We start from the raw sequence: 144179 nt of genomic DNA on the forward strand, positions 1-144179 counted from the left end.
AGAGGTGCTGGTGTGCCTTCCTCATGATTGCGTCTATGTGCTGGGCCCAGGACAGATCATTCAAGATGTTAATGCCCAGTGGAACATCTGGATTATTCAAACCACAGTTGACTGAAGACAAAATGTAGATGTAGAGAGAAAATAGACAGTAATTACGAAATCCAGATGTTCCACTTTGGAACTCATACGACACCTCGGTGTCTACTCAGCAGTGACCACTCCACCGCTTCTTCCTCACCCCGAAAGGCTCTCAACTTGTGGCCGTCCACACAAGTACCTGTTTCCATCTACAGGTTAATGACAAAGTGGACTCCACCAGATTCCTCCAAAAATCCATACATGGATTGTAGTGACAGGCACAGTTACTGTTTCGCATCCATCGATAGAGAAACTAGCAGGCTTTTGTCTCTCTCTCTCTCCCCCCCCCCTCCCTGACTGACTGCTCCAAAAACGTCATTACGTCCTTTATCTTCTGTCAACATAATCACGCCACACACACACACACACACCACTCTGCTCTATCTTAAAGGGACATTCACCAATAGTAACCGAGTCCGTAACAGTAGGCAAATTGAACTGTATTCCATTGAATTTAGAAGAAAGAAGGTGATCACATTCAAGCACAAAATTTTGTTAGAGCCTGAATGGCCCAATGCAGGAAGGACAATTCCCCCGGCTGAGGAGTCTCGAGCTTGGGGTTGTGGTCTCACAATAAGGGGTTGTCTGTTTTGCATTGAAATGGGGAGAAACTTCTTCACTCAGTGGTTGGTGAACCTTTGGAATTCTGTACCCAGTGGGCTATAGAGAGTCTTTCGATTCAAAGATGGGTATATTTCTTGATATGAAGGGAATCGGGACACATGGTGAGGTCGGGCAGCCAAGAATGGTGGAGGAGGCTCTGAGGGCCGAATGGCTACTCCGGCTCCTAATTCCTATGTTCACAGCTCCTCCCTGATTGCCTACTACCCTCTATTGCCTCCCCCTCCCACCCGGTCCCAGTAACTGATCGGGAAGCTTGTGGCCTGGCCCGGAAACACCCGCCTCTCCCTGAACACCTTGATGCTATCTTCACGCCCACTTGATGCTGCCCACTGCCTGCAGATCCCGGTGGACTTGGCACGCAACTTCCCAGCGCATGGGAGAAGGAACATCTCCATCAGCTGCCATTGTCACTCAGGGAATACAATGACCCCTGACACTGGTGGCCTCTGTCCCTTGTGCTCCCCTTCAACTTGGAACCTATATGTACGAATGTGAGATCTCCCGAAGCTGGAGGTCAGACAGGCCTTTGTTTAAACATTTTTCTTGCTTCCACTCCAGCTTTGTGGTCCTGAGGCAGCTAATGAGGCCCCTGGGAGAACGACAGCCTCTTCCACGGAGGAAGCAGGTGGTGTCTGATGAGATGGGTTGGTGAGTAGTTTGTGAGGTGGTGTGCTCCTTCTGCCATTTCTGCTGACCTTCTGCGTGCTCCTGACGCATGGCCTCAAGGTTCTCAATACAATACTGAATGTTCCCTTTCACTTTGAGCAGTCATGAGCTGGAGATTTTCAGGGGGTTTTTCAAGGAGGCTTTGAGCACATCCTTGAAGCTTTTGCTCTGTCTACTTGGTAAATTCTTCCATTACAGAAGAGAGTTACTGTTTTAGAAATCTATTGTTGGGCAGGTGAGTGACATGGCCTGCCCAGCACAGCCAAATGAGAACCTATCCTGACCCGGGAGAGGACACTGACATTGGTTTGCTCGACCTCCCAGTGAATTTGGAGGTTTTTGTGGAGACCCCGTTTCCAGTGCCTTGAGATATCTGCTGCAGGTAGTCCAGGTCTCAGAAACGTGCAGGAGGACAAGGATCACTGCTGACTGGTAGACCAGGAGTTTTGTTTCAGGTCTGCGGTCTTGATCGTCAAACACCCTTTGCCTCAATCGACCAAAGACTGCAGGTGCATTGATGAATTACATTATTGATGTCTGTCTTTGCTGAGAGATGGCTCCTGAGAAATGGGAAGTGGTCCACATTTTCCAGGGTATCACTGTCAATCTTTTAGTTGGAGGGCAGTGGGGGCAGGATAATGGAGAACCTTTGCTTTGTGGATGTTGAGTGCAAGGTCCATCCTCTTGTATGGTTCAGTGAAAGCAATGACAATGGCTTGGAGCCAGCCTGTGCCAGTGCAAGTGTCACCTGCATACTCTGCTTCGACAACCAATGTTTGGGTAGCCTTGATTCTGGTGTGAGGTCTCCAAGTTTGAACTGCTTCCCATTAGTTCCGAAGATTAGCTCCACTCCCACAGGAAGGTTTTTGGAGATGAGGTGCAGCACAGCAACAAGAAAGATTGAGAAAGGTGTTGGGGCAGTGATGCAATCTTGTTTGACACCGGTCTTCACTGAGACTGGTTTTGTTGTGGACCCATTGGTTAGTATTGTGGTTTTCATTTCATTGTGGAGCAAGTATAAGATGGAAACAAATTTCTGTTGAACAGTACAGCATAGGAACAGGCCCTTCAGCCCACGATGTCTGTGCCGAACACAATGCCAAATTAAACTAAATCTCTTCTGCCTGTACATGATCCGTATCCCTCCATTCCTTGCATATTCATGTGTCTGTCTAAAACACCACTATTGTATCTGTAACAAAAAAACTTGCCCTGCACATCTCCTTTAAATTTTTCCCCTCCCACCTTAAATCCTCTCGTATTTGACATTTCTACCCTGGGAAAAAAGATTCTGACTGTCTACCCTATCTATGCCTCTCATAATTTTATAAACTTCTATCAGGTCTCCCCTCAGCCTCCAACGCTCCAGAGAAAACAACCCAAGTTTGTCCAATCTCTCCTTATAGCTCATACCCTCTAATCCAGACAGCATTCTGGTAAACCTCTTCTGCACCCTTTCCAAAGCCTCCACATTCTTCCTCTAATGGGGCGACCAGAATTGCACATAATATTCCAAGTGCAGCCTTACCAAAGTTTTATATAGCTTATAGTCTAATGCTAGTTGAATATTACACTATTACTATATTAGTCTAATACCTTAATCACTAGGTACAGACTAACTAAGATAATGCTGTTCCATGTCTGAAAACATTGGATTAACAGTTGAGAAAGAAAGTTGCTTCTTACATTATAAGCCTGTACTACAATAACCTCACTGTGTAATAAAATGCAAATTCTGTCTCTGTGCAGTAATACAGAAACTGTTATAGTCATGTGATATACTAATGGATCTCCTGTGACTTTGCTCCCAATTTCTGGGAAGATACACATGTTTATCAGAACTCTGGTAACATATCATACCATGCTCAATCCACCCTGTTGCTTTGGGGAACTGTGTACAAGTATTCCATGATTTGCAAATATTCGATTTATGAATTTTGCTTTAACAAAACATTTTCCAGCAATACCACCCTTTTGTAAACTGAGAGATCCCGACAGGGCCTCATTGCTATAAATGAACATTGGTATATTGGAGCTTTTCTTAACTTATTCATTCAGTTCATTCAGTTCCCATATTTTCAATGAGTATGAATCCACCTTTGGAATGCCTGCCATTGCACTGAGCTCAAAGTCAGCTTTCAAAAATGTTTGTAGAAAATCAATAACAAAGTTTGTCCAACAAATGTTTTTTTGCTGCTGAAACCTTATGCTTCACATGTTCTCGCTTCAGTCCTACTACAACATCACATTAGATCTTTTCTTCAAGCTTAAATTATTAGGTAAATTTATTTGAAAAAAGACAATCAAACAAGTCAGTTTACAGGCATATAATATAACACTATGTACTTACAGAGTATGTTCCTTCACCCAGCTCCTTGAATGGACAAAATACAGTAGTTACCAATCTGAGAGCTAAGTTTCATTAAAAATAATATTTGTCTTCCTTGAATTTATTTCTACAACAGGAGCCGAATTCACCAAATGGTTTTACGGCAATTCAGAGCAATTTTTTTTTCCTGTCTTTTGAGGTTTGGTCTCCCTCCTTGAGACTTCCAAGTGCACCTTTCTTTACTGATTCAAACAATATTTTATACTGCAGGAGCTGTTATCTGAATATCCGCTCTTTCAAACCAAAAAACAAATGACAATTTAGAAACAAACTAAGCTAGTAACGCAGTTATCTAGAACTTATTTTTCCATCCTGTATATCATGAAATGGATAATATATAAACTGAAACTATACTGCAGCTCAACAGTGATAGACAAAGATGCGACTTAAGGGGGACCACTATTAAAGGAAAACCAAACAAAGTAACCTCACTTGTCATTGACACATATACTCATGCCTGTGTGGCTAGGCACAGCTCAAACACCATCTATTAATTCGCCAGTGACACCACTGTTGTTGACAGAACCTCAGATGGTGATGAGGAGGCCTACAGGAGTGAAGTAGATCGGCTGGTTGAATGGTGTTGCAACACCAACCTCGCACTTAACGTCAGCAAGACCAAGGAATTGATTGTGGACTTCAGGGAGGGAGGGTCGGGAGAACACACACCAGTCTTCATTGAGGGGTCAGTGGTGGAAAGGGTGAGCAGCTTCAAGTTCCTGGGTACCAAAATCCCAGAGGATCTGTCTTGGGCCCAATACATTGATGCAATCACAAAGAAGGCACACCAGCAACTTTGCTTTGTTTGAGGAGATTTGGTATGTCACCGAACTCTCTTGCAAGTTTCTACAGATGTACGGTGGAGAGCATTCTGACTGGTTGCATCACAGCCTGGTATGGAGGCTCCAATGCGCAGGATCAAAAGACTCAGCCAGCTCCATCATGGGCACAACTCTTCCCACCATCAAGGACATCTTCAAGAGGCGGTGCCTCAAGAAGGTGGCATCCATCATTAAGGACCCTCTCCACCCAGGACATGCTCTCTTCAAGTCACTACCATCGGGGAGGAGGTACAGGAGCCTGAAGATCCACACTCAACGTTTCAGGAACAGCTTCTTCCCCTCTGCCATCAGATTTCTGAATGGCCCATGAACCCTGATCACTACCTCATTATTCCTCTTTTGCACTATTTATTTATTTTTGTAATTTACAGTAATTTTTATATCTTTATGTCTTGCACTGTACTGCTGCCACAAAACAACAAATTTCACAACATATGTCAGTGATATACCTGATTCAGTTCTCAGGAAAACTGAGGTCAGATAGCATATTTTCTGTTGGTAGGTAAGATGTTCTGAAGTCTGCAGGAATTACATTTTCATCTTCCCAGCCCCAGTTTTTGCACAGGAACCACAGCAGGTGAAAATCATTTAAAAATCAGCATGATTTGATGGAATCCCTATTTATATTCAAAACCTGTTGTAGGTGTCTAACCTGCTGTACACACTTTATCCAGGAGATGGCTCTTTGAGGTCCACTTGACATTTGAAGTGCAAATTCCTCAGTAATTTCCTTGCATGATGCAACATAATTCAATTTCAGGCTGCTGATATTTAGATTATAAATTTTGTGGATAAAATAAATAGAGAAAGAAAACACAGTTCCAGAAAAAATGCATTACTCAATTTATTCTGGTCTACATGAAAATTTCTCCAGTTGTAGCAGCCAGAGCAGCAGAGGGGAGGAGCCAGCAGCTTTTTTTTAAAGTTGTGTCTGATTGGCTAAGTGTGTGGCAACTCAGCCAATAAAAGGAACGTAGGTGAAAGCAGAGCAGTCATGGTGAGAGTGAGTTAGTGGGGGGGGGGGGGAGTTGAGGCTTTGTTGAGAAGGCACAGGTGAGTAGCAGGTAAGATTATTATATTTGCTAAATAAAAAGATACCAAATTACAGCTAATTAAATAAAGTAGGGATGTAGGATCAGGTGATGTGTTGTAGCTGCATGACTTGGGAGCTGGTGGACCCCACTGTGGTTCCTGGTGACCACATCTGCAGCAAGTGTTGTTTGCTTGAGGAACTCAGGCTCAAAGTTGATGACCTGGAATCTGAGCTTCAAACACTGCAATGCATCAGGGAGGGGGAGAGTTACTTGGATGCTGTGTTTCAGGAGGCAGTCACACCCATTTGATAGCTACAAATTTGGTCTGTGGTCAGGGATAAGAGGGTGAGACTGTGAGTGAGGCAGGTAGAGGGATCCAAGAGGTAGTGCTGGATGAACCTCAGCCCTTGAGCTTGTCCAACAGGTCTAAGATTCTTGCTCCTTGTGCTGATGAGAGTGGGGGCTGTAGGAAGGATAAACAACCTAACTATGGTTCAGGGAGTCATTCAAGAGGGGGGGAGAGATGAGAAATGTAGTTGTAATTGGGGATAGTATAGTCAGGGGAATAGATGCTACTCTTTGTCACAAGGATCAAGTGTCCCAAAGGCTGTGTTGCCTGCCTGGTGCCTGGGTTTGGGACATCTCATCTGACCTGCAGAGGATGGGGAAAGATCCAGTTCTCATGGTCCACATGGATACCAATGACGTAGGTAGAACAAAAAAGAGGTTCTGCTGAGGTAATTTGAGCAGCTATGGACTAAATTAAAAAACAGAACCAAATAGGTAGTAATCTCTGGGTTGCTACCTGAGCCATGTGCAAATTTGCACAAGGTAAATAAGATCAGAGAGTTAAATGTGTTGCTCAAAGATTGATGTGGGAGAAGTGAGTTTGAATTTGTGGGACATTGGCACCAGTATTGGGGAAGGAGGGAGCTGTTCTGAGGGAATGGACACCACCTGAACCATGTTGGGACCAGGGTCCTAGTGAATTGCATAACTAGGGCTTTGGATAAGGCTTTAAACTAAATAGTGGGGGGTCAGTTCAACAGATTGGAAAAATATGGATAAAGTAAAAGGGAAGGAGAACGCAGGAGAGGTTACTGAAGTCTCTGGAATAAAAAAAAGACAAAGTTTAGAAAGGGATAAGAATTTAACTTCAGGCAACATGGAGACAAATTTGAGAAGTGGGGTGGTGAATACAGGACTGAAGGTGTTACATTTGAATGCACACAGTATACAAAACAAGGTAGATGAGCTCATAGCACAGTTTAAAAATTGGCTTGTACGATGTTGTGGGCATCGCAGAGAAGCGGCTGAAAGAAGATCACAGCTGGGAGCTAAACATCTAAGGATACACATCCTATTGAAAAGACAGGCAGGTGGGCTGAGGTGGTGGGGTGGCTCTATTGGTTTAAAAAAAAATGAAATCAAATCCTTAGCAAGAAGTGACATTGGATCAGAAGATGTAGAATCCTTGTGGGTAGCGTTAAGAAACTGCAAGGGTAAAAAGACTCGGAGTTATTTTCAGGCCTCTGAATAGTAGCCAGAATGTGGGGTATGAATCCCAACAGGAGATAGAAAATACAATGCAGGGAAGGCAATGTTACGGTGGCCATGGGGGACTTCAATATGCAGATAGACTGGGAAAATCAGGTTGACACTGGATCTCAAGAGAAGGAATTTGTAGAGTGCCTACGAGATGGCTTTTTAGAGTAGTTTGTGGTTGAGTCATGTGACAGGACAAGGGAGCAGAAGTAGGCCATTTGGCCCATCAAGTCTGCTCCAGGGAAAAAAGAAATGAGAAATGGGGGGGGTCCCAAAAAAACACACTATTCTAACCCCAATTTCTGGCCTTATCCCCATATCCCTTGTTACCCTGACTAATTAGATATCTATCTATCTCTTCCTTAAACGCCTTCAATGATCTGGGCTGCACTGCTGTACCTGGCAAGGAATTCCACAAATTCGCCATCCTCTGGCTAAAGAAATTTCTCCATCTATTTTAAACCTGTACCCTCTAATTCTAAGATTGTGCCCTCCGGTCCTGGACTCACCCACCAAGGGAAACAGCTTGGCCACATCTACTGTCCAGTCCTTTCGACATTTTAAATCTTTCTGAGGTCCCCTCTCATTCTTCTGTACTCCAGTGAGTACAGTCCAAGAGCCAACAAATGCTCATCATATGTAAGCCCTTTCATTCCGGGAATCATCCTCGTAAATCTCCTCTGAACCCTCTCCAACATCAGCACATCCTTCCTAAGATATGGGACCCAAAACTGTGCACAGTATTCCAAATGAGGCCTCACTAGTGCCCCGTAGATCCTCATCAACACTTCCTTACTTTTATACACTATACCTCTCGAAATGAATGCCAACATAGCATTCGCTTTCTTTACCACCGATCTGACCTGGTGGTTAACCTTTAAGGTATCCTGCACGAGTACCCCCAAGTCCCTTCATACTTCTGTATTTTGAATTTTCTCTCCTTCTAGATAATAATCTGCCCGTTTATTTCTGTTTCCAAAGTGTACAACTAGGGAAAAGGCCATTCTGGATTTGGTGTTGTGCAATGAACCAGATTTGATTAGGGAGCTTAAAGGAGCCCTTGGGCAGCAGTGATCATAATAGAAACAAAATCAGAATCAGGCTTATTATCGCTGACATAGGTTGTGAAATTTATTGCTTTGTGGCAGCAGTACAGTGCAAGACATAATTACTATAAGTTACAGAAATAAATAGTGTGAAAGAAGAATAACAAGGTAGTGTTCATGGACTCTTCAAAGATCTGATGGCGGAGGGGAAGAAGCTGTTCCTAAAATGTTGTGTAGGTCTTCAGGCTCCTGTACCTGCTCCCCAATGGTAGTAACATGAAGAGGGCATGTTCTGGATGGTGAGGGTCCTTAATGATGGATGCTACCTTCTTGAGTCACCGCCTCTTGAAGATGTCCTTGATGGCGGTGAGGGCTGTGCCGTGATGGAGCTGGCTGAGTCTATAAACACTCTGCAGCCTCTTTCGATCTTGCGCATTGGAGCCTCAAGATCAGGTGGTGATGCAACCAGTCAGAATGCTTTCCACCGTACATCTGTAGAGATTAGCAAGAGTCTTTGCTGACGTACCTAATATCCTGAAATTCATAATGAAGTAGAGCCTCTGGCATGCCTTCTTCATGATCGCATCAATGTGTTGGGTCCAGGATGTTGAGATGTTGACACCCAGGAACTTGAAGCTATTCACCCTTTCCACTGCTGACCCCTCAATGAGGACTCGTGTGTTCTCCTGACTTCCCCTTCCTGAAGTCCACAGTCAATTCCTCAGTCTTGCTGATGAGTGCGAGGTTGTTGCTGCGACACCTCTCACCAGCCAATCTACCTCACTCCTGTATGGGTCCTCATCACCATCTGAGATTCTGCCAACAACAGTGGTGTCATTGGCGCTACTACACTGGCAGTGGTCGGAGTTCAATTCCCACTGCTGTCTGTAAGGAGTTTGTATGTTCTCCCTGTGACTGTGTGGGTTTCATCTGGGTGCTCTAGTTTCCTCCCACATTCCAAAGACCTACGGGTTAGTAGGTTAATATGGGTGTAATTGGGCAGCACAGGCTCGTTGGGCTGGAAGGGCCTGTTATCATGCTGTATAAATAACTTTTTTTTAAAGCTTGAGCCTAGCCACACAGTCATGAATGTAGAGAAAGTACAGCAGTGGGTTAAGCACGGTTCCTTGCGGTTTGCCTGTGTTGATTGTCAGCGAGGAGTTGTTACTACAGATTCAAACTGAATGTGGTCTCCTGATATGGAAGTCGAGGATCCAGTTGCAGAGGGAGGTACAGAGGCCCAGGTTTTGAAGCTTGTTGATTAGTACTGAGGGGATGTTGGTGTTGAATGCCAAGCTGAAATTGATAAACAACAGCCAAAGTATATTTTGGTGTTATCTAGGTACTCCAAAGCCGAGTGGAGAGCCATTGAGATAGCGTCTGCTGTAGATCTGTTGTGGTGGTAGCCAAATTGCAGTGGGTCCAGGTCTTTGTTTAGGAGTTAATTCTAGTCATGACCAACTACTGAAAGCACTTAATCACAGCAGATGTGAGTGCTACTGGGTGATAGTTGTATGATATGATATAAATTCATCCTGCAGTTTGAGAGGGAGAAGCTAAGATCAGATGTATTGGTATTACAGTTGAGTAAAGGTAACTACAGAGGCATGAGAGAGGAGCTGGCCAAAGTTGAGGTTGATTGGAAGGGGACCTCAGAAGGGATGACGGTGCAGCAGCAACGACAGGAGTTTCTGGGAATAATTCAGAAGACGCAGGATCAGTTCATCCCAGTGAAGAAGCAGCATCCTAAAGAGAGGATGAGGCAACCGTGGCTGACGGGGGAAGTCAAAGGCAGCATAAAAGCAAAAGAGAGCATACAATATTGCAAAAATTAGCAGGAAGCTAGAGGAGTGGGAAGCTTTTAAAACCAACAGAAGGCAACTGAAAAAGCAATAAGGGGAGAAAAGATGAAATATGAAGGTAAGCTAGCCAATAATATAACAGGATACAAAATTTTGTTTTCAGATATATAAAGAGTAAAAGAGACACGAGTGGACATTGGGCCACTGGAAAATGACACTGGAGAAGGAATAATGGGGATCAAAGAAATGACAGATGAACTGAATAATTATTTTGCATCAGTCTTCACTGTGGAAGATACCAGCAACGTGCCAGAAATTCGAGAGTCGGGGCAGGAGTGAATGTAGTTGCTATTACAAAGGAGAAGGTGCTTGGGAAGCTGAGATATCTGAAGGTTAAGTCACCTGGACCAGATGACTACACCCCAGGGTTCTGAAAGAGGGAGCTGAAAAGATTGTGGAGGCATTAGTAGTGATCTTCAAAGAATCGCTAGTGTCAGGAATGGTTCCAGAGGACTGGAAAATCACTAACGTCATCCACTCTTTAAGAAGGGAGGGATGCAAAAGATAGGAAATTATAGGCTGGTTAGCCTGACTCCAGAGGTTGGTAAGATTTTAGTCCATTATTAAGAATGAGGCTTCAGGATACTTGGAAGCACATGATAAAATAGGCTGCACTCAGCAGAGTTTCCTTAAGGGGATATCTTGCCTGACAAATCTGTTGGAATTCTTTTGAGGAAGTAACAAGCAGGATAGACAAAGGAGAGTCAGTAGATGTTGTTTACTTGGTTTTCAGAAGGTCTTTTGACAAAGTGCCACACGAGGCTGCCAAACAAGATCAGAATTTGTGGTATGACAGGAAAGGGTTTGTCCCCTTTGACTCTCACCAACTTTTACCAATGCACCATAGAAAGCATCCTATCTGGATGTATCAAGGCTTGGTACAGCAACTGCTCTGCCCAGGACAGCAAGAAGCTGCAGAGAATTGTGGACACAGCCCAGCGCATCACAGACACCAGCCTCCCCTCCTTGGACTCTGTCTTTACCTCTCATTGTCTTGGTGTAGTAGCCAGCATAATCAAAGACCCCACCCACCCGGGACATTCTCTCTTCTCTCCTCTTCCATCGGGTAGAAGATACAGGAGCCTGAGGGCACGTACCACCAGACTTAAGGACAGCTTCTACCTCACTGTGATAAGACTATTGAACGGTTCCCTTATACAATGAGATGGTCACAACAAAGTAGATCGTGTCCATGCACCTTATTGCACTGCACTTTCTCTGTAGCTGTGACTCTTTATTCTGTACTGATATTGTTTTTACCTGTACTACATCAATGCACTCTGTACTAACTCAATGTAACTGCACTGTGTAATGAATTGACTGTATGATTGGTTTGTAAGACAAGCTTTTCGCTGTACCTCGGTACAAGTGACAATAATAAACCAATACCAATACTGATACTAGCACGGATAGAAGATTGGCTGACTAGCAGAAGGCAAAGCTTGGGAATAAAGGGGGCCTTTTCTGGTTGGCTGCCAGTGAGTAGTGGTGTTTCTCAGGGGTCAGTGTTGATTCTGCTACTTTTCACATTATATGTTAGTACTCTGGATAATGGAATTGATGGCTTTGTGGCCAAGTTTATGGATGATACAAAGATAGGTGGGAAGGCAGGTAGTGCTAAGGAAGCAGGTAGTCTGCAGAAGGACTTAGACAGGTTGGGAGAATGCGAAAAGAAGTGGCAGGTGGAATTCAGCGTAGGGAAGTGTATGGTCATGCAGTTTGGTAGAAGGAGTAAAGGCATAGACTATTCTCTAAACGGAGTGAATTCAGAAATCTGAGGTGCAAAGGGACTTGGGAGTCCTGTGTAGGATTCCCTAAAGGTTAACTTGCAGGTTGAGTCAGTAGTAAAGAAGGCAAATGCAATGTTAGCATTCATTTTGAGAGGACTGAAATATAAAAGCAAGGATGTAATACTGAGGCTTTATCAGAGGTTTGGAGTGTTGTGAGCAGTTTTGGGCCCAGGTCAGAGGAAGGATGTGCTGGTGTCGGAGAGGGTTATGAGAATGATCCCAGAGATGAAAGAGTTAATGTACGAGGAGCGTTCGATGGCTCTGGGCCTGTACTCACTAGAGAGGGGATCTCATTGAAACTTACCAAATACTGAAAGGTCTGGATAGAGTGGATGTAGAGAGGGTGTTTCCAGTAGTGGGAGAGTCTAGGACCAGAGGGCACAACATCAATAAAAGGATGTCCCTTTAGAACTGAGATGAGGAGGAATTTCTTTACCCAAAGGGTGGTGAATCTGTGGAATTCATTGCTACAGATGGCTGTGGAGGCCAAGTCATTGGGCATATTTAAAGCGGAGGTTGATAGGTTCTTGATTAGGAAGGGTATTGAAGATTATGGGGAGAAGGCAAGAGAATGGGGTTGAGAGGGAAAATAAATCAGCCATGATCAAATGGCAGAGCAGACTTGATGGGCTAAATGGCCTAATTCTGCTCCAATGCTTTGTCTTGTCTAAAATCAAAAACTGAGTGACACGTTCCTAAGGTTCAGAATGATTATTCACCATGATTCAGTGAATTTGATAAGCCTGGCATGCTTAACAATTAGTCTCCATCCTGGAGAGTAAGGATGGGGAAATCAGAAAATATGGACTGTAACCTTCTGAGAGGTTAATATGAATGGAACTGTTTTGCCTCCTATAGTGAGGAGTCTGCAGACTATTGGGGCATGTGTTAACAATGGCCATGGGCAAAGTACACTGTCTCTGAATGGCCATTCTACCAGTCATTGCCGACCATGGGATCAAAGGAAAAGATCTATGAGGAAGGAAGATAGGAAACCTTTTTTTAAAACAAAAAAGCAACAGGAAATTTGGGTATACTGTACAAATTTATTGCTTTCAGAGAAGGTAATAAAATACTAAACTATTGAATTTGTTTACCACATGCCCTCTATTTGGGCAGCTGTTTTAACTTTTCACATTTGAATCCTAAAGCAAAACTTGTAGTAGTACCCCATACAAGATTTTGGAATAGAATCGAATACATTTCCTTCCTCATAATGCCCTGCTGTATGGAAAATATTATACATTTCCTGTGTGTGCCACTTAACTTCCTACTTTCACACCTTTTGTATTATCATTTCTTCAAATGTAAATTCCCCTTTCATTATTGTGTATGAACTTGCTGTTGCAAAATCTGGCCACTAGGTTGCACAATCCTCTCAACATGCTTTCTCTGTATCACCCAACCTTGTTTTTCTTGGTAAATGAAGGGTTGAGGTAATTGGCTGTTGCACAGAAGCAAGGGAGGGTCACACATTAGCTTGTGCTGAGCTGGCTGATTTCACCCTGGGCAGAATTGGTGATGTTGCAACTTGCTGGAGTATTCATGGGTCATGGAAGGAAGAACTTTCCAGGATTTCTGTTCCCACGACTTCGTTGTCACTTTGCTGCTTTACATTTGAGTTAAGCAAAGTAGAGGAGGATTGTTCTCAGGTGATGTGTCTTCCATAGTTGGATGGGTTGCTGTAGTCACCATCAGGAGCCAAGACTGAATAACGGTCAATTTAACAAAAGCATTGAGAGTGGCTCTTGCTTATGGATGCACAACTTGGTGAGGTAGTCAATATTTTCTAGAGAAAAAGGGAAGAGATGAAAAAGACAAATGAAAGCAGGGTTGGACTTCACTTTCCTCATAAAACTGTTCACAGATTCCAATTCAGAGGCACGGTTATTATTTGTAAATATTTTAAGTAAACCTTTCATTGGTGCAGAAGCAGTAAGTCTACCAGTGACAAAATTTGGCATCTATTCAACATCTAATTGTTGGAGTGAATTGGAAGTTAATGAGTTAGAAGTGACTGCCGTGATCTTGTAACGTAAAAGTGCACACCAGGGAGTGGAATGTGTCTTGTGACCATAACTTTGAACAAGATTTGTGCTGCCAATCCATGGCTGCAGAAATGTGGAACAGCGGATCTTCTTGCATCATTGGGCATTATGCCAGACACAAATCAACTAATCTGGAATTCTGATAACAGCAGACACTTTGGGCAACAGTGATGCAACAGGTAGTGTCCAACTCTAGGGACTCTGGTTCGATCTTGACTTCCGCTGCTGTGTGGAGTTTACGTGTTCTCCCTATGGACTGTTTTCCCCCAAGTGCTCCCACATCCAAAAAATGTAGGTTGGTAGGTTAATTGTCCACTCTAAATTGCCTCTTGTGGAAGTGGGAGAATCAGGACTGAGTTGATGGGCTTATGGGTGAGAATATGTTACAGGGGAATAAATAGGGGCTGACATGTATTCAGTGGGCCAAATGGCCTTGTCTCATAAGGAAATATGAGACAATAAAGACAAAGAGAAATATATTTATGTAGCACTTCTAACCCTGAAGGTATCCCTGGATCCTGACAAAAATATGTTAAAAATGATCATGAATGAGCCTCAAGCCAGTAAGTAGAGATAATTTGAAGGACAGTTATAGGGACAGATATCTGAGTTAGTTCTAATAAAGAGCTTTGTTCATGATACTGTTACCTGAAAGGCAATGCACATCACTGGGCTTTCAGGGTGCATCAGAAATAAGTTTCAAAACCAAATGTCAAAATGCCTTCTGAACATGTAGGCATCTTTCCTGAACATACTGAGCTGCTGCCAGCCATGAGCTACCCTTGAATCTGAAATAACTCATTGGATTATTTCCCAGACAGCTTTGGTATTCATGCAGCATGACAGGAATGCATTTCCTTGCTTCCTTCCTAAGCAATGTGGACAATCCTTAAGATATTGGCCACTGACCAGCCGCAGGGCATGGATAGCACTGCACAGTTCTCAGTCATGAAAAGGAGAATAATGTTCCTTTTATGTCTCCATTTATTCCTTTTACCAGCTCTACCAACTAATACTGGAGCTTATTAAGATGAGGCTTATAAGTATTGGGTAGTGGAATACTAAATTTGGGTAACCAATGTGAGGATCGAGCATTCCCAAGCCAACTATTGCAAAGACCAGATGCAGATTGAAGTTCCTTCTGTATTCAATTGGATGAATATCAAACAGTTTCAACAACAGGCAATCAAATCTAGCAGGGCCCAGGTGGTGAAGATGAATATTGAGTCCAATGTCATTTAGCTTGAGCTGGTTTGGGAACACTAAATTCTACCCAAAGACTGCTTCCTCCTCCTGGGGTTATTTTTCTTCTGCAGCTGCTCATCATTAAAATAGTCATAAATGTTTCTTTCTGAGTGCAAGCTTCTGAAATGAGTTGTGCTTTTGTAAACACTTCTATAGTTTTCAGGTGATGTTGTACATTAGCTTGGTTTGAAAACTGCTGCAAATGAATAGTATAATTTGTCAGGAAAAGAGGCAGAATTTGTGTACTTCATATTTGAACAACCTTTTATAGAGACTTAAAATATCAGTCACATTAATAATCAGAATTAGTGCATATATCTATTATACAGTGTAATGAAATATATAAATAACTTTTTTTTTAAAGTTGGCATTTAGTGATTTGCATTTCATGTCCCTAACAGAATGTCCTCTAGTGCTTTCTGGCCAATGAAGTACCTTTGGAGTTTGATCACTGTTATAAGGTAGGAAAGGTGACAGCTAATGTGCAACAGCAAATAAAGAGGAAAATGATACGATCTAGTTGTGGGATAAATATTGGCCATTTTCCCCGTTCTTCTTACAGATGGTAGCTTGGAATGTTTTACATCCACCTGCCAGAAGTGACCGGTTCTCAGTTTAATTTTGCAGTAATCTTTCAGGACTGGACGAGTGTCAGCCGAGACTTTGTGTTTCCACTCCTGCTGTGGAAACCTTGTACTACAGGCAGGAGGGCCATCAGATAGGATAAATACCTGTTCTGAAAGAGATGGCTGCAAGTGGCGCTTAGATGTAACTGCCCTGAAGGTTTTGTTTCGCAGTCATTATATATGCACCAAACAGTCTTACATTGGGTCACAGAAAGTAAAATAAAGTAGATTGCAGCTGGAACAGAAAAATTCTTTCATTGTTGTTTATAATTTGAGGAAAAAAGATACTTGGATTGGTTTTCAGTTTAACGGTGCACAAGATCTGTCTGTTTCAATTGATTAAATTAGCAATTCTTATTTATCAATTAGTAGTGTTTATCAGATGGAGAAAATTATACTTGTAGTCAGACAATATGACTATTCACTTATTACACAGTCAGCTGTGTTCAGAAATGATGTTCAGATGGCAATACAGTTCATTTGGCAGTGTTAATGAACCAGGGCTTGTTTAGGATCATCACGTTTTGTTTTCAGATTTGTGAATTTGATTTTCTGTTCAATTCTTCTCACAGACTCTGATTAAAGAGTCCCTGCTGCCCGATGCCAAGTTAGATTTGGCAGACTCATAATATGCTTCATCTTAAAAGCAAAGAGCTTGAATGCTAGAAAGTAGAAATATAAACAGAAGCTTCACCATCTTAAGAGTCTCTAAAATTAACAAAAAGCAAGAATAGTGGGTCTGGAACAGCATTTAAAATTAAACATCCAAATCAGTTACACAAGTCCATGAGCTTCTCAAGTTGTTTGAGATGTGGGGCTGATTGATGTTAAATGAGATGTCTAGTATTGAATAAAAGAAGCCAAGTTATCTCCCAGGACGATCCTGGGCAGTAGGCATGTTTTTTTTTCCAAGAATGTATTTTGCAAATGTGCAACACCATACATTAACGCTAGATAATTCCACTTGTGTACAAGATTAATATTATACCAAAGTCGAGTTTATTGTCATGTGCACAAGTGCATGTGTGCACAGGTGCAATGAGAAATTTACTTGCTGCAGCATCACAGGTACATAACATCACATAAGCAGCATTCTCAAGAAAAACATAAATTATACACAATTTTTACAAGAAAGAATGCAATTAGAACAGGAAAAAAAAAGTCCATTTTAGTGCAAACTGGTCATAGTGTTGCTAAACTGCAGTGATTAGGGTTTTGCCAGTTCCTTCAAGAACCGAATGGTTGAAGGGAAGTAGCTGTTCTTGAACCCGGTAGTGTGGGACTTCAGGTTTCTGCATGTCCTTTAGTTACATTTCATGACCAAACAGTTTTCCCATAAGTTCCAGTCCTTTTGTGTGTAAGGGTTGGAGGGCCTTGCACTGTGACCTTTCCCCATTACAGCCTTCACAGTGGTTGCACCAAACCTCAGCTTTGCCTTGTTTAAGGAGGAAACAAGAGTGGCAATGATGCATTGTAAGAGGATGTGTGGCACATGATGACATTTCTCAATTGTATTTGCAGTATGTAGTATGAATAAAGTATGGTTTTAAAAAAAAAACTTAATCTAGATCCTGGGACATTTGGTTGAGGACAACTACCTGCGTGGGAAGACCAGCAGGTTTTGAGAACCAGAGGCCATGTCTCACCAAACTGATAATATGCCAGCAGCAGTTGGAGTTTGTCTCCATGGGAACAACCTGTAGAGCACAGAGTTCTGAGTTACAGAGCTGCTTGGGATGAACCTGGACAAAGATGACTGCAGTGAAATATTTGAGAGGCTGTTACACAGGGCCTAGCCCCACGGTGTTCAGTGGCAGCAGCACGGTAGACTCTGGTTTCATCCCCTCTCACAACCCCTAGCCTTTGCACTGAGCACATTCTCCTGCACCTTGGAATCTACCAGTTACTGGAAAAAAACCACAGATGTTCCTGTGCAAAATATCATTGCATTGTGGAATTAAGAATCAGTCAGCAAGCCTTTAAGAAGCATTTCCTTCCAGTTAATATGCAATCTACATCTCAGCACTTTACACATGGGAAAGAGATCTCATTTAAGTGAAGAAAGTGCATGGACATTCCTTCAACAGGTTTCTATAAATTGGGGCATGTGGAGATTATGGGCATGGAGTGTTGTGCTGCTGCAAATTTCATTGCAGATTAGAAGAAGGAATAGAAAATCATCATGCAGATTTAATATAATTTTTTTTAATCTTCAGTTTCACTTCTTGCTACTTCTCTCTGTTCATGTCTCCTTCATGGTACGCAATGATTACTCCTCAAAGCCCACAATGCTTTTCCATCCCTTGTGGAAAATATTTACCAACTTTGCCTTCAATGAATGTACATTAGCACCTTCCTAGATGTGCGGCACACTTCTTTCAACCTAAGTGTCTTCTCAAAAAGTTTGTGTTCTTCATAAAACTTCATTGGGTGATGTAAGGTGAGATCAAGGGAATCAGCATATGGGAATGGCAATATTCCTCCAGGGATTACAACCTGGTGTCAGCTTTACACCACTGGTTCCAATATCCAGAGCTTTACAAGTAACAGGTGAATTCTAATGTAACAAAAATAAATTATTCTGTGTTAGGAACAGCAACCGATTCAATACTTTGGCTTTCCCAGATAACTGGATGTAATTGTGGATAACTGGATTGAAAGCATGGTGTAAAATGCTGTCATTTGCTTGATGCTGACTGTGGAGAAATTCCAGCTGGAGCCCAGGATGTAGAGGAGGTATAGATGTCAAAACTCAACATCAGTTGGTGTCTGAGTTTTCCAGGTGGTCAATGCTATTAGAGATTTTTGTCCATTTTAGTTGGTACCTGTGGAGAAAAAAAGCAAATTTACACCATGAATGAAGAGCTTTGTTCAGAAACACAACTTAAACATCAGGTTGTCTATTCTACAAGGCTATGGGCCACGAGTTGGAGTTCAGAATGGCCTGAAATTTCTAGGGCTGTGTGAACATTATGACTCCTCCTGTGGAGTAAGTTCCTCGGATTCTATGATAGCATCTTTAGAGATGCTATCTGGCCTGATTGTTTCCTGTTTGTTTTTCTGTTTGAATATGATGGAAAAATGAAAGTATTTTGTTTTCTTTTAACCATTAACTTGTTGCTTGATTGATTTGTTTTCTGGATATGTTGGATTTGAAAAGCTGATTTTTTTTTATAGCACCTGTTCCCTCCAAGTTCATTGGTTCAACCCCCACCTCACTGGTTGAAGGACTTGATCAGTGCATCATGTAAGACCCAATGAAAAATCTGGGATTTGAGCCTATGCTGCAATATTGAAAGACAAACGCAGGGCTCAAGTCGTTGATACTCCAACTGGAGACTATAGTTGGACAGACAATATTCATGTCAGACAGACATTTTGATAATCAATTCCTCAAGTGCTTCTGAGTGAAATGCTGTGCTGTCAACCCTCCAGTATCGTCTTGGTATCTTTAAAAAAAAAATTAAATTATAATCTCTGAAACACAACTGTAAGAAACTTGAGTTAAGTAACAAAGGAACTAAAATGTATTTACCTACCCTAAGCACTTTATTAATCACAAAAATAAACAGCAGGTTGGACAAAACCTGTTTAACAAAGTTGGGGATGATGAGGGAAGGTCAGGTAATGAAAGCTCTGAATAATCCAGTCACTTACCAAGCTACCAAAACTCTACACCACTACTGCCTGGATCATGTGATACAACAGCCCATCAGTCCAACTTTTGTGATTTACTGTTCTTCAAGATGTATTCCATTCAAAATAAGCATCCTTGAGACGTGGAGTAAACAAAAGAAAACAGGCTGGATTTGTTTCTGACTGTAATAGAACCACACAGCACAAAACAGGCCCTTCGGCCCACCATGTAATGATAAACATTTATCAGAAGAATATACTGGTGTTAATCTTTTGCAGCAACTGTACCTACTGACATGTACCCAACCCTTTTCAAATGCTGTAAAACCACTAGAAACCACCTTCCTGTCTGAGAAACAAAATAACGATTCACTGTGACCCTCTCTAGTCACTCAAACAATTTTGTCTCAATGCTGGCAATACCGCTTTAATCCCAAGGGTTTCTAATCCAACCTTAATGCAAAATGTGGTCAGGTCATTAGTAAAGGTAATATTTTAAAATTCAACATTTGGTTTTGTCCTGAAGTTGCTAGCCTCAGTTATAAATGCAATTTGCCTTGGTGTTTCCAGTCTAGGAACAGGAATGTATTGGTCAGGTTTCCCTCTTCTGTTTGCTGTTCACCCAACTCCAAGACCCAATAACATGCAAACTGTAGGAAATAACATTTAAATGGGAAGCAAGAAGCCTGCTCAGCCTCAGGAGAAGATGGGAATTCTCAATTTTTACCTATTATTGTCACTGTAATCTTATTTATGCCAGGAGAAGCATTTGCATTCTTTACTTCCTACAAACTATACTTCAAATGTAAACTAAGTTATTGACTGTAGTGTCTTGGTACAACCTGAATTATGAGTCTGTGCTCACTTAAATTTATTCTCCTGTTTTCCTATCCAATCTTCAGTTCTCCCACCCACCTTGATGAAGCAGCCAGCATAATAAAAGACCCCACCCACCCATCTCTTCTCCCCTCTCCCATCAGGCAGAAGGTACAGGAGCCTGAGGGCACATACCACCAGGCTCAAGGACTGCTTCTATCCTACAGTGATAAGATTATTGAACAGTTCCCCTATACGATGTGATGGACTCTTGACCATACGATCTACCTTGTTTGACCTTGCATCTTATTGTCTACCTGCAATGCACTTCCCTGTAGCTGTGACACTTTAGTCTGTATTCTGTTATTGTTTTACCCTGTACTACCTCAGTGCACTGTGTAATGAATTGATCTGTACAAATGGTATGCAAGACAAGTTTTTCATTGTACCTCAGTAGAAGTGACAATAGTAAACCAATACTACCCCCCCCCCCCCCCAACAACACCGGGAAATTAGACAGTTTCCAGTGACGAAGGAGAACTAGATGTAAAATTAAACTGATGAGGTTTTGGACATAGAGCAGGAAAAATGGAATCTGTATGTGTGAGGCCATGAATTAATGACTGGATGATGTGATTGAAGCAGATAGTGTCAAATTCTAAAAAAGCAGGATTCATTGGTGGCTGAACAAAGTTAGGTACATGATAGTAGGTACTGTTGGTGTGAAGGATTAACACCAACATGGGCAATTGGTGAGGAGGGATTTAGGCAGAAAGAGAGACCTCCTTCTGGCTTGCTTCCGAGCCTGACGTGGGCAGCCATTGCTAAGTCTAGACAGCAAGCTATTAGACATATTGGGATTGCTGATCCTGCTCCTTGGCAATACTGGTACCCATGTGTCCCTGGAGAGCACATAGTGTCCCCAGGCACAGTTAAGAACTTCTGCCAATTGTGGGCACAGGAGGGACTGGGGAACAGCAGCAACATTTTGGTATTTTATATATGGAGAAAATGCTCAAAATACTCAGCAAGTCTGACAGCTTCTATGAAGAGAGGGAAATGATCAATGACTGTCAGAAGAACTCATAGAAACATAGAAAATGGGAGTAGAAAGACCTTTGATCCTACTCTGCCGTTCAATGGCTGATTACACAAATTCATAACAAGGAGCATACATAAGCCTCATATAAATGAAGGAGTACCTCCTTACCACTTCACAAACTACCCAGGAGACACAGGAGGCTGCAGATGCTGCAATCTAGAGCAACAAACAATCTGCTGGAGGAACTCAGCGGGTCAGGCAGCATCTGTGGGAGAAAAAAAATTGTTGATGTTTTGTGCTGAAACCCTGCATCTGGACCGGAAACCCTGATGGAGGGTTTAGACCCAAAATGTCGACAATTCCTTTCTTCCCACAGATGTTGTTCGACCCACTGAGTTTCCCCAGCAGACTGTTTGTTACTCACAAACTACCCGCCCATCCATCCATCAGGCATCTCCTGCCCCACCTTTGGCAGAGTCCTTGATTCCCCACATTGGCTTCATTGCTTATCTCAGAACACACATGAGTAGTCAAAGTTGAGTTTATTTTCATATGCACAAGTACATGTATGCACAGGTGCAATGAAATTATAAGCAGTGTTCACAAGAGAAAGATAAACATAAATTATACACAATTATACAAGAAAGAACACAATTAGAACAAAAAAACAGTCCATTTTAGTGCAAAGTGGTTGTAGTGTTCCTATACTGAGGTAGTGATTAAGATCTTTATTAGTCACATGTACATCGAAACACACAGTGAAATGCATCTTTTGCATAGAGTATTCTGGGGGGCAGCCGACAAGTATCGCCACACTTCCGGTGCCAACATAGCATGCCCACAACTTCCTAACCTGTACATCTTTGGAATGTGGGAGGAAACCGGAGCACCCGGAGGAAACCCATGCAGACACATAGGGAGAACGTACAAACTCCTTACAGACAGCGGCGGGAATTGAACCCGGGTCACTGGCACTGTAAAGCATTACGCTAACCGCTACACTACCATGCCTGTTAGGGTTGTGCCAGTTGGTTCAAGAACCAAATGGCTGAAGGGAAGTAGCTGTCGTTGAACCCGGTGGTGTGGGACTTCAGGCTTCTGTACCTTCTGCCTGATGGTAGCTGCGTGAAGATGGCATGGCCCAGATGGTGGGGATCTTTGATGATGGATGTTGCCTTCTTGAGGCAGTGCCTCCTGCAGATACTACCAATGGTGGGGAGGGATGTGCCCGTGATGTATAGAAGCAAGTGATCCTCAATCACAGAAGTGATTGCATTTATTGGTTTATTATTGTCACTTGTACCGAAGTACAGTGAAAAACTCGTCTTGCATACTGTGCATACAGATCAATTCATTACACAGTTCATTAAGGTAGTCGTCGTTGTGGCTATCCCTCGAGGTCGAGGATGATGGTCTTCGTTCCGTTGATTTATTTATAGACTCTCAAGTAACCCACAGAGCGAAGACACCTGTGTGTGTATTTGTTTAACATGTACTTGATGTTGCACTACAAGCACACAATACTTCACAAATCAACCAACTGATTCCAATGGCACGGAAACCACGACGATTGGAGCTAATGGATTTGTTGCAGCCTTCATCTGCCTTCACAGCCGTTGAGTTCGAAGTAACTTCGTCCACCTGTTCCACCGTTGAGGTCTTGTTTGGATTGTTCTTTGTCAGGGACCTCACCATTGACCTTACTGCCATGGGTGACCCTACCAGGAACACCACTCCAGACGGCATCGCTCTCGGGATCTCAGGACCACACAAGCTTCTCCACCACCACCACCACCACCAGGTGACAATCCACAGGGTAAACACAGCTGTAAATTTACAATGGCATCAGCCATGAACTTGTTGAGGCTCCGGGTAGCAATAGGCCCTTGGCGTTTCGAATTGGCGTGCCCCCCGGGAGGCAGTGCCGGGGCCAGAAGCACGGAGGCGGAGGCGGTTCACCAGGAGCCCAGCGGTCAGTGAAGGAACCCAAGTCCCAGCCTGCAGCGGGCGGGAGGGTAGGCGGTGCATGCGCACTGGGCGCCCGGCCGTGACAGCCGCAGACGGGAGGTGGAGGCGGAGGGAGAAAGGACGCCGGCGGGGAGCTGGTGCCAGAGGAAGCGGGGGGAGCCCCAGGTCGTGCTCGGTGAGTCTCTCCGGCCGAGGGGCGAAGCGGGCAGAGGTTTACACTCCGAGTCGGGCGGGTCTCCAGCCCCTCCGGCGGTGGACTTTACCCGGGGCTGTGGCCTAGCCCGACAGCGGGGCGGCGGCGGTTGCCAGGCGCAGGCCCCGGCTCTGGCCGCCCTCTCTGCGGCCCCGGGAGCGCGGGGGCCGCCTGCGCCCTCGCCGGCCCCCGCCACACCGCAGGGGCAGGGCCCCGAGTGGTCCGGCATCTCCGCTGCCGACCTGCTTCGTGGGCGCCCCGGAATCCGCAGGCAGTTCGCTGCTTCTCCTTTAACCTCGGCTCACGGTGCCTGAGCACCCTCCGTGTTCACACTTAGCGTGGCTCGGTTGTAGGGGCAACCGTTCTTGGTTTGCAGAAGGCAGTGTGTAATTTTTATTCTTTTTATCCGATGTTATACTTTCTGTTGCATCTGATAATATACTTTCCACTGCATCTATTTTTTAATCCATCTGATTTTCGTATATTCCACTATCGACTAAAGAATATATATAATCCTAGATATAAAGTCTCTTTTCATTTGTCAGCCGTATGTTGTAATGTTTTAAACTCTGTGTAACATCATAAGTGGTTTTAAATTGTAGAGACGATATGTTAGTGTGTTGGAACTTTGTTTATTCACTCACCGTCTGGGTTAGTAGTGAATCCATCCCCTAACTGTTTCTAAAATGAGTGGCTTATTAGGTTATTTTCGATGGTGGTTAAAAGTCAAGCATGTTGGAGGTTCTAGAGTTGTGTTCATTTTGAAAACAAAAATGGCAATGGAATTTTGTCAACTGCTCAACACCTTAAAAGTAACTTGTTATATAAAAAGAGGTATGTGTTTTTTTTAAAGTATTAGTCACTGGTTTGTGTAACATAAATTAGATATTTGATATTATTTCACTGCAAGAAATTTTTGTTGTAATTTTATAATATGGAGAGTTTAAGATGGGTTGTTTTGCCTTGTGTCCTGTATGTGGTGTTTGCTCTTTTTGTCCTATTTTCTTCCCTCTCTGTGCCCCCCCCTCCCCCACCTCACTGACAAGTGCAAAAACCATCACTAATATATAGATGACTTGCAACATTCCGGCTCATCCAGAAGTCATCTCAGCCAAAGTACCTGGTTTATTGATCTCAGATTTTTTTTCAGTGCATTATCTTGGAAAAAAAACTTGTAGTTGCCTACATATGTATAATTTCAATTGTTCTATCTTTACAACAATATCAAACTAAATGAGTGTATCAAGAAACGTCACGACAAGGAACAGAATTCAGTCCATGCAATCTAGTCAGTTTGCAGCCTTGTACAGTGTTCCACTGCTCTCTAGAACATCATGTCCAGAGATAGACTAAATATGTATATAAAAAAAACTTCAGCTAATACAGGCGAAATTCTGATATGAAATTGTATGGAAAGGCATGAGTCATCATGGCAGTAACTAACAGCTAAAATTATGATTCTAGGAATAACTTTTGATCTCCAAATTATTGCTGCGGAACTTTTTTATGTCCATCAAAAGACATGGGCTTTTTTATTGGTCCAGCGTGAAATCAAACATACATCTGACAGTGTGGTACTTAGGGCATGGGGGGCTGCACAGTCATCATAGATGGTCTCTTTGGAATGTAACTTGTCCCAATAAGTTGACTCGGAGGTGAAAGATCCATCCCCTCACGGCAGACACAATGTCCAATTATTGTTTAATGAGTATTCTGATGCACATGACTGACTTGGCAAATTATCAAAAATAGCTGTCTTGTAATATAAAACATCAATAGCTTTATTCAATAATGCGGAAAATGAAAAACAAAACCAATCAAAGTGCTCTGTTTCCTTTCAAAGCTACCTACATCCGCAACAAGAACTAACCAATTCAAATGGTTTGGGAATTTTTTTTGAGTGGGTATGTATTCAAAGCCAAACAACTATATACATTTGAAGTGTATATAAAGTTTTATCTGTAAAAGTTACCAGATCCTGTTTAGAAATCCATTCTTACCAGTTTTGCCTCCCAAAATCTATACCATGTGAGCCCGATCTGGTTGAACCAGTCCGATTATTGGCCCAATTGCTTCTGTCCTTTTTTCCTGACCACTGAGCCTTTCCACTGTTGTAAGCTTCCCTCAGATTATGGGGTCCTTCAGGCCAACATCTTTCAGCTAAGTAATTGGAAGATCCCTCAGTAACTGAAAGAAAAACTTTGGATAAATGTGCAGCTCGGTATAAGAACTGGAAGCAAAATTTAAGGGCAACAATTAACAGCTTTAAATTGCACCCAGCCAGTTGATAAAAGTTGATTCCGAATGTCATCGATATCAAATGGAGCTGAATTTAGGCCTTCATTGTTCATCCTTCACAAATCTAAATATAGTTCATTAACTGTAGGATGTAAATACATCATTCATTTCCAAAATATGGAAAACAGGCACGATTAAAAAAAAAATGACATGCAAGGCTGTTTCGTGAGTGACCTAATCAGAATGCTTCATGTCTTTTAATGAGTTCATATTTGAGTTGATTCATGTAGTTGGATTTTAGGTGAAACTGGATAAGTACACGGAGAAAGGAATTGAAACAGATTTTGATTGGCTGAGATGAAGAGAGGTGAGAGGAGGTGGTGAAGTATTAGCACGAATTTGGTTGTCCTGGAACAAATTTCCTATTTCTGTTCTGTAAGTTCTGTGTTTCTATTTGCATATAAGTTTCTTGCTGATATCCTTGCACTTCAAAATACCCCATAGACTGTAAAGCACTTCGAGATGACCTAGGCCATGAAAGGTGCAGTGAAGATCATACTAATGGATTTTGCTGATTCCTGAATTGCTATAATGGAACTAAGCCGAGGAAAATAAAGTTTAATAATTGGAAAGGAGAAATAACTTTCTTTTTGTGTACTTAGTTTGTCCCTGAGTGCTTAACACTTTATTGATTGCGAGGGATTTAAAAAGTGACAGCCAATGTCTGTGCAGTAAATAGCCACAGAGAATATAGAATAAATTAATTTTGGTTTGTTGTTAAAGAATGACTCGTCCAGTACATTGAGGATTTCTGATTTCTGAATGGGATGCAATATTTTGTGTTCACCCAAGCTGCTTGAGGGGTCTTCAGAGAAATTGGTTATAAGAGGTGATAAATCTTCCATGGTTTTGCTTGATTTTAGCTTTTGTCGAATATTTGCTTGAAATGTATCTTTTCCAAAGGTACTACATGGTAATGTCTTTGCTTGGGTGATTAAGTAAGCTAAAAATCCATGATTTCATTACCTCTTTTTGGCCTGTTGGTGGAATGAGCTTGAATGAATGGTCTTTCGTTTTGTTCTTTGGGATAGTTTTGCTCCAGTTCTATTCTCTTTTTAATTTTTCTTTCGCATAGTTGGCCTGTAATATGAACAATCCTTGGTTGGTCCTGAGGATGTTCTGAAACACAGCCAGGGAACTGAGAATGTGGTTGTCTTCTCTCTGCCCACCGATCATGGTAGGAAGTGTGTATATGCTTCCCCTTTTCTGTACCACTTGCATATTTGCTGTTGGTGGTGGTGTTGGTAAATTTTCATTGTATCTATTGTTACCAAAAAAACTTCCAACAGAATTCCAATCATCAGTGCTAGTAAGTTAGTAGTAAAAACATTGATGAAATATTTAATTTAATATCTTTAGGCTCATTCACCAAACATGACACGTACTCTATGGATACTTTATATTTAAAAAATTTTCCTTTTTCGTGGCATGATGCAATGGTAGGTTATAGTTCTGAGTTTCTCCACACTTCTGAATTATGAGATGGTACACAGCAGATGCTGTTTGCTTTCTCACGTGAAGAATAATGGGGAGGATGAATCCCTGCTATTTTCAAGCAAGTTCAGTAAATTATTCATTTGGCACTGGCAGAAGTCCAGCTGGAGCTCCTTTGCTCACCTGTGTGGCTTTGGAGTAAGTTGTGGAGCTTCAAAAAATTAATTTTGTGTTGTTATTTAAACTGAAAGTTTTTTTAACCTCATTTCTTGTGTTAATATCTTGGACATCCATAGTTCTCGTCTGGGATGTGATCAGGATTTCTAATGTCAGGCAGGACAATATGGAGGGATTATTGTCTCTATCTTGTGCATCTGTGCTGGTATGGAATGACGTTTGTTTTATATTAGTTCAAAATGGGCTTTGGACCAAATGAACGTAAGGAGTTTGTCCTTAGTTTGTGCAAAATGTGAAGTGTTCAATTGTGAAAGGTTCAATTCCAAACCAGTACAAGTTGTGCCCAGGTTAAGAATGCTTGACCTGTGTACAGTGTGTACGTACGAGCGGGTATTTAGAAGATTGACGGGAATTCAGTTCGCGGTTAAATTTCTGACTGGCGAACTGTTTGAGTTCTGAACAGCTCACAGGAACAGATCCCCACTGTAACTGGGGTAGGACCTGTACTCTAATGCAGGAAATTAAGAAGGCTGCTTTGTACACTGCAAGGCCTGATAACACTGAGGTAAATTATCAGTTAAAGTTGTTTGTTGAATGGTGACTAGGATACTCTTCTGTGTTTCCCTTAGAATGGTGCTGTGCGATCTTCGTCATCCATTTAGGAGATCAGGGTTTTAATGTCTCAGACAAAAAAATCATTTCTAACAGTACAAGGTTCTTCAGTACTGTATTGAAATGCCAGCCCATGTGTCTAGAGTGGGATTTGAAGACCATCTTTGGAGTCAGAAGGGAAAATGCTGCTTGAGTAGAAAGGAGATGCAACTTGGGGAAGCAGCTAATGATGAGGAACATTAAGTTTTCAGCGGTCATTTGGTTGATGTATTGAGGAACAATTGTCAAAGTTAATTCAAGCTCTTGCTATGTATATTGTGGCAGCTGGTTATGATACAAAATGAAGATGGGTTCAGCAAATATCTCTGTGGTTGGGGAAATGTGATGCTGGAGCAAGTACTTTTTGGGTTACATGAGGAATGGGTTTAAAGTGCATGTACAGATTTAGTAAGACAATATGCAAGAAGTACCTTTTTGAGACACTATTAATACAGTTGCCAAGATAACTTTTCCTGGTCTGACTTGTAGCGTGGACTGAAGGTCACTAAGTTTATGCAGAAAGGTTCTGTGCAAAACAGTTATATTGTAAACCTATATTAACTTTTTATTCATTTATGGGATGTGCAAGTTGCTGGCAATGCCAGCATTGATTCTCAATACTAATTGCCACTGAACTGAAATGTGTGCTGGCAATTTCACAGCACAATTAAAAGTGAACCACATTATCTTGTTTCTAAAATCAAATCAGGCCAATTTGGCTAAAGATGCTGATGCCTTTACCCAAAACGTAGTATTAAACTAGGTGGGTTTTTGCAAGTTAAGTTCAAGGAACTTCATCTCATTATCCATCTGGGCATGTTCTTGCCCTTGAAATGGACCTTAACAAGCTTTTCCAGTTTGTATCAGTACTGGCCATTTTTCATGTAGCGTCATCAATCTGTGATTTTTAAATCAGATTTTCTCTCTAAAGATGTTCCCTGAACTGTTGGGTATTTTCAGTATTGTTTTGTTTTAAGATTTCCAGCAATTAATGTTTTCTTCGCCTCGCTGTTCCAGCATAGTTTTTATTTCTCTCTCTTTCTGTTCTTATTCAGATCCTTTTACTTACCTCCTGCAGATCAGCTGGATTTAACAAGCCTTCACCACCCTCTCTCAGCCAGCACCAGCACTGTCTGTGTCATCCGTTTTCTCTTGACCATCCAAATCAGACATTTTTGTTCTCTCCACCCCTCCTCCTTCTCTGTAACTTAAAACGTGCTCATTTTCTACCTTTCTTAGTTCTTCTGAAAAGTCATGTATTGAAATATTAAGGAGACACGAGAGACTGCAGATGCTAGAATCTAGATTGCAATATTAACTCAGTTTAACTGTCCACAGATAGTTCACAAGCTGCTGCTTTTTTTATTTCAGATATCCAGCATGTTTCTTTTTGCTCTTGCAGCAATCCAGTGTTTTCTTGTCATTATTAATGTCACTAGCTTTTTATTCTAAATTTATTTAATTACCTAAATTAAAAGTTAATTCAATTTGGTTATATTCAGTTAAATAGGCTTTGATCTCAAGTCTCCAGGTCTTTAGTGTAGCCCACTGGATTACTTGTTCAGTAATATAGCTGCCATGCCACAGTTCCTCTTAATTAAATGTGTAAAACCTCTGAAACTGTAAAACTATTTGCAGTACGTCTAGGTTCTGGAATTTGTAGAAGTAACTATCTAAAATGCAGGTATGATGTGATCATCAAATTTTCAATTCCTTTAAATTTCTGTACGTTTGATGATGGCCAACCCAACAGTGTTGCTCAAAGCTGCAAGGCATTACACAGATCAGTCAAATTGTCATTTAGATCCTTGTGTATGGGTATAGGTAAGCTGCAAAAAAAAAAGCATTAATTTCTTGAGTTTGAAAATAAAAGAATCTCTGTACATCTGAGGAAGATTGAATCAGTATGTGATACTTGGATTTATGCAAACAAAAAATTCACATACAGAGGCTGCTTTGTTCTTTACATGCCCACGGCTAAGAGGAATGGAGGAAAAATATTCTGTCGTTTATTTTGTGCTGACTGAATTGCATTTGTTCATTCATTAAGTTTTTGGCAAAAAATAATGCAAGTGAACCACACAGATGATGATAAATTATAAACACATTAGTTTTTAAGCAAATCATTTTTGAATCTTTGGAGAAATATATCAACTAAATATTATCCACTCTATTTCCATTGTACTATATTTTGTGCTTTGCTTTTGCAAACTAGTTTGATCAGTTTTTGTATGTTACAAGGCACTCATTTTGCAGCAAAGTAGATCTCTGAATTTTTTTTTCCTCATTAAAACTATTCCAAATCAAACTTTGTTCATTGTTTTAGTCACAGTTTAAACTATGTGTAATCCAATCTTATGATGGGCCTGACCCAAATTATTTGCTGTATTTTACATGTTACTCAAGCAAGAATGGTTTATTTGGGGGGAAAAAATTGAACCTTGGTTAACAGGAGACACAAGAAACTGCAGATGCTGGAACCTAGAGCAACTCAAAAGGTGCTGGAGGAACTCAGTGGGTCAGGCAGCATCTATGGAAGGAAATGGACAGTTGACGTTTCAGGTTGAGACCCTTCATCTGGACTGGAAGAAAGGGGGAGACAGTCAGTATAAAAAGGTGGTGGAGCAATAACTAGCAGGAATAGGTGGATCCACGTGAGGGGGGTGATAGGCAGATGAGGGCAGGTATGATGTCAGAAGCGGGGATGTGATAGGTGGAAGTGACAAAAGGCAGAAGATGATAGGAGAGGACAGTGGAGCATGGAATAGAGGGAGGGGAACTGGTGGGAGTGTGTCGGTGATAGGCAAATGGAGAGGGTGGGGGAGGGGAAAGATGGAGGATGATGGGGGCCAGTTGGATAAGGAAGAGAGGGGAAAAGGGGCGGGGGGAAGCGAAGCAGTTACCGGAAGTTTGACAATTCAATGTTCACGCTGCCAGGTTGGAGACTGCCCAGGTGGAATATGAGGTGTTGTTCATCTGACTTTTATCTGGCAGTGGAGGGGGCAATGGTTAATGCTGTTTTCTGCTACACATGTTAAATGTTTGCAGAATGTTTTGGATTCATTTAGAAGCTTTATATTCAAAACTCCAATCCTTTTTGGAGAATTGATGTTACATAGTGTTTCCTGCAAAAGTTGGAGGTATTACATTTGGCTTATTTTTAAGTTTCCAGATGCACTTTGTCAAGGTTTACCCACTCCTGACAGGAAAAACTTTCTCCCTTTTAGATTTCAGAGCTTCAAGCCAACATTGGGCAAATGGGCAAAATGTTCTCCAACCTTTGCCAAGAGGTGTGCAAGCATGGTTGATACAATGTTGTTTGTTTTTCCAAATAATTCTGGTTTATATTTCTTTAAAATTTTTTTGGTTGAGATTCAAAATGAAATGATTTGCTTCTTGAATTGATTTGTTCTTGCTCTGCACTGAATTATCTTGGACTTTAAAACTTTCTCACCTTAGTTTTTGGTAATGGCTTAATATTATTCCTGTCAACAGGGTCATAAGTGATGCTATGTGCAGGCAGAGTGAAAAGTATGTGCGTATTACCTGAAGCAGTTAACTTTGGGTTAACTGGAGTTGGAGAAATGGATGATTTGTTTGGTTGTTTATATCATTGCTTTTTTTTAATAGTCAATGGCATCTGATAATCAGTGAGATTTTTTGGTATGTGCTTCAAATTTGTTGGAAGATGGAGGGGAGAGCAGGCCAGGATGAAATATTGGTATGAAAGTGGCCAATGTTGTATTTGTGATATGGCTGTATCAGCAATAAATTTTGTTACCTGCACTCCTGTAAAATACACCCAAGATGGATAAACATAGTGCAATTTATTTCACATATATAAGAATTATATAAGAAATATGGGTTTCATATGATTTTAGTTTATACAGAGATTAACATCAATACAATAATAAAAAACATTTCACATGATAAACTAGCAGCATCATTGGTGTTGGCTTTGGGTGAAAGCTGTGTATTGACGATTAACCTTTTCCAAATTATTAATAACTGAAAAATATAAACGCAGGGCAGAGTGGGGATGTGGGAGAGAAGGAAGAAATCAACTGCTTGATGCGTGGAAGTTAGAATCTGTGTTTTATTGTACGTTTGGATTAAGTTACTTGTTTAGAAAGTAAATGCATTGGCATAAGATCTATACATTATGCTTTGAGATTTTAGACAGTTGTGGTCACCCTCTTATGGGAAAGACATGACTAAGCTAGAAAGAGTGTAAAGAAGATTTATGAGAATGTTGCCAGGACTCTAGGGCCTGAATTATAGGGTGAGGTTGAATCATAGAACAGTACAGCACAATACAGGCCCTATGGCCCACAATGTTGTGCCAACCTTGAAACCACGCCTAAGACTATCTAACCCCTTCCTCCCACATATCCCTCTATTTTAAATTCCTCTATGTGCTTATCTAGCAATCTCTTGAATTTGATCAATGTACCTGCCTCCACCACCGCCCCAGGCAGCGCATTCCATGCCCCAACCACTCTCTGGGTAAAAAAACCTTCCTCTGATATCTCCCTTGAACTTATCGCCCATTACTTTAAAGCCATGCCCTCTTGTATCGAGCATTGGTGCTCTAGGAACAGGCCAGGACTTTATTTCTTGAAACAGGAGACTGAGGGGTGACCTTTAGAGCTGTATAAAATCATGAGGGACGTAGGGTGAATGCACACAGTCTTTCTCCGAGGGAAAGGGAACCAAAAGCTAGAGGTCATAGGTATAATGTGAGAGGGGAAAGATTTAAAAGGGACCTGAGGGGCGGCAACTTCATGCAGAGGGTGGTGTGTATGTGGAATATAAGAATCTAACAATCGTTTGAGATAAAGCTTTTATAATTATCTGGCTTCTATGAACAAATGTATAAATTATGCATATTAAGGTTATAAAATCCTGTTAGAAATATACAGAGCAGTGAACAGGAACGTGATGTTCTGTTTCAGCCTCTTGGGGAATAAATAATGGCTTAAGTAAAGTAGCAAATGTCTCAAATCAAACTGAAGATTTGCATCTAAAATTGGATTCCTCTGATTAACTTATCCGTTTTTGTTGAATTGGTTAATTGTTCAGTTTTAATTATTTTGTCATATTTGTTTACATTTCTAATTGCTCCTGCTATTTTTAAATTAATCATATGCTACTTCTGAGTAGTGTTCACGAGTTGTTCAGTACAACTTCCTCTTTGGAAGAAAAAGACCAACTTTGCTGTAAATCATTTTGTTTTTTCATTTCAGGTCATATTACAGAGATTGAAGTATTGAATGTTTGGATCAGGTTGTTTGCTGTAAAGCTCTGCACAAGGCCAGCTGCTGAAGGTTGCTAATAAGTGAGTATGCTTTTCAGTATCTTAGGGGTAGATTTAAAGGCAGTAAGTGTATTTAACTTCCTCACTTAAAAGGACCAGTTTATGCTTTGATATGTTAGTGTAAGGAATGATATGCAAATAGTGGTCATGTGTGAGCTTAGAAGTGGTCATTTGATCAATAGGGGCATTGTAACAGAGCTTTGTCATTGATGTACAAGCCTTGGTTGATATCCAATTGTGATGCTTCTCCCAGAACTGAATGTTTCATGCTATGAGTTTGTGGAGGTGTTTTTATTAATTTCCTTGCTCACTTTCACCCTGTTGCTTTAACGTGAATTCCTATCATTGCATTGCTGCCAGTACTATTTGCAGTTGGCTATTAGCTGATTTCAGAAATGATTTTGGTATCATTTTGTTTACTGGGAAATATTATCCTTTTCACTAGCAGTAATGGGCTTGATTCAGTGGTGGAAGAGTTAAAGTATTACTAAGCAAAGGAATTTGTGTCAGGATAAGTTAGACTCTTGCTATGTGCTTGGTTAACTACTTGCCAGCTATGTGAATGATAAGAGTTACCCCAAAAGAGAGGACGTCATGAACTACTATTCATGTTCCTGGTCAAATCCAGTGAAGGCCAGAAAGTCCATGGTTAGGCAGGACAGGCAGCATGATATCCTACCCACTTAAAGTCTGGGAAAGAATTTAAGAATTGAGGGAGGAATCTAGCTTCAAATATGTTGACGCTTACTCACTTAGTGAATGTTTAGCAGCTTTTGTGTTTCAAATAGTAGTCACATTTTGGTCTTTTTATCATCTTGCAGAGTCTGACAGATAAAATGTAAATAAAGCTCTTTCTGTTGTTAGCTTTCATTTTCACCATTGGTGAACTGCATGAAAAATCAGCTTGCTTGAAAACTCTTCATGTGCAATTGTGCACTTAAAACTAGATATTTGTTCTCTTGTGACTGTCAAATTGAGGTTTTCCCCATAATCGCAAACCTACTTCCCGTTGTGTCATAGTAGTATTCAGTTATGCTTGCAAGCAGAACGTATTCTGTACTGTCACAAAAAGCTAGGAAATTGTCAGCATTCCGTTCTGTTTATGAGTTTCATATCACCCTGAAAGCTTATTGGTGGTGAAAGAAGGCATGGAATTACTTACTGTTGAACAATGTGTGAGAACTGATGTGGAAGCCAAATGGCCTCAGTAACTCAGCTTGCAAGAAGGGATAACCCAACTGCAAAGTCAGTCAGTTGATATTCTTTGGACATGTTTGTATTCGTTTCGTTGTTTCTTAAGGTTACCAAGCTGAGAAATACTAATGCCAGGAATAAATTAAACGAGGGTTTCTGCTTTCCATTGTTAACATCAAATACTTCCAGGTCACAGAATATTTATGACACAGGACCAGACCATTTGGCCAATGTGTCCATGCTGGTTTTCAAAGCTCATCAGCTTAAACCCACCTTAGAGCTGTTGATCTGTAGTCCTGCAGGGCACGCCTCTTCAGAAGCAACATGGCTTAATGCAGAGTGATGTTGCCTCTGCTCTATATCATAGATCTAAGTGAAAGGTCCATATTGTCCTGGACCTGGCCTGCTACCTGGACGCTGCTTGTAACTCCCGCCTACGTGTACTTTTTTCAGATGGAGAGGGCCAACCAAGCTGATCCTCAACCTCTGGGTGTCTGGTCAAGAGGATCAGGCTCTCTACTTTGAGTAGATCAAAAGCCACATGGCCTGAAGGCGTGCCCTTGAAATTCACTGATAACCTTTCACTCCTTATGGTTTATAATTTTCCAATAAATAATTGTAGTGTTGTTAAAATACCAGCAAATATTAAAATAAAAGTAAAAATAATTTAATACTTAATATTTTCCATGGGGTCACACTAAGGTAGCGTCTACCCAAGAATAAACTAAGAGTTGGATGTGGAGTGCATCTGGACTCTCTTCAGGGCATCACTCCTTTTAAACTCGATTGTGCATCCAGTGATATCAGCATCTGACCTTAGCTTTCTCTTGGACTTGTGCTATTAACCACACATGTGTTGGGAATCTGAGTCTTCCTGAGGTACAAATAATTATAACTGGTGGCTCCCTTTGCAGTTGCCAGCTATCATGCAGCACAATTTGACCCACAGAGAAACTTGAGTCTTGGAAGAGCACTCCTTCTCTATGCTGGTGTGGCACTACCCTTTTCTACTTAGAGTACGGATTTATTAATACAATGCTTATTGTTCCTAGTTATGGATAGTTTTACCCTTCGGGCCTGTGGCCTTAAGAATCTACGTTGAGGCTATCCGAATTTGCTTCATAACAATCTCTTAAGTGGAGGGAGAAATGAAGAATGTTTATTGCTGTGTTTTGGATTAGATTTGCATGGATACCTAAAATGGCAAGACTTGTAATTGACTGCACCACTCAGTTCTCTTGAATGTTTAATATCTTGTTTTCAGGCTAATAATGAGTTCCACTCTGTCCTCTGGTTTCTGACAGTTGATACAACCATCAAATATGAGACCTTAAACTTTCTCCTGGTTCGGCTGTCTGTCTTTTGAAGATTGGCAAACTTGCAACTGTTTCCTGTTGTTGTCTCTCAAACAAACCATTGAAGTAACTCAAAAACAAACTATTTTAACTAAACCTTGCAAAGTAACTTCCTCATTTCATCTTCCAGATCCTTTTAAAATACAGGTGATAGTTCATGGTACACAGCTGTGCAAGAGTTTCTCGGTGCTAATTTGTTATTGGCACGATGAAGTTGAGTTTGTAGGTTATTTTTCAGAGCGACTTTTACTTTGTAAGACCACATGCACTCGTTTTTTTTAGGTAATTCCACTTTACATTTGTAGAACAGTTAGATAATAGAATGATAATTCTGCATCTAATTTTAGGTAACATTACTTGTTTATAATTACAGTGCAGTAACAGTCCATTTAAAAAATATAAAGAGAAGATGCAAAAGAATGTTACTACGTCACTTTATTGCTGACGACATTCTACTGACAAGGAACCAAGTATAACCTTGTTCCACCTTGTTTTATTTATGTAGCCTTTTGTACATGTCTGGATAGTGCATCAGATTATTTTTCATCCTCTTGACACATTGCTTCTTTTGTACCCAATACAAAAGGCTGCTGTTAAAAGCAAGCCCTTGCTTCCTATAAAGTGTGAATGATCTTCTGCACTTTGCATCTGTTAGTTTGTGCCTGGTGTGGGAAAATAAATCCCTTGTACAGCTGGTGAGTGAAGTGTAAATAACTTCAGATGCCTTGTGTTTTATTGACTTCTCCACCTTTTGGACAAAAAACACTAATATTGCGATGACTGAGTATCTCTGGTTTTAAAGGAAACATCACTGATTATTAGGACATAAGGCAAAGTGGCAACTGAAGTGCAAAGCACAGGCTTTGTAATCACTTCAAAAATCTGTTCAATTATTTGGGACATCATTCTGTGAGGAAAATGCATAGACTTCAGACATTTTGTGCTTCCAGGATGCACCATGCCAACTCTCATTAGTTGAATGAATACCAGCTTATTATTGTGGAACTAGAGCTATGTCTCTTCACAGTTTTGAAGCCTGAATTGGGATAAAAGGGTAAAATGAATACCTTTTATAGTCAATATCAGGTGGTCAGTTACTGATAGAGAAAAAAAAATATTGGAAATACTCAGCAGGTCAGACAGCATCAGTGGAGTGAGAGAAAGACCTGGCACCTTGGTTGATATTCTTTCACTAAGGTATTATTAAAAAGAATCCCCAAAGATGGACATACTGTGGAAATTGTAACTGAAACCCCTGGATTGATGTGATAAATTTATAGGTTGCTAAAATCCATGTTTATGCAGATGTGAACTTAAAATTTAAAAGAGCACAAGTTTATTTAATGGTTAAATAATTAAGTACATTTCTTTCTCAAGATGGTAGAAGTTGTTCAGCAGTGTAAGTGTAGCAGCTGTACCTTTGTGATTCACATTGCAGTGTAACTAAATGTGACCTTTGTTAGCAGCACTCAAAAGCAGTAAGTGGAACCAAACTCTTCTAAAGTCAGTTTTATGACTAGTTTGAGAACTTGAAGTACTTTGGTTTACTGAGATGAGTGTGCAGAAGTAGTGACTGTTCCACAATGTGTCAGGTAGATTTTTTTTTACATAACAGCTTTTCTGAATTTTGTTTGGATTGGAGATATTGCATACACAATGATATCAACAGACTTGTGGAAGATAAGTAAGTTGTTGAGTATGAAATCCAGATAAACTGCATGTTTACCAGCATTATATTATTTCATTCCTTAATTTAATTTTTTTATCATGGTAATTTGCATATAGAAAATTTCTGGTAAGAATGACAGTTGCTTTGTTTGTAAGAGATGCTAGAAATCCTGAATAATTTTTACAGATTGAAAGACATTATTACACTCTGGATGTTGAATATCACTGTCTTTAATTGATTTGGGTCTTTAGTTACCGGCTTTTTTTGTGTTTGTTGCTTCTGTACTGATGTTAACCAATTTATAATCAATGTTTAAATATCAGTCACAATTGATTCACTGTTTAGAGCAGCAGAAGAAAAAAAAGTTTGAATCCAATTTTTTTCCCCTTTGGTATAGTTTACCTTCATACTTAATTCATTTCAGATTTCATATTTGCATTCTGAAATCCTGGTACTAAGCAGCTCATATAAATTTAATTCAAGTCTGAGTAGGTTTTTTAAAATTTGAATTTCTTTGGATAAATGCCAATATATAATTAAGGTCTGAAATAAATAAGATCAGGTATTTTAAGTAGATGCACAATTAGTCTGCTGCTGTAACAAGATTTTCCAGTTTAACCTGCTGAGGAGTAATTTCTTTTAATGCTTATAATCTTTCAATGTATTAACCTTCTCAGCAAAATAAATCAATAGTTTTGTTTGGGTTTGCTTTTTCCTTCATACAGATTCAGTTAGGAAGTTCCATGTGTATTGATGCACGGATGGTAAGAGTTGAGAATCATCACTTTGGATGATAATTTGCAAAGAATAGCAACTTAAGTTGTTTAGTAATTGCCCAATGCCATGTAATCCTGGTAAATAATTGAAAATATTTGTCTGAGGGAGTTCAGTTAAGCCAAAAGGAAGTTTCAAGTGATATTTAATGCTTCAGGCTGTATAAGGGTAATCGTGCAGATTATGACAATGGCTGGTGAAGCCTGCATTTTATTTGTGGGTCAAGTATTTACGGACAGCTGTTATTTTTGACACTTTTTAAAAAGTACCACTTAAAGCAGAGTAAGGAATAGAAATAATTAGAACCACCAATCACCTCTTTCATTAGAGAGCCTTGTCTCTTAAAGCTTTACTTGGATATGAATTCAAAATATACTATAGTGAGAACATTAATTCAGCAAGAGTAAAGGTTTTGAACTTTCAGTTACTTGCCTGTTGCTGTTTTTAAGCTTGTGTCTCATGGAGCAGGTGGTGGAAACAGCAAACATCGAGCAGATCCATGACTTTTTAAATTCTTTACTCTTCACTTTTTCTTTTGTCATTCAGTCCTGCCCCAAAGTTATTTAAATTAATTCCTTTTTGGAACTTCGATTTGTTTGTGTTTGTAAATAGACACAATGAGGAAATCTGGTTATTGAAGTAGTATATTCCATCAGATCATCTTGAAGATAATCCTTGTAAGTCACTTACCATGTAAAATATTTTCTTCATGGGACTGTCATTTCCTCTGATTAAATTACAGTATTGCTATATTGCTCCATTATTATTGGTGAGGAGCTTTGTTATTTCTAGCACTAAAGCATTATATTTTTGACAGAAATCCAACATAATTTTAATGTTCTTGTTTACACTTTATAAAGGTCTGCTGGCTATTATATTTTTTACTTATTGATTAGTGTGTTCTGTGTAATCGGTACAATAGGAACTCATTTTGTGGTCATTTTATTTATTTCCTGACACATCTTTATTATATGCACAAAGATAATTGTTTTGATGCCTTTCTTGATGCCTTTACATGAGCATTGATTTGATATTGTTAAACAGCTACTGTAGAAATGTCTTGCATCAATACTTTATTTAAGAAAAAATCACTCATGGGATTTGGTGTTGCTAGCATTCCAAATTGATTCTGGACTGGTTGGCTTGCTAGGCCATTTCAGAGGGCAAAAAGCAAACTGCTGGAAGAAATTAGCGGGTTAATAGCTTCTATTGAGGCAAAGGGATGGTTGAAGTTTCAGGTCGAGACCCCACATCAGGAAACATCAACCATCCCTTTGCCCCCACAGATATTGCTTGATCTGCTGAGTTCTTCCAGTAGTTTGCCTTTTGCTCCAGATTCCAGCATCTCCAGTCTTGTGTGTTTCCATTTCTGAGTGCGTTTGCGTTAAGCATCTTGTTGTGGATTTTGAATTTGCATTCAGGCCAGGCAAGTAGAGCAGGTTTCCTTTCCTAACTCGGTGAACCAGTTGGGTTTTAATGACAGTCTAAATGTTGCCATTTTCAAAAAAAAATTCTAATTTAAAATGGATGCATTGAAAGTTATAAGTCAGCCCATAACATTGTAGCAGTCAGTATAACAAGTAATAATGGAAAAAGCCACAAACACCCAGCATGTTGGGTTGCATCTACGTACAGAGAAACTGAGTTAACATTTTGGGTTGATGGTTTGTAGGGGAAAGTTGTCTGAGGAATTTTATAGTAAGTTTATTCCTTTCATCATGTCTGTGTAAACTTGGTCATTGGGTGAGTGCAAATTTCACATTACTTTTTGCGTTACAAACAGACTCATTCCATCTGTGCTTTCCAATAACGTTTCAAGTTATAGTACCAAATTTTCTTTTTAATAACAGGATGATGCACCTTGCTGAATATTTACTCTACTTCAATCTTTATACGCTGCAGCTGATGGTCTTTTTTTATTCTCGAAGCAGCTGGTATTTAAATTTCTTTTAGTTAGAAAAACTAAGATGATTTATATTTGTTAATTAACATTTTGTTCGAAATAGTTAAAAACGTGGGCAATTTGTCATGCCATTGTAGCTGTTTCTGATTTAGTTTTTACTCTTTTGGGCTCTTAACTATAAAACAAATGCAAGGAGCAATATAGAGCATGGCTGCATTTTGGGACTGAACGGTTTCTTTACTTTGCATCCTGCAAATTTTGTATTTATATTTTGTATGTGTATTGGCTTCTGATTCTCAGTTTATTTGCTTCAGTAATCCCTTGATCCTTAATGTACGGGGTATGGGACTTCATTTAAATAATACCTGGTATTTTTCTGGTAGATGCATCACCCCACCGACATGTGTCATAAAACGATTGTAAATCAGAATATAACACTGATTATCGGTTGTATGTGTGAAAAAAATGTTGCTTCATGTAATCCTGTATTAGTTAAAGGTAACTTAAAACGTGCTATTTTTTCCATGCTTTGTGAAATTTTTGTCATTAAGAGAATAACAAATTAAATGTGAAATCAATGAAACTAAGAAGAAAATCTTTGAAATGACATATTGCAAGGATAGTTGGTGTTATAATTCTCCATTATGATTTATTGAATTTTATTAATAAGCAGGTGAAAATGTGTGGCTGTCAGTGAAGCATTACCTGGTAAATATTTTGTAAATGGAATAAATTAGATTGACAATATTTTGTGCTGAATTAATTTAATGTCATTATCCTGTCATCATGCTTATTAATTTGGGAGGAAGTTTTTTTACTTGCAAAAATTAGTGAGCAGCTCTGTTTCATCAGTGTAGAATGTGCAAATACATCCATAAAATTGGAAGCTCACTGCACTTTTAAGTTTGTTGCCATGGACGCATTAGTAAAGGAGATAAATACAATCTGCCTGGATTACTCCTGTGCATCTGGGAAAGTGTATAATCGTGACATTGTTTTAAGCAGACAGACAAATCTGTATCTCTTGCTGTTGGCCTTGACAGTTGTTGTTTGGGAGGATCAAAGGGAGGATTCCAAATTTAGGTTTATTGTGTGATGAATTAATATTGCAGCAGCCAGTATCATTAACTCGATGCACATTGTGGAGTTAACTCGATTCACATTGTAAAATGTTTCTGGCAACTTGTAACTGCTCAGTTTGTACCTATCCAGCTGGGTCTTAATTTTTTTGCCTTGCTTTTACAGGTGGTATACCCTCCTGTGCCATTTGAAGATGGTGAAGCCTGATCTTCACACTCTGGCCCATCACCTCAAGCAAGAACGTCTTTATGTGAACTCTGAAAAGCAATTGCTTCAACGGTTAAATGCAGATGTGCTCAAAACTGCAGAAAAATTGTACTGTTCAGCATGGATTGCAAAGCAACAGCGAATTAACTTGGACCGTCTAATACTAACAAGGTAAGATCAATGTGAATTTAGAGCTATATTCAAATGCGTGACAGTGTAATAAAATACAAGACTAAATCTCATTTTGGCAAACTACTTCAGTGTTCAGTATTAGTTACAGATGAACTCGGTATTTGCTTATGAGTAATGTGTTAATTTCAGCTGTACAATTGTTTGTACAATTCACAATCCAATTATTGCATATAAGGGTTTTAATGGGTGAAGGAAACTTTTATCCAAGCAGGGAAAAAATCAGCTGCTGCTAAGGAGAAACAATGGTCATAGAATCGATTCAGGCAAATGCAAATTAGATTTCTGTCAGGAAGCAGTATTTAAGAATGTGAAGAATGTGAGGCACAACAAACAAGTGTAGCATGCTCAGGAGGGCCTGATAAATCTGGGCCATGACTCTCAGAGCTTTCTCATCTCATGCTAGATGTAGTCTGTTTGATATTTTTTGTGATTGGTTAACAACCATGTTATTAGACCTGCTGCATTGGTAGACATCAAACTGGATGGGCCATTGCCATCTTCCATCTGGTAATTCTTCTGTTGCTAAATCCCTTCCCCGCTAGGATTTGGGTTACTTCGCGGCTGGTTATTATCTTTTGACTAAAACGACCAATGCCAAGCCAGTTTAAGAAGAATGACTTTAATCTGACAAAGAAATTATGCATTTGATCCCTTGTGCTTCCATTGCACTAAATTATCAATTGGTGTGTTAACATTAGTAGTGCTGAAAATTGATGCAAATCTTGAATTTTTGTTCCTCTGTTCAAACTAATTGGAATTCATTTTTACTTTATAACCAGTTCTAATTGTAAAGTCGGTGGCTGCTGGCAAGGTCAAAGTTTATTGCCCTCTTTTTTTTGATCTGGGAAGGTGGCAGTGAGCTGCTGCTTTGAACTCATCCAGTCAGTGTGGTGAAGGCACTTTCACAACTTCAGGTTATTGAAGGTGTGGCAATGGTGGTGTATGTTTAGTCTTGTATGGTCATTTGATGTATGAACATTTCTCCATGTTTAATTGAAATATTTTGCTGTTGGACTGTGGATAACCTCAATTGATTTTTTTGTGTTCTTAAATGACTGCAACACTATCTGGGAATCACTGTATGAATTGTGTGTTCTCATGTCTGTTTATACTATAAGTTACATGATTCCGTATTTCACAATTAATTTACATGCACTCCATATAGTAGTAGGAGGGTTGAAATGCTGGCAAGTGTGGTGGAGAAAAAAGTAACTGGCGCTCACATTAGACTTCAGGTCTTAAGATTAGCCTGATATTGCATTTAGACATAGCATAAAATTATCATCTGTGCTGAGTGCAGGGCATGAGGAGACTATTGATTTGGAATTGAGAGTTCATGAGGGAGCTAAGAGATTTAACGGAATGGGACATGGATACAGATCGGATAAAAGCGATTGAAAGCGGTAGAATGGGATTGTATTAGGGAGAAATTTTCTGTCTGGCTGAAACAAATTATGGAGATGCACTGAAATAGACAAGTAGAAAAATAACAATGGGCAGACAATGAAGAATTTAACAGGGAAGTGAGAGCCCAGATGGTTACCCAGGTTGGCTTTCTTCTGACCATTGACACATACGAAAATGGAGAGAGGGCTGTAAATGAAAACATTGCATGCCTCTGTGATTCACTATTGAGATGTACCCTTCTACTTTGTCCAGAATTCCAGGTGAGAATCTATTTCATGACAATGTTTCACAGTCCATTTATTTCCCTATCCTGATTACTTTTTTTCCCCTTTTGGCCACAGTTGGTAGTAGTTTCTTGTGTAACAATTGCCCAACATTACAGCTGTCCTAAATTAGAGTTCCAAAATCACATTTTGAAAATAGATAGCAACAGCCGGCAGCTGGGGGTAGGTTACCCAATTCCATTTAGAAATACTCAAATGAGCATGCGGGTTTGTTCCAGGGTTGGTCTTTGTGGAACACCAGATTTACTTAAAGCAAGCTTCAGTCTTGCACATCCCTTGAATGGGGGTTGCAGTATTTTGCAGATATGAGACTTCAGTTGCTGTCATATGGAGCAAAAAACAAATTTCTGGAGGAACAAGCAGATTCAGTGGAAGGAAGACGATTGTCAATGTTTCAGGTCAAAACCTTGCATCAGGACTGAGAATGGAGAGGGAAGATGGCCAGTATAGAGAGGGAGTGGTGAGATGGGCCAGTAGGTGATAGGTGGGATGATGGGCAGATGGAGCCATGTAGTGGTGGGGGGAATGAAGTTGGGAGACATAGAGGCAGGTGGGTGATAGGTGGAAGCAGGTGAGGGGAGAAAAAGGGGGCAGATAGTCGGGCGAGAGTGGAGGCTGATGAGTTGGGACACAAAGGCTACAGGTGTTGGAATTTGATAGGCTAGGAAGGTGTTAATGGGAACCATTTGAAGATGATATGGGCAGATGGAACCAGCTGGGGGAGGAGATCCAGTGGGTGAAGTGCATGGGTAGTATGTGGATGGAACATTGAGGGGACCAAAATGGGTGATGGGGGACTTGAGGGGAGTGTGGGAAAGGGAACAAAAATGGGAGGACTGGGATGGATTGGAAGGAGAGAGGCAGGGGAATGTGGGGTAGGGGTTATCTGAAAATGGAAAATTCTGTGTTCTTTGGGTTGTAGACCACCCAGGTGGAACATGAGATGGTGTTCAAGGTCATGTTTGGCCTCGCTCTGGCAGTGGAGAAGACTGAGGGCAGACGGGTTGGTGTTAGATGGGAAAGGGAGTTGAAATGGCTTGCAATTGGGAGCTTTTGGATGGCCATTGTGGACAGAGCACCATCTGCCTCATCCTTTCCCGGTCCACCCTATCACCTATGGCCCCTGTATCGCCCCTCAACCTCTCCTCTTTATACTGGCTTTCAGTCCTGGTGCAGGGTCTTGATTGGAAATGTCAATAATTCCCTTCCCTCCACAGATGCTGTTCAACCTGGTAAATTCCTGCCAGCAGTTTGTTTTTTGTTGCATATTCTGCATCAGCTTTCCTGATTAACATCAATCTCAATGCTGTGAATATACCTTTACAAGCTATTGAAAACCTGTCGACTGTGAAGATTTTCTGTGGTGAACATATTTCCTGTTGTTGGGTTTTTGATAAACGCTCCATTATCAATACCTGTAATAGAATAATTATAAATGTAATGAGAAAAGTCTTAGAAGATAAAATCATAAAATGGGAAGACCCTACCTACCTATCATAACAAAGATTTGCACTCACGCAGGATATTTCATGACCTCTAAACGTCTCAGACCACTGCCGCCAATTAACTACTTCTGAAGTGTCCAGTGAATCATACACTACAAAAGACTATTCGGGCCCTTTGTCAACGCTAGTTTGTATGAAGACCTCACGAATTAGTTTCAAATGCTCTTTCCCCTGTGTTCCCAATTTTTAGTTTTGAGGTATATATCCAATTCCTTTTCAGTTCTACTAAATCTGCTTCCACCACCCTCCTATACATTGCAGTTTATAATTTAAAATGAACCCTCTTCATCCTCTAACTTTTTCTCAATTATTTTAAAACTGCTTATCTGGAAATTGACTATCCTGCCAGTGGGATCAATTTCCCCAAATTATTCATATAAAAACCCCTGATTATTTTGAGTACCAAATGAAGTTAATTTGGAGAACTTAAAAAGCCTAGCAAAGAATTCTTTGTAACATTTTAGGTTAATAGGACACTAATGTTGAGGGGGAGAACAGCTAGTATAAATGTTGCAATTTATAAATAATTACAGAGATAAAAAATATGACTGTTCCAATTTGCTTTATCAATGTCTACCTCATGTCTACCTCATTTTGACATAATTGCAGTTCCAGTCAGATCATTATAAATTGTGAACTTACATTTGAAATTTTCTACCAGGACTTGATCCTTGATGATAACATTTTATGGCTATCAGATATTGAGATGCCTGAATTATTATTTTATAGATTTTTTTTTAAGGATTATTTAGATCTGGAAGTAGATTTTTGGCTGTTCTCACACATGAGAAACTTCAGGAGAATGACTTAAAACCAAGCACTTGAAAGCTATTCTGCCAATTCTTCATGCAAGGGCAGCAGGGGAAAACCACCATCTGTAGATTTCCTTTCAAGTCTCGTGCCACCCTGGCTTGAAAATATATTGCCAGTCCTTCATCACCATTTGATCTAAATCCTGAGCACTGTGGGAGCATCTTCACCAGAAGGACTACATCAGCTCACCACCACTTACTTGGAAGCAATTGGAGATGCTCAGTAACTGCTGGCCTTCCTAGTGATGCCCTGATTCTTTGAATGAATATATTAAATTGTAGAGCTGGGTAACTAGAGAAAGCAATTTATACAAAGAGCATCCAGATGAAAGGAAATGAACATTTATGTGGCTGTGAATTATGCAATGATGTATACAGTATTTTTAGCTTGCATTTGATGGCAAATACCTGGCAGCTGACAGTTTAGAACCATAGAAAAATACAGCACAATACAGGCCCTTTAGCCCACCATGTTGTGCCGACCTTTAAACCACACCTAAGTCTATCTAACCCCTTCCTCCCACATATCCCCCTATTTTAAATTCCTCCATATGCTTATCTAACAATCTCTTGAACTTGACCAACATATCAGCCTCCACCACCACCCCAGGCAGCGCATTCCATGCACCAACCACTCTCTGGGTTAAAAACCTTCCTCTGATATCTCCCTTGAACTTATCGCCCATTACTTTAAAGCCATGCCCTCTTGTATTGAGCATTGGTGCCCTGGGAAAGAGGCGCTGGCTGTCCACTCTATCTATTCCTCTTAATATTTTGTATACCTCTATCATGTCTCCTCTCATCCTCCTTCTCTCCAAAGAGTAAAGCCCTAGTTCCCTTAGTCTCTCTTCATAATCCATACGCTCCAAACCAGGCAGCATCCTGGTAAATCTCCTCTGCACCCTTTCCAATGCTTCCACATCCTTCCTATAATGAGGTGACCAGAACTGGACACAGTACTCCAACTGTCGTCTAACCAGAGTTTTGTAGAGCTGCATCGTTACCTCACGGCTCTTAAACTCGATCCTATGACTTATGAAAGCCAACATCCAATAAGCTTTCTTAACTACCCTATCCACCTGTGAGGCAACTTTCAGTGATCTGTGGATATGAACCCCCAGATCCCTCTGCTCCTCCACACTACCCAGTATCCTGCCATTAACCTGTACTCCGCCTTTGGAGTTTGTCCTTCCAAAGTGTACCACCTCACACTTCTCCGGATTGAACTCCATCTGCAAGCTCTGACAGCCCTCCATACTATCCACAACACCACCTACCTTTGTGTCATCTGCAAACTTGCTAACCCACCCTTCCACCCCCTCATCCAAGTCATTAATAAATATCACGAGATATTAATTCTAAAGCCATACCACTTGTTTTGCTGATGGTTTTTAAAAAAAAAAATTAACAGTTTGCATCAGTGCTTCCTCACCAATCCTTAGTTGAATTGAATTGGTGGATTTTGGACACTTGTGCATGGTCTATAAGTTATTTGCTAATACCATTTCTTTATTAAGTTTGGCTCTGAAGGGGTTAGCACTGACGATCTTGCATGATGTTGTTGACAAACTATTTGATATTATAAAGGCATGATGCCAAAGTTTGATACTGTCTTTGTTCAAACAAGCATTCTGTTCCTGTGTGGATCCAAGTTAGCATTTAGGAGGAGGAACTGTTAGATTTTCTTGTTCCTTTGCTGGGGGCAATTTGCATAATTCCAGTTCCTATTTTATGCTAAAACAAACATCTGAGATGCTGGCACGTGCATACCATATTTTCGCTAAATTCTCTTACTTTAGCAGTTCTGTCTTTTGGACCAGGACATTGCAAATGACACTCCACTATTGAGAGGAGGGGGGAGAAAGTCACTCACTACAGACTTGTCAGTTTCTCTTAGTTACAGAGCAACTGAGCAAGAAAATGTGAATTGTGAAATGATCTAGAAATAATGATCTAGAAATTAAGTTCATAGTTATGTTTCTCGAAATATATTCTATTTAAGTTTTCCCTCAAAATATTCTATTTTATTGAACCTAAAATATTTCACTTATTAATACAATTAGCTATGCATAACTCCAACTTGTTGCCATCTGGTAGGAGTGAAGATGTTAGGAGAGCTGATTTCCCTTTTTTTGCCTTTTATCTGTACGTATAATCTGTTGTTGCTTTACGCAAGGCACAGTAAAGATTGAGGACTTGCTAATAACTACAGGTACATGCACGTCTTGATATTCTAATCTGCCAGATTCAAGGCAACTAAACTCAAGCTAAGAATCAGTCTATATATTGGAGTAACTATTTAATTTCTCAAGTTTAAAAATTAAAATTTGACCATGTAACAAGCCAACTTATTAATTTTCTTTCAGTTAGTGAAAAACCGCAGCAAATTGAAATGTGAGGAAGCCTCTTGATTTACCTAATGGGATAGCTGGCTGGTTTGGTTGCTGGATTAGTTGAGGAGCATGAGGAAAATTAGCTATGGTTGATTGGGAGAATACATGGAAAGGTATGACATGGAGAGGCAGTGGTTAGCATTTTTTTTTAAAAAAAGCACAACTTGCAAAAGAAAACGTTCCTTTTAGACACGAAACCTCAATAAGAAGTGATTCTGAATCTCTGGAACTTCAGATGACAGCTTGAGCATCCACCATCTCTAAATCCACCTCTTTCGAAACTTTGGAAACATTCGGTCCTTGGGATTTATCAGGTTTCAAACTCACCAGCACTATATTTTGACTAATCCGAGTCTTTCTGACTGATGAGAAATTAAGATGGTTTTAAATTCAAGGCAGAGGCTTATGGAGTTGCCAGAAATGCTAATGGCCTGAAGATTGGGAGCATTTTGAAACTAGCTAAGGGGGACCAAGAAATTGATAGATAAAGGCAAGATAAAATACAAGAGTAGACCTGATGAGAAACACAGAAGCTCTTGCAGTCTGTTTTGATAGCTACATCAGAAAGAAACTGCAGTAGAAAGTTTATAAATCCCCAAGGACCGGATGAGTTGCATTCCAGAGTTTTGTTGTTGATGTATTTAAAAGCACAAGAAACGATGATAGAGTCCACTTTGAAATTTCAGTTGATAACCAGATTTGGAGAGCAAGAAGTACTGTTGAGTGATTACAAAGAAGAATGTTTTTGTGATGTGTAATGGCAAGCACAAAGCATTTCCTTTCAATAACTTCCTGATAGTTTGATGGTGTACAGTGGTGTACAGGACAGATTTGGTGCATGGTGTTTAGTATTTGGCGTATGGTGCTCATTTTGTTAGCTGGAGGCACTATAGTTAGCTATAGTTCGCTAGGAGTGTATAATTTGAGAAAACTGCTGGAGCAGGAACTCAATAAGTTGGAACGTTCTTCCAGTTGTTGTGTACAACAGTTACTCTAATGACTGTTGGGAAGCCAGAAGTTGAGATCTGCTGGTACATAAAATTTAAATCTCAATCGGAACCCAAGGACTTGTTGTTTTGATAATTGTAGCCCAACCTGAACCCATGTAGTACATTTAGGTCCTGTTGAGTTCAGGTTGGGTGGCCAGGCTTGAGCTGGAGGGGAACTAAACTTCTGATACAAGTTATTCAGCTGGCAGTGTGCAAGATACCTTAAAATAATTTGGTTGATACTAATATTGCCTATATTCAGAAAAATATACTGTTCCCTTTTTATTTCAGTGTTGAAGCATCTCCAGCAGAATGTTGCAAACATGCAAAAATCTTGGAGGATACACAGTTTGTGGATGGTTACAAACAGCTGGGATTCCAAGAGACATTGTACGGTGAATTTTTAAGTCGGCTTAGAGAAAATCCAAGACTCGTCGCCTCGTGTCTAGTTGCAGGGGAGAAGCTTAATCATGAGAGCACCCACAGTGTCATCCTTACAGTGTTTACTGCCCTTTATGGTAACTGCATTATGCAGGAAGATGAGAGTTACCTTCTGCAAGTATTGCGTTACTTGATTGAGTTTGAACTGAAAGAAAGTGATAATCCACGGCGGTTGCTTCGAAAAGGTGCTTGTACTTTCAGCATTTTATTCAAACTTTTTTCAGAGGGGCTGTACTCTGCAAAGCTTTTTCTCACAGCAACCTTGCATGAACCAATAATGCTGCTGCTTGTTGAAGATGAGGATCACTTGGAAACTGACCCAAATAAGCTTATTGAAAGATTTACTCCAGCGCAACAGGAGAAACTTTTTGGGGAAAAGGGCACAGAGCAGTTCAGACGGAAGGTGCAGGAGATGGTAGAGAGTAATGAAGCAAAGCTGGTAGCTTTGGTGAACAAATTTATTGGATATCTCAAACAGAATACTTACTGTTTTCCACATAGCTTGCGTTGGATTGTATCACAAATGTATAAAACCTTATCTTGCATGGAGGGGCTGGATATTGGGGAGGTGAAGGCCATGTGCACAGATCTATTGCTTGCCTACTTCATTTGCCCTGCAATCGTGAATCCAGAACAGTATGGGATAATTTCTGATGCTCCAATTAATGAAGTGGCAAGATTTAATTTGATGCAGGTAAGATTATTTTCTGCTTTTTAAGTATATTGTCAAGATTTCTCAATTTTTACATCCTCAGTGATGAAACTGGAATTCAACCTCACTGGTTATCTTAAATCAAACAACCTTGGAGAATGCTTTGGATTACTCGTTAGCCTAAATCATGAAGGAAATGTTCTTTCTTTGCTTTGCCAATGATGTTCTCACCGGTGTGATTAAAATATGGTGTTATATTATGTCATCAATCCATAAAAGGGGCAGCACGTGCTCTCTTTTCCTCTTTCATATCAGATTGCTGATTGCTAGTCTTGTGGGGAACTTGCTTGATTATAGAAAAATTCTTTTACTTATTTGTTAAATATATATGATGTGGGTAATGTATTTTTGGTTTTTTTTGCACCCACTTGTCTATATATAACATTGCCTAGAATAGAATTTGGAATAGAATTTCTTGTGTAAGGTTATCCTAATCAAACATTAGGTCAGCATGTTCCCTCTGGTGACTCTAGTCTATTGCTATTTTAATTTTTTTTAACTCTTTATATTCATTGACTAAGCACTGTGTGGAGAATAGATAACCATTTGAAGGGAAAGTGAGCAGGAATATCAAACATGGTTGTTTCAGGCTTAATATTGAGAACACTGCTAAACTTCAGAAAGCTGTAAACCCAAAACTGCCAAAAAGATTTACTTTGACAAAAATAAAAGCAAAATAAAACAAAGAAATTGAAGCAGTCTGTTGTGCAGGGCAATTTTTTTTTACTGTACTGCTTGACTTATTAGTGTTTTTGATCTAATTTTTGCTGCATTGGTATAAGATGAAGACATACAATCAGACATGAGTTTGTACATTAGTAATGCATGAACTTGCATTGCATTTAATGTTACACAACAGTTTCACTAATGATTCCTATACCAGCAGTCACTTCACCATAGAGAGGAACTTAAGTGATTACCCACCAGTTTAACTGGTGTTACTATGGATATGTGTCTCTTTTTCCTACAAAACTCAAGTAAATTACACAATTCTGTTAGTCTGGTTTCGTTCTATTTAAGTTTGTAACCATGATGTTTGCCGATCTGTTTTTACTGATGGATATTTTTGATGGTTATTGTTACTTGTTCTCGTGGGTGAGTGTGTCTATACCCCTGCAATGTATTGATAAAGTATAAAGGAAATGGGATCAGGCATATATAAAATGACTCTCAACAGTGCTAACCAGTTTTCTACCTTGCCCATTTCTCTTAACCTTCTATCAATACCACTTTTTTGATATATCTTGAATCTTCTATGGCACAATTTTCTATACTTAATTTCCCCTCTGAGCTTCCAGCCTGTGCTCACCAGCCCCAATATCATTACCAAATGTTGTAAGGAAACTTAAAGAAAACACTTGGTTTCATCATTCTGTGACCTTCACATTGCATAGCACTTATACTGATTATTATTCTTTGGGAAAACCATGAACTGATTGCTTGTGGAAAAAATGTCAGGGATTTGAGTTTTTTAAGGAAGTGATGAAGGTGATTTGAGTCTAGGGCAGTGGATGTTTTCGACATGGACTTTAGTAAAGCATTTGACATGGTCTCTCATGGTCGACTGGTCCAGAAGATTAATTAACAGGGGATCCATGAGTTGGTTAATTGGACCCAAAATTGGCTTGGTCATAGAAGACAAGTTAGTGGAGTGTTTGTCTTGAAGACAAGGAGTGTTTTTCTGACTGGTCTTTGAGCAGTGGTGTCCTGAAAGGATCAGTGCTGAGACCTCTGTTTATAATATAAATGATTTGGATGAAAATGTAGGTGGTTGGTTAGCAAGTTTGACATGACAGTTGTTGTGGATAGTGAGAAAGGTTGTCGAAACGTACAGCTTGGTATAGATTCATTGGAAAATTGAATGGAGAAATGGAGTTCAATCTGGACAAGTGTGATGCATTTTGAGAAGCAGGAGGAAAGTATACAGTAAATAACAGGAGCATTGATTCAAGTTGGGGAGTCATGTTGCAGTTGTATAAAACTTTTTGGTTCGGCCACATTTGGAATACTGTGTACAGTTCTGGTGGCCGCATTACGGGAAGGATGTGGAGGCTTTGGAGAGGGTGCAGAGGTTCACCAGGATGCTGTTTGGATTAGAGTATCAGCTGTAAGGAGAGGCTGGAGAAACTTGGATTGTTTCTCTGGAATGTCAGAGGCTGAGGATCAACCTGATAGAAGTGTATAAAAATTATGAGAGAGAGGTTGGATAGATGATCTTTTTTCCAGGGTGGAAATGTCAAATATCTGAGGGCAGAGGTTTAAGATGAGGGAGGAAGTTTAAAGGAGAATTGCAAGGCAAGTTTTTATGAGAAAGAATGTTAGGTGCCTGGAATGTGTTGCCAGGGGAGGTGGTGGAAGCAGTTCCAGTAGGAACATTTAACTGGCATTTAGACAGATGTGAACAGGCAGGGAGTTGAGGGATATGGATCATGTGCAGGCAGATGGGATTATTTCCGATATGTGGTTGGTGCAGACCTCTTGGGCCAAAGGGCCTGTTCCTGTGACGTACTATTCCATGATTGTAGAAAGGTAGTTTTGCCTGTGGTTTCTTGCTATAATATTATGCAATGCACTTTTTAACAATTGCTATTTGGCTCTTTTTATTTTCCCCCACATACAGTTTGCTGTGCTCTGTGTGGGGCTCTTATTGCCAGGAATGTTGTGATAAAGGCTTCAGCCTCATGATACGTTACACAAGAGGATGTTGGTATCACTTCTGTCATTGAATGGGGTTCTGTTCAGTGTTTTTCATGTTTCTCAGAACTAGACGTGCTGACATCTGATGGTACTGCACAACAAACTCTCAGAAAATAACATGTTGCATCATACCTTTTAAGATTGAGCCTGTAAAGGAATGCTAACACCTTGAGCTGGAACAGTACCATGCTGTGCTCCCTATTTAGGCACATAAAAAGGGAATTGAGCAAAATACAGTCATCTCTATCTTTGAAGCTAGTACAAAGAGGAAGCTTTACAGCAATAGCTAACTGATTCAGATAGGAACAATATGCTTTCACTTAAAGAAGAAGCTACAAATTCTGGGAATCTGCAATAAAAACAGAAAATGATAGTCATTTTGCAGAGGAAAGACAAGTTCACATTTGAATTGGAACCTTCAGAACTAAACTGAAAAATATCACCATTTAGTGGTAAGGAAAGAAAATTCCTTACCACAGTAAGGAAGTTAATGAGGTTAATGCCTGCAAGTATATTAGAAGGTCATTCTTGGACATAAGATTATTCCATTGAGCCAAAAACTCTATAAAAAGGAAGAAAAGATTGTGCAAATCAAGTGCAACGTTCCTTTTCCCCACCAAGAAAAATGTGGGAAATTGGAAGGGAAATTAAAAAGAGCTAATGCTGCACATACCAGTAAGATGAAATCTGAAATATTGGAGAGAAATAAAGGATATGAGTCCTTTAAGGAGTAAAAGAAAAATGGGTCAACGCTAGGAGACACACTGATTTGAGTGTTAATATTAGAGTATTTTGTTTCTTTGATCTCAGTCTTTTTGACTCTTGACGATTTTCATTCTAAGGGTTGCACAGATTTCATTTTTGAGGACCTATTTTAGCCTCAAATATCATGAATAAAATTTAAAATAAACATCAAAATAAGACAGACAATTTTCTATTCTTGTCATAACAGTGAATGATAAAATATCTATAACATAATGATAATAAAGCAGCTGTACTGCATTGCACTTGAGCTAATTCATTCAGAAGGTCAGATTCCTGATCCCTGACTGCCATGCACCAAGCTGAAGCTGAAAGCATCTGGAGATGATGCACTCTCTAATATAATTGTCAGTATAAAAATTTCCAATTTCTTTACAACATAAAGCTAAACAACATTATCATCTTAAAGCAAACTGTAGAACAAAGAGAGAAGCCACAAAGTAATATCTAATAATCTACTTATTTTGCCATGGTAGTCTCCAACCTGACGGCCTCAACATTTCTCTAACTTCCGGTACCACCCTCCCATTTTCCCTCATTCCTGTGGCCCCCTCTTTCCCTTCTCCTGCCCTCGTGACCTGCCCATCTATTCCCCACCTTCTTCCCCTTTTTTCAAAGGTCTACTGTCCTCTCCTACCAGATTCTTCCTTCAGCCCTTTGCCTCTTCTACCTATCACTTCTCAGCTTCTTACATCATTCTTTTTCATCCCCCTTCCCTCTCCCACCTACCTTACGCCGCCCCCGCCACCCCCCCCCCCCCAAAAAAAACCTGGACTCGCCTATCAACTGCCAGCATGTGCTCCTCCCTCTCCTGACCTTCTTATTTTGGCTTCTGCCCTCTTCCTTTCCAGTCCTGATGAAGGGGTCTCAACACAAAACATTGACTGTTTATTTCCCTCCATAGATGCTGCCTGACCTGCTGAGTTCCTCCAGCATTTTGTCTGTTGTTATAGACTTTGATCAAGTTTCTTTTGGGTTTAGTATTGTGCCATGTTTGAAGTGATCTTCAGTTGGTATTCATTTTGTTCCTAAACTCTTGATTTGGATCACTTGGAAACTCTAGTTTTGATTGTTCAAATATAACAAAAGAAATACTTTCTCTTTTAAATACATGAAAATTAGTAAAGCACCTCTGCAAGTGTGTTTTTGAACAATGGGTATTTTTTAACCTTTTTTTTGTAATTCACAATGTTCGGTTTAGCCTCTGAATGATGATTATCACTATACAAAACTAACAACAGAACTATGTAAAATTAAACTTTCACCATGTTATCTTTTTGCTTTTGTTCATCTAACATTTGACTGCGTTCAAATGTAAACATTGTTATATGGGAGTATTGTCCATTGTCAAAATAAGTGAGAACATTTCCACAGATGCTGTTTGGTTGAATTCTTCCAGTCTTTTCTGGTTCGGGTTACAGTGTCTGCAGTTTTATTTATTTTCCACTTCTAAAATTCCTTGCTCTTGATCTTAATTTGCTCCCACTACAGTTGTACTCAGCTACTGGATTGCAAATGCTTACAATTCCAACAGGAGTTTACGTTCTCAAATACCTTTTCCATGTAGAAAGACCAAATCTTTAACTGAATGAAGATGAAATTTAAAACAAAAAAGGCATTCCCTTTATTGATTTATAACACTTCTAGTGACGTGCTAAGCATTGCAATACATTGGCTTTTGAGAAGGATCATGGATGATTCTGTTTTATTTTCTGAACAGCAGGCAGACAGATTTGGGTTGAGGTACTTAAAAAAAACAAGTACACAATAAGAACATTAGAACACAAGATGAAGAGTTAAGAGTAACCCAAAGATGCTTTTTGAGCCTGATGCACCATTGGACAATGGCATGGCTGACCTCCTTCCTCAACTGAACATTATCACCTGATATCCATAATTAATTTTTACTCCACTGATTTCAAATTATAACTTAAATCTCCAGTATAATCAATGATTGAGCATCAGCAGCCCTCTGGGAAACAGAACACTAAAAATTCACAAACCTCTGAAGAAATTCATTTGGAGCTCAGTCCTAAATCTTTGTCGTCTTAATTCTGAAACTCCATACATTTCTAGATTCTGCAGGCAAGGAAAACAACTGCTTGGTATTAGCCTGATCAAAATCTTGTATCTTTCATTGAAATTACTTATCGTTCAAAACTGCAGGGAGCATTGGTTCACTTGATCTTCCTAAAATGGCCTTCTCATCCCAGAATCATGCTGGTAAGATTCTCCTAGCCAAGGAGATACTGCAATAATTTTTTTTTGACTAGGAGACACCATAAAACTAAAACTGCACACAATACTCCAAATGAGGTCTTACCATGTTAACCTGAAAATTACCAGTTTATTCCTATTCTGTCCATAAACCAAGCCTCTCTCCATGCATCCATCAAGCTTTTAACTTGTGTAACAGCTTTTTATATGACACCTCATCATATGTTGTATTTTTTTGCAGTTGATAACTTGCTGGGATAGCAAGATAAGGTGGTTCTTTTTATCTCTTTAGATTCAGTAGCAAAAGGCTTTGTTTCTTGACTGGCTAATAATTTGGGGATTTTCTCTATTCTTTCTACTGAAAACTGGGTTTACAGTTGCCAGAAGTTGCTCATTGGTGGGATCAAATGTCTGGTTATGATTCAGAATTGTTAAATCCATTGTGAAGTGCTGAAGGCTGTCAAATGCCCAATTGAAAGACAAGGCCCTGTTTTCCAAGCCTCTGTAGACCATCTGGGACAATGAAGTGGGCTGAAGTCAGAGAGAGAGAGAGAGAGAGAGGGACAAAGGATTAAAATTGCCAATGCTTGGAGTCTCAGTTCACCTCTCATGACCACAATCACCCAACCAGTTTTTGGTTTCCTCAGTGTAGGGGGTATTGAAGCAAAGGAGGATTTAGGGAGAAGAATCCCTGTAATTTGCCCTGATTAGAAATATAGATTATTCTAATAAAAAGACCTTGAGCCTAGAATCTGTGGTTTTTCTGTCTATAGATACTACCTGACTGACTGAGAGGATTTTTTAAATTTTAAATATAGTTTTGTTAATTTGGGATTTTTAAAGGTGTTTTTAGGATTCTGAAATGATGAGATAAGATAGGAAAGCACCAGTCTGCCCAGTGACTGAAAGAATGGAAGAGATTAAGGACACACAGCAGGTGTGGATTTTTTATAAATGAAAAAAAATTCTGAGATTATTGAATGTGAGCAGAAATAAGGTGAGACCACTCGGCCCTTTGTTCGTCCTCATCCTCTGGTCACCTTAATAGGTACAAATTTATTAACTTCTGTCTTGATTATACAGCAGCTGAGGCTGCACTGCCTCTTGGCTAGAAAATTTTTAAGATTCACTGATCTCTAGGGTGTGAATACACGAACAGTGAAGATGATTAGTAACCATATCCACCTTCAAGAAAGGATAGATAGATGATTGATGGATAGAAATAAAGAACCTTGGAAATTGATGGTACTGAAAGGGGTCCTTTGGCCTACCATGTCCATGATAGTCAAGGCAAAAGAATAACAATCACACTTAATCCACATGGTTCTTGGACTATGGCCTATTAGATCCAGTCAGGGTTTCTGCCTCCACTGTTCTTTCTGGGAGTGAGTTCCAGGTAGCCACCACTCAATGGATGGTGAAAAAAAATTCTGCTTAACTTTTCCACTAATCATTTTACAACATCAATCAATCTATGCTGTGCTGGTTATTGGTATCCTTGCAATGGGGGGCTGAATTGCCATTGGGACTACTGCTTGTGAATGAATTCCACCAAAACAGCAATGTTGATTTCTTTGTACTTTGTCATTGCAAAATGTAATATCTTCCATTGAACATGTATGGAATAAGCTAAAGAGAGTTTTGTGTCTGAAGCATGCAAAATTTCTGATTTTTGTTTTAGGTGGGCCAACTCTTACAGCAGTTAGCAATGACAGGAAGCGAGGAAGCAGATCCACGAATGAAGAACAGCCTTTGCAAATTTGATAAAGTAAGCTATCAGGATGGCACTGAGATTTAATGGGTAAAAGATGCAAGACAGGAGTGATTTTAACATACTGTAAAACTGTTACAGGGAAGCTGAACTGAGTGGTTCAAGATCACGTTTTGATTTATTTACCCAAAATTGTTTAATGTTTTATTTTTCTGCCTTGTCTATAAAGTACTGCATACATTTAATCTAATAACTGAAAGAAAAGGGAATTGTGTATTTTGATTTCGGAGGTTTTAAGTAATGGAGTACTTTTTTTTTACATTCATCGTGATCTCTGTGGTGACTGGTGAGTGAGCTGGAAAGATGTTAAATCATTTCGGATTGTCACGTTTGGTGATAATCTACACCAGTGAAATGTTTACTGGATTTGGGTGGAGACAGATTTGATAAGAGCAGGTGGTACGTCTTTTATAATAAATCTTAGAAATACTTGATGCCTGTAAAAATGTATTTGAGCAAGCAACATGATTTTTGACAGGTATTGAAAATTATTATTATATGCAAAGTAACGTAGCACCTTGAGACTGATGTGGAGTGGTTACTGAGACTTAATGGCAGTGTTTTCCATAATTGTATTTGGAACTAGTTGAAGATTTTTGATAAGTAATCAATAAGCAAGAAAAATCTTGAGAGAGCCAAGATAGGAAGCACTAGATCTAGGTGGCTATGAGGCAGGGAAGGCAAGACAATGTGGAATTGAGGATATAAGTTGAAGCTAGTGTAGAGACGGACTGCATTAGTCACCAAAGAAGGGGAAAAAGTTTGCAATTTCAATTAGCTGTGCCAGAGCAAGAAAATTACCTTACCATGTCATCCACCCACTGGGTCATGAACATTTTATTTAGTTGCCAATTTAACACTTATGTTTCTGATCACATTTACCAGATTTTGTTTGTATTATTATAGGGCAGTTACTACTACTGTAAAAGAGCATTGCAGATAAGTAACTTCTTAGCAAATTTCAAGTCCTAATATATGCATAAGAATCTTGGAGATCCCCTCATTTACTCGATTAGAATTTGTTGAGTGCAGATTTGGATATTGAAGACTGCATGGAATTCATTACTTCCATCTTAGTTAGAAGATGCTACCAGCAATCCCAAAAAATAAAGATCTTCCGTTAAGTTACCTGTGCGTGACCATATCCAATTCCATAATTGATTGTGTTCCTTAGGCAAACTGTTCCTACTACTAATAATTACCACTGGTAAAGTTAAGGTGCAAATGACAGCAAATGTGCTTGTATTCTGAGACCCATCTCAACTCTGAATCTGTAAAATCTATTATAGCTCCAGCAATTTGTTTAATTTTTTTTCCACTTTTCCTCTAGTCAGATAATACTGTCAATGAATTAGAATACTATATTTTGGACAGTGATGTTCTACTTCACTGGCCTAGGATCAAGTCCAGCCAAGGCAGATCAGGTGAAAGGCTTTCTTGTATATGAAATTGTTAAATCTAATTTTAGTTCTTAATAGTTGTGAGCTTGGGGAACATTAATTCATTTTTTTTGTTGGCACCTGCCCAGATGAATTGCAAAGTAGTGCATTCTCCAGAGAATGAGGCAAATCAAATTGAAAAAAGTTCTTGGAGCAGCATAGATAGAATCGTGGAAGCTAGTTATGCATGAGGCTTTACCCCGGATATTGTAGATATATTAAATAAGACACTCTGAGAAATTGGCATAATGTAGCTGGGGTAACCATCCTTCCCCGCCAAAGTAAAACTATGACCATATCTACCACACAATTAAAATTACATAAGCCAAAATGAAATCATTATTATTCTTTTGGATTAACAAAGTTGCTAGCTATATCTCCTTGAGGAGGCAGAACCAGCTTTAGCCACAAGATTGTATCCGATTGAAACATGGAACACGAGAACAAATTGTTAAACTAGTAAAGGACAGATGTCATTTTAATATTTCATATCGTGGGATGGAAGTACAGCACCACAACTTCCAGAGCTGTGCAAGGGATTTTCCCCAAAAGGACTGATCAAAGCAGAGGGAAAGAACTGCTTTACTGTTAAAGTGCTTAAAGTCAGTATCATGTGGTTTCACTTGTTTAGTCAATTTTCCAAATCTTTTACTTGATAAAGGAAGCTGTTCAAACAGTTTGTAGAATTGAATCCCACATAAGACTCATTTAAACTAGCTCCCAGCAGTCACTTAAAGGTGATCACAAGAATGCTTTAAAAGGGAACTATAGAATAACCTTGTCCTACATGACAGTCGTTAATGCAGGAAAATCTCAAATTCTGCTCAGCAGCCACTGGACTATTAATGTTGCAGCATGGTATAAAACAGCAAAATGGCATTCACACAAATGTGCCAATAGTAAAACGTGCAGATTGTTCGTTGCTGGAGAATGTGATTTGCTTTAGATCTCCAAGAATATGAAGTATTCTGATTCATCTTTTGCAGAGTTGTGTTGCAGCTTTCTTAGATGCCATTATTGGAGGCCGTACTGTGGAAACACCTCCCATGTCCTCAGTGAACTTACTGGAAGGGCTCAGCAGAACTGTGGTCTACATGACACACAATCAACTTTTGAACTTGGTAAGCTCGTCTTTTACTTATTTTCTTTTGTATGTGGCCAATATTGTGGGCAAGATTTGTAATTCACTTTTAAAAAGATGTGACAAGATGACAGATGATTTCATGATGGCAGTCTGGTAGTATGTAGATTTGTAACATATGTAGTCTTTTGCAAAAACTAGATTTTGCAATTTTTCCAACCATTTCATTTTCATGGTGTGCTTATTTCATCTGTGCTGCATGTATAACTAAAAGACACCACCTGAATTAACTGAGGCATTTTCACCTTTTAAAGAACTGTATTTTGATAATGTGATATTATGCAAGAAAATTTTTTTCTCTACGAATGGACCTCTGGAAATTTTGTACCAGTCGTATTCAGAATTGCAGGGTTTGTTTTCACCTTTGCTTTGGGCTGTGTTCCCTTTTTTCTGCATTTTTGTTTTGCTTATACCATTTACACTTGGATTCATTCTCTTAGATGACAGGTAGATGCGTACATTTTCCTATTTTCCAACAGACTTGTTTGCTATTGGTCATTAGGGATTTTACCCTGCCATGTATCTTGCAATGCTTTCACTTCTTGCCAAAGACATTGTAACAGTAGTTGACCTGTTGCAGAACAAAAGGGCTCATAGCTGAATCCATTTTTGGTGTGCACCTGTGTAGTTTACTATGCTCACTAATACAAAACCTCTGTTACTCCTATTTGGCATTAATTAGAAAACTGCTCATTTATGGATGCATATTTTTATTGCACCAGCAAAACCATAACACCAGTACCTCTTTATGGCTTTGTTCACCTGTGACCCAATTCCTTTTCAACAAAACAAGCTTCATGATTTCAGCCCACTGCTGCCCCATGTGGATTTGTGTCCCCCTACATTTTATTTTGTTTGTTTGCAAGAATTTGAATGTAGGAAGGGACAGGTGTGGATTTAATCTGGCTTCCTGGCATTCCTATGGTCTGCATAGATGACACGTTTTATTTATACAGTCTAATACATGATGAAATTCAGAATTGTATTGGCAGGCAGCCATGGTCAACACTGCCTGCAGACATGACTGGAGCTGAGCAAAGCAGTTAAATGAAGATGTGATCATCAGCCTCTGAAGGGTGACTTTAAATTTAGAACTTATCATGTATGCCTGCATACTTGCTGGTTGTGGTGGAAAGGAGGGAAAAAGAATACAAGGGTTTGTTGAAGGGGTTGGAAGATAATCATGTTGGTTGTAAAAGTTAACACGGATTAAGTGGACAATGTAATATGATTGCAAGCAATGTATTTTGTACAATTCTGAAGTTTAAATGAGACTGGCAGCAGTTTCAAAGTGTAAAGAAATGGTAATTGAGTTGACAGTAATTGTACAGATAAAGTACTTTAAAAATAGTTTCAGAATTTTGGAGCAATATCTGCTGATAATTCAGGAGTGACATTTTATTCATACCTGCCTTTGTTTTTATTCGATCACATTTGGAGTGATGCTTTGGAGAAGGTACACACTCTTCTGGAGGCTGGCATTGGAAGGCTTTAGTAATTGGACTTGTTTATACATTTATCCTGCTGACATACAAGATTGACAGGAGTGGGGATAAACTGTTGTGTGTTATCTTGAGTCAGAAGCCAATGTGGCATAAGAAACATCAAACAAAAGTAGTCTGGTGGTGAAAAGCTAAGAAAGATATAATCTTGCTTGCAAACTTTTCTTCAAAGTTTATATTGAAGTTTCTTTTAACTGGAGAATCCTAAAAAGGTTTGCAATTGCATTAGTTTTCATTGGCTAAAATTAAGCTGTGCATTTTTAATTTGTACATAGGTTACTTTTGCAAGGCATGTAATGCCAGGGGAGTTGCTGAGAGAAGAGGACAGAATGGCTCTGGAGAATCTTATCATTAATGTTCCACATCACAGAACAGGGAAGAGCAATAGTCTTGAGCTGACTCCCTCCAGTACACCCCAGCTGTCTCCTGCGACTACTCCAGCCAATAAAAAAAATCGACTGCAAATAGGTAGGATACGCAGCTGCTTTAGTTAATTCTACCAGGGTGCAGCAGTCATTTTGGCGGGGGGGGGGGGGGGGGGGGGACAATTTTAAAACTAAATTAAAATGAAAAGTGAATTAAATGTTCTGATTATTTATATTTTTACTGTAGTTTGAATCATCGTTTCTCTAGGATTTTATAGAATATTTAATTTTTGTGAATAAAAGCTAAACTGCAAGGTACTTTGTGTTCTTCATGAGTTCCTGAGACTAACGCATCTAATTGTCAAAGTAAAGTTCATGTGACAATTCAACTATGTATTGTTAATGTGATTCCTTTTTCAGTCTCTGGAAATGGGTCTACAACTCTTGTTATGCTTGATACTGTGTTATTTACCCACTTATACAAATAACTCCCACTTCTGATTACATCTTTGCAATTAAAATGAAACCGTTTGGCACAGAGTTCTTGCAATCATTGTGCAACAATGTTCATTTTAGGTTGCTGGATCTTTGCTTTGCATAACCAATGTGTACATAAATGATTTTTGTTTTCATTCACTCTTCCTAATGAAGGTGATTTACCAATAAGGCTGGAGAGCAGTTTGACCTAGGCTAAGAAGTATTTGTGGTGCTTTGACTGTAAAGAAATGCATTACTTTTGTTTGTTGATACATATTTGCTCAACTGTCCTAAGTTGTTTGAAGCAAGCAAATTTATGTACTTTGGCTGCAATATTTATTTCAATTTATTGAAACAATGGTTAATTATCCTTAAATTACCCTTTAATACACAATCTAATTCCAAATCCACCCCACCTCCCTCTCCAGGTAGGTTGTCTTGCCTTTCTAGGTTAAAGGGACTTTTTATTTAACAAGAGTTGCCATGAAAGCTATCCAGCACCTCATCCAAGTGGTTATTATGCATCAGCTTAGACGGTGAGTGTTCACATTCCTTTAAGGTCTGCACAGCTGAGCCTGATTTTATTTCACCAAATAATCATTCTTCTGATCTGTAGGACACTGACAAGATCACCATTTATTGCACCAGATTCATTGCCCTGACTACTATCTTGGAGAGCAGTTGAAGTACCAATCGCACTTGCATGCTGTTGGATTCACATGTACACCATACTAAGTATGGGAGGTTTACCTGGCAATAGAAATCCTGTAGATCAGGCTTTTAATGCCAATACAATAACTTGAATATCATTGCTTCATTTTTTTTTATTGCTTTAATATAAAACAATTAAGTTCTTAACGCAGGATTGTTATCTTTAATCTAGCAAACAGTTTGACTGAATTCTTGTTTGGTGGACTTGGTATTCAGGACTTTGGATTGCTGGTTCAGTAACAGGCATATTAGAATGCTGTTTAATTTCCAGTGAGAGTTTGTGGCTAGTGATTGAGAGTGGCTACACAGCCTGACTGAGAAAATTAGTGTTAAGCTGCTAATTTAAGCTAAATCAGCACAGTTCAATAATCAATCTTTTTTTTTGTTTCATTGAATACATCTAATAGGAAATTAACATCTTTTATCGTTTTTAAAGTTCAATCTGTATTAAGTCTTGGGAATTGTATCAGCTGAAACAAAACTTTACTTCGAAATCATATTGGTATCGACTAATAATCTGTTTTGCCAAATTTTCAATCCACTTCCAGTTCTGTGGAATATAGCTTTGGACATTTCATCCAATTAAGACATAATCCTAACAAAAATAGAAGCGTATTTGAAAATGTATTTGGTCCTTTTGACTTTTGTAAGAATTGCGTTAACTTATTGATGGCAATGTCCATTTGGAGTAAAATTCCTTACCTTATTGTGAATGCTAAGTTGCTGCCTGATTCCATCATTCACGAATTGGAGCTTCATAATCAGTATCACTGCTGTGCAGACTTCTATGTTTGTTAACTGCAGCATACTATCTTATTCACTTGAAATGAACCATATTTTCCTTTGTCTGGACAAAGAGCCATAACACTACTTTTCTACCTTTTTGATGTGGTAAATCCCATGGTTTTCAGGGTCTTAGAGGTTGACGCTGGTTTGGTGTGTTGTTGTAGCTGAGCCTTCAAAGATTGGGAAAAGTACTCAGTTTGGGGAATGTTCAGAGCCTTCTGTCTTGTAAATAATAAATTGTAATATTTATAGTTTGTGTTTATGTGCAACATGAAAGTATGGGCAAGAGGGAAAAACTTGTTCTGATTTTTAATGGGGTTATTAATCTGTATGTGGTTTCTGTTTCTTTAATGCTGCCCATACCCAGGACAACAATTAGCATCCATTACTGCCTGGGATACTTCAGCTACAAATCTGACTGCTCACATTCCTCTTGTAGCTCCTTTTGGTGGGTAACACTTCCATAAATAGAAGATTCCGGAAATACTACATTTTTGCCACCAAGTCAAGGATGATTAAAACTTCCCTGTTAGAATTGTTGAAATGAATGTTTGATAGTTCCTTTTTAATTGTATCTGCTGCAGCATAGAGAATGTACCGACCACTTTCTGAATGCAGCAGAAGTAGAACTCAGTTTAAATTCCTGGGCACAGAGTGATGATCTGTTTCATCAATCGTAATCCAACTTGACAGTGAATTAGACTTAATATATTGGATGTTGATTCTTGACATTCATCCAGTAAACTTTATTTTCAAACGTTGCCCAGCAATTCTTTCCTTTCAGGAGATTTTACACTTGATTCAGTCTGTGAAGTGACATTCAATATTTCATATGCAGCATTAAAATTAAAAGGTACTCCAAATGATGGTTATTGAACTATAATGAATTTAAATATTGTTTAATGCAATGTGCATCTCACACCAAGGAGCCTCAGACTGAAGTCCATGAGGTTTTGGGTGCAAGCAACCCAGGTGTCATACGTGGTACAAAGGAAGATCTCTGGTCCAGGTTAACCATCCCCACCCTTTCTATTACTTTTTGTTAGCTCAGTGATCCTCTCTGCATCGAAGGTTGAAATGAAGAAACTGGCTGAACATGATTCCATTTCCATTCATGATAGCTCAAAGACTGTCTTGCACATGTGAAAACCTCCACCTTTTTCTTCATTTAAAAAAAACAGGGTTGCTCTAACTCAATTGTGTTGTGGAGGGGAATACCACATAATAACCATCTGTAATTTTAATTGGAAATTACCACTACATTGAATGTTTTCACAGATTATGTGTTTGCACAGTTAACGGATCTACACATTATTGAAATAACAAAGAAATTGTAAAGGAATATTTTAACTATTTTAAGAGAGGTGACCAAACAGATGGCTTTACCTGAGCATGTATTTGCAGCACAGAAACCAACCATTTAGCTCAATGGCTTTTGTTATTTTTTTTCTCCACATGAGCCACAACTAACTCCATCATTGTCCTATAATTCTTTTGGGTTTTAAATGTATCTATTATTTACATTATCTAAAATTAATAGTAGTGACCTGCATTCTATCAGGTTCTGGGTAGAGAGGTTTCTCTTGAATGTCCAGCTGAATTTAAAAGTGACCACCTTGTGTTCATGATCCAGTTCTGGTATGGGAAGGTTCTGATCTTTCCCGTTTAAAGGAAAACGTTTTCCTCAAATCCACCCCGTCAAACCCTTTTACAGTCTTAGACTTCAGTCTGTTTTTATGCTGCAGCTAATGAAGGAATTTATTGCTCGTTCTTAGCTGCCCTGGACCTAAAGCTGAGGAAGGTCTTTACCTTATTGCAGTCCTTGCAATGTCTAGGCTCATGCCCAACAATTGTGGAATTATAGTTTACTTGGACAAGGTCGGTAACTATCTGCAATGGTATTGACCTAGTGGGTTTTCATGCTTGCCTTTCCTTGTGCACAAGATTGAGATGTTTTTAGGTGCAATTTATTTCAATTAAATCTGTCTGCAACCCAGGAAATTGAAATAAAATTGAAAAGTAAATTGATGTTTTGCAGCTGGAAGAAATAGAACGCGGACAAACGAAGCAAAGGAACACTTGGAACATGAAAATGCAATACAAGAGACCTTGCAGGAGGTGCAGCCTGAAGAAGTATTGGTCATTTCACTGGGCATTGCTTCACAGATGACACCAGGGATGATGTCTGAAAATGAGGTACAGTCCTAAGCTATGCAGATCATAAGAACTTTGTGTTCCAAGAACTGCCTTTTTTTTAACAGATGAAATTAGTGGGTCATGGGCCAGCATTGTGAAACAACCAGCAACTATTTTACATAATTTAAAAAAGAGCATTAACGATTGAAGAATCTACCCACCACCCCAATCGCTCATCAGCATTCCACCCCAGCTAATGGTTTGAGATGCACATGACTGATTTTTAAATGTATTCATAAGGGTTCAAAAACTTTAGAAGGATCAATTCTGATTTGTGGACTAGATTTACAACCTACTCTCCATACTTTTTTGGCTGTCACTCTGTTAACTGTTCTTCCTACAAACAATTCATCAAAACATGTTTTCCAAATCTCTCTTTGGAGTCACTTCTAATCTTGTATCATGGCTCATCTCAGTATTTTGGAATCCTTTCTTTGTTAGTGTCTGAAAGTTGCTTATTTTGTTTTACAGAAAATGTTTCTATGGCTAGTAATATTAGAACAAAAAGAACAGGACCAGGAGAAGGCCAGCTGACCACTTGAGCTTGCTCCTCAATTCAAAAAAATTTCCCTTTTGTAAAACCGTGCTTGATGTTATTTTCCAAATATTCCACTGGTATCTCCTTAATGATGGATTGCAGCATTTTCCCAAAGACCTACATTAGGCCACCTGTTTTGAATCTCTCCTTTCTTGAATGTTTGCCACATTTTCCAATCATCTGAAACCTCAAGAATTGAGGGAATTTTGATAAATAATTACAGCCACTTTGCAGCCACTTCCTTTAAGCCCCTATGATGCATGCTATCACCTGTCAGACTTGTCAGCCTTTTGCCCCATTAGTTTGGTCAGTACTTGATCTCCAAGTGGTAGAGATTTGTTTTTAAAAGCCTCGCTCCCTATTGCTCCAGATGTATTTGGTGTCTTTAACCTTGAGGACTGATCTAAAGTAATTAGTGAGGATCTCTGATTTATCTATTTCCTTTTATTACTTCCCCAGTTTGTTCCTCCAGGGGACTTACTTTTGCTACTTTAGTTTACTTTTATACATGGAGAAGCTCTGTCTGTTTTTACATTATTTGCTGGTTTATTCTTGTGCTGTAGTTTCCTCTTGAAAATTTTTTTTAACCATCCTTTGCTGACTTAAAAATTTCCCAAACCTTGGCTTATAATTAGTCTTTGCAAAATTGTACTCCTTTTTCAATTTCATACCATCCATGTTAATTGTTTTGTCCATTCATATAAATTTTCTTTGCTGAAATATCACCACTAAAAATTGTAAGATGATTGAAGCAATCTTCAGTGGTAAATTTCAACCAGATTGGATAGCACTTTCAAATTATCTTCTTTTTACAAGAGGGAAACTTTATCCACGTGTTTACCATATGGATTAGCCTCAGGAAGGTGGATTCAGAATGGAATGTTCTGTGAAATAGTTCAAAGGCTTCTGAGATTTAAAGAAATTTTGAATTAGAAATTCTGAGGAGGTTTGGCATCAGACTCTTGGCATAACAAATGAATGAAGCTTTATTACTGGTGAAATTACTACAAAAATCAGATGTATTTTGGCATTAGAATTGCTAATTCATTTAGTTCAATTGACATTGTGGTGAACTCCAGCTTATTAAGCAATTGCACATAGGTATAAGTTATTAATTACCTTCTGAGAACTGAAAAGATGAAGGTGCATTATCTGAGCTTTGAGACTGGAGTTACTATTATTTAGGACGTGATGTGAAGCTACTGAGATAACCATTCATACATGACTGCAATAGACCAGTGTTCCACATAATACCTATGGTATCACATCTGAAGTTTCAAGGAAAATATTAAATTTTCCTTCAGTGCTACTTTTTTTCCTTTATAATGAGTTATCACCATCATTGCTAAGCTCTGGTAGATGAAATTATAAAGGAGTCCCAGAATTGTTTGTGTTTAAGCAGTTCACCCAGTGAGTAATAATTGGGTGCTGGTTCCTTGTCTGACTTGTCAGTGAATGCAGAAAACTCTGAGTAGGTGACTGAGATTTCTACACTCAGTATAAATGATGCTGTTAATATAACCACTACCAAAGTTTGCTGATTTTTAAAAGAAATTGTGCATGTCCCAAAACTTTACATGCAATTAGTCATGCAGCCAGAATTATTTTGGTGGTTGATCTTGAACTTGACAAGATTTAATTGTTAAAAAGTCATTTTTTGGAGGCTGTCCCCATTCCACCTCCCACCACTTCGTTTTTACAGAACGCATTTTTTAAAAAAAACAAGAAGCACAACTACTTCACTTAATCCATAAACTACAGATCTGTAGTACTCTGTGCTCTTTTGGCAAGAGGCACAAAAACTTTTTTGTTCATTTGGGGGTGGAAGGGTTGTTTGGTATCTTGTTGCATCATTGAAAAACAATTCGTTAGAACAATTTGAATTTTTGCTGATATTTCTTGATCATTAATTTTAATAGGTCATATGATGCAAATTAATTTCCAAAATCATATGAAAACTAATTGTTCATGTATTTCCTATGAGATTACTACTACAGCGACTTTCTTTAACTCAATTACTTGTATAACGTCTTTTACCCAGAACTGTAGTGCTGTGTTCTCATGCCCTACAAATGCTGTCATTGTAGTTTAGAATTCAGCAGTTTGGTCTTTCGCTATAGAACCAAAGCATGCTTCTTGGTTCATCCAATGAAAAAAAACTAGTGACAAATGCACATTGATTAATGCAGAAAAAAAATTAACTCGTGAGCTGAAGCAAAGAGATTTGCACCACCTGGTGGCCATTTTATCAACCTGCCTTTTTACCAACTGCAACTGAATTTGGATTGTGATGAAGAAGGAATTCAAGAATTGCTGAAAGGAATTGGACTGAAAAATTCTAGTCTATCTATTTTAGTTGTTTAAATTGTTTTAGTAGCAGTGCTACTGTTTGTTTTTTAATTGTATGGATAAAATGGCCAATAGTATAAGGGTAACTGCATCAAACAGGTAAAATATCTGTGTGCTAAATAAAATATCCAAAGATTTGGCATTTAGTTTTCAGCTGGCAATCCAGTCATGTTCACAAATTTATTATGGGCACAAAGATTAAACTTGAGTCTTTCACATCTGTGGACCATCCTATTGCATTTCCTATCCAATGAAATACACGTATTCACAGTCTATAATCAGTGATTTGCCCAAGTGGACCCAATGTAATATCTTTAAGTTTACTGATGACATGAAACCAAGTGAGTTGTAATGGAGATGCAATGAAGCTTCAAGGGGATGTAGACAAGCTGAACAAGTGGGCAACAACATTGCAGATGGAGTACAATGTGGAAAAGGTGTGTGGTTATCCACTATGGTAGGAAAAAATAGAAATGCTGAGTATTTTAAATGGTGAGGGATTGGGAAATGTTGAATTTCAATGAGACTTGGTTTTCCTTGTACACAAATTACTGAAAGCCAACATGCAGGTAGTTAGGAGGCAAGTAGTATATTGTCTTTTATTTGCAAGGCAATTTGGTTATTAGGATCACTTACTAAAATTATGAAGGGCCTTGGTGAGACCACACCTGGAGTATTGTGCAGAATTTTTGTCTGCGTACAAAAAAAGGGATATATTTGCTGAAGAGACGAGGATTGACCAAAGGCTCATTATTTCAGACGAAGACCTTTATTTTCATTGAGATGTACAAGATTTAAGAGGGCTTGATGTTTCACCTGGCTGTGGACTTGAGAACTAGGGGTTAGGAACTCAAAATATGGGGAAGCCATTTAGGATTGAAATGAGGAAAGTCTCTGTTCCAGGATTGGTGAATCTTTGGAATTCTTTACCTCAGAGTTGAAGAGGCTCAGTCTTTGGTTAGATTTAAAACCAAGATTGATTTCTGGGCATAAAAGGAATTGAGGGATATGGGGATAGGTCAGGAAAATGGTGTTTTAAGTTTGAAGATCAGCCATGAAGTTGTATGTCAAAGCAGCTGGGGCAACGTGGGGGATGAATGGCTTCTACCTACTCCTAGTTCTGCTGTTCCTCTGCACAGATAAAGGGTCTCGACCCAAAACATTGAAGGTCCATTTCTCTTCTCAGATGTTGCCTGACCCACTAAGTTCTTCCAGCAGCTCATTCTTTTTTTTGTTCTAGATTGCAGTATCTGCATTCTCTTATGTCTCCAAGTTAAATACTATGTGGCCCTTGGATGTTTGAGCAATTTTAGCGAGAGTTAAAATCTTACTCATGTGATACTGAAGGCACCCTTTTGGCACTTGAAGTCTTGGCAGTTCTTTATTGGGAAGGGCAAAATTTTCCATCTTGCTGTTCAGGGCTTTTCATCAAGGTACAGAATTAAACTTATTGTGTAGCTCCAGCAATGTGCTTACAACCTTAAACCCTGTGCACCTACTAATAAACTATTAAACTTGTATCAACCAATTATGGCATGAGTTGGAATGATGGATTGGTGCAGTGGTTTGCATATTTTTGTGGCAACAACCTGTATTGTTATGCACTGGGTGGTGAATAATGCAACTGAATTCATGAGGGTTTGAGCAGAGGTTTTCAATCTATTGATCACTGCTACAATTTGGTTCCAGTATTGGCAATTAAAAATACCAAAGAGCGGAACTCCATGCACTTGCACATGTGTTTCATCTGGTTAAGGAGCAGTGTTGAACCAGCAGTGTAATCCCAATCCAGAAACTTCACTGCATACTGTAGCAAAATAAATGGATTTACATTTGATCAATTATATGCTTAGTACAATTATTATTAAATTCATAAACAGAAGTATAATGAGAATTTGAAATTATGTACTGTGCTTAAAAATATGGTAATGTAAACTACATAGGAAATTGTAGATTTTATGCTGAAATATTTGAATTGTTTGATGATAATTAAACACCATTTGGATTAGCATAGATTTTTACCAAATATAGATTAGTCCTTCCAAGTTGTAGGCTGTTTAAATGTGTTTTGACTACTTTCTCTACTTTGATCAGGTGTTGAGCATGCAGCTCGCCGAGAGTGGGCAGGGCGAAGTACCTGTAGAGGATGGAAAACTCCATGGCAAACCAGATAAAACTCTGCGCTTTTCTCTATGCAGCGATAATATGGAGGGAATATCAGAAGGTGAAGCTTTTCCTACGGGCGAGCATTAAGTTGCATGTAGTCCTTGCCCCAGTCTTCATGACTTGATTTCATTCCCAGTACCCTAATGCTTTGCACTTAAAATCTCAGCTTTTGTCTTTAAATCTTGTGCGGTCTCACTTCAGCCCATCACGGAAACCTCCTCCAATCTAGATTCTTGCCTTCCAATAAATTCTTCTTTCCTTTTGAATTTGTTTTTTTTTGTCCATCATCACCTTTTGCTCCACTTATGACACATCAGATTCTGAGGCTCTTATTGTTTCTGTAAAATGTTTCTCCTTTCCAAGCTACTAATTCTTCACAAAATCTCCTTGGGAAATAACCCATTCATTTGCTAAGCTGCAGGTCGCCTCTCCCAACCTGTCCCTTCCTGGCTTGGTGTACGTTTTGTATGAACTACTCTGAAGCGCTGAGGGGTTTTTGTTATTGTGTTAAGGGGATATGGGGGGATAACATGTAGAATTGTGGATTATAAGAGAATTTACTGATTAAATTCTTTGGTATTTAAAACTCAGATTTTAATAGTGATGCCATCCCTATGTTACGGTCATTCTGATTTTAAAAAAAATGAACTGGGTTAAACAGTATTTAACCTGAATCTTGGAGTACTGATGAATGATTAGCACTCAAAATGTTGCCAATCAGAAAGTCATCAGTTCTTTATAATAACCTGTATATTGTTACACCAGAAAAAAGTGGCTACTGTTGCCAGTAGTACTGTAATCAATTCAGTAAGTCTATTAGTTCTGAGATTTTATCAGCTGGATTAATCTAGTTAGTGAATCTTGACATGGAAGGGAGTTTAAAAAGAAACCGACTTTGAAGGTGAGTTCAGCAAAATGTGTGTTACGGGGTAGCAGGATATGAAATCCATTCAGGATGTTCCTGTCTTTTATTTTGTTTGCCTGTTTATTTAATTCATTTAATTAATTTAATTTGTATTTCTAATAGGACCTTCAAACCGTTCAAACTCTGTGTCCTCACTGGACCTGGAAGGAGAATCAGTCTCTGAACTTGGAGCAGGACCCTCTGGAAGTAATGGTGTTGAAGCTTTGCAACTGTTAGAACATGAACAAGGTCAGCAAAATAGAAAGCCAGTCATGTTGCTTGAAAGTTCAACCAGTGGAAGATTTTCTTTTTAAGGACTGTTTCCAAGCAAGCCACTGAATGCATTCACTACATCTAGATTCTAGTTAACTTGTGCGTTGCTCCAGTAAGAACTTCTGGAAGGAACCCTGCTCATCAATGATAACTAATGCTTTTCTCCGCTCCTTCCTGCATTTTAAATTAATTCATACCCTTAATTAGATCATGGTACGATTTAGACTAACATGTGACATACAGATTTCTGGTTTGTGCAGCACTTTCCATCTCTCTTTTAATTGGGATTGATGGTTTTTTTCAGGATATTCCAGATTTCTTTTGAGAGACTGGATTCCTTTGTTATTTCTTCAGGTAGGTTAGGGTTTCTTTTCACTCCTATTTAGCTGATCAGCACTCTATTTAGAAGTAGATTTATTGTTTTAGTGGTGGAATCATATTCAGCTAATGGAGAATGAAACGTGATGGAGTTGTTTTGAGATTTATTAGTTAAGATAATTGATTTTTTTTGGTCAGGAAGTAGGTAGTTACTGAGGAGGCTGGAATTGATGCAATTCCAAAATTGCCTAACATGTTCTGCCACTTGGGCTGTTTCCTCAATATATACTAATAAGAATTTTGTACTCTGGGTAGTGTGAGTGTTTTCCTCCCTGGTGTCCTTTGTGGCATGTATTGTGCCGATGATGCCCAGTGATGGTATTGCAGAGTTGGTTGATCCCAATAGTTAGATATGAATGGTTTACCAATACCTGTTCATCAAGTCTGGTTTAGGTATGCAAGATGGAGCTAAAGATGCTGTCAATTTCTATGTGTGTCGAAGGTATACGCCGTAAAGCCATTGCTAACTGTAGTGCAGGAGGGGAAGTGCTTGACTTCTGGGTCTAATTTTGTATTTGCTTATGGCTTCTTGCTGAACCAGTTCTTAAGGCTACAGACTTGTCTTTCATGACACATGATTTGTGAGACAAAGCTTAAAAGGCAAACTCAAATGCTTGTTTGCACTATTGGCCATCTGCTGTTGTGGTGATTACTTGATTTCTGTTAATTAGAAGCAGCGAGTGCCCACGTTCTGTTTTCATTGGAGTAAAGTTGAAGGTTGCATTGACATTCACAAGTGTGATTTCTTAGTATGATACTCAGTGTAACAGATTCATGCATCAATATGAGGGGCAAGGTGTCGTAGTGGTCAAGTTACAAAATTACCAGTGAGAGACGTGCACCAATGACCCAGCGGCACTAGTTTGAATTCTACCATGGCAGCTGAATAATTTAAATTTGGTTATTTAAATTAATCTGGAATTAAAACTTATTTCAGAAGCAGTAACCATGAAACTACTGGATTGTTGTAAATACCCATGTGGTTCGCTAATGTCACTTGGAAAGAAATGGGCCACCCTTTCCAGGCCGGCCTGTGTGTGACTTCAGACCCATTGATGTGGTTGACACTTAACTACGTCCTCCAATTCAGTGGCAGTAAGGAGTGAATAATAAATATTGGGTTGCCAGCAAAGCTTGCATTCTGTGAACAAATGATGAAATAGTGCCAGTACAAGAGAAAAGTTTAATGCCTGGGGGCTGTAAAGCTACATCATTGATCTTTTCAAGCTTTCATTGTAGTCTTCAGCCTTTTTTAAGCAAGGAACATTTAATCTATTTTACTTTCGTATAGAGTGTAGAGGTGAGAAATAAATTTGAAGCAGTCTTAATTACGGTGCATGAGCTAGCCATGTATTTGGCTTCAGAGTTCTGATGAACTTGCCTTAGGGCATGGTCCCTCATTTCTTTTCTGTTAAGTTCAGTTAGTGAGAGACAAATTCTGTCTGAACACAGTTCTGTACCCAGCAGTTCTTCTTCGATAAGTTGATTCTCAACATTTTTTTAAAAATGCTATTCTTTGAACTTTTAGAACCCTTCACACTTGCTGCAGTTGTAACTGTTATTGTTGTCTGTTCCAAAACTGTGGTGATTTGCTGCTGCAGAATTTATAACTACCAGTACCCCAAAAATGATGAATACTGATCTCTGACTCAAGTAAACCAGAAAGGGTTCATTACCGACAGTACTGTTTTACCATCCACAAAATTAAATGATCATGAAAATTTCTTGTTTACATTTGAACTTCAGAAGACAAAATGCAGGAGCAAAACAAGTATGTGAACTTGTAATATTCAAATGACATTGTCCAAATATGAATGGTCCATTGTCACTTAAATCTAATTTTCCTTTTTTAAAGGGAACTTAGTTCTGCAATTAAGTGACACCCACACTGTAGGGTGCACTTTGCTCATTTTCAGCAACATTGCTTCAGTAACAAATTGGGTTGGGGGAGTGAAATTGGCTTTCATAAACAAGGATGTTGGAGATTGTAGTCTAGAAAACATGATTTTTGAGTTGCATGGTGTATAGTTTTGTGAAAAGGACACTTACAAATGGCTACGTCATAATGAAATGCCATATCTCAGATTGTATGAAATTCCATATTTATTACAACATGCTTCCATCTTATTGTCCTCAAACGTACCACTGAGCCAAATTTCTGTTTCTACACTTGGCAAGGTGCTTTGAGAATATCCAATTGCAGGTTTACTAGATAGTAAACAACAGTTTTAGCTCCATAACTTTTTTTGTTCAGAGCAGAGCATATTTTAACTTATTAACTAAAACCTCCAGCAAGAATTAATAATATTTCTTTATTCTATTTTAGCCACCACCCAAGACAATCTGGATGACAAACTCCGTAAATTTGAAATTAGAGACATGATGGGGCTGACAGATGACAGGGACATTTCGGAAACTGTGAGTGAGACTTGGAGCACAGATGTCCTGGGAAGTGATTTTGATCCAAACATTGATGAAGATAGACTACAAGATATTGCAGGTAAATAATTAAGTTGATGGTGCATATATTAGTATTTCAGCACTTATATAAGTATTTTGATTCAGGATTCTAATGTATGACAAATGCTTCTAAAACATTGCTAAGGCATGGCGTTGCATATCCTGGTAAGCTAAATGCTTTAGTATGGTAATTGTGTTTTCAATTTGCTGTAGAAAAAACATAACATTCATTGTGTTAAATATGCTTGTCCTCTTAATAAAGAGGTGTGGTAAATTTTCCAGTCTAGTGTGTGATAAATATCAAGTGATTAACAGAAACACTTCTGCTGCCCACCAAAATGTTGCCTGTAATGAAAGCAATTATGTTCAACAGAATGGTCTTAGAAAGATTCTTTCATTTTAGTTTACTTCTAATTGTTCTGCAGGTTTACTAGGAAATATGGGAATTGTCATGTTTTGCTGGTTATGAATTTGATAAAGTAATTTTGCTGAATAACTTCAGCACAATTACTCATAGCAAAACAAATATGGGCTTTGGTAAATGAAAATCAAAACAAAAAGATGCTGGAAATCTGTAATAAATTTTTAAAGTGCTAGAAGCACTCAACAGGTCAAGCAGCATTTGTGAAAGGAGAATGGAGTTCATGTTTCAGGTCGAAGACCCCTCCTTGGAACCGGGAAAGAAAGGAGGGGGGAGAAAAAGCAAATTAGCTTTTAGATGCAGAGAGGCTGGGGTAGGGATCTATGGAACGAAGGGAATATGTTTCCAGTATTTTCTGGGTTTTTTTGTGGTCTTTGCTAAGCTTGAAGTATCCTGAAACAGCCAAAAGAATATTATTTACAACTACTTTCTTGATTGAATGTGATACCTGGATGCCATTTTCCAATGGAGATAAGAGACTTACAGATGTTGGAATCTGGAGCAACAAACAAGATGCTGGAGGAAGTTGGCAGGCAGGTTGGGCAGCATCTGTGGAGGGAAATGGACAGTCAACGCTATGGGTCAAGACCCTTCATCTGGACTGAAAGATAGAGGGGAGATGGCCAGTATGTTTTTAAAAAAAAGTGAGGAGATGCAGTGGAGCAAGAGCTAACAAGCGATAGGTAGAACCAGGTGAGGAGGGGATACACAGGTGGAGGGCATGGTGGAAATAGTGACAGAGACTGGGAGATAGGCAGAGGTGACAAAGGGCTGCAGATGGTGGGATCTGATAGAGGAAGGTGGAGCATGGAATCAAATTAGGGAGGTGGGATGGGCAGATGGGAACAGTGGGGGGCGGGGAACCAGTGGACTGCATGATAGGGTGGAGGAGGGGAAAGAAACAAGGTGATTAGCTGGGGAGGGTGTGGGAAGAACAACATATTTTACCTCTCCTTCCACACCGACCTGTCTGTCCTCGGTCTCTTCCATTGCTTACAGACAGGCCAATCACAAATTGGAAGAACAACATTTCATATTCTGCCTGGGTAACTTGCAATGGTATGAACATTGATTTTTCATACTACAGGTAGCCCACATGGCTGATGTTCTTCTCTCACACACACACTCACCCATCCACCTAGTTTCTTGTTCCCTTTATTCACCTTTCCCATCCCCTCCCCCTTCCCCACCTGGTTCCATCTGCCCATCATCCCCTCTTCATCTGGTTCCACCTATCACCTACCAGCCCCTGTCCCAATCCTCCTACATGCTATGTATGCACTGGCAATCTTTTCATTTCCCTCTGTCCTGAGTCAGGGACTCGACCTGAAACATTGACAGTCACAAAATGTAGAGGGAATGCTATCTGAGGTATCTTTCAGATGATACGTTCAACTCCTATATTTCCCCTTAATAGGATATACAGGATCTTGCAGAATTATTTTTATAATAGCTGTGGATATCTCTCCTCTGTGTCCTGATCAATGTCACCAAAAACAAACAGATTATCTGGTGGTCATCTCATTGCTGTTTGTGGGACCTTGCTGTGTCAAAGTTGCATTTTCTTTCAATTTAAATTAAAAGTAATTCATTCGCTGTAACATGCTTTTTCCTTCCCTTATGTTTAATTCAAACATAATATAACTTGTGGAAAGAGAACAGAGTTCAGTATAAATTCAGTATGATGCAACCCTATATTTAATTCTTCCCACTCCCATATGACCTAGTCGCTATCAGATTCCTGAAAAGTAGCCTGGAGGGATGCATCAGATGACAGATTTATTTTTCTCTAAAGATGCTGCTTACCTGTCACCCAGTAATGCTCTACAGGAAGAATCATAGGTGTTTCTTGCCACTTGTGGCATACTGGATTGAAACACTGACATGTTCTGCAGCTGAACCACTATAGTACTTCAAAATGAAAGAAAGCTACACAATTCTAAATCATCAACATTGCTTCTAATAACACATTTCACTGAAAACTTTTATTACTGTTGACAAACATGAACTTCTTAAAAAAAACGCATTATATTAAATACAACTGTCATTTGCTGAATCCCAGCAGTGTGATTGACCTTGGTTCTTTCTCATTTGCATCCAGAATTTTTCATGCTTTTAGATTATGTGTTTTGGGATGCTTATATCATTAACTGAATTTGCAGCAATTTCCTTATGTGTTTCTCTAAGGGATAGCATTATGAGATGCACATTAAATCTCCATTAATACCTCATTATCCCAGTGATAAGATTACCATGATAATGAGGCATAAATTCTAATTGTTTCAGATCTTGTTGTGCCTCTCATTTAATCATATACCTGTATTTGTCTTCAGTAAGCTTTAAATTGGGAGTGTTTCTGGTGACCTGAAAATATTGCTCAAGATGCTGAAAGCAGATCTTTTAATAACATTCCAAGAGTAAATATTGTTTTAAAAGCTGTTGCTTGTGCTTTCTGTGATTCAAGATGCATGCAAAATTCTGCGTCAGCTTAGATTTGCCCTTTTAAAATCTAGCATCCAATAAAGCTTCAAACTAAAATAGTCTTAAGCACCCATGAATTTAATCAGGAGACTAAACCAGCTAGCATTGTCTGTGGTTTGGCTCTCATTGCAAACTAAATTAGACAAACTTTTTCCCAACATTTTTATTTTTGATCATTTAAATACCTGTACTCGATGAATATTGAACCTGATATTCAAGATGCTCATTTCATAATTCAACTTTGTTTATACACATGAAAATGAATTGTTCAGTCGTTACTTTTCAGCAGATGGTATATTTATATTTTCCAATTATGGTTTATGTGAGTATTTGTTTTCAACTTAATAAACCTGATTATATTTTTAAAGATGACATTACAGTATCTTATCATTGGTTCAGTGCCAAAGGGCTTTGATGCAGGGGCTGAGATTGGTGCTAGAAGTTGAAGTTTGTATACTTGCATTGTGGCCACTGACTTGTGTAAGGCATGGTTTTGCCCTGTATGTTTTCAGTACTTTTCTGCTGTTCATTTATCTTAGTGTACAAGTGAAACAATGATATTAAAGTTGTTCTGAGTTGCTCTCATTCAGGAATAGCTGAATCTTAGTGTTCGTTTGTTGAAATCATCCATGCCCTCTGATTTCTTTATATTTTTATGAAAAAGAAAATTGTACTGTGTTTTAAAAGAATCTGACGTCTTACTTGTTTAGATTTGTCCTATCTCAGTGCTGGTTAATAAATAATGACCTGTTTCTCTTTCACCAAATTATTTCTGTAAAACAAAAATGACCCCAGATTACAAAACATGCCTTAATTCATTTCCAGGCTGTTGGGTATGGGCACTGTTTTTAACTTAGTATGGGTACTTGTGATGGTCAACAGTTTATGTAGCAGCTGCCTGTGGTCTAAATGAAAAATGCTTCAGATTTCTAAATTAGATGTTATAGTATGTTGATGATTGTTAATGCTGTTAATTATACTTAAAGATGTAACGTACTTTTTCTAGAGATTGCAATGCTGCAGTTTGAAAGAGGGACTTCAGAAGCCAATAAAATTGCTGCTGAAGCTATCTAATTCAATATTTCCTTTTTCTTAAAGATGATTCAACACTGCTTCAATGTATTATTTTAAGTAAAAGTGCTGCTGAATGGTACGAGCTAATAAATATTTAATTTTGAACTAGGTGCAGCAGCAGAGAGTATGCTGGGTAGTTTGCTAGGATTACCAGGTTCAAGTTCAGTGCTACTAGATCCCTGCACTGGGTCACAATCTCTGAGAACGACCAGTGAGGCCTGGAGTGTGGAAGTTCTGCCAAGCGACTCGGGTGCGTATGTCATGCTGATAAATTTATTTTTCAAACATTACTAAAAGTACTTCAAAAACATACATCTAATAAATATTTTCTTAAAAAGAAAGTAGTCACAAAGTTAGTAATGCACTCCAATTGCCATTAAGAATTAGCCTTTATTCTTAGTCTTTTGATTTGAGAATCTAATTATTTATTTTTGCTTATGAATTGACCGTTCCTTCGAGTTTGTGGGGTCAAGCCCTTTCTTGAGTTGAGTTTTGCGTTCTTTTTGATGTTGAAATTGCCTGAAGTTGGGTGTACCATGTACAAAGCTGACGATGTGGAAGATGTAAGCATCCCATAGAATTTTGGACCAAGTTATTGTATAATAAAATTGGTTTGAATACAAGGTGGCTGTTTGCTGTTGTTAATCTAAATTCATTTGGCTTCAGTACACTACATTGTGAGAGAAACAGATCTGGCACATTTATAACCACAGATGTTCATGTCTAAAAGATGCCAGAGCAGATGCTTGTGCCGTTTTTATCCAGGTGTTGATAGGTCAAGGGGGGGTAGGGAGGGAATAAATAGGGTATTTGGAAAATAGAATGCAAAATTTAAATTATGTATATGATAGTAATTATGAGCCTTAAAGGTCAGAGTAATGAACACAAGCACTTGAGGCATGGTATGTGTAATATGGGGACATATACAGCATTTGGAGTCAGTTATTTGCAGTTAATATCTCTTGGCCTTTTCTCTAGATACTTAAACTTTCACAATAGTTTAACATAAAACAACATAGGAACAGAAATAGGCTACGCAACCAGTGGAGGCATGTTCGCCGTTCAGTCGGGCTTCGGGTGCAGATCGTTTTCCTGCCTCATTGCCATCATCGTTTCCTTCATAGTTCAGCAATCTATCAATTTCAACTTTGAATGTATTAAATGATTCAACCTTCACGGCTCTCTAGGGTAGAAAATTCCAAAATTTCATGATCCTTTGAATAAGTTTCTTTTCATCTTCGTCCTGATGAGTACATTCATGTCCAAAAATGCCAGAGCAGCTGCTTGTGCTGTTTTCATCCAGTTGTTGATAGGTCGAGGGGGATAGGGAGGGAAGAAACAGTATTTGGAATATAGAACGCAAAATGGTTATGAAAGTAATTGTGAGCCTAAAGGTGCTATTTGGTCAGGAATCAGCTATTTATTCTGAAACTTTGGTTCCAGATTTCAACTCAAAGGGAAATATCCTTGTAGCATTTACCTGTCTAAGCTTTTCAGAATCTGTTGTTTCAAAAGATTACCTTTCATTCTTCTAAACTGTAGTATCTTGTCCCAGCCACTCAGCATTCCTCATAAGATCATTCCTTCATCCCAGGAAACAACCAATGTACTCCATCGTTCTTGCAGCAAAGCTCAACATTCTTTTTGTCCTCCTAATTACTCGTCCCAGGATTATAACTTTGTCATGTACAAGGATATCCAGATCCTTAAGTACAACAGTATTCTGTAATTTGCTTAAGTTTAAATAATATTCAATTTTTTTTTTATTCTTCCTATCTGCATATCTTCATCTCGATGGACTGGGGGAAGAGATGAAGCTAAACTATTTTCCTTTTTTAATTGCTCAGTTATGGAGTCTTGATCTATTTGAGAAATGATATCATAGTTAATGTAGAAATACTCCTGGGAACTATTTTTCAGAAGCTACAGATCTGAAGCAGGAGGAACGACTGCAGGAGCTGGAAAGTTGCTCTGGACTTGGGAGCACATCTGATGATACAGATGTGAGAGAAGTGAGCTCAAGGCCCAGTACTCCTGGACTCAGTGTTGTATCAGGTACGGGATAGTAGCATTTTGTGGTCACTTGTTTTCGGTATGTGAGTAAATATCATGCAGAAGTTTGAAATGGTCCCTCCTCATGAAAACTGTTGCAGCTTCTAATGAAACGTTTTCTTCATTGAAGTCTAATCATAATACTTAGATTTAAGAATTAATACCTTTTAGACTTTTTACACTATTTTACAGGCATCAGTGTTACCTCAGAAGACATACCCAACAAGGTGGAGGATATACGATCAGAATGCAGCTCTGATTTTGGAGGAAAGGATTCTGTAACAAGTCCTGATGTGGAGGAAATTGTGCAAGGTAAGTAATGCTGTTTTAACTAAGCCAACACAAGTATTTGGAATAATAGAGATCAGGCCTTTTATAGTGCAAAAGTAAAATGCGAGGTTTAATTTCCAATGCATTCAGATTTTTAACAGATTTGTATTTTAATATATTCTTCCTGCCGACTCTCCCATCTAGTTGAGCAAGTTCTGTTCGGTTAGGTGTGCCTGAGTTATGCTGCCTGGAATTGAGTTTCCATTGCTAATTTGGAGTACTAGCACTGGTAGTTCAGGGACTGTAAGCTTTATGAGCATTGAAATATGCACATGCTGGTGCTGCACCACACCGTAACCAGACCAGAATTTGGTTTTGTAGTTGAAATTCTTATTTGAACGTCCACAAACAAAGCTCATTTTTATCTGCAGTCTGTTCTGTAACTGACGCGAGTTCATTATACTTCTAAATATGTAACCTATCCAATTGTGCAAGTTTGACTGCATATTTTTTCTTTTGTGTGTTACAGTTGGACATCAGATGACTTCTTCACTTTCCCAGACAGACACATTGCTTGCAATGTTTGATCCGCTGTCTTCAGATGGTAGGTTAAAACTTTCTAAAGCCCACCTTTTGTGGTTTAGGACTAACAGCAGTGACTTCCAGAAAGGAACAGGGTTAACTTGCAACAAGATGCACCTATTTATAAATTGAGGGTTTTATTGTTGCATTTTCCTTTCTCTTCATTCTTCTTTCTCTCCAGAATTCCCACAATTTAATAATTCCATTGAGGTCAAATTGAGAAGTGAGAAAATTATAAAGTGTTTGAGGAAGTGAAGTTGTAATTTATTATGTTTTGCGTTTCTCCATTTAGATATCCTTGCACCATTTTCCCTCTTGAGCTTCCCCAATACTTCCTATGACAGCTGAAGGTGTAGTTGAAACGCCCCTAGTGAATTTCCTAATTCACTTTATTTCCTGCCTCATGGGAATCACTTTGTTTTCACTTGGTGCCTTTCTTAATGACCTAATTGAGATTGACAACTTGTGATATGGAGAATCTGAGCTCCCCAAGGTGCTGCTATTACTTGGCCTATCTACAAATAATAGAGAAAGTTGCCTGAATTAGATTACAATATAGTTAGACTAAAAGTCAGGGAATAAAGATGGAGTTATTTTGTTCTGTGGATAGGAATGTAGAGGACTGGAAGAGAATATTATGGTCCATCTAGTTATGTCCTTTGTGTCTCACACTTGTCTTTTTACAAATTATTTAGCTTCCTTTTGAAATTACTGACATAATTTACCTATATTGCTGCCAGTGCTGTTCATTCTGTGCAATAATTATGTTCTTTGTAAAGGAATTAATAGTGAATTTTATTCCTTTGTAGTGTTTATGATTGAAATTTAGTATACACTTATGTCAATGTTTGCACTATGATGGATCAGAATTAAGATCACAAATTAAAACATCCTTGTGGTTGAAATGCTTAAACTTGGGTATCAGATCAGTTATTTGGTGTGTCTTCACCAAAATCAGAACTTCTCATAATACGTTGACCAAGAATCAGAATCGGGTTAATGAGAATCAGGTTTATTATCACTGACTTGTATGTCGTGAAATTTGTTGTTTTGTGGCAACAGTACAGTGCAAGAGTTTAAAAATTACTATAAGTTACAAAAACTGTGCAAAAGAGAAGTAACAAGGTAGTATTCATGAGTTCATGGACCATTCAGAAATCTGATGGCGGAGGGGAAGGAGCTACTCCTAAAACATTGAGTGTGGGTCTTCAGGCTCCTGTACCTCCTCCCCAGAGGTAGTAATGAGAAGAGGGCATGTCCTGGATGGTGAGGATCCTTAATGCTGGATGCTGCTGCCCTGAAGCACTGCCTCTTGAAGATGTCCTCAATGGTGGGTAGGGTTGCGCCCATGATGGAGCTGGCTGAGCCTACAACCCTCTGCAGCCTCTTTTGATGCAGTTGTTTTCTCAGGGCTTTGGCATTTACCTCCTGTCTTTACTGTAGATGTCAATGGCAAGGCCAACACTTGTTATGTCTGTGAACACTACCTCATTATTTCTCTTTTGCACTATTTAATCTTGTAATTTATGGTAACTTTTATGTTGTTTTCTGCTTGCACTGTACTGCTGCTGCAAAACAACACGTTTCACGACATATGTAAGTGAAAATAAATCTGATTCTGAAAATTTAAATTTGAGGTTAATTAGTTAACTCAATTTTAATTCCTTGTTGGGGTGATAGGATTTGAATTTGTACCTCCAGATCGTTAATCCAGGCCTCCGGGTTACCAATTGGCAACCACTGTGTCACAGTATACTGATGGTTTCAACACTCTAGTTCTCTCCCTCCATGTGGGATATCCACTGCAAGCATTGTACTTCTGGGAACCTTAGCCTCAAGCATAGCCGCAATATAGTGATTCTAGTATTATGGATGATGGAAATAAAGGCTTGTAAAGGAATATGATGGAAGATGAATGGACACTTGGGGCTCTTTTCAATCTCCACCTAGTTTCAAAACACTAAAGTATCAGATAATTGTTGCTCGTCTATATTTCTGTGCTTGTTTTCCTTTTAAAGTCTATTAGCATGAAGTTTGATTTTTTTTTGCTGCAAATCTGTTGCCTTGTTCTCTGAAGCCTTGGGCTTCAGATCCCTCCCATTCAGTTTTGTGTGAACAAATTTTTTTTAAAAATCATTTAAACTTCTGAATGATTTATCTGTATTGTAAATGGGTTTTTGTTTTACACAGATGGTTGCTTTGATCATGATCTTACGACTAATTAAATTTATGCTTCTAGATATTTCACTGAATACTACAGACTATATAAAGTTTCTTTTCTGCTATGCTACCAAGCAAGCTTCAAGTTACAAAAGCATAGATTTAGCTCCAGCTTTACAAGCCGTAGCTCAAAAAAGGGGTATTGAACTTCTCATAACAGGTGTGGCTTATCCAACAAAACTAGGAGATAAATCGAAAGAAAATAAATGGAATTAATGGAGCAGGTTTATGTGGGTGAAGTTGTTGATGCTTAGAAGAATTTTAGAAATGTATTTTATTATACCATATAAACATTGTAAGTAATTGCAAAATGCATAGGGTTAAAAAGAAAGAAGGCTGTGGTGCAAGGTTGTTTTTTCCCTGGAAGTGATTATGCAGTGACATCCCTCGTACATGAACACCAGGCTATTGCTCACTGTTGTATACAGGCCGCAATTTCAACATTTATAGGTAACACAAACTCAACTGTAGAAATGATGAGGAGAAAAATAATGGATGTTGGGAGGACTAAGACGGGTGAAATGGGCAGATACAGAGCAAATTAAATTTAACCAAAATGTGAATTAATCCATTTTGGTCGACAGAATGGGGGGAGGTAATGCAAACTGAACCATGTCTTCAAAAGGGGCAAGGTCTGGGGAGGGCTGATGCCATTAAATACTTAGTGCAAATTGTTTTTGTTTGTGTAACTAAATGCATGGAATACAAAAATAAGGAAATGGCATAAAACCTTTAAATGTTTACATGTCTAAACTGCAGTATTCTGGCCCATTCTTGTCATCTGGAAGGATTTCACGGTCTTGGAAAGGGTGCGGTGGCGGTTTGACAGAACGTGGATGAACGAAGAAGTTGAATGGAGAGATTTGGGAAATTGGTTTTATGATTTGTGTGAAGTGGATTTAAAGGAAGGTTTGATAGAACTGGTCTTACTATTTGCAAGTTTTTGACAGAATTTTTTTTCTGTAGCTCATGGATCTGGAGCTGGAAGGGAAAGATTTATGGCAATTTGCAAATTAAAAGCAAAACAACAGCAATTCATTTTGTACGGCAAATTGTAATGCGCATGGTACTGCCTGAAAGTGTGTTGGCATTAGGTTTATTAGTAATTTTCACAAGGTGGTTGGACAGATCCTTGAAGATTAAACATTTCACTGAGCCATAGAGAGTAGGAGACTACAACGATTGGGTAGCTCCAAATTTTCTGGGATTCCATGAAGCACACCTTCCAAAAACCAGGAAATTCAATGTTATAGGTTTAGAGGTTTTGAAAAGTTTCTCTCTGCATCCCAGCAAGGATTAACAACATTTGTACATTCTGATATTACAAATGGTGGATCTGATTCTCCCAGTTGCTCTTGATATTTTGTCAGAGGTAATCTGCACAGATGTGTCTGCATGCCATAATCCATGTTTTTCATTCATTCCCACTGTTCACAGCTTCAACCATACCATCAATAGTCAGGCCTAAAGTGCACTATGCAAGACCATCACACCCACCACCGGATCCTCCGATATTAGAAGGTGCTATAGGGGGCAGTGATGCCCGATTGCCACCGTTTGGGTCACACATTTGCTGCCAAACTGAAGCCGAGCTGCTTAAACAGCGCCATTCCTTTCCAGAAAGGCTAGTACGCAGCAGGAGCTCTGATGTTGTTTTGGCATCTCGAAGACCAATGAGTGATCCTGGGTGGAATATTCCAGGTAGCAGAAGGGCAGCAAATGAAGAGCTATTTGCATCAGGGGCAGTGACTGGAATCTGTGGACCAACTTCATCTCCAAGCAAAGACTCCCTGGTAAGGTCTAGTCTTAGTGCACAGGTTTCCCATGTTATTTTAAAATCTCATTCTAACTGGGGGTGAGTTCAATTGGTTTACTTGCTGTTGACAAGATGAGCAATAAATTCACTGCGTTTAAAGGCAGTATATAAACGCAGATCTTTCTCAGTGGACGTAAATAACTAATTTTTAAAAATTCTGGAATGAAGTTAAATAGCAAACATCCAGAAATTCTGGTTAAAATTCCTAGTTCCCATTTGTACGTGAAATCAAACCAGCCTTTGCACTAAAGTGCAAGACTGATTTCATATTTGACATGTTTACCCATGGGGGAGGATGTGGAAATTGCTTAATCACAAGAGAAGCGTATTACAATTCAGAAGAAAAGCAAGTTACCTGAGACCAATAATTTGCAGCATACAATGCAACGGTTATTATGAAGTCCTATTGTTAAACTAAAGACTTGAATTTGAGATGTAAAAATTTTGAATATACCTTGCAGTGTTATGTCCTTCAAATCATTTTGCCTGATAAGTATGCTTCAAGATCCCCATTATATCTCTTTTGCACAGGGAGAGGATAGAAAGGACAGTGATGATGAGAAATCGGATCGTAGCAAATCCTGGTGGAAGAAGCGATTTGTGTCTGCTATTCCTAAAGGTCAGTCTTAGGATTATGATTTGCAACACAGAACATGAAATGATTGATCAAATGGTTTTATAATCTAACTGGATCAGAGATCTTTTACTGGAATTCGTCAGTACCTTGAAACAAGGTTATCTTTTCCTAGCTTAACTATATCTGTGTAACTTTCTTGTGCATTTGCCTGTGGCAGCTCAGTGCATTTGATTTGATTGACTCTTACCTGTGAAAATGAAAAGGCTGCTTGTTTGCATTCCTTGTTTTACTGCTTGTCAACTACTTTAGCATGTTAGAAGTCAACAGTCTAGGAATTCCTCAAGAATTTTAGAACTGATTTATTTCCGGTCAATTTCCTTGTCTCTTCCCAAAATTCAGTACTTCCCCCTAATCCCACGTTACTCATGGGGTTCGTATACAAAAAAAACACTTAATGTCTTGCAGCTTCGCTTACTTTAAAAAGAATAGTTATCCTTGGTGTTAGTTACAAATATTTGCCATTGGAAATTTATTTTGAATTAACAAAAATATGCTGACAGATCACCATTGAGAAATAGATTTTACTAAAATAACTGTGGTGACATCTATACCCAGTTGATTTTCAACTAGTTTTAGGTAGGGATGCAGCTGAATATTTTCATTGTAACTGGTATAATGGAATGGAAAGATGTTATCTGATATTAAAACCTTCATTGTTGTCAGGTACACTTCCTCAAGGTTTTGGTTAACGCCATGAATTTCTTCATCCTGTGTGTGAAGAAGTTGCTTTGTTTTTGTAATGTGGTATATTTTCTCTTTAGCTCCCATTTCCTTCAGGAAGAAAGATAAACAAGAAAAAGACAGAGAAGATGGTGCACAGGAAAGGTTTCAGGCCATGCAAGGTTGGCTGATCCTACCTTACATAAAGAATGGTGAATGAGGGACTACAAAAATGAATAACACCTGCATGAAACAGGAATAGCTTAAATTAAAATAAAACAACAAATTATCAGAGCATTATAATTTTTTTTAGAAGATAAATATTCCAAATGCATGGAAATCACTAACAATGTAATACAAGTATGTAGCCTGTATCTATAATTCCAAAGTGCCTTTGCACTGTAGTTGCTAAACTTAATCTAACATATACCTGTAGTTTGGAAGGTTAATTCTAATAGGATCAACCACAATGATCACACTGTGCAGTTGGTCATTAGCCAGTGTACCCAAGGATCCAATTACAAGACAAGTTGTAGATGTCTTGCCTGTGTCTCTGCTCTTTCAGCGATTCTTGGTGCTTTTTCTAACCTGCTATTCTTCTCTCTCTGCCACTTTCCTAACCTTTTCCAGTCCTCTGCAGCACTATTGATTAATTTCGTCTTAGATGAAGCTTCACTTGGTGCAATCAATTTGTTGCTTTGCTCACCCTTTGTTTGTTACTAGTGCATCGCATATCTTTTTATCTCATATCTTTTTGTTATAATTTAAACTGGATGTTACTTGTTCTCTAAAGTTTAAAAGAGTAAGTCAATGAATAATAGGATTTCTCTCCTTTTTGTATTTAAAAGGGAGAAAGTTTGAGAGCCCAGGTGAAATTAAGACAAAACTAGGGCAGACTCTGAAGGAGGTATCTGATTCATACTTAAATCGTCAACTGGAGAAGTTAGAAATGCTTGGTCACAAAAATATCTAAGAATCTTTTCAGTCCATTTTAATGGAGTGAAAGACTGAATTTTCACTTGAAGATTTCTGCCCTCTCAGTTGCACTATAATGTGATCTTGCTCATTGGAGAAGCAACTCGGGTTTGAATAATCGAATTCTTTGGGCACTGATGATCTAATTCCTTTCTTTGTGTTAAATGATGTATCATCATTGGAGAATTAATAATTGTATAGGTGTACGTACTGGGACATTTAATCAATTAACCAATTGATTCAGAAAATTGGTGTTAGGATAAAAGTCTTTGAAATATGTCCCACTGGCAAGATTCCCTGTAGATTCACTTGTTGAATTGATCTCACACATTGTATGTGCTAGTTGTATGGTTTAGTGCTAATGTCCAATCCCTGGATTAAACTAATCTTGACTGGATGATGCAGGGAATGATGTTTCAATGTCCACAAGCCAGGGAAGCAGAGGGGCTTACATTAGCTATGGTTTGTGCTCTTGAATGTTCTCTTCCATTTCTGGAAATCACAAGCGAGTAAAGAGGCAAACCTCAGTGTAGCTCAAAGTAAACGTGTCTGGTAATATTGGGTCGAGCTTCAGTTAAAAGTTGCTTCTAGAGTCAATATCTGCTGCTTTCGCAAGAGGAAAGAAATGTAAGTGTATAAAATAGTTATAGTCGTATTTTCCAGTTTACAATTTCTATTCTTCTGAATACAAGATCATATAAATGTAATTGGCTCACAGATAGCATAAATCCTCTCATTGATGGTCAATTATCTACAAAGCTTTACTATGTATGGCCTCACCAGAAATTGAGTCCTTTATTTCTTTTGAAACTGAATATTTCCAAAATATTACTGCTGTTCTAGTGTGCTTTTATGTAGCACCTTTTTCTCTTCATTCTTGCGCTGTCTCCCGCTCTCACACTCTCTTGATTTGTGTTATTGGCAAGGCCATCGTTTATTGCCCATCCATCCCTGGTTGAGTTCTGTAGGGTACTAGTGAGCTGCTGTCTTGAACTGCTACAGCCCATGTGATGAAGTTACTTCCAGGGTGTTGGGTGGAACGTTTCAAGTTGTTGATCTGCAATGATGGAGGAATGTTGAAGTCGGGATGAAGTGCAAGTTGATGTTGGTTCCATGTAATCGCTGCTTTGGTTGTTCTTGGATGAGAAATTTCCAGCTTTCGGCAGAGTTCCCAGTTGTTAAATTTTGACCTTGCAAATGGCTTCCTGAATTCCCGGTCTGCCGTGGTGCACAAGTGGCCTGGGGAGTGAATCTGTCCTGCCCACAAGCACTTGCTGTCCTTGACATCCCATGAGACCCATCCTTCTGCCTCATCATGGCTGTTCTGGCAGTAGGCTTGCTAGCAATTCCCAGATACCCCAGGACAGCCCAACTCCTGAAAAATCATCTGACAGAAGTGGTTGGGGACTGAGAAGAGCGCGATGGCTACAGCCTGTGTGCACGTAAGCCAAGTGATAGATCTTGAAAATAAACCTGACCAAATTTTGATGTCTGTTGATGTCCCAAAAATTCCAAAACGTCTAAATTTGGGATTAAATCATACAAATTCTGTTTAGGTTTTGCTGATTCATGAACTGAGCAAGTTGAATAATGAGGTTTTCTACTGAGGCAAAAGGTCCTTGGCATTTAAATGTAAATTTTAAAAATGACAGGTATTAAGTACATGGCAATAACTTCTATTTCAAAAGGAGGGAAATACTGTTCTTTGCAACCTTTGATAACAACTAAGACAAGTATCAGCAAAATTAATTGAATCATTAACAAGACCATGATTCTAAACTGACTGGAAAAAAAGCAAATTCTATTTTCTGTCAATGGGTTCTGGAATTAGTATCGATGAGAGGTTGCACTCTAATTTTATTATTATGGGTCCATTGGTATTTGGTAACCAGAGTTTCTGAGGGGAGGAGAAGTTAGTCATTTTTAAATCATAGAAGTTGATGGCATCTGGCATTTGTTCTCACCTGCATACAGATTGATGTGGAGAACAAGGGATGACAATAGAAATTCAGCAACAGAGGGATTGGCATGAACACAGGAAAATAGGAGCTGGGGTAGACCTCCTGGCCTCTAAGCTTAACCTGCCGTTCAATATGGTCATGGCTGATCTGCCTCAGGTCTTCAATTAACTTCTGGACCAGTTTCCCCATAGCCTTCAGTTCCCTGGGTTTTTTTCAAAATATTTATCCACTCTTTAAATCCCTCCAGTGATCTAGCCTTCATGATCCTCTGGTGGAGAGTATTCCAGAGATTTACCACCCTCAGTGAGAAGAAGCTCTACACCCCCCAGTTTAAATGATGTCCCCTTGTTTCGAGACTCTCCACTACTGGAAACATCTCGATGCCTATGCTGTCTTGTTAGGATCTTGTATATTTCAATAAGATCACTTCTTGTTCTTTTAAAGTCCAAAGAATACAGGTTTACCATTATTAGCATTCATGATAGAACAACTGTCTCACCCCAGGAATTGGCCTAGCGACTCTGTGGACTGCCTCTAATGCAAGTATTCCTTAAATAAGGCAACCAATACCATATACACTACTCCAGTTGTGGCCTCACCAACACTTCTAGCAGTGAAGGCCAATGTGACATTTGCCGTCTTAATTACACACTGCAAATGCATGCTAACTTTTAGTTTCATGTATGAACATCTACATTCCTCTATACTCTCATTTGCAGTCTCTCCACTCAGATGATAGTCTGCCTTTTGATTCCTCCGACAAAGTGCATGACCTTACACTTCCCCACATTAACTTTCATTTGCCAAGTTGTTGTCCACTCACTCAACTTATCTATATTCTCTCGCAGAATCCACATTTCCTTGTCGCAGCATGCCCTTCCGCCCTGCTTTATGTCATCAGCAAACATGAAGACCTTACACTCCACTGCCTTCTCCATGTTATTAATACAGATAATAGATAATTGAAAGCCAAGGGTTGATCCAGCACTCCAGTAGTTATGCCTTTACAATCTGAAAATAACCCATTTATTCTGACTCTGCTTTCTATGTGATAACCAGTCTTCAATCCACATTAATGCCTTTCCCTCAATATTACAAGCTCTTGTACAGTAGCCTTTGTGTACACCAAAGGCCCATCTCGAAATCCAAATACACTACACTATAGATTCCCTCAATTGACTACTTGTTATATCCTTAAATTCCAGTCAAATGATTTCCCTTAGATATAAAAAAAAATTGATAGTTTGATTGCATGAAGTTTTTCCAAATAATCAGCTGCTACTACTTGATTATATACTCCATCACCTTCCCTACAACAGATGGTAAACTCATTGGCCTATCAAGTCCTGCCTCTTGTCTCCCTCTCTCCTTGAACAAAGGTGTCCCATTTGCAGTTTTCTAACTCACTGGTACCTTGTTGGAACTCCAAGTTTTGAAAAACTTCAAACCAATGACTCTATAAATCTCTGAAGCCTTTTCCTTGGATGCAGTCCATTGGGTCTGGGTGACTTGTCTGCCTTCAGTCCCAAAAGTTTTTCTGATACTTTGTCTCTCGTGATGGCGTCGTTATAAGTTCTTCCAACCTTTTGAGATATTTGCAGTGTCCTCTACCATGATGCAAGTATTTGTGTAAATTATTTGCCATTTCCTTGTTTCCATGTTATTAATTTCCAAGTCTTACTGTCCAGGGGTCCCACACTTAGCTGTCTTTTTTTACAAGGATGGAACATCTTTTAATTTTCGGCCCAACACACTTCTTTGAAGAATCTGGACTGATGGCAATAAATACTTGGCCTTTTTTTAAATTAGCAAAGGTTATACAGGAGAATTAATTGCAGTTATACCACTTTGTAAGCAGATAGTCACAGAATTTTATGTTTAAATGAGAGGGATGTCTGGTGTAGTTCTAACAATGAAAATGAAACTAATAGCATGGAAATATAGTTTAAAAAAAGATAAAGCAGAGTTGGGATTTAGATTATGGTGGAAATGATTCAAAACATAGCCATATTCAGAATTATTGTAAATATTATATTAATTTTTCTTTCAGTAGTGGGGATGTATTTTGGTTTTGTTTTCCTCTAAGATGTACCTGCAGATTTGACTCCAGTAAGGAGTACAATTGCATTGGTTTTCTCGCACCATGTCCATCATTCACATGTGAGCTGAATGTTGTAGTCATGGCCAGCAATTGTATTTTCAGTAGAGGAAACAGCATTTGTAGTTTTCACCATATGTGTAGTGACATTGAATTAAATGGGTTCCAGAGGAATGATAACTGCAGTGACTAAGAATAGAAAAGTAGGGAAGGTATTCAGTCTCTGTCATGAGCTGTAGCTGATGAAGTAAATGGTAAATGATGAAGGTAGCCTCTGAATCTTAATTCTTGTGGCAGGATACATTGAGGACGATGCAGTAGCTTGAGTGCAATGAGGCTTCAGCCCTCTCCGATAGTTCTCAAGGAATTTACTGGTGTTTCCCTTCAACATTTTCCAGAACTCACTGGCCTCGTGTTCTGCACCAGAACAAGTGTTATTCCTATTGTTAGCACTTGCGTCAAACTGAAACTATAGACCTGCACCTTCTTACCCGAGTTGAGAGGAAATTGGTTAAAAGTGCAGTAGAAGAAAGAATCAGCTTGAGGTGGTTTCAGTCTGTTCTCAAGTAATTTATTGATTTTCTTTAAGGAGTTTACAATTAATGGATGAGGGCAAGAAATTAAACGTTGTGTACCTTGATTTCAGGAAAGCATTTTACACTGATCCAGATGATCAAATACTGGACAAGTTTCAATATATATGAAGGTCACTGTTTCATAAGATGGTTTCTGGCCAAAGAACAGTAGATAATGGAGTGTTGTGACTGCTAAAAATAATTATTTCATTCTGCAGCTCATTTACACAAGTGTGTAACCTTGTAACCTAAAAGGAACGTGAAACATGTAAAACTCTGTACTGAAAATGTAGGATGAATTGGAAAATGAAAGATACTTAACTCAAAAATAAATGAATCTTTGAGTGAGGGGTATTAGGGCAACTAACAGTATTTGATGTAGGGGTTGGAGTTTCTTATTTTCATGCAGAGGAAATTCTAAAGAATGCTCAATGTATTTATTGGAGAATATGTAATAAGGGAATGTGAGGAGAGCTGTTTCCCTAGTTTTCTGATGAAGGTTATAATGGATTTAAGATATTGGCCTGATTGCACTGATATGCAGCACCTTGCAGTGCTTTTCTTTTAAAATTCTGTATTTGTCCAATATTGCTGTTTTGCTGACCAGAATATAATGCACCCACTTGTGCTATAATGATTAGTTGGATCATGGTTGGTGAATGAATGACTCAAGTCAAATATTAGAGTCGAAATGGAAACCAATCATTTAGATTTTTTTTATGTATTTCTTAATGCAACAACAAACTTTTCTTTGTATGTTTGTAGTTTGAAGGGAAAAGAATTTTTTGGAAATCTAATTTCAATTGCATGCCAGACATTTTTTTTAAACTCTGTTCCCTACTTCCATTTATTTCCATCCAAGTGTTATTTGCACCTGGAGTGCAATTTACACAATCGTTATTACACAATCATGAATCAGGCACAGGTGTAGTGATGTTCTGTGCATCTCAGTCACTTGTTTCTCTCCGTTCTTTGCCCACGCTCTTCTCAAGACGAGTGAAATGAAGCAGCCTCCTGCTTCAGACTTTGGCTAACTGGAACCTAGAGATTAGTTTCTTGGTCATTGTGGGTAGCACTGAAACACTTGTATTTGATAAAATGTGATCATTGAAGAGTCATAATTGATTTGGGCTTTATTTTGACCAAAAGATTTGAATTAGAAGTTTTTAAAATCTTGCACTGAAAATTGACTTGCCTGAAATTGTGTTTTACCACATTTTTTTCCCTCTTCTGGTCTTCTATTTTCTCTCCTTCCCTCAGTCTTTCTGTGCACACTATTCTGTAATTGCTTGAACGTGAATTGATCTGTATTTAGTTGTTGTTGTTGTTCTGCAAAGGGCAACTCAAGATCCCCAGTAATCATATTTACCCTGGACAAACTTGGGGGTTTGTTAGGTATACATCTTCTGTTCAGCAAGAAGTCCGGTGACAGGATCTTTTTAATGTGGTTTGTGGAAAGTTACAGTGGTTTAAGTGAGTAAATGTTTTAACAACATAGTTGAAAGCATTACAGAGAGGGAATGACAAAGGAAACGCTGAAGGGGTTTTCAAAAAAAGGGGAAGTTATTGATTTTGTGTAAGCTTGCTGTTTTTCAACAAGAGAGAGAAACAACATTTGTGGAAGCCTTAGTCAACCTCATAAATGATCCCCTGGGTAGATAATTGTGAATCATGAGAGTGAAACAGGATTCGCTGATTTGTCAGCTTCGAGCTCCTGGGATCATTTGTGTGCTATTCCTGCTGCTGGACGAGAGAACTTGCCAAAAATAATTTCCCCCCCCTTTGTCACCTACAGTATCACTGGTCACACTGAGGCCAGTGCTGTCATCCTGACAGTGACAGCCATAGAAGTCATGCTGTGGGACTGTCTACTTAAAAATAACTGGCCTATTCGTTTAGTTGTGTTGTACTGATCAAATGAAGTGAGGTTGTTCTGTACTAGCTGATATTGCATTCACATACACCCACCTTCCTGTTGCATCTGGAAACATGGAGCCACTAAACCAGCTGTTCTGCTGCCAGCTGATCTTGCCAATAAGCTGGAACAACAGAGCTGAGTAGTGGAGTAAAGATGTTAGTTGGACTCCTGGTGGCATCTCAATTACCACAAAATCACCGTGGATGATCGCCATGATAATTGAAATAGTATGTAAAAGGATTAGAGACTTGGAAGTCTGAACATAAGGAGGCACTTTTTAACGTGCATCTAAAATTTTAAGGAAATGACTGACAACTCAATTTTGTGATTTCCTCCCTCCCCCATCAAAAAATGGCTTAAAATGCTTTCAGAGCATGTAAAAATTTCTGTAAAACAAACCCATTTACTGTATAGCAGTTACATTTGCTGCTTGTTGCTGGTTAATTTTAGTGCAGTTCCTAAGAGCATTGAAATAGGAATAACCAGAAGTCAGAAGTTTGAATTTTATGAATTCTAAAATATAATTAAGGTCTTTAATAAAATCATGCTATCTGTATATTGAAATCTCATTCTATCAATGGTGAAAGAATTTTAGAAAACTAATGTTAGTGTGGCTTACCAGGAAAAATACTCATTTAAAGTATAAATTTGTTTTAAGTTAAAAGATATTAAATTAGTTGAATTTAATTTTCTTGTCTGAAGTTAAATAAAATTGATTATTGTAGGGGTGAAGAGTTGGACTTAATGTTCTCATTTGTAGTGTAAGGTTGAAAGTTAAAGATCATAAAGGATATCCTGGACAAAATATGAATGCTATTAAGTAAGTTATTGCTTTAGAGATAATATGGTAGAATGCATCACTTTGAGTTGAAGGAAAATTATTATTGCACTTTTATTAAAAACTTTTTAGGATTTGGGTATTTAAAATTAGTGTTTCATTTTATTGCATATCACTTGGCTCTTGAGGGTTCTCTAACAAATTAAGATAGAACAGTCCATAAAGGCACCTTTCCACTATCAATTTTTACAAACCAAAGGAATACAGTGGGACTTAAGGAAGAGAGATATTTGATCAACAGATGACTGAAGGCTGAATATCTGTCCACAGAATTCCAGTCTGTTTTTCGTTCTGGCTAAGGAAAGTAGACAAGTGAGTGATGTACACACAAGGTCCTCTCTGTTGAATTTATAAGATTGAGGAGTCAATTATTTGAGATAACCAGAGTTTGGATTGGGGAAGATATTTTTTAAAAAAAAGTCATGGCTATTGTTATATCACACATTTTACATGCAAATGCCCCAAGCTGCTTCATGGGTGCTAACAAGCAAAACTTTACACTGGAATGCAGAAGAACAGTGCAGATGATCAAAACTTGGTCACGTAGATCAGTTATTTCTTTTGGCTCAAAAATCCAGAATGAAGGTACACAGACTTCAATACGTGAACATTTATCTCAAGGAATTGTTACTGAACACAATTAGTCCAGAGAACATGTATTCAAATCCTGCTTTGGTTACTTGGAAACTTGATTTGGGTATTTTTGTTTAAATAGCAGGAAGCAAAGGCTGGTATCAGTAAAATGACCTTGGGAACCGTGTTGTCTATAAAACTCAGTCAGGTTTGTTAAGGAAAGAGAACTCCCTTTCTTCCCTTGACTTGTGACTCAATTTCCACACCATCATTTCTTGCTCTTAATTGCCATTTGAAATCACCTGGCAATCTATTTGGTTTTGTCTGCTGCCATGAGCACTTCAGGAAGATGATCATTTGCTGCCATCTTGGACCTCTGTATTCGAACAATAACTGTCAGTTGTATCATTCGGGGGAAAAAGAAATGGAAAAACAAATATTAAAGCTCTGCCACTGAGCTGTGAAATTGGGGAACACTTCCCACACATAGTTATGGAAACACTGAATACTCTTCAGTAAGTGCTGGATAAATTTGATATGTACTCGGCTGCCATCAACAGATTCTTGTTATGGATTATAAATAAGTGGACGAATGGGGTGGGCCGTGGCAGAGGAGGAAATTGAGGTGCAAGTTGAACATTGAATCATATAGCTAGCTTTTCCTTAGTATATCCTATCTTGCCTCTATGTACTTAAATTGTGCCTCCATGTGTCTGCAGAGTGGGAAATTTTACATTAACTGAAAGGCAACCAGTCACAAGCATTTTTTTAATTCATTGTTACAAGCATTTTAAAATCCTGTCCTAAAAAACAAATTTTCAAATTTTCATTCACTAAGAAGCATCCCAAGTTTGTGCATAGAGTCAGTGAAATCCTTGGCAGAAAAAGTAATTTGAGGACCTTAATGAGTTTATTGATTTTTTTTCCCCAGAATTCCACCACTAACTTCATTTCTGGAACAAAACTAATCACACACCTTACCCATTTCATTTTCCAGTATCTGTAACAAATCTCCATTTTGTACAGGTTTTTCCTTCATGCACACTTGCTTGCTTTCTGCTCTGTTCCTGGTGCTTTGGTGTTTGAGCTATGCTTTGAGTTAGTGAAGCTGTTTTTCTGTGTCTAATGTTTTTGCTGGTCACATTTGTGCATGTGTAGTTGGCATGTTTTCTCAATTTCTGTGCATGCAGCATTATGTTTTCCACCTTTGCCCTGGGGTTACCTGTGAGCAAAGTCACAGGTGATCATTTGGTATGCTCTTTTTTTTTAAAAGATTGTGAACTATCGCAAGAGTTAATGCATTAAATCTAACAATTTGGATCTAATCCATAAGTAGTTTGGTGACAAATGGCAAACATTCTCAACCCATCTTTAATTGCCTCTTGGTACAGGCATTACCAATACATGACTAATGAAGATTTGTACTGATCACTCTGCAGAGTAATAAGATGCTTGCTTTGATTATGATGGAATTGTGTTAATTTCATATTTTAATTGATATTTCCATATTTAATCTGCTTAATCATTTCAGAGCATTAAAAAATGTTCAGTTTAACAGTTTATAATATTTTCAGCAAGGTGTCATCATAAATATGCACTGATCCCTTTATAAAAAGGAAAATAACAGCACACCAACAAAGGTTAAGAACTTTTAAGAAGAAGTAATAAATATGTAACACTGATATCAAGTTTGAAGAAAAAAGATCATCTGTAAGTATTTATTTTAAAAATTAGCGAGAAATGTTTGTTCATACTGATTCTGTGTGTTGCCAGATGAACCAATTCCCAGGTTGAATGCACAAGCCCAGGCTGCTGAGGATATTCTGGATAAATACAGAAGTGCTATTAAACGGTCCAGTCCTAGTGAAGCAGTTGCAAATGATGAGGTTACAGGTAAGTCGTGTTACTGTTCACTTTGGTCTAGAAAAGTTACTTGACCTTATCTGTTGTTACTGAAGTGACGGTGTGTGATCTTGTATGAGCAGGAGACAAAATGGCACCATTGATGTATGGTTTATATAATAGTTGGGTCACTGAGCTGTCAGTGTGTACCAGAAAAAAATTGGTTGTTATATCACTTTGTGAGGAGACTACAGCTATCTAGGAACCTCAAGGATCAGTCCATATTGAAATGTAGCCTATTAACTTCTTGTGGCTAGCTTTAGTTTGATATTAATAAGAGCACACTGCTAACTTGGAACAACCTGAAAACAGAAATAGGAAGAAAGTTTGATAACAAAGTTACAGAATTAGCTATTTAACTCCTATGGAATTTGCATTACCACAATGCAAACTATTTTCTATTCTGTTTTAATAAGTTGAAGGTCTATGCAAGATGTTGGAAGATGGCAGCACATTTTAAAGAATAAAATAAATGAAAATGTTGCCAACTCTCCTCTGTTTTAGCTGGTTAGGACAGAGTAATTGAATCTTACAGAAGAGTGTCTCTGTTGACCCAAGTTATTTGCTGATCACAGCTTGTGTAACAGTGGGAATGATGCAGTGCCATAAGTTTGGGAAAGAGATGAAAAGTTTGCTGAGTTGTTGCCATTTATTGCTACCCATCAACTCCTGCCAAAAGTGTGTACGAGTGTTGACATTGGATGAAAATAGGATCAAACTTGTTTGTGAATTCCTCATGGGGATCTAACATTCTAGCTTTCACTATCGAGGCTGTTATATAAAGAACGCATGGTTGACCACGAAGTTGCCCCACACCAGGGGATCAAATGTTTTCAGCGGACGGGGAAGAAAATGTGATTTAAGATGGTGCTTTCCAAGCAATCCTTTCCTTGCCCATGGTCTGTTGAACTTCATTTCACTCTTTGTCCAACAGCCTTGCATGGTTATTTGGAGCTCCAGGCCCAAACTATTCCTGTTAAATCAACACGCATGCTATTGAGTGTGTTTGTTATGTATCAGACCGATTTGTATTGGTTGGTTATTGTTCAGAGCTGCCGTCACTCTTTACTAAAGGTGACGATTTCCAGTTATAAAATGGGATGTTTGCTTCTGTCCAGAGGTTATCGGAGATGATAGCGTGCATGACTCGCCACGTGATGAAACTCTTCAGAACCTTTCAGCGGATGATCTGCCAGACTCGGCCAGTCAGACTGCCCAGACTCAAGACTCTACGTTCTCCTTTAGGTAGTACCCTTTTCGGTCTGTAGCAAGAGTTGTGGCTGTTAGGATAATGAGTCTGTTTTGTTGTTCAGTGCTAGTCTCTAGAGTTGCTCTATCCTTTATTATCCCTTCCTATATAGAAAGAATCAAGTTACCTTTTCCTGTCTCTCTCACCTCTGATACTCCCTGTCTGTAGCATGAGGAACTTGGGAGAGCAATTTCACTTTGTTTTTGCTTTGTTGCTTTTCAGTCTATTATCGTGTACATTTCTCCCAATTTTGGGGAAAAAGATTTAAATTTGGCAGTTGTTTATTGTTAGTGGCATACTTAATGGAATTAACCAGCTAAAACTGGAAGGGACCCCAGAGCTTTAAGAAGTGTACTGTTTAAATTGTTTCTATTTTGCTTAATTGCCACTAATCTAAAACTGGCATTTTATTCTACCAATTAGGGATGCAAAGAAGAAATTGCGAATGGCTCTGTGTTCAGCTGACTCAATTGCCTTCCCTTTGGTGAGCCATTCAGCAACAAGAAATGGCCCTCCTGGAGGACCAGATCAAGGAGAATCTGAGGGTAAAGAAAATTTAAAATAATTTGTGGTATGTAGTCCTAAATAATCCTCTATTTGGCAGCAATGCATGGACATTCTGAAGTCAATCATTTCCTTTTTAAGGGTAACTATTCAATTTCACTCTTAATACCAAAATGCTTTCTGGCTCTGCTGTTAGGAAACAAATAGTTTTTTCTGTTTATTTTGGGCAAGGAATCTCCTTTAAAACTGCACAGAAGGAATCGTTGTTCTACCAGAATTTTGTTTCTATTCTGTATATTCTTCTGTGGCTTCTGAAAGACTGTCATTGGATTCTTAGGTTGCTCAGCTGTTTCTTGTTTTGCGTGTCAATGAAACAAGGGGTGACACAGTGATGCAGCTGGTGGAGTCACTGCTTCTCACAGCTCTAGCCACCCAGTTCAATCCTGTCCTCCAGTGCTGTCTGTGGAGTTTGCATGTTCTCCCTCTGACCATGTGGGTTTTTTCTGGGTGCTCTGGTTTCCTCCAACATCCCAAAAATTTCCAGGTTGGTAGTTAATTGGCCACTGCAAATTCTTTGCTAGTGTATTTGTGAGTGTTAGAATCTGGGAGGAATTGAGGGGAATGTGGGGGAAAATAAAAGGAGATTAGTTGGGTGCTCGGTGGTCTGTGTGGACTTGCTGGGCCAAGACCTATGTTCTTTGATGTACAAGTGAAGAAGGGATGATATTACTGAAAAATACAAGACCCAAAGGGAGCATGGGAGGTCCATGTCTAGTTGATTCCATGAGCAGGTGTGTCGGGATCTCTTCTCGCAAATGGTGTGGAATCTCAGGAATTTTCTGCCCTGAGGGTTTAGAGGTTTGATCACTGGAGGTATTTGAAGAGGAGATCAATTTTTGAAAGATTGGGGGAATTGAGGACTCTGCAGATCTGGGACAGGAGAGGAGTTGAGAGCTGGGGCAGATCAGTCATTGTATTGGATGGCGGGGCAGGCTTGAGGGGCCATGTGGCCTACTCCTGTTTTCTTGTGCTTCTGCTATGTGACTCTATGATAACTCCAAGACTAATTTCTTGGTTTTCACTTTACTTTTCAGATAATGAGATTGTCTGTTTTCTCAAAGTTCAGCTGGCTGAAGCCATCAATTTACAGGATAAACACTTGATGGCACAGATCCAGGAAACCATGCGCTGCGTTAGCAGATTTGACAACAGGACCTGTCGCAAGTTGCTTGCTGCCATTGCTGAGGACTATAGGTAGAATGTATTCACTGTGCTATTTGGTAAATACTTTAAACATTAGCATGGATGGGACTTAAATAAGCCTTGTTGGCCTATTCACGTAAATGCCAAAGGTGTTGCCTTATTTTGGGGAAGGAAAGCGATGAGTTACCTCTGCATCGTCAACAACATTTATCCCACTACAAACTCTGTTGCAGAAAAGAATTCACGCACTATTCCGCGCCCCCCCCCCCCCCGGACAGAAAGAAATGTTTTAAAAGCATCATTTTCATACAAACAGGCATAGTGATGATTTGTGGTTTAAAATACTAACATACTAGCTTTATTGTTTCCTATTGACCATAAGCAGCAAGTTATGATCACTCATCCCAGAACCAAAAACTATAATAGGTTTGAGCATTATCTTGCCAGCTTTTCCTTGCAGCTGTATTTTTCAGCTTGCTGCATCTTCTATTGTGAGTTACAGCCTAGTTTGCCATTGAATTGTGGCTGTGTTAATTCACATTAAATGCACACTAATTTTCTTTCTCTTTATTTAAGAAAACGAGCTCCATATATTGCTTATTTGACACGATGTCGTCAGGGGCTCCAGACTACACAAGCCCACCTTGAAAGGCTCTTGCAGAGGGTGCTGAGAGATAAAGAAGTTGCCAACAGATATTTCACAACAGTTTGCGTGAGACTATTGCTTGAAAGTAGGGAGAAGCATATTCTGGAATTTATTAAAGGTAACTTGATTCTTTTCAATTGACTACTAGCAATCCTTTAATTATTATGTTGCATGTAAATCCTTTTTGAATTATTATAGAGCTCTGTTTCAAAATATAACATTTTTAAGCAGGTTGTAATTCCTCTGGTAAAGTGAATCTATTCAGTTAATGGCTGAACCTATTCAAAGTTCCAATAACTGTACTGAATTGGCTGATTTCAGTCATGGCCAATGGGTTTGCACAATTGTCCTCGGCATCCTTCCTTCATGAAAGGAAGTGAACATTTTCCCATTCAGTCTAACGATCTCTCTTTGGCATGTGTGGAAACCAGGTGAGTTGGATATTGATTGTTAAGGATGAGCCTCTGTGGAAGATTACTGGAGGATGACTGGTGCCCACAATGTCATTTCCCAGCATGGAAAGGTAATGGAAGAGGTGGCAGTCTCCCAGGGGATTACATGTCTGTTGGAAGAGGCTGGGAGTGTGGGATAATAAAGCAGTTGGTCATAATATTCCAACTGCCATTATTTGGTTCAGCTGGTCTTTGCCGGTTAGTTTTTAATTTCAGAAATGCATTTACACAAATTCTTCACATTTATTTTGATCATTGTTCTGTGGCAGTGACTTGCAAATGTATTTAAGGGAGGAATTGATGAGCAGTAATATACAAGATATCTGCAGACACCTTGCTGATTAAGCAAAAGATTGAGATAAATTGCTGGCTCTTATGTTGTTGTTTGCCTTCCACATGAAAGAAAATGTGAGCGGACTGGGCTTTGGTTAATTTGTTCTAAAACATGAAACTCAACTGTGATCTCGAGTCGACCTGTGCTCTGGCCATTACTGATCAGACTCGGTGTAGGGGGAATATTGTTCAAATGTAACAGGACATTGAGCTATTCTTCCCCCCCTCCCCAGTTACACACTCAACAGTGACAATATCTGTTATGTATTTATTCCCCATAACCATTTCAGAGCAGTAGTCTGAATTTCTAAACAAAAATATTTACATTATATGTTCCTGCCATCCCTCCCTTATTTGGTTCTACCCTTCACTTCCTTTATCAGATTCTATAATCTGCAGCCCTTTTGCCTCCATGAATCATCTCCCAGCCTCTGTTGCTATCTCCACCCACCCTCCCTCCCTCCTCCACCTGGCTCTACCCAGTAATCAACCCCTCTTCAACCGGATCCACTTATTGTCTGCCAGTTCTTGCCTCACCCTCCCCACACCACCACCACACTGCCCCCCCCCCCCCCCCCAACCACCAACTTCTTTATACTGGCTATTGCCCCTCTACCCTTTCAAACCAGATGAAGGGTCTCAACCCGAAATGTCAATGACCCATTTCCCTCCACAGGTGCTGCGTGACTCCAAATTCCTCCAGCAACTTGTTTTTTGCTCCATATTCCAGCACCTGCAGTCTCTTGTGTCTGTGTTTCAATAACTATCCCTGTTTTCTAATGGTGGCAGATTGCAACATTCCTTATTCTATGAACTTTATTATTGTATTCTTTACAATTGTGAAAATCAGCCTCAATTATGTTTAGTGTAGAGCATTGCTAAGAGTGATCAATTGTAGTTGATTACAAAGTAAACTAAGGTATTCTGGAATTGTCAATTTCTGTAATTGTGTGATGAATGGATTTTGTGTGGTAAGGACTTTACTATGCAGGCAAGATGCATATCTCTAATAAATGGAAATAATTTCAATTTTCAATGAATGTGTTTGAAATTGCAATGCAAAATACCACTAAAAGTTAAAACCCTTAACTTGGAGTAGATGGGTTCAAGTTGAAAATGTTTTATCTTTCAGCTTGTAAGTCTCTAAACATTTTTGAAGTATTTAAACTAGAGCTTCCTCTGATGGCCTGGCCCTTGTGGCGTAAAGTCCTCTTCCCCTGTAGCATCAAGCCAAATAGATCAGAAGCACCCATACTGTGCTGGCTAATTTTTGGTTTGTGAAGCAGTTGGGGCACAGTGTTGCCTCCTAGTGTTACTGGGCTAGTTAGGAAAAAAATTAGCCAACATTCTGTTTGAAGCTTCTGTGAACTGCCTTGGGACATTACAGCCACTATATAAATACAAGTTGTTGTTCTTGCTCTTGATTGCTATCCATTAACCCATACTGAGAAGTTTGTTGGCAGTGGGTGAAAACAGAATCTGGCTAGACTGTGATGGTCTCCATGGAAAATAGCCTGCCAAAACTCACTGTTACAGCTTGCAGGTGAGGCACTAGAGGGCAGTCACTGCCTGCTAAGTGATATTCCCTCAAAACCAGCACTATTGGAAGAGGGAACTGAGAGAGATGCTGCTGCCCAAGTTCTTTTAAAAAAAACTATTTGTGCACTACTTGATTCAGCCTCATTATTTGTGCAGACTTTCAGAACCTCACTGCAGCAGATGACAAAACGGCTTTGGTAGAAGAATTCTTGCAGTCGTTGTATGGAGCTATGGCACAGGATGTTATCTGGCAGAACGCCAGTGAGGAACAGCTCCAGGATGCACAGATGGCAATTGAGCGTAGTGTCATGAACCGCATTTTCAAACTTGCCTTCTACCCCAATCAGGATGGTGATATTTTACGTGACCAGTAAGTAACAATAAAGTGCACAACTTTGAAAATAATACTTATATCAAGGTATTCATTGTGCTTCCTTAAAATAATGTTATTGAGCCCAACAAAAATGCTTCATTTTGTTTTCTTTCTGTAATTAGGGCATTAATAAAACCACTGAATATAGAAAGAAAGTGACCTTCTAAAAATGTTTATTGGTAATGCCATTCAAAGAACTGATCTTTATTCATAAACAGTGTAGTTGTTGATATCTTACAACTTTAATGTTTGAAAAGAACTTGAGACCTTTGCAATAAGGACTGAAGAAATGATGTCGCAGATATCTTGGTATCTCTATTTTGAAAAGCAAACAGCATTACAAATGTATATTGTTATGCACGTGTGTGAAACTGTTTGTGTTTCAAAGCAAGTTATTTTGTGGAGTGCTTTAAGGTGTCCGTGATCAAGTGCTAAATAAATGCAAGTTTTTACCAAGACTGTCAAGAAGTTGAATTAATCAGAATTTTGTTATGCCTGATATACAAAATACCTGATTTTGGAAGATGGTCATGTTCAAAACATTTTAAACTAAAAAGGCCACAAATATTCTCTTGTGATCTTTACAATTTGTATTGGTTTTGTGTTTTGCAACTTTTATGAAATTAGAGATGTATAATACTATGACTGGGCTCCTCTAATTCATTTTATGATGAATCTGCACTGTAAAGTCTGAATTATTTCAGAAATAGTCTATCAGGCACAGTACAAGATTTGGGTAAAAACAGCACACTCTTTAAACAAATAATTCTGGTGGTTTTTTTTCTGTCTTCATTCCTAAAACATACCATAAGATAATTTTCTTAAAGATGATCTATAAATGCTAGGTGTTGTTTCAACAAATTTAATTAAAATTTAAGTTACATTTTTGCTAATCTTAACCTTTTGTCGCTGTGATTTATTTCCTTCAGGCTCTTCTATGAGCACATTCAGCGTCTCTGTAAAGTCGTCAGTGCAAATCATCGGGCACTTCAAATTCCAGAGGTAATAACTTAAGTAAATTTTGTATCATCATTTGGCAAAACTGTGCAGAAGGATTTTGGGAATGGAATTTGTAAATACTGAATTAAAAACAAAAATTGCTAGAAACATTCAGCAGGTCAGGCAGTGATAGTGGAAAGAGTAGTGTTTCAGGTTAGAAAACCCTTTTAAACTGGGAAAGAGAAATCAAGTTAGTTTTTAGTAGCAGAGAAAGTAGGACAAAGGGAATTTCTGTGATAGGACAAGGTTAGGGTTACCGTGGGGATAAATTATAAAGGTCATCGGGTTGATGAGTTAACAGAAGCATTTAGAAACTATGAAGTGCAGACAATTTGAGAGTACATAGGAATGTAGGATTCCACCACCGCACTACTCTTTCCCTCCTCTGCTGTTGCAGCAATTTGAAGAGCTCTTTGTGACTCCCTGATCTGCTCTTCTGTCCCACCAACCACTCCCTTCTTATGGCACTTTCTCAGGCAACCACAAGAGAATCAACATCTATCCTTTTACTACTTCCGTTCTTCCCATCCACGGACCCAAGCTGTCTTTCTGATGAAGCAGCGATTCAAGTGTACTGCATTTTGGTGTTCACAATGTTATCACGGCTTGCGGAGTCCTCAGGAATGAATTTGGCACTCCCCGTTGTCTGCCACTTTAATTCTCCATCCCACTCTGACGTATCTGACTTAGCCACCCATTGCTACACTAAGGCTTAACGAAATCTTCCATCTGAGTATGTTGCAGCCTTTTGGATTCTGTATTGAATTCTAGATCTTCACGTAACCCACTGTCTGTATCAGAACTGGCTGTCTCTGCTCTAAGTCATCTGTCTGTGATGTTGGCTGTTTTTCCTTCTCCATTAGTGCAGCCTGACTTGCCTGGACGTGCTCTACATTTTGCACTTTTTATGTTCCTTTATTTGCCTTCTCACTCTCTAACTGCCCATGTGTCATAGTTTTTACTAATTTTCTCTCTCACTGCACTCATTAATCCATCAACTGGATAACCATTATAGCTTATTCCAATGGCAACTCTGGCCTTGCCCCTATCAGGGAGATTCCCACTGATTTGTCTAACCATATCCCCACCTTCTCTGCAACTGAAAACAAACTTGTTTTCTTTCAATGGGTCTTCAACCTGAAACGTTATTTTCCTTTCCATAGATGCCGCCCACCCTACTGAATATTTCCAGCATTTTCTGTTTTTATTTCAGATTTCCAGTATCTGAGAGTTTTTTTATATAATTCATTGTAAACACTGCTGTTCTTTGTAGATAAAGAGGAACCAGTGGATGTACTATACCTAGATTTCAAGAAAGCTTCTGATAAGGTGTCAGTTCATAGGTTATTGCAGAAAATGGAAGCTTGTGGCTTAGGAGATAATCTATTACAACGGATAGAAGACTGGCTGGCTTACTGGCAATAGAGAATAGGCATAAATGGGTCTTTTTTTTGGGTTGGCAAGATGTAATAAGTGATGTGCCATAGGGATTGGTGCTGTGGCCTCAACTTTTTACAACTTGGTTAGTTGGTTATTATCACCTGTACCGAGGTACAGTGAAAAACTGTTTTGCATGTCATCCTTACAGATCATTTCATTACAACAGCGCATTGAGGTAGTACTAGGGAAAACAATAACGGAATGCAGAATAAAGTGTTACTGTTACAGAGAGAGTGCAGTGCAGGCAGACAGACAATAAGGTGCAAGGCCATGATGAGGTAGATTGTGAGGTCAAGAGTCCATCACTTGTATAAGTGATCTGGATGAAGCCGCTGAGCAATATGGTTGTAAATTTGCAGATGACACAAAGATAGGTAGGAAAGAAAGTTGCAAAGAGGACATTAGGAGGCTGCAGGAAACGTATAAGGAGTAGTAAACAAGTGAGTCTGGCAAATGTGGGAAATATAAAGTTGTCCACACGTGGCAGGAAAAATAAAAGAAGCATATTATTATAAATGATGAGTGACTGCTGAGCTCTGAGGTGCAGAGGGATCTCAGTGTTATCATTTATTGCCAGGAAAATTGAAGGCAAAAGTAGACGAGGTGACATTTTTCCACTGAGAGTGACAAAGGCCAGTAGAAGCCGAATATTTTTAAGGCAGAGACGAATAGGATACCTGATGAGCAAGGAGGTAAAGATTCCTATGGATACGTGAGGTTACATTCCTAACAGAACAGGTTTGGGGAATTCAGTAGCCTTCTGCTCCTCATTCCTATGTTTGTTAGATTTTAGTTTCATTTGCAGCGAGAGACAGTTATGTACAGAGACATTGAGGATTTAATATTTTCACATAACCAGAGTTAGGTAGAACCTGAACATGTGGCCCAATGGAATAGAGTATTTGCACCTTGTCTCTCTGCAGCACAGAAAGGTATAATCTGATTGGGAACAGGTGGGGGAGTTGGATTTGGTATGGATAAAGATTATTCAGTGCATCTCCTTTGCTTATTGTTGAGTAGTTGATATAGAAAATTGGAATTTATAAGTGAAGCATAAATTTGATGTGAAAATTGGCATGCAAGTATTGACCACTCATTGGATCCATTCCTTCACTATTGATCCCCTCCCACCCACACTCACCTGGTTATGATGCAGAGGGCTGGACTCACTGACCTTCCCATCCTGGAGTCAGACAACATGGTCTCAGCACCAACAAGACTTGAGGTGGTGTACAGATTAGGTCCCACTTTCCAGAAAATCCCGACAGGCTTTACCAGGAGGCAAAATGGGGGATGAAGCTTTGGATTCTGTTGAAGCTGAGGCTTCTTGATGGTTTGTCTCTGACATCTAGATGCTTAGAATCTATTAAAGTTGATGTAAATAAAAATTTAATTTAAAATTCATGGAACACTTAAATCATAACTAAGCTAAAGTATAATTTTAAAAATTCATTTGCCTTCTGCATTCTGCAGGCAAGAAACCCCATTGAAATGAACGGAGTCTCTGAGCTGAGTGTATTTCCCATTGTAATGCTGGGAATCCCAAGAAGAAAGGGATCCCCCACTAGATTCCACATCAAGTCCAGTGACTGCTGTGACACATTCAGATAGGTCCAGGACCCCTGTCCAAATGGATGAGCACCTGTGGTTACCTTCAACACCACTGGCCGTAACCAGCAAGGTTCACCTCCATCTCTGGCTACCCTGCTTAGGAGTTGTTAGTTGCTGGTGACCAAGCCTAAAGGTCAACCTAATGAACTTTGGGGAAAATTGAATATTTGAAAGCAAAGTCCAAGTGGTATTTTTATACTTTACCTGATTAATTACCAGCTCTTTTACTTAATCTCTCATGCCTCTTCAAGCCAGTCAGATGGAATATTTGTGGCAGCAGGAATTTGCCACAAATCTTTCCCAACAAATAGGCTTCAAAGCACATTTTTATACTGAAGTGTGCTGTTAGCTCTGCATTTGAAGAGCTTTTCCTCGGAGTCCAAAATCGCTTTTCTTTTCACTTCCCCTTGATCGTGCGATTCTCAGCTCCGCAGATTACCTGTTCCCATCTCCAGCAGTTTCGTTGTTATCAGTGCCAGAAAGTGAATGAGAGAGAGATCCAGGGTGAGTATGATTTGAATCCAGCCCTCTGATTTCTCTTCCCTTTCCTCCCCAAGACAGATGCTGAAACACTAATGGGGAAGATATTGGAGCTAAACCCACATCGAGGCAGTTTCATTTTACTCTAATGTTTGAGCCAAATTGACTTAATAACTGGATATCTGTTCTAGTCCTAGCTGTTTGCCACTTTTCAATATTGCTGTTCAATTTTTTTCCTGTTTTCTACACTTTCTCCCTTGCCTGAAGATGAGTGTAATTCCACATACAGTTTAGCAAATGCAAGTCGCCATTCAGAATCAACAAATAAAAGAAAATGAATGTCTAGTACAGAATCTTCACGGCTTTTCTTCCCCCTCCTCCTCTTGCTATCTCCTCCACTTCAATCTAAACCTGCACTGCTGTCTCACCTTCCAGATGTACGATCCAGTATCTAGATCCATTATTGAGTGCTATTAATTCACTAAGATAATCTATGCCTATAGAGGAGACTATTCCTGTCAGATCTGTCTGCCTCCAAAATGGAATCTACTGCCCAGTGGTCCAGCTCGAGAACTAGTGAAATTTGTCCAATGTGGTCTGATGTTTTGAAATTCTTTTGTGCACTCACTGGAGGTCACCACTCTGGAGCTGCTCGGACGCCTACGCTGTGAAGTCTGTTGAGGTATTTTTGTTACAGGCAAATATACAAGGGCAGCCACGTTTTTAAATTTTCTCTGCACTGCACAAATATTTCTGTTAATAGGTCACAGTAGTTTTAATCCTTTTCGTTAACATTGCCTGCTTCTGAGATGCCGCCTACATAAAATAGAAATTAATTTGTAATACTAAGAAATGTAATAGTTGTGTTGAGAATGTGATATTGTGTACATCACACACTTTTTGTATCTTCTTTTCAGGTGTATTTGAAAGAGGCTCCATGGCCATCTGCACAGTCAGAGGTTCGAACAATCAATGCGTACAAGACCCCAAGAGATAAGGTTCAGTGTATCCTGCGAATGTGCTCCACCATAATGAATCTGTTAAGCCTAGCCAATGAGGACTCAGTCCCTGGGGCAGATGACTTTGTTCCTGTTCTTGTGTTTGTCCTCATCAAGGTGAGCCATCCAATGAATATCAATTTTTTTTGCAGGAGTGCACTTAAAATGCAGCTATTCCAAAATGCCACTGGTATTTTCAGCTCTGCACACAAGCAGAGGAATGCATCCTTGTGCTAACCAACTGAAAATTGCTCTTGCCCTGAAAACTAAATTGCTTTGCATTTTATACATTTAAAATTATTTTAAGCTAGTTGGATGCAGCAAATTTCAGTTTTATTTAGATTGTCCCTTGATCTGTTGATCGTTTGTTTACGATGAACAGTAGATGGCAGTCCTGTGAAATTTTGTCTAACCCTGTGATCACTGGGGTATTTAATGTGTGAAATCTTTGAACCTTGAATATTTTGACCACTTTTGGACTGTGATGGTAATGATGCTTTCTCTGTGCAAAAGATAGCCACTTAATCCTATGCAAATTTGTTCTTTGAGCTAAGAATATCATTTGCTGTCAGTAAGATTGTTGTTTTAATGTATTTGGAGGAAAATTCATTGTCATTAATTCCTGCAGGATTCTGCAGCACTAATGATGGCTTCTTCAGGCTAATTGGCAAGGCTAGACAATGCAACATGTCTGAGAGATGATGTAGTGGAGGTGATATAAAACACCTTTAATCTAATTGAACCATTCTGAATGCCTCTTGAATACCTAACATTTTATATGTATTTCCCATGAAGCATAAATTAAGACATTGCTATTGAATGAAAAGTAATATATCGTCTGATTCTTTCTCCCTCCTGATTTTGTACGCTTTTAATTCATCTCTTTTATACCTTTAGGCTAACCCACCCTGCCTGCTGTCCACTGTTCAGTACATCAATAATTTCTATGCCAGCCGGCTCAGTGGAGAGGAATCCTATTGGTGGATGCAGTTCACAGCAGCAGTTGAATTCATTAAAACCATTGATGATCGCAAGTGATGCAGAACACCACCTGCATGACAGACTGTTAGGAAAAGTGAAAAGATTTGCACCAACTGTTTGTGGGAGGGGAGCTGAAGACTGAATCTTCTCCTCTTGTATAATACATGTACATAGTGTGGAGACATTTAAATGAAAAAGAACAACTAGATTCAGTGGATCTTTACCAAAATTAACAATCAGATTTACTAACAGGTCTTTATATTACTGTCAGCAATGCGAAAAGGGACCACACTTTTTCAGGTATTTCAGAATTTGAAACTGTACTGTAAGCAAATGACACCCTTTCCCTTCTGTTATTCTGGTCTGCATGAATTCTCAACTGAGGCCTTAAACAAGTGTTGATTTGATTTCATTTCATTTACCATGCCCACCCCAACCCCACAACAATTTTATAAAAGAATCAGCAAATCAGCAACTTGTGGCTTAATGTTCTTTTTCATGAGGAGGTGGTTCTTTCCCTAGAGTATCCAGTCCAAACTTTCAGGGAAACTTGCATTTGACTGAACAAATTAAGTTTCCTTGAAAGTATTACACTGCAGAAATGCAACATGCCTGAACTGGAGGTAAAGAACCAACAGGTCTCATTTTATCTGAAGAAGTCACCTTTTTGCGTTGCTTCAAAATGTTTTTGGGCCTTCCAATAAATTATTTCCAAAGTCTGGGCTTTTCTTTAAGCAAGCTGATATACCTGACATTGTAACCTTTATTGGCATCTGTTTTAAGTGTTAACATTTAGCCAACCTGTTAGTAAAGCAGCATAGGACTCTACTGTTTTGTTGCTGGGGTCTTTATAAACCTAAATCACATAAAGATGCTTTTTTGGAGGTAATTTTACAAGGTTGTCTGTTTCACGGTTTGAGGAAGAGCAAAATCTAAGTGCTGGTTCTCAGTATTTGCAGTTCTTAAACGAGTTTCCTTATTGTGTGGCAAATCGTAGATCCAGAGACAAAAATGAATCTGAGACTCTGGCCTCTGAATAAGGGATCCAGTTTTAGTCAGGGAGTACAGAGGCTGCTCTCCCACAGTCCAAACTCAGCAAGGTATGTAGTAAAAGGAACAATGAAATGTTGAACTCTCACCTGCAATTGAATTTCAACCTTGACTGCTATTTGAACTCCCTTTATCCTCATGAAGGTTTTTTCCCTCTGTGTAATCGACTGGGGTGCAAGGACCATTCATGTCTCGCAAAAGCACACCTCTTCATCTCATGGAGTACATGAGGAAATTTGCAACCATGACTGCCGTGGCTGAGAGAGATGAAAATTTGAGTGGAAGACCAGCAAAAATCACTTCAATCCCTTACAGCAGCTGAGACTTCCAGTTGACAGCAGTGCCTTTGTCGACAGTGAGAGTTAACATTTAACGGCCAACGTGAATGGACAGCCATACATGACTTGAGCTTGCTGCACCTTTACAAAGCCGGTTTTAATAAATAGAGTCAGAAGGCATTGGGACTTGGCTTGTCCAGAACAATTTCCAGATCAAACTTCAAAACTGCAGTGAGTCAGATGTTGATTGTTAGGATATATAAATGGCAAGGTATGATAAGAATTTAAATTATTGCATTTTAGGTTGCATTATAAATGGCTCACATGGTAGGATTAAATAATGGCAGCTCCAATAAGTTAAGACTGATTTGTTGTTTTATTTCTTATATATAAAAAAGGGATCATTACTCAATGGGTGGATGAATAGTAATATTAATGTAAGTTCATCTGATTTTGCATATTTTTAGAAAATAAAGTAACTTAAGAGAAGGTGGTCTCCATTGTGCTGATCCAAAACCAGCCTAATATAAACCTGCCATCATATCAGGTCCACAGGCCAGCAAAGACCTTGGATGCTTATGTGAGTCTGTCCATTGCCGGCTGTTGTGAATTATAGAATGGCATCCTTCCTACTCTTGGATACCTGTCCTCACTTGAGACTTGTTCCTAGCACATCTGCAATGATACCGTTTGAGTCTGGGTCAAGGATCTGGAATGGTGAATACCGTGGGGATAGGCTGTTTCATACCTCAACATATCTGCTCCCAAGGAGGAAAGACCTAAAGAGTAAGTACTTTCCCTCCAACCCTTACAACTCACCATTTTCTTAGACTGAAAATGTTGGACTCCACCACGCTTAATTGTTAATTATCTGAATTGGGGGGGAGGGGGGGTGGAATTGCAAAATCTATACACGTTCTAACTGTATGTATATTCGATGTGGGAATAGATATTTTAGTGTGTCAGTCTGGAGTAAAGGATCTTTATTATATTTCAAACAACATCCTGAATATTCAGCATTATAGTCTTGAAGAAATGGAACGCTTCATATCAACACAACTAGGATCCGTGTGACAAAATCTTAGCTAGCTCCTACAATCTTTTTTTAAATCTTTGCAATAAAAAGAAATTCCTGGAATGAATCTTAATGTGCATCTGCACACTTTAGTTAACCAGTTGACATGTCGGAAGATTTGATGCTGGATATAGTCAACGGTATTAAAGCCATATACCTGAGTGATTTAAGAAAAAATGAAACAAAGTCTATTCACCTGATTATAGCCATGAGTTATTCATTTTTCTCTGCTTATTACAAGAAAAACGTTCAGCCAACCCTACAGTCAGGTAATCACTGTTCAAGTTGAGTTGAAATGACTTACCAAAAACAAGTTCTATCTTTATTTTTATTTGGTGTAATTAAGTTTGCGTGTTAAGTGTCTAGCTATAATGTACTAGTTAACACTAATCGAAGGCTACGTGATCAAATGACATTTCTGAATATTTCTAATCTTGGGTTACGCATTTGGGAATCTGAATTCCTGACACTGGTGCAGAACTCAGCCTGATGGTGTTAGAAAACTGGAAAAAGTAATTTATGTATACTTCCAGCTGTGGAGTATTAATGCAGTTGGTATTATATGTAGGCATGAGGTGTCTGAATTGATAACCTGAGCAAAATTGCTAGCAGTACCTAATTTGGTGCAAAAATGCTTTACAGATCAGTTAATTGGAGAAACTGGGATGCAGAAGGGAATAGCTTCTCTCAAAAACAAGCTCCTTTTGGCTTAGTCAGTGTTACTTTTCCCTGGTGTTGCAGACCATAGTCTCAGCATCATTGGGGTACACTGCAGGATAGTGCATGGATTATGTATTGTCATGCTGGGTTCTTAATGGGTATAGAGGGATGGTGCAGTTGAAGGGGTGCTTGCTTCCACTAAAGACTAATTGGCTGAAACAATAATGTGTTTTGCAGTTGCACTTTGAAATAATTTTAAGACATTAATATGTTTTTGTTTTCCTCACCGTAAAGAAACTTTGAGGAAAGAAATTTAAGTATAAACAATGGTGTTTAGGGATTGGAATTTATTTATTTTACAGTTAAACTTTATGAAAACTGAATTGTCAACTATTTATTTTTAATGTGCTTTCTCTGTGGGTTCATCCTAAGTTGCCTTTTGTGTTTTAAATTTTGAAGTACGGTCTTAAAGATTTGAAGCCTTTCACATCATTTGCTTAGACAACTTGTATATGAGTCATTAATTGTATCCATGGAGATTTTGAAATGTATGGAAGCTACCACTTACATATAACGTAAATTATTTGAAAAAAAAATTGCAACTGCTTTTAATCAAACACAATCTTTTACTGACAAGCATATAGACCCAGAAAATACATAAGTGAGGACCAAACATATCATCATATCATTAATGTTCTGAAACATCAGGAATGGACAAATGATTTTCTGCAGTTAGCAGCTAGGAACTTAGAAGGGACTGTTATGTTGAGAAGTTAACCTATGCTAACTAAATACTGTGTTTTGTTTGTTAACTGCATCACCTGTATTACTGCCTCTTTGAAACTGTTAGAGATTTTACAAAGCTTAAGTTAATGAGCTTGCACAATCTTGCACACAGGAAAAATGTATACTGTCTTTAAGGAGATTAATGTAATATATCAATCCATAATGCTAATTAAAGGGAGCCGTTTATCCCATTGTTTGTGTCTGCTGGTGAATTTGGTTCTTGCCATTCTGAAGAATTGATTTCAGTGTTAATTCTCTCTGTATGCAATGTGAGTGGTCTTCAAATTGTACAGCACATTAACTTCACGGGTATGTTTGTACTGTGCAGTGCAAGCTGACTAAAATTGATGCACATTGGCTTTAATTGCAGATGGAATTCCTTAAGATCGAACTTCAGGTTGTCGTGTGTAAACCTGTAAGATGGGTATGAATTTCAACAGTATTTTGCATGCAAATTTAACAGCAGCATTAGGAGCAGTAATGCAGTGGTGTACAGTCCAAATCCATGGAACAAATCTAGTTTGTAGATGCCGTTGAACAAAAAGAAAGAAATTTGGTCAATGCTTAGTGATACTACCATAGGGAATTCCTTTTTTGCAACCCTCCCATACAGTCCTGGGTTCCTGTGAAGAGGTGCTAACTGGAGTCATGGGATTTTTGAAGAAAGAGATTAAAGAGCTGAATGGATGACTGTTGGTGCTTTTGCCTACCACTTTTTAGCGTTCAAGATCAGAAAATGCATTTGGATTTACTGCTTTTTCTTTAATTTGATTTGGGACGATTTCAGGTCTATTTATTGCTTTTTAAAGCTATGGTTATTTTCCTTTACCTGGACTTGGACATTTTGTGCACAAATGTTCAGTATAGAAATACCATGAGGATAACGTAACCCCATGCTGTTCACAAAATTACTTAAAGCCTATCAACAAAACTGGTTGTTCAAAGGTCCCAATAAACTGTTTCACTTGAGATTCTACTTTTACTGTTAATACTGGTCTTGCCCTGTGAGGTGTTGCAGTTAGTCCCAGTGCTGAGTTAAGTGGAGAAACTAAACATGGAAGCCTCTTGACCTTACCACCTACCCCACCAGCCTTTGCATTCAACCTCTATTTCCACTAGCTTCAATGCAGTGTCACCTAGTCTTCCATTCCCCTCCTCTTCAAAGTCAAGTTTATTGTCATATGCACGAGTACATGTGTGCACGAGTGCAATGAAAAATTTACTTACAGCAGCAGCACAAGCACCATAGCATCAGATGAGCAGCATTCACAAGAAAAACAAATTGAACATAATTTTTACAAAAAAGAGCACAATTTAGAACAAAAAAGGTCCAACAGTGCAAAGTGATCAAAGTGGTCATGGTCTTGCTATTGTTGAGGTAGTGACTAGGGTTGTGTGGGTTGGTTCGAGACCCAAATGGTTAAAGTGGAGTAGCTGTTCTTGAACCTGGTGGTGTGGGACTTGAAGCTTCTGTACCTTCTGCCTGATGGTAGCTGCAAGAAGGTGGCATGGCCCAGATGGTGGGGATCTTTCATTATAGATGTTGCCTTCTTGAGGCAGCACCTCATAGCATTCATATTCAGCATTCTGAAGGGACAGTTCCTTGTGTAACACCCTGTTCTTCATCTCCATAACATTAGCTAGAGACAATCTACCACCCTCAGGACTCTGCATTGGATTCAAACATTTCAGAGAACAAGCCTTTTCCTTCTGTATCTGGTGAGTTCTGATGAAACGTCATCAGTGTGAAATGTTAACTTTTTCTCCACAGGTGCTGCCTGACCTGAGTATTTCCAGCATTTACAGTTTTTATTAAGGAATCCATGGTGGGTATGATTCTGTTACGGGCTCCTCTCAGCCTCGGAACATTACTAAATTCAGGACAGATGCATGCTCTTCTGTCAGCATCTGTCCCATCTCGTCACTCAATGGTGACTTGTTACTGAAATTGAATTTCCATGTCGATTGTGGATTCTGGCCTATGTTTACCTTCTGAAGCAGACAGGTGTTGTCCATTCATGCCAGGGATTAAACCTGTGAGCTACCTAATTTAATATTAAATGCAGAAAATGCTTGAAACACTCAACAGGTTGGGCAGCATCTACAGAGTGCAGATCAGTTGACATTTCAGGTTGGTGACCTTTCATTAGAAGTGGGAGTTGTAACAATTTCTTTAAGCAAGCAGAGATTTCTGCTCTGCTTATCAAACAGCTTAACAGGAAGCTGCCCTCGACACAGGTGAGGTAAAAACTCAGATGTGGTTCAGTCTGTGTTTTCTCCCCTCCTGTTGAGACAGCTGGCTTTGGCCATATAGCCACCTACTAAATCAAAGACTGATAGAGATCAAGAGCTGAGTTTACACAATGCCCTGCCCTATAAACTCTTTGAGAGTCTGTTTGAGCACCTGTGGGCTGTTCTTAAAATAATGCTGAATTCCAAAACAAAATGCACAAAGCTTTATGGATCATAAATAATCCAGCTGAAGCCAACTGGATTTCCTTGTTTCAAAGACCAGGCTTGTATTGTCTGTCTACGTAAAGGTTGACAAATTTGATCATCATTTGACTGAATATTCCCAATCAGTTAAAACCAAAAATAATTGCATTTCGGCTCATTCACGTAGCCATGAAAACTTCACTTTGAATACGATTTTAAAGTTTTTTGAATATTTGATACTTGCTTTCCTGGAATAAAATTACAGTGCAGCACTATCACCACAAGATGGCAGGTTTGGCTTGCTCAATAATACTATGGTCACTCATGGAGTTCATTTTACTTCCTTGAACATTTTTTTTCATGTTTTCATGGAACAAGATCTGTCGAACTGGAGGCTTTCCAAGTATTTTCTTGCTTTCCTGGGCATGCAGTGTGATTGCTTCAGACAAACATTAAACAAAGATTCGTTATGCAGCTGGATATTCGTGAGCGTAGGCTGGAAAGAGATTGATGGGCTTCCTGTGGTTTTGTTGATATGCTTGAAGTAATTTTGTGAATGGCACAGGGTTACACTACCCTCTTAATGTAAACATTTGGCGAACTACAAAGATCCATTTAAGGCAAAGTCAGATAAACATGAGGCAGAAAGAAATAGAAGGATATGCAGATAAGGTGAGATGGAGAGGGGGTGAGGAGGCTTTTGTGGAGCACAGTCCAGTTGTCCTAAATGTCTTGCACGTGTATGTAGTGTATGAAGGTCGAATACAACTTTATTACACTCTCCATCTTGTAGTGGCTTTTAATCGCAGCAGTGCTGTTGAGGGAAACCAGAATTGTAGGATCACTACCTAGAACAACGTGGATTTGCACACTATATTTTTAATGTTGCAAGCATCTGTAGGAGGTGATTAAGGCGCAGCTGGATCAATGGGAAAGTTTCATTAAGGTCCTGTGATGTTGTGGTTTACAAAGTTTTGGTCAGAAAGATCAGAAGGATTGCAAAACAAAACCTGGATCTGGAAGTCAAGGAATGCAAGACTGGGGGCCATGGTAGCAATGGACTGAACTGAGGATTTAAAATCTATTGCATAGGTAATGGGAGGTAGGTGAGCTGGGTGGTACAGGTACGGGCTACAGGTATCGAGTTGGGTAAATTGGAGTTTGAGTGGTTAGGTAAGCAAGGATAACAAAAGATAATGGAGTCTGAGTTATGAGATAATGGAGTCTGACTGGGGTGGGGTGGGGTATGGGAGGAGGGTGCAGTGAGTAGGTGGTGAAGGTGGCTGCTGTTCAAAAACAATTGCTTCAGTCTTGCTGAATAGCTGCAGGAACCATTGACTCATCTATGACCATATGATTGTTCCATAGGATGTGATTTCCCCATAGCTGGTTCATGGGTTGAATTGATACAACATCTGAGAACTTTGAGTTGTTGCAGAGTCATAAAGGCAGAAACATAAAATTATGTTGATTTTGCACCTTTTGTTGGTAAAGTATAAGATGCTTCATATTTTGCACAGATTTTAAAAATGTCAATCGACATATTTGTTAACATTTGTTTATAAGGATTTTTGCAACAAGCAATATCTTTTTTTATTCCTTTGGACACACTAGCTCCCCTGCTCAACACAGAGTGGGGCTTACATTTAAGGACCTTGGTCTGTCGTGGTGGGGTTGAGCTTTCTCTGAATTGTTGGACAGAACTTTAGTGGTGTGGGTGAGGGATGAGATGGTGTATATTTTGAGAACTGGCAAATCACCAAGTTATTTCTATAAGCAGGAGATTGCAGAAACTAGCCACCTCTGCTTCAGCTTATTTCTTTTTCTCTTGCAATTGGCTCGACTAAACCTGTCCAGCACTCGTGAAGTGATACTGACGCCTGCGTAAGTGAGATTTCTTGGAGCAAGAAATGGAGTGCTCATCTCCCAAGCAAAGAGTCAAAGGTTTGCAGCCGGGAGCTCAGATTTGTCTGCCTCGGGTGGCTGAGTTTAATCAGTTCTTGGCTGGGTCACCACCCAGGAGCCAGGCATTTCACTTCATGGGGCAGAATTGGAAAAACAGACACTCATTTAGATTCCTTCATGAATAACCAGTGCTGATCAGAAAATTGCATAAATTAAGAGTTATGGAGAAGCTCTGATGCTGCTGGTTGAAGGAAGTTGTAAAGTATATCCTGCAAACCAAGCCCAGAGAGGGAGAATAAATGGAAACCAATTAAATACACAGCAGCGAATACAGAATTTTTATGTTAGTGGATGTCTAATCAGATTAGCTAGTTATTAGTCTTGACGGAAGACAGTAATGTGCACGAGCACATTTGAAAAGCAACAAACTTGTGGAAGGGCCTTCAAGCTGTCACTTTTAAACTGCAATATTTAAGTTCTGGTCAATGCTGCATTTTGAGTCTTTAATCCCTGTCCAGCAGTTAGCATCAAACAGCTGAAGGCTTTACAAACTGCTTTTTATCTTAATCGGAGCTATGGTGATCTTTGTCCGTCAGACTGAAACACAAACGAAGTGGTTGTGCTTCCTGTGCACGAGTGCTTCAATCACATTTGCTCCACACTAGCTAAGCTTTACAATACCAAGTAATAAGGCAGCAGTAATAAGGGGGCTGTCTTTGCAAACTATCGGAAACCATACTTTCTCACCTGTGGTATGAGTATCTATTAATTACAACTCCTTGTTTGAGACTCTGTCATCAGAGTCGCTAACTTGATGTGAAATTATTGGTATTGTACCGAGGTACAGTGAAAAACTTGTCTTGCATGCCGTTCGTACAGATCAATTCATGACACAGTGCAGATACATTGAGTTAGTACAGAGTGCATTGAGGTAGTACAGGTAAAAACAATAACAGAAAACAGAGTAAAGTGTCACAGCTACAGGGAAATGCATTGCAGGTCGACAGTAAGGTGCAAGGTCACAACAAGGTAGATTGAGAGGTCAAGAGTCCATCTCAACATATAAAGGTGGGTGTATGGGGCAGTGCTGTCACACTTCCAGGTGCAAAGAGAAGAGGGAGCCTGCTACCTCCACTCGTTTTTGCCTGGCTTTTCACCAACAGCAAAAAGGAAATTTTACAACAGAAAATGCTGGAAACACTCAGCGGGTCTGGCAGTGTCTGTGGAGAGAGAAACGGCCAACATTTCAGGTTGAATTTTTCCAGCATTTTCTATTTTTATTTCCAATTTCCAGCACCGACAGTTTTTAAACTTTTATTTACAAGCATTAACTGATTTTGAAATGTGTCCTTTATGACTATTTTCTGCTGAGGATGTACATGAGTAGCACTTCTGGAAGCAAAACGTGCATCGATTGTAGCAGATAAATATTTAAACTTTTTCCAGACCCAATAAAAAGGTTCAGCTTAAAAAATAAAATGTGACTCAATGACCCATGAGAAAGCGTGTCAATTTCAACAAATTTTACAACTTTTCCTGTTTGTTTTAAAATAAAAAGTTCATGAACTGTTTCTCTGGTGAAATCCTCTTGCTCTTTTCAGACTCCTTGCTGCTTTATGATCAATTGTCAGGAGGTGTCATTCGAGCAGATGTCAATGTGCCCCATCCTCACAAGCTATTGCAGCTTTAACATCTGGACAAATTCACCCAACTGAGACAGGTGAGTTAACAAGCGCTGCTCGTAGGTCATCTATTTAATTTTAAGAGCCCAAGTTATTATGGCAGCTAATTACTGCTGCTACACTAAGCACCGTTGACATTCATTGATTTTTTTTAAACTCATTTATGGGATGTAGGAGTCACTGGCAAGGCCAGCGTTTATTATCCATCCCCACTTACGCTTGATGGTGTTGAGCTGCTGCAGTCAGGGTAGTGAAGGTGCTTTAACCATGCTGTTGGGTAGGGAGCTTGTTTAGATCCAGTGTTAAGAATTGATGAGTTTCCAAGCCAGCGCTGTCTTGAGGAATTTGCAGTTGGTTCAGATTCTGATTCAGATTAGTTTATTGTCATATACACCAGGGTGCAATGAAATCCTTGCTCGCGTGAAGCTCACAGAGTAAACAGTAAATTGGTTTATTATTGTCACATGTACTGAGGTACGGTGAAAAACTTTGTTTTGCATGCCATCCATACAGATCATTTCATTACATCAGTGCATTGAGGTAGTACAAGGGAAAACAATAACAGAATGCAGAATAAAGTGTTACAGTTACTGAGAAAGTGTTACAGTGTGTATGGTAATAATACAACAAACACAGCAGTGAGTGCAAAGAGAAATGGTAAGCTGGTAGCGTTTCCAGTGTGCATGTTGCCCTTGTCCTTTGTGGTAGATGATGAGGTTTTGAAAGCCTGAATAATGGTTTTGAAACTTTTATATTCTGCAAAAACTTAGGTCTGAACCCAAATTAATTTGTTCACAAACTGCAAGCCGCTGCAAGTTTTTGGTGCTGGTATGTTTTTAATCCAGCAGGTGGAGCTGGACTGAGGCTCCCACCAGATACATAACCCACCCCGGATTAAATTTCTCTGAATGTTGAGGTCTTTACTCAGTAACCTCTGCAGTCATTTTCTTGTGTGGAAGTTCACAACTGTGGCCCCATGGTTGGCAGTGGAAGTCTAGGCAAATCTTCCCTTCATTCATTGAACCAGCAGAACAGTACAGCATAGGAACAGGCCATTCGGCCTGAGAACTCTATACTGTCTATCATACTGTGCATAATGTAGTAAAATACATGGGCTATGCTCACACCTAGTGGTTAAAATGGGATTAAATCTTAATAGCCCACTTGTTGCTGTCATTGTGTGTCCCAACATATCAAGTGCTTAGTGTCGGTGACCAGCCCTCAACAGATCGGAGGCAAAAAGAAACTAATCTGGTGGCAAGTTTCCAGTTTGAATCACTGCTGCTTCCAATCTGCTGGTTTGTATCAGAATATTTAGATCTTTCACTTGGGAGGGTGTCAGGATGCCATTCATCTCTGATGCAATCTTTAATTGTTGCCACAATACAGAGCACTAGTCAACACCCCTGCAGATAAATGAGAGGGGAGCTGTGACCCTTCAATGAGGATTGTTGGACCACGAGCTCACATCTTCTCTTCCAGCGATGAAATATTAAAGTATTGATTGCACACATTCTTCCCCTCCTAAAAGCAGCTGATAAGCACTTGGGTAGTTGCATTTTTTATAAAAACTTAGCAGGTTTGATGTATGAGCTCTGACCCACTGGCCCCTATCAGAATAAAGGGATGCAGTGATTAGACACGTTTTATTCCTGTTGCTACCTGATTCTGCTGTACTCTAAACTTAGAATAAGAAACTTCTCTTCTCTAGTTTAAAAGATGAATTGTGGCAACACGAGCAGGAAATGCAGTGTATGGATAGTCATAGAATAATACAGCACGGAAACAGGCCCTTCGGCCCAACTCGTCCAAGCCAACCAAAGTGCCCATCTAAGCTGGTCCCATTTGCCTGCATTTGGCCCGTATCCCTCTAAACCCTTCCTATCCAACTACCTGTTCAAATGTCTTTTAAATGTTATTGTACCTGCCTCAACCACATCTTCTGGCAGCTCGTTCCATCTACACACCACCCTCTGAAGAAGTTGCCCCTCAGATCCCTTTCTAATTCTTTCCCTTCTCACCTTCAACCTATGCCCTCTAGTTTTTGGTTCTCTTTCCCCTGGGAAAGTGTGTGTGTGTGTGTGTGTGTGCATTCATTCTATCCATGCCCCTCGTGAGGTTATACACCCTCAGTCTCCAAGGGACAAAGTCCTAGCCTGCCCAACTTCTCCCTGTAACCCAAGCCCTCGAGTCCTGACAACATTCTCGTAAATCTCTGCACTCTTTCCAGCTTAATGACGTCTTTCTTATAACTGTGACCAAACTGTGCATAATACAACAAGTGCGGCCTCACCAATATCCCGTACAACTGCCACATAACGTCCCAACTCCTATACTCCATGCCCTGAGTAATGAAGGCCGGCATTCCAAACACCACCTTTACCACCCTGTCTACTTAAGGAGAGAGAAAATAAAGGGACATGGTAAAACTGTTATTCCCCCTTGTAGCCCCCTGTAAACTGTTAGTAGAGTTTTTGACCACATCTCGTCTACTTCCAGCTCTCAACCCTTCTTTCCTCGGCCAGAACAAAGGTGGAGTTTCCCTAATTCTCACTTCTCAGATTTCATGGTGGGGTAGGAGGAGGTAAAGGAGCAGGTGTTGCTTTACTGGCAGTTCCATGGGAAAGTCCTTTGTGGAGAGTACCTGGTGGAGGTGAAAGAGTGGACTGGAGGAGGTCACAGAGAACGGTCCCTTCAGGTTGGTGAAAGGGGAGAGCGGAGGGAGGTGTGTCTGCTGGTAGAGACTTGTTGAAAGTGGCAGAAATTGCAAAGGATGATCCTATAGTTTTCGATTCCCCAACCCTAGCGAAAAAAGACTGCTCACCCTATCTATGCCCCTCATGGTTCTATATACCTCTGAGATCACCCCTCAATCTCATATGCTCCAAGGAGTAAAGGCCCATCCTGTCTGACCTCTCCCTATAACTCAGTCCCTCAAGTCCTGGCAAATTCCTAGTAAATCTTTTTTGTACTCTTTCCACTTTAATCACATCCTTCCTATAACATGGTAACCAAAACTGATTTCAATACTCCAAGTGTGACCTCACCAACATGTGTGTGAACCCATCCATCTATTAACCAAATGACCAGAGAGATTTCCTCCCACCCTCTCTGCAACTTAAACTGACTTTTTTGTTTCATTTTCCCAATTCTAATGACAAGTCTTTGACCTGAAATGTAAACCCTTTCTCTTTCCTCAGGTGCAGCCTGACCTGCCCTTTATTTTGCTTGAGTTCAGTATCTGCTGTTTTTTTTTGCTTTTCGTTTCTTCTTGTGATGTCACTCCATGATCACATTAAAATTAAGGATTCCAAACCCAAGGTACGCTCCCAAAACCAGAAAGTGGAGTCTGCATCGATGCATGAAATTGAACTTCAGCACAGCATCGTAAAAATCTATTTTACTTCCAAACATCCCATACATGTTTGAATGACGTGGGGGGAAAATGTTGTTGAAAGTGTTTTAAACCCTTTTGACTTGTGTCTGTTTTCTACTCATTGTACCTCCAGTGGTTTATATTGCCTCAATGTTTTCTGTAATGTCCTGTCTGAAATGAAATCTCACCGACTACAAGTCTGTGCTTCCTCTAATCAGCCATATTCAGTGGTTTTCAAGCAATGGTGCAGAAATAAAATGTTGCAGATATTAGAAATGTGAAATAAAAATAGGAAGGGTTGGAAGCATTCTGCACACAACACTTCACACTTGTTTAGGCATCTCAATTTGCTGCTCTCTAACATTTTTATGATGGGGGAAGTCAGGTCATCAACTTCAAATGTTAACTCTGCTTCTCAGTCCACAGGTGCTGCCTGACCTTCTGAGCATCTCCAGTATTTTCTGTCTAATCACTGTCTGCTTTCCTCCATTCTGAAGGTACTATTCTTTTCACGACTCCCTCGTCCATTCTTGCCCCTTCACAATCCAGTCCCCTTCTCATGTGACTTCCCAATGGAAACTTTTTATTCCTTGCCACCATCCAGGTGATCCAAACTTCCTTAGTGAAGGAAGTGATTCGTGTCATTCAATGAAGCAGTGATTCATGCTCTGCTCTCAGTCTGGAGTGGTGTATTCATCAAGCTTTTAAATCACAAACTGTTTTGGTGCTTACGTTTAACATGATCATGCAGCAATATCACGGCTATAAGCTGGGATTCTATTGGACTGTTGCATGTTTAGGGTATTCCACGGCCTATTGGTTGGTCTGTGAATGGTCTTGCTAATGGAACAGATTCACAGGGATATTGAAAGATCAAATACTTCCCAACACTGTTTCCTGTTTTGTGTTCTCATAATTCAGTCTTAAACTAGAGCTGGTAAATCTCCTAAACTATTTAAGAATGGTGAAGTCAGATCCCAGGTTAATGAGGAGAAAATAATTTGGCAAGGATCCTGCTCCTGCTCGTTATATCACCCCGACTCCACACAAGGCCACTGGGGAAGGAGAGGATCACATTCAGTTACAATGCTGCGGGCAGTGTCAGTCTTGCCTTTAATGACTTTGAAACCTTTGAGTGAACTTGTGGTCAAGTCGAATTTATTGTCATGTACGCAAGTACAGTGAGGTACAGGTACAATATAAAAAAAGAACTTGCAGCACCATCACAGGCATGTAGATTCAGACAGCACATGAACTATTCATGAGTTGTATGTAAGTTATACAAGACAGTGAAGAAAAAAACCACAAGTCCATGGGAGTGCAAGAGGTGGTGTGTAGTGTTCCGTTGCTGAAGTAGGGTTAAAGTTGCGCAAGAACCTAATGGTTGTGGGACAGCGGCTGTTCCTGAAGCTGGTGGGGTGTCATCCCTTCAAGTATCCCCTTTGGTCCCAGGTCCACTTCCTGCGTCTCTGGACACCTGGTGTCTGATGTCTCTCTATGATAAATTGGTGCAGGTTCTTGTGGAGGGTGAAATGGTGCCTTAATCCACTAAGTTAGTGGTGTGTACTAAGGGAAAAGTACATTGAGTGATGGTACAAAGTTTAATCCTACCCCTTCACCCAATAAAAAAATAAAGATTATAGGTAAAAGTTCTTCACACAGAGAGTGATAGCGCTTTGACTTAAAAGAAAATTAGAAGCACTTTGGTGCAGTGGATGAATTCTGAGCTTCAGTTCATTTCTTTTTGCCCTTCCTGTCTATGCTCTTGGGTAGATACTTACCACCAACCTTGGTCTATCCCTTGAACCTGCTATTACCAAAGCAATGGCAGGGTTCCACAATTCCAAGACTGGCTCTCCTCGCTGTTTCAGGCTTTGAATGAAGTAGTTTGCATTTTATTAGAATTGCAGCAAACCGTGAAGATAATTATAGACTTGGGAAGGATCTGGGCTTGTCACATGGCAGATGAAATTTAACAGTGATTAATTTTAGTTGGAAGTATAAGCCTTCTCCCATCACCATCCTATGATACTAGGGCAACCAAGAAATACAAAGAGGTTATTGAATGAGGGAAATTGAGTCCAGAACCCCCACACCCAACCAGCAGAATAACTAACATCAAAGTAGATGCTGGAAATTGGAAATAAATGTGCTGGATGGACTCATCAGATCGGACTACATCAAGGCAGTGAGTTTTGGGTCAAAAATGTTATGATCTAATCCTCGTGTTTAGAACTTGTGAATTAACTTAGTGGATCAGTTATAATATAAAGGCAGTAATGTAGTTGTTAAGTGAAGTAACCCTTGAAAGTTGGAAACATTAACTTCCTGTACTCCCCCACCCCTCGCCAGTACATGGATTTGAGAGACTATTTGCAGCTTCCTGCCTGTAACGTGCCCTTCATCACAACCTGCACCATTGAGCTTTACCCGTGTGTTGCAGACTAAAACCTATGCCCCCTTCTGCACTCCTCAGTAAGTGAAGCATGCAGCAAGACCTAGATCCAGACACCTAACCGCCTACTCTTGACATTTTCTACAGGGTCCCTGGTAGTCAGAATCAAACCAGTGAACATCTCAGAGTGTCTGTGTAGTTTTTATTTTTACTTTGAGCCTGTTTTGGAGTAGAATGTGGGCAAAGATTTGGTGCCTAACAGAGTTTAGTCCCCCAGGTCCATGTTCACATGCTTCATCCAAAGACTGACCTTCCATCATAAGGCCAGAAGTGGGGATGATTAGACAATGTTCAATTCTATTTGCAGCAACTTAGCAGATGAAGTAGTCCATACCCGCATGCAGCAAAACAGAGGAGATACTCGGCCATGGGTTGATAAGTTGCAGATAATTTTAACCCAGGAAATAACCACCCTCAAGAGAATGTCTAACCGCCCACCCTTGATGCTTCAATGGCACTGCCACCTCTTAGTGCCCCATCAACATCCTGGGGAGTCACCATTAGCCAGAAACTTAACTGGACCAGCCATATAAATACTGTGGCCACTGGAGCAATATCCACTAGTGCTGTCTCTGGGGAAAATCCTCCAATCTACTGACTGGTTAAGGGAACCAATGTCAGCGTCCTCTCCTGGGCCACAGCCTCAGCATTGAAGCCCAGTTTACACTCGGCTAGCTCTGGTGGGCGGAAGGAGTGCAGAACATCCCAAACGGTTCCCCTGGCCCAGGTGGCAGAGTGTGGGGATTCCATAGAAGACCGTTCAGCCATCTCAGAGCCCACTGCACTGGTGTGGAAGCAAGTCGTCCTTGACCTAAGAAGAAGAAAATATAAAAGCATTGAAACACAGAAAAATAGCAGGAACAGGCCACTTGGCACTTCAAGCCTACTTCACTCATTATGGCTGGTCCTCTCAATGCCATATCCCTGCTCTCCCCCCATACTCCTTGATACCTTTTTTGCCTTGATAGATTTGTCTTAACATTCAGCAATGTGGCCCCCACGGCTTCTGAGGGAGAGAATTCCACTAATTGTGAATTTTGTGTTTGCAAAGTTAAATATTAGATCGTTACTCAGTAATCAGTTTACTTTGTCAGTATGTTGGTAATGATGCACTGCAACAGGCTGGGAACTGGACAGTGGGACTAGTCTGAATGGGTCTTAACCATGATGGGCCAAAAGGTCTCCTCTGGTTCCATGAGCAGCTAACAAGTTTGCAATACCTGCAACATTAGAGGAGATCTAATGTCTTTATGGAACATTTTTCATTTGTTCAGTGAATCTCAGCCAACAACTAACCCTATTGAAGTTTAGATATTCACTGTCACATTGTCTTGCACAGCAATGTCCAATTAATCTGTTTAGTTGTTGCTGGCTAGCGGAGTATCTGTAGGTTGTGGATAAATTTTTGAAAGATCCGGGAACCGAGGGCTGTGGGGAACTGGCACAACTGAGGAGATGAGACCTGGGACAGATCAGCCATGATTATAATGAATGGAGCAACAGGTTTATGGCTCCTATCTTCATATGTTGGGTTATCCTCTGGCTCCCTGACCAAACGTTGGACGACAACTCCACCAGAGGAAGTGGTTGAGGCGGGTACAATGGTATCATTTAAGCAGCACTTTGGGGCTTGGAGGGATATGGGCCGAACGCAGGAAATTGGGGCTAGCTTGCTGGGCACCATGGTCGGCATGGACTGGCTGGGCTGAAGGGCCTGTATCTGTGCTGTATTGCTCTATGACACTCTGACTCTATGGCTGAAGGTAGCCCTTTCACAGCACGGCCCTCCTCTGTACTCTGCTGAGGTGTCGGGTGGGATTCTCTGCTCAGATCTCAGAGGAGGATAATGGTGCTTGTTACTAGACCAGCAGCCAGACCACTGGGTCTGATCCCAGCAAGGCAACTGGAGATTTTAAATTCACTTGATTAAACAAAAACTGAAATCGTCCATCCTCATCGGACACTGCTCCCACTGATAGATTTCTATCTTAAAAATGTTCAGCAGCTTGGCCTCCATGGCACTTGGGGTAGAGGAGTCCACTAATTTTGTGTTTGCAAAGTTAGAATTTAGAGTCTGGTTGTTACTTTAACAGCCTCTACGGGGGTAATTCAGAATGGAGAATAACCTTTGATGTTCCTGATGTTGTTCACATCTCATCAATGGGTGCATAAATTAAAATAAGATCCATAAACTTCTATTACAAAACAAGGCAGCGTAATGTTTCAGCTGCAAGTAGTCTTTGTACAGCAGACTCTTGCTCATCACCAGAAGGTCCCAGCAAGACAGCAGGAGGTCCCAGTTAGCTGTATCCACTCGTTACCTGATTTAGTGTCGAACAACATCACACACAGTTTCTCTAATGAGTGATGCTGCCCACAGTGCTCTGTGTGGACTGACACTGGTTTCAAAGGCAACAGTTATTTTTAACAAAAGTTATATCATTTGCTTTTTAATCAATTTAGATTTACTATTGGAATGACAGCAAACATTGCTATTCCTGGCACTAAAATAATATGATTAAACTTTGGTAAATTTAATCAAATGTCACATTGCTTTAATGGTTTACACAATCAGTGGCACTGTTAAAGTTCCTCCTGCTTATAATGACAAGCCACTTCACAGTACCCAGGCTGTTGATTGGTAAATCACTCTCAGAAGCAGACAACTCCAGCAGTAAAACCTTTCGGGGATTAGTGCAGAGACAACAGCAGTGTAATTAATCCGTTGAAATCACTTTGTTGCGACCACAATTGTCTGCATTTTTAATGTCACAAAATATGCTACTTGCATTTGAAAGCAATTGATTAAAACTTTTAAACATTCTTCCCCAATACCCACTTCTAATTCCACGAGCAGCAGATAAAATGGATTCTTGACCTCAATCTACCTCGTTATGACCTTGTACTTTATTGTCGACCTGCACTGCACTTTCTCTGTAGCTGTTACACTTTACTCTGCATTGTTATTGTTTTACCTTGCACTACCTCAATGCACTGTGCAATGAATTGATCTGTATGAACGGTAGGCAAGACAAGTTTTTCACTGTACCTTAGTACATGTGACAATAATAAACCAATTTACCAAGCCATCAGTCCTACATGTCTGCTCTGCCTCTCAGTTGGATCATGGCTGATCTTTTACCTCAGTCCCACCCTCCTGCACTGACCCCCATATCCCTTGACTTCCTTGGTAGATTTTTAGACATTAATCTTTATGTTGAATACACTCAGCATCTGAGCCTTCACAGCTTTCTCAGGTGCAGTATTACTCTCACTACTCTCTGGGTGAAGAGATTTTTTTCTCATCTCAGTCCTGAATAGTCGACCCTTTATTCTGAGACTCTGATCTCTGGTTATAGGCATCCCAGATAGAGAAAACATCAGCACTTCATCTACCCCGTCAAGGAACTTGAGAATCTTGTACCTTTTCATTTGTCTAAGCTCAGGAGTATGGGCCCAGACTGCTTAACCTCTTGTCATTTGAGAAGCCTGGTATCCCTGGAATCAATCTGGTGAACCTTCACTGTGCTCCCGTTCAAATATATCCTTCCTTAGGTTGGAGGACAGCCCTGCAGACAATGTTCCAGATGTGATCATGACCTTAAATAACTGGCCTTGTATTCTGAACTCATCCTTTTTTTCCTTTACTCATCTGGACGTTGCCAGTGAGGCAAGCGTTTATTGCATGTGCTATACTGCCACGAGAAGGTGATCCCATGTTGCTGTTGGGCAGAGTGTTCCAGGACTGGTGACATAAGAGGCTTGTGCACAACTTCGAGCAGGATGTGCAGGCGGTGATCTTCCATGTGTCTGCTGCCCTTGTTCTTGGTTGTAGAGTACTACAGCACAGAAACAGGCCCTTCAGCCCACCTAGTCCATATCGACCCGATCTGCCGAGTCCCATCCACCTGCACCCGGACCATATCCCTCCAAAACCCCTCCCATCCATGTACCTATCCAAACTTCCCTTAAATGTTACTTTTGAATCGTCATGTAACCACTTCCGCTGGCAGCTCGTTCCAACACTCGCACACCCTCTGAGTGAAGAAGCTCCCCCTTAGATTCCCCTTATATATTTCAGCTTTCACCCTAGACCTATGACTTCCTAGTTCTAGTCTCATCCAACTTTGGGGGGAGGAAGCCTGCATGCATTCACCCTATCTGTACCCCTCATAATTTTGTATGCCTCTATAAGATTTCCCCTCATTCTCCTACAGTCCAGGAATGAATTCCCACTTATTCAACCTTTCCCTATAACTCAGGTCCTCAAGTCCTGGCAACCTCTGTGTAAATTTTCTCTGCCACTTCAAGCTTCTTGGTGTCTTTCCTGTAGGTCGGTGACCAGAACTGCACACAATACTCTAAATCCGGCCTCACCAACGTTTTGTACAACTTCAACATAACATCCCAACTCCTGTACTCAATGCCTTGATTTATGAAGGCCAAAGTGCGAAAAGCTCCCTTTACGACCCTATCTACTGGTGATGCCACTTTCGAGGAACTATGGATCTGTATTCCCAGGTCCCTCTGTTCTACTGCACACCTCAGAGCCCTACCATTCACTGTGTAAGTCTTACCCTGGTTTGTCCTCCCAAAGTGCAACACCTCACACTTGTCCTGCATTAAATTCTATCTGCCATTTTTCAGCCCATTTTCCTAGTTGGTCAAAATCTTGCTGCAAGCTTTGATAGCTTTCTTCACCATCTACTGCACCCCCAATCTTGGTGTCATCCACAAATTTGCTGATCCAGTTTACCACTTTATCATCTAAGTTGTTAGTATAATTGATAAACAACAACAGACCCAGCATCGATCCCTGCGGCACACCACTAGTCACAGGCCTCCAGTCAGAGAGACAACCATCTACTACCACTCACTGGCTTCTCCTGCTAAACCAATGTTGAATCCAATTGGCTACTTCATCCTGAATGCCAAGCGACTTAACTTTCTGGAGCAGTCTCACATGCAGGACTTTGGCAAAGGCCTCGCTAAAGTCCATGCAGACGATGTCCACTGCCTTTCCTTCATCGACAGAAGGTTGTGGTATAGGAGGTGAGGGTTGTCTGGGTGAGTAACTACAATGCATTTTGTAAACGGTACCTAGTGCAGTCACTGTGTGCCAGTGGTGGAGGGAATGAATATTTAGGGTGCCAATCAAGGGGGCTGCTTTGGTGTCCAACGTCTTGAGCATTGTTGGCTCTGTACTCATCCAGGCAATTGAAAAGGATTCTATTGCACTTCAGACTTGTGCCTTGTAGATGGCAGAAAGATCCTGAGGTGTCAGAAGGCGAGTTACTCACCATTGGATACCCAACCTTTGACCTGCCCTTGAGGCCTTGGTGTTTATGTGGTTGATCCAGTTGAGTTTCTGGTCAACATGGTAATGCCATTGAACGTCAAGGATCGGTAGTTAGATTTTCTCGTCTGGTACTCTTGTGGCATGAATGCCACTTGCTAATTATCAGCCCAGGGTTGGATTTTCCTTCATTTGCTGAGGTGTTGTGAATGGAATTGAACATTGTGCAATCATCAATGAACATTTCCACTTCTTACTTCATAATGGAAGGAAGGTCATTGAAGAAACAGCTGAAGGTGGTTGGGCTTGGACCTTCTGAGGAACTCCCAGCAGTGATATCCTAGGGCTGGGTTGGTTGACCTCCAACATGCCCGACCATCTTCCTTGTGCAAGATATGACTCCAGTCATTGAAGTGTTTTCCTTTTGATGACCAAAGACAGGGCTCCTCGATGCTAGACTCGGTCAAGTGCTGCCTTAATGTCATGGGGATTTGCTCTGGATTTCAGCTCTTCAGTCCATGTGTGGACCAAGGCTCTGTTGTGGTCTGCAGCCCAGTGATCCTGGCAAGTCCTAAACTGGGCCTTGGTGAGTAGGTTTTCAGTGAGTGAAACCCACTTGATAGCACCGTCAACAACTCTTAAATCATTGCTGATTATTTTCAGTAGGCTCATTAGACAGTAATTAGCCGGATTGGATTTGTCTTCCTTTCTGTGAATGGGACATCCCTGGGTAATTTTCTACGTTGCTGGATACTTGCCAGTGTTATGACTGAACACCTTGGTTAGAGGTGTAGCTAATTCTGGAGCACAGGTCTTCAGTACTACAGCTGGGATATAATCTGGTCCCATCACCTTTATTACAATCAGCGCTCTTGTGTGTTTCTTGTATCCCGTGGAGGGAATGGAATGGCCTGGAGACTGACTTCTGTTATGGTGGGGATCTCGGGAGGGAGCTGAGATGGAGCATCTCAGCATTTCTTCCTCTCGCATTAAGGGCCAATGTACCACGTGCCTTCCTAATTGTTTGATGAAGCCGTAGGGTAACTTTCAGTGGTTTGTGTACAGGGGACACTACTGAACAGCCACATCTTTCAATATCTGACTTCTTAAAACAAAAATACCTCTGCCTTTCTACATTTTCGACTGAAGTGGAAGACCTCACGTTTTTCTACATTAGCTTTTATCATCCACACCCACCCTGCCCATTGCCCCCATGGAGAAACCAGAGACTGCAGGTGCTGGAATCTGGAGCAGCAGATGAGCTGCTGTTCTTATCAGATTCCATAACCTGTAGCCCTTGGTCTCCACGTCACCTCCCAGCATCAGCTGCTACCTCCACCCTGTAGTTTAGGTCAGGAAACTTGCCACACTATCTGAGCCTATGTGACTACAGTCCCACATAATGTGGTTAACACTTAACCCTTATTAAACTAAGGGATTGTCCCCAAGGCTGATGTTTATTTCCCCTCCATTAGCTCTTCTTGAGAAGATGGTGGTGAGGCACCTTCTAGAGCAGCTGCAGTCTTTCTGGTAAAGATCCTCCCCCCAGTGCTGCTGGGCAGGGAGTTCCAGGATTTAGACCCAACAACAATGAAGGACTGGCAATATATTTCCAAGTCAGGATGGTGTCTGACTTGGAAATATATCACCAGTCCTCCATCGTCACTAAGTTTGTATCCTGGAACTCCCAGGTGTGGTGATGGCATTCCTCCATTCCTACACACCCGCCACTTGCTGGGAAATCATTCTACACAACTGGTTGCTCGGTAAACTCTTCCGAGTTTTGCCTCTTGTTATATTCACCTGTCAGATTTGTTTCATGTAATTGTAAAGGACACAACTGGGGAAACTACATTTGTGGAATTAAAGTTTGTTTTATACTTTTCTCTTCAGTGGTTGTGGACATTACAAACATTTATTGTTGGTCTCTACTTGTTCCTGAACTCATGAAGCTGTTCAGATTCAGCCATTGGAGGTCCTGGAGTCGCACATAGACCAGATTGGTAAGAACAGCCTACCTTGAGGTAGTTGGGAATGAAAGGGGTAAAAGGCCAGAAGGGGGTGTCCAAGCGAGAGAGGAGTGTTGGAGGTGAGAGAGGTTGGTAGGTACAGCAGATTTCCTTCCCTGAAGGGCAATAGTGGACCACCAGGGGTTTACAGCAACCTAGTATCATGGTTACTGTTACTGACACCTTTTCCTTAAATCGCATTTGACAATCTGGAGCTAATGAATATATTTTGGTGATGCGTGATTAGTATCATCGAATTTCTATTTCTTTATAACAACTTTGATGAAATCATCAAGTTTTGCAAACTAGTGAAATTTCCTGTGTTTACTCTCATTTCAGTTTAATTTTATTTCTTAATAAACCTGAATAATACTTTATTGCCTGAGGGATGAAATCTGTCAAAAACATCGGGAGAGTACAAGATGTCTCGCAGTGGGATTTTAAAGGCTTCATCATTTACCTCAGGAGTGCTTTGTACGTCAGACACCTTAAGTGTTTGTGCTTATGGTTGTAGGACACCGGGGGTTACTTATGGATGGTGACTTTTATGGTGAGTACCTGGGATACGACAAGTTGCAAGCTTGCAGTGCAGTGCTGGAGAAACTGGGAATTATTCTTGTTGACTTTGGCAGCCACTTTGGAGAGACTTGGAATTTAGTCACTAGACTAGGCAAAAATCTGTTGGAGATTGAGAGGATTTTCAAGCAAGCATAGAAAGAGGCTGGAAGGGATCTGAAAGAGGGTGTTGACAGGACGATAAATTAACCAGCATCTGTTTGCATTACATTTTCATTTCAATTACCGATCAGTCATTGAAAAATCAGCAGACCAAGTAAGCTTTGAAAAGATCGGTTTATCTGTTTTTTATGATTATTTAAAGCATTAACATTTAAGATGAACGAAACTGCTTTACAAACACACCCACACACATTCACAGACATCAACGTAGGTATATTAAATGGTTGCAAACACATTTTCAATGCAATATTATTAATGAGCACAGTTTGGGCCAATTGCAAGTGTTAGATCACACAATTCTTGCAGAAAATTTTGGTGCACTTCTCATTAACTCTCATGTATCACCTTTTGCATCACGGCTGGGCGGTGGTTACTAAGTGAACTGGGTCTGGGAGGAACCTGATTAGGACTGATTATAGTGGCAGAGTGCTGCTGCAGGTAGCACAGCTGTCTCACAGCTCCAGCGACTCGGGTTCGATCCTGACCTCGTGCTGTCTGTATGGAGCTTGCACGTTCTCCCTGTGACCAGGTGGGTGTCTACCACATTGCAAACATGTGCTGGTTGATTGGTTAATTGGCTACTGTAGTGTCAAAGTCGAGTTTATTGTCATATGCACAAGTACATGTGTGCACAGGTGCAATGAAAAACTTACTTGCAGCAGCATCACAGGCACATAGCATCATGTAAGCAGCATTCACAAGAAAAACAAAAATTATACACTTCTTATATGAAAGAACACAAACAAAAAGTCCATTTTAGTACAAAGTGGTCATAGTGTTGCTGTACTGAGGTAGTGATTAGGGTTCTGCCGGTTGGTTCAAGAATTGAATGGTTGAAGGGAAGTAGCTGTTCTTGAACCTGGTGGTGTGGGACTTCAGGCTTCTGTACCTCCTGCCCAATGGTAGCTGTGAGAAGATGGCATGGCCCGGATGGTGGGGATCTTTGATGATGGATGTTGCCTTCTTGAGGCAGCGTCTCCTGTAGATACTCCCGCTGGTGGGGAGGGAGGTGCCCGTGGGCAGAATCCACAACTCTCTGCAGCTTCTTAGGTTCCTGCACATTCAAATTGCCATACCAGACCATGATGCAACCAGTTAGGACACTTTCGACAGTAGGTGGGTTGTAGGAGAATCAGTGGGTGTTAACAGGCATGTGAAAGGACAGGTAACGTGATACCTGGCATGGTTGTTTCCATCACCCCCCCCCCCCCCCCCCCAGCAAACCCACTCTCTCATCGTTCCGCTTCTACCTGTTCCAGAGCTGTAAACTGCGTCCATTTTATCCTTGACAGGTCCAGAGACGTTGGATGCATTTAGCACTCGGTGCTGGCTGTGGCCTGGCCCTGTGGGTGAACATTATTGCCCCTCGCCTCTGCATCAGATACTGGGTTCGAGACCCACACTAGTCTTGAGCACAAGAATTTGGGCTAACACTCCAGTGCTGTCCCTAGGGAGTGCTGTACCCCCGGAGTGCTGCTCCGTCAGATGAAAGGTTCAACTATGGCGCTGTCTTGCAGCCTAACTAATTTGGAAAAGAGCTGGGGTGTTACCCCTCGTGTCCTGCTCAATACCCCTTAGAGATTATCCAACCATTACAGTACTGCCGATGGGATCTCACTGTGCTCACAGACTGCCATATTTCCTATATTACAACTGTGACAATGCTTGAAAAGCATTTAATTGGCTGTGAAGGTGTTTTATTTTAATCAACAGGCAAATCAATCTTTCTTTAGAAGAGGTCTTTCCAGTATTCAACAGAAGGAAACTTTTTAACTGTACCATGGAGAAAAGATTTGCATTTCACAAAAACTAAAGCTTAAGAAATAGGAACAAAATTGCCTCTGCTGAGGTGGTTTTCCATTAAACAAAACCTTTTGCCCTCTGTATTGCCAGATCCGAGTGCTGAGGTATTCAGTAGAGTCACGCAGCTCAGAGACAGGCCCTTCAGCCCACCGACTCTGTGCTGACCATTGAGCATCCATTTTACACTAATTCTGTTTTATTTTTCCCACATTCCCATCAGCTCTCACCTACACACTGTTTACAGCGGACAACTTACCTACCAGCCCGCACGGCTTTGGGATGTGGGAGGGAACCTGAGCACCCAGGGGAAACCCACGAGGTCGTAGGGAACCTGCAAACTCCACACGGACAGCATCCAAGGTCAAGATTGAACCCAGGTCACTGTAGGCAGCTGAACTAACCCCTCCATAACTTATTCACGGCTGAGACAGAGTTTAAGGGAGTTGAGGGCAGGATCGGATCAGATCAGTCTGCTTCTTATTGAATGGTGGAGCAATCTCAAGTAGCTGAAGGACCAACTCCTCCTATTTCCTCTGTGAAGGATATTCTAAGATGTGAATTTGTTACTTCATAGGTGGAGAAAAATGTTTATGGAAAACAGCCCAGCAAATCGGCTCTAATGAGGTAACGCTTCACTTAAGGGAATAAACCCCAAATTCTGGCAATTCACTTAATAGTTTTATTCAGTTAATAGAGGCAGCTTCCACTGGAAGAGATGGAAAAAGAGCTTCCATTCTCTCAAACGTTTTATTCCATCAGTTATCCACTTAAGTGGCTTTGACTGCTCTCCACTTGATGCCAGTGATGTTGAAAAGATACTTACCAACTGTTCAACTGATGGTGTGCTTTGATCTCTGACTTTCAGATGTGAATGCATCAAATGCGCACACAACACCCAGAGTATCCATTAATATAAATCATGTACTTTGAAATAGTCAAACCACAATGTTCCTGATGCCATTAATGAATCCTTAGAGGTGGGATTCAGGGTAGAATTGAAATATTGGACAAAGCCCTCACATCCATAAATAAGTATTAATATTTTTAAAATCTGGGAAAATTCTCTTGCTTTTTACACTTGTTCAGATGAAATTGCAAAGTGAAACAACCTAATGCGGTTGATCTGTTGGAGCATTGAAGCCATTTTGCCATCAAAATTGGAGCTTTATTGAAAGTTCAGTTTGAGTTCCATTTGCTGATTACAGGAATTCAGCAACACTGGACAGAGATGGTTCAGTTCAAGTGTGGAGACCAAGGTAAAGGATGCAAGTGACAGAAAACAAATTCATTTCATCAAAGCTACGAGCCTGTGCAAGAAAGGAAGTAGAAATGGATTGGTGTGGTGTCCATCTGGTAATTATCGAAGCTGTAATTGGTTTATTATTGTCACATGTACTGAGACATAGTGAAAAGCTTTGTTTGCGTGCTATCCAGACAGATCATTCCATATCTGTAAGGTAACAGAGGGGTTTATTTCAAATAACAGGGAGGAGCTTGTAAAAATCCCAATCACAAGGAATGAAATATTGTAGAAACTCTCAGGGATAAAGGTGGACATGTCACCCAATGGCCTGCCCCAAAGAGTTTTAAAAGAAGTGGCTGCAGAGATGGTGGACCCATTGGTTGTATTTTTTCAAAACGTACTAAATTCCTGGAGGATACAAGAATATTGGAAAATAGTCAATGTGTCTTCCCTGCTCAAAAAAAAGGAAGGCTGAAGGAGGGAAATTATAGCCCAGTTAGTTTAACATCTATCGTTAGCAAGATGCTAAAGTCAATGATCAAAAAGGAAATAACTAATCATTTAGGAAACCTGAATATAATCAAACTGAGTCGATATGATCTTATGAAAGGCAAATTATGATTGACAAATTTGTTCAAATTCTTTGCGATGTGACAAGGTGAGTTGATGGAGGGAACCTGTAGATGCAATTGTGAATTGGTTTATTATTGCCACATGTACTGAGATACATTCGTGAAGAGCTTTTGTTTGCATGCCATCCAGACAGATCATTCCATACATCAAAGTATCAAAAGGAAAATAGAATGCAGAATAAAGTGTTACAGCTACAGAGAAAGTGCAGTGCGGGTAGACAAATAAAGTGTAAGGGCCACGACGAGGTAGATTGAGAGGTCAAGAGTTCAGCTTTACCATATGAGAAGTCCATTCAAGAGTCTTGCTGAAAGGTACTTTGATCTGAAGTATTAGCTCTGTTTCTCTCTCCCCAGGTGCTGCCTGACCTGTGGAGGATTTCCAAGATTTTCAGCACTTTACTTTTGAATCACAATACACTTCAAAGTGCTGGGTAAACACCAACAATTCCGGAAGGCTCAACCATCCAACTTCAGGTTACCTCAGTCCCTTTTCTTTCTCCTCCTGATCTACCCAGTCCCATCTGCCCATCACCCACACACCCTTCCCCCACTGTTCCCATCTGTCCTCCCCACCTTTCTTGTTTCCAGGCTCCACCTTCCTTTCTGATCAGATCCCACCATCTGCAGCCCTGTGTCACCTCCACCTCTCACCTCCCAGCCTCTGTCGCTACTCCCACTCTCCCCTCCTCCATCTGCCCGTCACCCCTCCTCACCTGGATCCACCTATCACCTGCCAGCTCTTGCCCCTCCCCTATCCCTCACCTCTTTATACTGGTTACCTCCCCTCTATCTCTCAGCCCAGATGAAGAGACTCGACCCGAAACCTCAGCTGTCCATCTCCCTCCACGGATGCTGCCTGACCCGCTGAGCTCCTCCTGCAGCTCGTTTTTTTTGCTGCAGATTCCAGCATCTACAGTGTTTTGTGTCAGCAGTTCCAAGGCAGGCGTGCTACCACATGTTTGTGCCACTGAGATCAGTTGCCTGTGAGGACACATTTAAATGACCACTGCAAAATTTTTTTTTTTTGCGTACCTCAGTTGTTTTCAATGGCAAAATATGTAATTATTGATATTGTCCAACTCGACTCCCATTGTAACTCATCTTACTCTGACGTCATGTGATGCTATGGCTCATGTTTACACTGAGGAACAAACTGAATTAAAGAACAGAATTCGAAAAACTCAATATATAATTTTTTAAAATATTACAAGTCTGTAAGTGGTGCATTGCATTGGAACTTTGGTTGAATTGTTCCTTGAATTGATTATTTATTTTTTGGGGGAATAAAATCAGCTTTTCCTTGTCCTGTGGGACGGCATATTTGCAATCTCTTCCAGTGCCCCAGACGAAGTAATTAGAGGGATTTTCCTGCTCCTGACCGCTCTCCGATGCCCAATCCATCACAGACTCATCACTTCCTCCCATCCAGTCCATTTTCCCATTGCGTTGCTTCAGGAAGGCTAATGGCATCGTCACAGATGCCTGCCACCCTGGCCATTCCCTTTCCTCTCTTCTGGGAGAAGATACAGGAGCTCAAAAGCCTGGACGTCCAGAGTTGAGAACAGCTTCTTCCCCACAGACTTCTGAACCAATCACCTCTCTCACATCCTCCTCCCAGTGGTGCTACCCTGTTCTCAGACTCTTAACTCTCCCTCTCTTGGTTATTCTGCTATTGTCACTTTAGCATTTCTTTTTGCACTACGTCAGATTGCACTGCCACACCTTGCACCATTCTGCAGTTTTGCATTCATTGTATTTATTATTACCATGTACACTGTTTACTCTGAGCTTCATGTGAGCAAGGAATTTCACTGCACCTTCATGTATATGACAATAAACTAATCTGATCGGACACTGATGGAAAGTTCATGCTCCATTATAGCTAGGATGGTCAGAGCGCACATCACATCTTACACAGGCTCATGGAGACCCAAGAGACTGCAGGTGCTGCAATCTGGAGCAAAAAGTGAGATGCTGGAGGAACTCAATGGGTCAGGCAGCATCTGTGTAGGGAAATAAGGCTCAGATAGACACTCAGGAGTAATTCATCTTTGATACAGGACTATTGGCCACCACACACACTTAATTCCTGATATTCATTTATTGAGTTGTGTGTGTGCTGATTGGCTGCCTAGTGTTCTACGTCACAATGGCGAGAACACGAAAGCATTTGATTGGCTGTAAAGTGCGTTTGGACATCTTGAGAGGGACGTGGAGGTTGCTGTGGAGATTGCCAAAAAAAATGGCATCAGGACATTGCTGCAGGACAGCTCAATGGGATGATGAGAGTCTGTCAGTAGTAGGCGGAGGTCTCACTGAATTACAAGCTCTTACTCCATGCTTTTGGCACAAGGGTAGCCAATAGCTTTTCACCGAAGATGAATTACTCCCGTGTGTAATAACTGATTGCGGTTTCTACACACACAGGCATGGCAAAAAGAAAGCAATTATAAACTGACTTCCATGAGGTAATTCTTTTAATGTGCAGGTTCTTTGGAGTTACAGGTGACACATTTGTTTTTTTTTACTATGGAGGAATTGGAATAGATGCAAGATTGACAACATGTATAAGATGAGCAATTTTTTCACAGATAAAAGTGAAGGTAAAAATCACCCTCCACTTAACTCCAACCTGGTGTTGTCACTGAAACTGATGTGGTGGGATGGTGGATGAGGTTGGTGAGGCTGCTCGAGGCACTGGAAAGTTGTATCATAGTTCTGAAAACTGCCTTAAAAAGATAAAATCTAATGCGAGTTACTAGCTTGTAGCTGTGTGCTTCAATAACAATGTAATGGATTATTCTTTGGATTAGGGGTTGGTGGAGTGTGTGAGGCAGTGTGACTCTCTGTGACCAGGCCAAGAAATGAAGAATAAGGTATGTACATTAATTACCTGTGAATTGTGTAATAGGTTTAGATTATTTAGAAGTGTTTTAATAGTCTTTTTATTCTTAAAAATTGTTAATTTCTAAGATGTTTCAATTATCTCATGTCAAATTTCTGAATATCAGAAGCATTTAAAACCTCTGTCAAGTTTGACAGCCAGCAAAGCTGAAACCTGTGTTTTGCTGGCTGCCAAAGGCTTTCAGAAGAAATTCAGAGGCAAATCTTGTTCCACCTAACCACATGTCTCCATTATATTGCTACCTCTTGGGGCCTTGCTCCTTGACTCTGATTCTTCAGGTGAGTAATGTTGGCTTGTCTTTGAATGAGATCAGTTTAGGTGTACAGCAACAGTGGTTGGTGAAAATTCAGGCCAACATGAATGGGACCCGTGGCCTCAGACATTTGGTGTTACTTGTGCAATGAATGCAACCGTTAAGTGCTTTGGACTGCAGAGGCATACATTGTAGGTTGATTCATTGGTCCATCTGCTGAAATATACACAGCCAATCACTCTACTCCACCCCTCCCACACGTACACAATCACACAACTACAAGCAATCACACATGTAACCATGTACTCATGCACCATCTCACTCTCACGCAAAATCTCACTCTCGCACAACCACTCTCTAAGATATGAAAGCCACACTCTCCTTTAAAGCACAATTTAGCAAATAGCCCGGTTCAGAATAGTGATCGCGTAGACATGGTCAAATATTGAGGTTTAGTAAGTTTAGAATTAAAATTAAATACAATGATACAGATAATTTTTAAATTAAAAATCACTTCAAAATATTTAGTAAGAAGGTGATAACAGTTTTCTTTAAAAACAATTACAAATGTTCAGTGATAGAGTCCTAAAAGCCAAACAAAAACTGGAAAGAGACAATTTCTGAATCCTTGTCTGGTTTAGGAGATGCAAATAAAGCAGTGTTTCATTCAATCTTTAATCAAATCACTTTTACATATCCGCTGAAACATGGAAAATTGCCCCTTTTTTCCGCATCCTCAGAAATACTTTGCTCTCAATCTTGAAGTGGATTTTCTATCTGTCTAAAATGGGACAAATTAATATGCAGAAGAGGAAGCCCCACGTTCTGTGCTGGGTAGGAAAGATCTGCAACCCTGGGTTTGTTATTACACTTAATATAAAAACACTGCTGGAAGAAGTGGAGAGACATTACTTAAATTAAAGTCAACACCTTGACTGGGTCACCCAGCGTGGCCTCCCTATTTATCAGTCCCTGTTGAGATTGTCACAAGCAATCACTGATGGACGAAGTGCACATTAAAATTAACTTCACATTTATCTTGGAGACATCTAAAATATTATCCTTGAATGTTATTGATGGATCAAATGTAAACAGATTTCAATGGAAACTCGCAGAATATATAAAATACATACGGCTGCACATTGGTAATATCGTTACCAGAATGGTGTAAGTATAATAAAAATACATCTCTTATTCCTAAATTCTGTCACCTCTAATGGTGTCACATGGGATTGAAACAGAGAACATTATTTCTGAATGTAAACTACGAACGATACAAGAAATGCCATAAGCTGATAAATTGCAGATTAAATGACTGCCACACTTCACTTCACTTCCCCCACTGTTAATTTCACACGTTGTGCTATTCAATGCTTTCAGGGCTGTCAATTTCGACTAATCGCGGGAGGCACTAAAACACTTGCCTCTGACAGTACAAGATCAAGAATGATGAACATCTTTCACTGCAAAAAACTAAATCCTAACTCAGGTGGATTGCATACATCACTTATGCACAAATCAGCAGTATGCCAGCAAGAAGAAATGATGTTGGGTGACAGTAAAGGCATGACATACAAATTCCACAACTGCTGTGGCTTAAGCCAGCTTTGACAAGCAACTGTTAAGTGCTTTGGACTGCAGAGACACTACATTGCAGATTGCTTCACTTACAACAATGCCGCATAAATTAATTACTAACTTGAAATGTTGCATCTTAATAGAGCTAAATTGGTTTCATTAAAAAGTGGGGGTGGGATGCTTTTGACAGAGTGCTTTTGTCTCATTTCATGGGGTTGGTGCCTTTTTACTTAGGTCAGTTGATCCATGTGACCTGACCCCACCACTGTGACTACCTGACTGAACTCCTGGTGAAGAACCTTCTGAAGTCCCTGTCAGTTCCTCGAGAAATTACACATTGGATTCTCATTTATTCAGGGAAGTGACATCGGTTTGGTGAAGGGGTGGAGATCTTCCATTTCTGATGCTCATTCTGCATCATCTTTACATTGGGTGGGAATCCAGCACCACCCAAATCCTGAGGGAGACCCCCACTCTGGAACCACACTCCCCCAGCTCCCCTCACAGCCCCAGACCAACAATCCAGCAAGCAAGGGGTAGTGAATGTAAAAAGGACGGGGAAACAACTTGCATCTATGTGGAGATTTTCACATCCCTTTACAGGTAAGGAAATATTTTTCGTATGTAGTAATTTAGGGTGTGTGGCAGTTCATCCAATCCAAAGCAAGCTGTTGAGAATGACCAGATAATGTGTTTCAGTGAAGTTGTGTGAGGGATAAGTG

At 39.7% G+C, this 144179-nt stretch overlaps 1 protein-coding gene across 8 annotated transcripts; it reads left to right on the plus strand.

The window, feature by feature from the left end:
* Nucleotides 1-23309: 23309 nt before the first annotated feature.
* Nucleotides 23310-115331, plus strand: gapvd1 (GTPase activating protein and VPS9 domains 1). 8 transcript variants are annotated; one of them, XM_052036832.1, is made up of 29 exons: nt 23441-23492; nt 26884-26985; nt 33317-33408; nt 41528-41740; nt 49443-50286; nt 57662-57748; nt 60177-60311; nt 62109-62301; nt 64540-64620; nt 66211-66368; nt 71350-71479; nt 72449-72574; nt 75303-75476; nt 79522-79662; nt 81333-81467; nt 81657-81776; nt 82264-82338; nt 85974-86329; nt 86884-86971; nt 87751-87861; nt 98361-98480; nt 99608-99734; nt 100162-100283; nt 101337-101496; nt 102022-102209; nt 104572-104785; nt 105718-105790; nt 110236-110433; nt 111214-115331. In XM_052036832.1, exons 4-29 carry the CDS (start codon nt 41556-41558, stop codon nt 111352-111354), a joined length of 4482 nt encoding a protein of 1493 aa, XP_051892792.1. In that variant the 5' UTR covers nt 23441-23492; nt 26884-26985; nt 33317-33408; nt 41528-41555; the 3' UTR covers nt 111355-115331. The 8 variants fall into 8 exon arrangements, with proteins under 8 accessions (XP_051892797.1, XP_051892791.1, XP_051892794.1 ...); XM_052036831.1 differs by lacking the exon at nt 26884-26985 and having other exon boundaries at nt 23363-23492; XM_052036834.1 differs by lacking the exon at nt 26884-26985 and having other exon boundaries at nt 23363-23492; nt 87751-87831.
* The last annotated feature ends 28848 nt before the right edge of the window (nt 115332-144179 follow it).

This window comes from Pristis pectinata, chromosome 23, assembly GCF_009764475.1.
Source record: "Pristis pectinata isolate sPriPec2 chromosome 23, sPriPec2.1.pri, whole genome shotgun sequence".
Lineage (NCBI taxonomy): Eukaryota > Metazoa > Chordata > Chondrichthyes > Rhinopristiformes > Pristidae > Pristis > Pristis pectinata.

Excerpts from the sequence above, each read along its gene's own strand:
- gapvd1 (XM_052036831.1), top strand. The coding sequence starts at position 41,556 with ATGGTGAAGCCTGATCTTCACACTCTGGCCCATCACCTCAAGCAAGAA. Across the intron at positions 71,480-72,448 it reads TATGGAGGGAATATCAGAAG|GACCTTCAAACCGTTCAAAC; the intron begins GTGAAGCTTTTC and ends TATTTCTAATAG. Across the intron at positions 81,777-82,263 it reads TGTGGAGGAAATTGTGCAAG|TTGGACATCAGATGACTTCT; the intron begins GTAAGTAATGCT and ends TGTGTGTTACAG.